Below are 127,553 nucleotides of genomic sequence, written 5' to 3'. Positions count from 1 at the left end.
CCTGCCGCTCTGCCCGTGCTGTGACCGCTCCGGGTCGGGCCACTCAGCCCCGCAGCCGTCCAGGCCCAGGAAGGGGGCCGGGGCGGCCAAGGCTGCTGCTGTCCCCAGATTCCAAGCCTGCTCAGGGGAGCTTGAAGAGTCTCTTCAGGACGAGGCTCTGGTCACAGGGAGTTTCCCCAGGCGTGGGGCGTCTTCACCACTCAGGCTGCTGCAGCCCAGGGGTTCTGAGGCAGCAAGAACCTGAAGTTGGGGAGATTCTCTTTCCCAAGCCCCCTGATCAGCTGCTACTTCTGTTTTGGGGAGCCAGGATCTACTGTGTTGTGGGGTGAGGCGTCAGCGGGCGAGAGGGATCCACACCTCAGCCTGGATCACAGTGCCCAGTGCCCATGCAGGTGAGGGTGTGGGGACGCTGCTGATACTGACAGCCCGAGGCAGCCAGAGCCCCCAGCCTCGTGGAGCCCTGGGGAGAAACCCTCCACCCCGCACAGGCTCCTGCAGGAGGGGCCTGGGTGCCTCTCACAGGGACTCCTCAGCCCACAGGAACCCACATCGAAACCACCCCCACAGCAGAGCACACTCAGCTCCAGCTCTGGCCACCTCTGCGCTGGCCCAGCAGGGAGCGGCAGGGGGTGTGGGGGCTCCTCCAGGGACTGGCAACCCTGGGATCCAGGAATCCTGTGATCCTGTGCTAGGAGAGGCCCTGTGGGGCCTGCACCTCCTCCTGCCATCCGGTCTCCTTCTCACACGTTGGAAGCCACAGCCGTTTTTGAGGAGTCTGTGCCTCTGAGGTCCCGGACTAGAGAAGCAACTGCAGGTGGTCCAGGGACCCCAGCGGGTCTCCACTGCACCCCCTGAAGCTCGCACTCTGGCTGCAGACGCCTGTAGTGTGGGGTCTCCAGAGAAAATGGACACGGAACTCAGGCCCAGGCTCAGGCCCCGAGGGCAGGGCAGAAATGCTCACAGGAGGCCGCGGGGCTCACTCAGAAATGCCCACAGGAGGCTCGCCAGGGAAGAAGGCTGAGGTGTTGCATGACGGCCGCAGCCCCTGCCGGCTGGAGGGCCTGTGCTCAGTCTCAGCGCCCCATCCTCAGCCTCCGGTGCACTGTTCACACGGCACATGGGGGAGGCGCGGAACACAGACGTCCCTCCTCGCAGGGACATGGCCCCCCAGAGAGTGCCCCTCTGCCCGAGGCTGGCTGGGAATCCCCACTCTGTGGTTCCCTTTTCAGAGCAGGTGTCAGGTGTGGAGCTGCCACTCCTGGTGATGCCCACGCCGGCTGGTGGAGAACTCCACGGTGGCCCGTGCCCACCCCAGCCTGTCCTGGACCCGCACCTACCCCCAGACCCCTTCTCCGGGGCCCTGGCCGTCTCCTCGCACCCATCCACCCCTTCAGGCCTGGGAACCCTCCTCTGATCCTGTTTCGCGCCAGCTGCGGGCACTGTCTAGATCTTGCCCCAGGGAGGGCAGGGAGGGTGTCTCAGGTGTGTTAGGGTTTTAGGGAGAGACAGAACAAGTTAGGAAAGAGGGTGCCCCATCCAACATGAGCTCGTCTCTCATGGTCGAGTTGGCAGCACGACGCGCTCTCGCTGCAGCTCCCGGCAAGTCCATTCCCGACGGCAGCGGTGAGAATTCACCCTCCGATCCGCGCGCGAGGGAAGAGTCTGCGCACACGGACAGGACAGCGCGGCCCAGAAGGCCGGTGGGGCGGTCCTAGAGGAGACAGTTGCTGACTGGGTGTCACCCTGAAAATAGCTGTGATAAGCGATGAGTTAACAGCACCCCAGGGCCAAGGCACAGTAGGAAGAACGGTGAAGGCTGGTGGTAAGAGCCCAACATGGTAACAACGAAATAGGACTCCGTTTCCTCCCCCCCGAAACAGGGCAGGGCAGGGCCTGAGTTTCAGAATCACGAGGATTTTCCTGCCCGACCCGGGCCGCGTGGAGGCGGAGTGGACGGAGCTGGGCGGCCACCGCGGGAAGAGGACACGGTGGGCGGCGCCGCCCCCGCTCTGAGGCCGCACCCCGCGAGCGGGCAGCAGGCAGGACAGCTCCTTCCAAGGGCTGCTCTCCAGGGTCCACATAGGACCTGTGACTTCTGCTTTTTCAGAAAGCGCGGGCCGTTAACCCCAGTTCTGGATCCCGGCGCCCCCCAACCCCCTTAGCCGGGTGAGCTCTTGTAGCTCTGGTCAGGATCCCGCGGGTTAGTGGGGGACAGGATGAGCTGGGACAGGAGGACTTTCACGCTCTCGAACCTCCTAATTTCAACTGCTACTCCGAGGCTGGGAACGCGCTGGAGAGCAATTGTGTTGTCTGAGCGGGGCGGACGGGCTGCTTGGGGGGTTCAGTTTGCAGGGAAGGGGGCTGGAGTCCTGTCTGGACCTATGTCCGGCACAGAAGGCCTGTCCACACAGGAAGTCCGTGCCTCCCTCCTGGGTCTCCATGTGTGTCCTTGACATGTGAAATCTCTCACAGCTCCAGGTCTGTCCTCCAGTGGCCCTGCGTTCTTGACACCTTTTAGGGTTCTGGTTCTTCTAGGGGGTGAACGGCATCCACTGGAGGCTGAACTGTCCGGTGGCCTCGGCTGACATTTCGGCTCACCTGCTCACATGGAGCCTGAAGCCTGAGGCCCTGGTCTGCTCTGGAGCTGCTGAGGCCCAGGGACACAACCCCGGGGGCAGCAGCCAGCACAGAGCAAGGGCCAGAGAGGGGACCTGGACTTGGAAGGGATGGCCCAGGGCTGTGGAGGGTCACAGCCCAAGGAAGAGGTTGCCTAGGAGAGCTCAGGCAGAGCCGTGTCTTTGGGAAGGACTTGGGGCCTGGGCTCAGCCAGGAGCTGTGTGATGGGGCTCAAGGATCTGCAGTCAGTGGTGTGACCTCCTGGGATGGGTGGGGCCCAACTCCAGGGCATAGACCTGAGGCTTCTCTGACCTCATGCTCAAGGCCCTGTGGTGACTTTGTTCAGGGAGGAGATAATCAGGCTCAGGCACCTGCACCCCTGCAGACACGAGGCCTATGTGCTTTACGATTCTGGCCTGAACCCCACCTCTGCCTGGTGCAGGCCTAGTGCCCCAGCCCCACCTGGCACCTCTGAGACCTAAGCGCCCAGACCCAGCCAGTGCCCAGGGACAGCACTGGGAGTGCCTGCAGGTCTGGACCCATGGCTGCCGGGCAGGGAGGCCTCACGTGCTGCGGGCCTGGGTCTGCGGGCAGAGCAGCCTGCTCAGCAAGCACAGTCCTTCCCGAGAGGCACACCAGCCTGGAGTCCCAGACACAGGAGGGAAGTGGCAGCCACGCTCTGGCGGACTCTCGCCTTCTCCAGACACCATGTCCCCAGGGCAGAAGGCATGCAATGGGGAGGGGGTGTCGGACACAGCGAGCGTGGGGAGAGGGAGGGGCTCAGGGAACAGGGTAGAAGCCACTGGTGGTTCCTGAGGAGGCGTGAGGTGGGAGGGAAGCCTTTGTGGGTTTGTAAGTGAAAGGGCAGTTCAAAGGGAGCTGCAAAATGTTGCTTGTCAGGAAACAAAACAGTGATGAATGTGCACAGCTGGGGAGGATCAGCCATTCTCTGGCGTTTCTTTAAATTTTGTGCACAATATCGTTGCCTTTGGTCCCTCCGTTGCCCAGTTGCTGACCACCCTGCACTCAGCTCCCATTCCAAGCTGGCTCCTCAGCTCCGGGCGCCTTCTCTCCGATCTCAGAGAGGGCTAATAACAGCCCAGTCTCTCTTCAGCAAGCCGCTTTGGAACTCCGTAGAGGATTCCTGACTAAACCAGGATCCTGCTTTTGAATCCCTCCAATTTTGAGTAATTTGACTTTAAAGCAGCATCAGCTGTTCACTTTATCTGCAGCTCCAGGTTTTGGTAAGAGATCAGATCAAGTCAAAGTGCACAACCACCTGGAAGCGTGTTTTTTGTGCCACTGGGCACTGCTGTGTAGTCTTTCTGCTGTGCCATGTGGGTCAGCTCCCCGGCTGGGGATGGAACTCAGGCCGCAGTGGCTGGCGACACCTTGATAATGCTAACACAACCCCTGTGCCACCAGATAGGCCCAAACAGAATCAAGATTAAGATGTGCCACGGAGAGTGTGTGCAAGGACTAGATGGGAGTGTTTGGACGGAACCAAACAGCATTTGCACGATAGTAACAGCTGCTTTGAGGCTTCATGTTTAAATAGTCTTTTAAAATGCAACAGAGGGGCCTCCCTGGTGGCGGGAGGGGTTACACATCAGCACTATGGAGCTGTCCGCAGCCACTGCAGCACGAGTTCGATCCCCTGCTAGGGAGCTAACACATGGCGCAGCAGACCTCTCCTGTCTCTCCACTGCTCCCCTCAGCAGTGGATTTCGGTAGATTGACCTGTTCTGCTCCCCACTCTGTCTCCTCTCACCCCCATTCCTCTGGCTTACACCCCAGCTCTTGCATACATAGATAAGCCTTTTGAAAAAAGAATAAAACGCAACTGAACGCTAACAGCAGGCCTTCTGCAACAGGTTTCTAGCTTTTCTTTGAAGTGAGCAGGAGACACTTGCGCCGCCTAGTGGCTCCCCGGGTAAGGTTCCGTTTTAAGCCGAGCCGTCCAGGGTCTGACCCCGTGAACACCCACCTCCCATCACAGCGACTCGGGGCTCTCCTAGCCAGGGCGCCGCGACCCGACATCCTGGACGGCACAGTCGGTGGCGCCCGGAGTCGTGGTCTGCAGGTCCCGGTGTTTCTTTGCTGGGAGAGCCTGGGGCACCTTTGTGAGCAGCCAGGGAGCGTCAGCGAATACCTGAATAAGACGGTGGGCGGTTCAGCGAGGACAGATCCAATAACGGAGGGACGCGGAAAGGAAGAGGGGTCGGTCGCTTTGCACACCACGGGCCCCGCGGGTTCAGTGCAGCGGGTCAGGGAGAGGGCGTGAGGCGCCAGGTGTGAGTCACGGTGTCTGCGTGGACTGGACACTGCGGCCTGGTGCGGGGGAGGAAAAGTAGAACCTGGGGAACTGCTCTCTGTCCACCACAAGGGAGGTTCTGGGGTCACAGCCACCAGGGCAGCTGCACCCTGGTCTGGGCGAAGCCCCCGTGTCAGGGTGTGATTCAGGGGGTATCTGTGAAGCCCATTACCCCCCTAGTAGCCCCAAGGACCCACTAAGTCCCCACTCCTTGCCCAGCAGGCAAGTTCAGGAGGCTTGAATAGAGAAGGCAAGCTATACGGTTGCCATGGAAATCGGGCCATAAGACCCATGGCCTCACCAGAAACAGCAGACCAGCTCCCGGAATGCAGAAGCAGGACCAGGGCACATTCCCTACTGAAGACCGGTGCCCAAGACCAGACATCCCAGCAGATAACTAGTGCAAAGCCATGCCCAAGTTGGAAAGTTCCATGAAAACAGAGTACAAAAGAGACCCTCAAATCTCTCTTCGCAGGCGGAAGGGTATCTCCCATCTCACCCCGCTCCCTCTCAGGGCATTTCAGTAAGTCAACCTGCTTCGTCTTCCACTCTGTCTCTGATGAATTCTTTCACCCCAGTATTAATTAGACTGCCATAGTTTCCATGACTCCTTCTTTGCGTCCAATTAATTGGCTAGAGTGGCTCAAGAGAACTCAGGAAAGCCACTTACATGCTAGCTCCCTGGTTTACTTGCTACAAGAGAACATACTCAGGAAGAGCCAGATGAAGAGATGCACAGGGCAAGGGACGGGGGGATGTTGCAGAGCTCTGTGCCCTCTCTGTACCACCCTCTGTGCCCCTGTACCACGGTCCTCAGCTCTCCAAAGGTCCCCAGCCTGGGATTTCTCTGAATCTCCTTCTCTTGGATTTTTATGGAGGCATCATAACTCAGGCATGAGAATGATTAAATAGTTGTCCACTGGCCATTGATTCAACTTCCGGCCCTTCTTCCCTCCTAGGAGATCAGGGTGTGGAGGATGAGAAATACTAACCCTCTGATCACAAGGTTGGTTCTCTGGCAATCTGCCTCCACCCTTAAGTGGGACTTAAAGCCACCTCATTTGCAGTAACAAAAGACACCTTGCTCACTCAGGAAAGTCAACACTTAGGAAATTCAAGCATTTTGGGAGCTGTGGGCCAGGCAGTGTGGAGGAAGCTCAAACATACAAGAGAAATATATATTTAGACGGAAGGGGGGACAGCGTGGGAACAAAGGTTGAGGGGGTGCCATGATCTAGGGTAGAGGAATCTGGGTGCTTGGATGGTGGGGGTGGGATGGAAACATACATCTGATGAGGTATGAACCTAATCCCCTAAATCATATACAGTGTTGTAAACCGATGTCACCTCAATAAGGGGGGGGGGTGGGAGAATGCATAGTAGGAAATCTGCACACCCATTGTTATGGCCTGTCTGCTCTGAGCTAATTTTCCGGCCCGAGGACATGTCTGGAGGGGTGTGGGGAGCAGTGCTATCTGCAGCCCAGCCTTAGCACTGGGGGCCGAGCCTGAGGCCAGTGTCCAGGAGGGCGATAAGGAACTCTGGGTGGACATCACCAGCTCCTGGCAGCAGAGAAGCCTGCCCACTGCTGGACTGCCTTTGGTCAGCGCACTGTAAAGAGCCAGCTGTAGATGAAATGCGAAGGCGGCTTCTTTAGGGTGTTACCCCCATCTTCCCGGTCGCCGGCTGCCAGATTGAAGAGCATCTTAAAGATTCAATTCCTGTTTCCACTTTATTGGCATTTGGCAGTGACAGGTGGCCTGAACTCCAGCCTTCTGGTTACAGAGGCTCAGCAAAATAGACTTCTACTCACCAGGCTGGCCTGCGACAGACACCACTGAGTGTCCAGTCTGCAGCAGCAGAGACCACCCTGAGCCCTGGTGTGGCACCATTCCCAGGGGTGATCAGGCAGCCACCCAGTGGCAGATTGATGACAATGGACTCTTCATCATGGAAGGGGCAGTGCTTCGTCCTTACTGCAATTGACACTTAATCTGCATATACGCTTGTCTTTCCTACACACAATGCTGCTGCCAAAACTACTATCATCAGACTTATAGAACAGCTTGTTTGCAACCATGCTATCCCACACAGCATTGCTTCTTTTTTTTTTTTAGAGGCATTTTTTTTTTATTTCTTTGTTTGTTTTTTGTTTATACATGCACTGGGTACATTCAGAAGCACGGGAGGGTGAGAGAATTCACCAGAGCCAGAGCGGGGAGCAGAGCAGGCAGAAAGACCGAAGCACACCGCTGAGGGGAGCAGCGGGCGGCAGGAGAGGTCTGCGCGCCATGTGGGACCCTCCTCCGGTGGCCGGGGAGCAGCCGGGGATCGAGCCGGCGCCGCAGAGGTCGCTGGCAGCTTCACAACCCAGCGCTCAACCACTGCGCCACCGGGGAGGCCCCACACAACATTGCTTCTGACCAAGGAACTCAATTCCCAAAAAAGTGGGGCAACGCACCCACGCTCATGGGATTCACTGGTCATGTGTCCTGAGGACTGGCTTGACAGAACAGTGGAAAGCCCCACGAGAAACTGTCACAGTGTCAACGAGGTGACAGTACCTTGCAGGGTTGGTGCCAGGGTCTCTACAAGGAACAACTGTATATTACACACAGTCAGCATTGACTATATGGTGCTGGTTTTGCAATAATCCTGATTCATTCACAAGTCCAGGATTCAAGGGATATGAATGGAAGTGGCATCACTCACTACAACCCCTAGTGTCCCCCCAAACGAGACACCCACCCTATTGCACCCAGCAGTACCCAATTCCAGGAGAGTGGGTTCTGCTGTTGCTGTCCACTGTGCTGACTGGGGCCTCGCCATTAGATTCTTGTTCAGCACCATGGTCAGAGTCTACGGGAGCCATATCTTTCACTCTTTGAGGGTGTTCAGCTGGCAAGTTTGCATAAACTGAGTCCAAAATAGCCTCCATGCAGTATTCTGACATAATATTCAGTCAGAGAATGAGTTGATATTGATTCAGACTGCCCGTGCGTCTTGAACAGAGATGGAATTCAGATCCTCAGGATGTTGGCCCCTCCCACACACAGCATGGCAGCCACAGAACAGACCAGGGTGTGATATAACGTGAGCTCTCCCTACCCTCCCAAGACTGTCTCTTACCAGACCAGTGCAGGACACAGCTGCTGGGTATGAACAAAAGCTAGCAGACTTGGGGTCACACCAAATTCTTTGCAAAACTTCAACCTGCCTCTTGCTAGCTCTGTGTATTTGGGAAAGTGACTTTGCCTCTCTGCTTTTTTTTTTTGGCTTTGAAGAACTGGGGTGTAGACCAGAGGTGCGGTGGGGGTGGGTGAGAGGATTCATCAGAGACAGAGTAGGGAACAGAACAGGCGGATCTACTGAAATGCACTGCTGAGGGGAGCAGCGGGGAGACAGGAGAGGTCTGCTGCACCATGGGGGTCAGCTCCCTGGCCGGGCATTGAACTCAGGCTGTCATGGTTATAGTGCTGAGACTTAACCCCTAGGCCACCACGGAGGCCCCAAAAGTGACTTTTGGGGAGGGCACACAGCCAGGAGTTGGCACCAGAATGCAAAGTCCAGCCTGTCTAACACCAATGCATGGGTTCTTGCCACAATCTTACCTGCCCAGAGTGAGCATCAATGCAGAAGGAATCACAGCAATCCCCTCCACTGCCCACAAGAGAAGACTGACGCTGGCAGGCCTTGATCAGGAACTGGGAACACCTATTTCTTGGCTCCTCCCTCCCCCTTCGGCTCTGCCAATCACACCAAGAAGCAGGACTGCAGGACTTTTCCTAGTGGGGTGGAAAGCCAAGAAGGGGGAACTGCAGATATGCTGAGCTTCAGGGGCTATGGCACTGGAAGGTGGCTCTGCTGGGAGGAGGCAGGAGCTGAGATCCATGAGGGGGAGTTCCAGAGACAGGGCTCAGCTGTCCTTGGAAGAGGGCAGTTTGGCTGCAGTCCAGTTCTGGCCACGACTTCACCCAAGGCTCCTTCTGCAGGCAAGGCTCTCTCGCGCTCTGTCTCTCTCTGTCTCTCTCTATCTCTCTCCTCCCTCTTCCTCCCCTCAGCTGACCTGCCCTTAAATGTTCCAGACATGGGCTGGCAGCACTGGGACCAGAGAAAAAGGGCATCTGGTAACCAGTGCTTACTTCCCCTTAAATCAACACAAATTAAATAAAATTTAATTTTCCATTTTCAGCCCCACTAGCCACATTTCAAATGTCCATATTAGGCAGTGATAACAGGACTTGTCTATCATCCCAGAAAATTCTGTTGAACTGTCTTCCCTGCTCTGGGGTCCTCTCGACCACAATCCCCTGCATCCTGTATCTTCCATCTCTCCTTGTCACAGCCAGTCTAGTCTGCCAGACACAGCTTCAAAGCTCCTGTACAACTTGGCAGCTGCATTAACTAAATGCCTGGGGGGAAAAGAAAGAATTTTGTGCCTCAGTTTCCCCATCTGTAAATGAGGATAATATTATCAAACCTCCTGCCATAGAATCATTGCAAGTTTTAAATGAAGGTGCAGAAGGAAAAGACTAGACCAGCTCCTGGTAGATTCGAAGAAATTGGGAACTGTCAGTGGCTGTGAGTGCTCTTGTTATCCTCATAGCTGCTGTTACAGACTTTCTGTGCTGTGCTGAGATAAGGTCACAGCTCACACCTTTAAAAATTTGTCCATACCTCCCCGGTGGTGCAGCGGTTGAGCGCTGGGTTGCAAAGCTGCCCGTGGCCTCTGCGGCGCCGGTTCAATCCCCGGCTGCTCCCCGGCCACCGGAGGAGGGTCCCACATGGCACGCAGACCTCTCCTGCCGCCCGCTGCTCCCCTCAGCAGTGTCCTTCGGTCCTTCTGCCTGCTCTGCTCCCCGCTCTGGCTCTGGTGAATTCTCTCGCCCTCCCGCGCTTCTGCCTGTACCCAGTGCATGTATAAACAAAAACAAACAAACAAATAAATAAATAAATAAATAAATAAATAAATAAATAAAATACGTGCCTCTTAAAAAAAAAAAAAAAAACCTTTCATTAAAAAAAAAAAAATTGTCCATAGTAAAAATGAATGGTTCCCAAAACAAACTGCTCAGCAGGTAAACAGTGGTGTCCCCCACTCCCCCACCCCCTGACCCCCAGCAGGTGTTCCTATTTGCTTATGTAAAATGCATGACATGTTTTCTTTGGAAACCATCTCAATACCCCACCACAGCAGGGCTTTGGAAACATTGTGGGAGCCCAGGGTGGGGGGAGGATCCTCTATTGACCCCTAGTGGACAGAGCCCAGGGAGGCTGCTTAACTTCCTGCAGTGCAAAGGAGGGACAGGCCCCCAGATGAAGAGCAGGACACCCCACAACAAAGCCATCCTGTCCTGATGACAATGGTGCCAGGCGGAGACCCCTGGTATGTGTTTGTAAGATCCCAGCCCTCTGGGGATGTGCACATCCCAAACTCATTCCAGAGGATACATGAGATGGGGATTAGAGTAGGTCATCAACACCGGTTAGAGAAGATTCTTTGTGTTTCTCTATATAAATGTGTTCATTTGTCTATGTAACTAAAAATTACCTTGTCCACAATGAAACAAAATAGTGGCAAATATATCTAAACTGACCAGAGAAACAAAATTCCTTTTATGAACTCCATCTTCCTCCAAATGACCTCTCTATCCCCCTGCCTCCCTCCTCCTCTCTCTCTCTCTCTCTTCCTCTTTCTCTCTTCCTCTCTCTTTCTCTCTCTCTTCTCCCTCTCTCCCCCCCCCACCCCCCTTCTCTGCCGAGTCCTGCCCACCCCCTTGCCTCCTGTCTGGACTTTGCCTTCCTGCCACCATCTGGCTTCTGCTGCCACCAGGGCCTCTGGGATGTTACCAAAGCCAATGGATCTTCTTATCATGCTGGGTTGCCATAGAGCTGGCCAGGAGGACCTGTGCATCCTCCTTACCCTCCCTGGGCTTCTGGAACACACTTCAGATATGTCCCTTCTTCCCCCAGCCTCCTTTCCTCTCTGACTGCTACATGGCCTTGTCTAAGACCCTTTCTCTCCTCTTATCTCTGCCAAGCCAACCTTCTCAGATGCCCATCCCAGGCCTCTGCTCTGCGACACTTCAGTCCAGAGCCAGCTATGTGATTTGTGGCACACGATGCAAAAGAAAATGGAGGTTCCTTGTTCAAAATTATTAACGATTTCAAAGGGGCAGAGTTCTTCTGAGCACCAGCAAGAGGGGCTGCCAGGTCACCCTCAGAAACTGTCCTCACCTCTCTTTGGGCCTGGAATCACACCTGCTCCTCCTCCAGGCTGCCCACCCAGGGGTGGCCCAGCCCCCCAGCCCCTGCCTGGGGGCGTCCTGGGGTTGGACAGAATGCCCTTCTAAAGGCGCACAAATCCCCAAACCTACGGATCTGTTATGTCAAGTGGCAAAGGGACTTTGTGGATGGGATTTAATCTAGAGCCGTGAAAACAGGGAGATTAGCCCATGGGAGGGTTGCTTTTTGGTCATTCAGTAGACAATATCCTGGGGTGCCTTTGTGGGTGCGGCTGACATCCCTTACCTTTGAGACTGTGGGTGGGCCCCATCTCATCAGTTGAAAGGCATTAAGAGCAAACTGTGGGCTTCCCAGAGGAAGAGGGAATTCTCCCTAGACAGCAGTGCCTAGTCCCGCCTCCTGGAGGACAGTTTCCCGGCTGCCACGTGGATTTGCACTTCTCTGCCCTCGTCGCCAGATCCAGCCCTCGAAATCAATTGTGTATAAATATAAATATATATAAAGTTTTACTGATTACCAAGTGACAAGGATTCATTGTACAATGATAGAGTAGGTGTGTGTTATCTGTGTATAATGTAAGTTTCTGCATCGTGGATGTGCACATGTATTAATAGACACATATTGCTGATCTAACAGACAGGTATGCCAGGTGGAGATGTGCATTACTATGGCATGTTGGTATCAGTAATTATAAGTATAATTGTGTAAAGCTATATATAACATCTTATATATGAAGATAGGTACCTTAATCTTTAGACATCGTAATTATGTATCTTAATATGTGTGTGGACATATGTGTGTGGATACATGTAGGGGAGCTATAGGGCACCCACACAAGGGTTCTGTCTCCCGGCAGGGCTCTCCGGTGGCCCAGTCAAACCACATGGCCATTCAACGCCTGGGCCCTCTCAGGCTGCAGGCAGGAGAGAGAGATGGAGGAAAATGGCAAATGAGGGAGATTTGACAAATCGGGGGGACTTGGCATATATCACTGGGGTGAGCCAAGTAAAGGCTGCAGGCAGCCCCTAGCAGTAGACCAGCTGCCTGACTGACAGCCAGCAAGAGCCAGGGACACACAGACTGGTCCTGGGTCCGAGGAGAGTTGGGAGGGCTCTCCTCCCAAGGCAGGGCCCTACCTGTTGGACATGCGCATTTCAGCCTCCAGAGACCCTCAGGACCCAGCAGGTGCTGCTGACTCGCAGAAACTGTGAAATAGTAAGTGTGGGTGGTTTAAATCATGGGGGTTTAGAGGTTCTCAATCTTAGTACCTCTCTTTTGAAACCCTGTTCTTTTGGCTCCAAGGCCAGGGAAGCCTGCCTCCTGAACCCCACTGGGGTCTCCACCTCACCTCAGCTCAGGTCCTTCCTCAGGTTCCCTGCACCTTGCTGGGGCCAGGACTAGGGTAAGGCAAAGGAAAAATCAAGGAGGCAGCGAAGATTCAGTAACCAGGATAAACAACACCATAATGACTGCAGCGTGTGAAAAAATAATAAATAACAATCTACAACAGATGCTATGTCACATTTTAAATGAAGACTGGGTTGGTGCTATTGACTTTCCTTTTGCTCAGGCCCCAACAGGACCATCACATCCTCACCCCGTCTTTAGTTGAAGTTGGATAGTTTCATTAGGGATTTCTAGGCATGCATTTTTCAAAAAGGTGTTTCATGAAAACAGCATCGATCTTCGAATGTGCTCCACCCACCCCATGGGCTAGCGCCTGGCCATGAAGAGGAATGAAGCTCTCCTCCCGATGCAGCTCCCTTGCTTGTCAAAGGACACTGTCTCTTCAGACCCACAGCCCCAGCTCCCAGCTGAGCCGGCCTCCTCCCCGCCTCTACTCACCACCATACACACATCCACACTCTCGTGTGCACACGCAGCCCAACTGAGCCGACCTCCTCCTGCCTAGGTCTCTGTCCACCGCACACACCTCAAACATACACTCGTACCCCTACCGAGCCAGCCTCCTCCCTGACCTCCTCCTTGTCTTGCTGCTGCTGCTGCTGCTGCTGCTGCTACTACTACTACTGCTGCTGCTACTACTACTGCTGCTGGTGCTGCTGCTACTACTGCTGCTGCTGCTGCTACTACTACTGCTGCTGCTGCTACTACTACTGCTGCTGCTGCTGCTACTACTGCTGCTGCTGCTGCTGCTGCTACTACTAACACACACACACACTCTCACTCTACTGAGTCAGCCTCCACCTTGGAGGAGCCACCCTCTTCTTCCCCACCCCCCAGTCATCCTGGCTGCGGAGGGGTCTTCCTGAAACCCAGATGTGACCCTCTTCTGGCCACAGTGACAGGGGCTCAGCGGGGTGGAAGGGCCTTCCTGAGCAAGAGCTTCAGACAAGGACACTCACCCAGGGAGCTCCCTGCAAGGGTGGGGAGGGCTGCACCCCGCAGACTGCCTGCTTCTCTCTCTCTCTCTCTCTCTCTCTCTCTCTCTCTCTCTCTCTCTCTCTCTCTCTCTCTCTGTCTGTCTCTCTCTTCCCCTCCCTCTCTTTCACCCCTTCCCCGTCCCTCTCCCTCTCTCTCCCTTCCTCTCCCTCTCTCTCCCTCCCTCTCCCTGTCTCTCTTTCTCCAAACACCACACACTCCCCCAACAGCTGCGGAGCTGCAATCTGGAAGAAATTACTCTTCGAAAAAGCCAGACTTCCCCAGTTTCAGGAAATTCCAGGCCGGCAGGGGAGGGGCCGGCTGGGGGCGCGCCCGTCCATCCCCCTCCCGCTCGGCGTGCTCTGCGCTCGGCCCCGGCCTCCTCCCGCCCCCACATTCAGCCGGAGGGGCCTCCACTTTTCCACTGCTGCTTTCTAGGCCTTTAAATCCTGGAGGCAAACTTTTTGGGGGAATACAGAAGGTTGGGAGGGGCGAGCGCCCGCACCCTCTCTGCCCCAGACGACCAAGCCAGTCTGGGCGGTGGCTCCGGGCCCACTGGGCTCTGACCATGGCCCCCGGGAGGGGCTGACGCTTTAGAGCCCGGCGCAGGTAAATAGGGGATCCATGCCAGGCCCCAGGGGTGCAGCTAGGCTCCTGGACTGGGGGTGGAGGGGCTCGGGCTCCAAAGGGTTTAAGGGGAGAAGGTATGGGACCCTAATTTCTGGAATGAGGGAAGGGGGCTGGGGGCCTGGATTCCTAGGTCTAAGGGGGAGGGGAGGGTTTGAACCTTTACCCCAGGCTGGGAGGAGTAAGAGAGCCAGGACCCTTGGCAGCTGGAAGAGGGGGGCTGATGAGGCGACCCTGGAGAGCGGACACCTGGGTCCTGGTTCCCCCTCGAGGTCCCACATGATACTTCCTTTGCCAGGTGAGTCCCGCCCGGAGGAAGGAGGAAGAAGGCGAGCGCCGGGGACTCGCAGGCAGAGGCGGGCTCTGGAGAGGAGGGGTGGCCCAGCTTGAGCCTGAGCGCTAGAGCCGCCCGCCGGCGCGGCAGTAGCTCCGGAGGTAAGGGGCGGCGGCCGGTCCGGGTCGGGTCTGCACCGGAGCGGGACAGACGGCCAAGGAGACGGTGACTGCTGAAGTCACAGCCACGGCCACGTGGACTCAGGCAGCGTGCCCTGCAGCCCCCAGGGGCTGGGGTCCCCCCTCTCCAGGGGTCCTGGCCCCCTAGGCCGCAGTGCTTTCTGGCCTCTCCCAAAAGGCTGAGAACCAGTTGGGCTGGATCTGGAGCGGGTTGCTATTTCCGCGCTGGCGGGATGTGGCCTGGGGAGGACTGAGTTGAACCAGCTGTGCCTCCCACCCTTCCAGCTGCGGGTGAGAAGGGGGCGGCCACAGTGATAGGAGGCCACGGGGTCAGGGACTCGCTGGGTTCCCATCGGTCACAAACAACAGCCCTTCTGTGGAAGCCAGGCCTTCAGACATTTTCCTGAGCTCCCGGGCTGGAGGGAGCAGGCCTACTGTTTTAAGAGGTCTGGAGGCTGAGCTTGGTGTGACATGCATCTAGTTCTAAGCAGGGGGGGGGGGGGTTGGCATTCAAAAGCGCTTTCTAACTCATGGTTCCCTGCAATGGAAAGAAAAAAGAGAAGAAAACAAACAGAGACAAGGCTATAAGAAAATCCCTGACCTTTATAATAAATCAGTGTTTGCCATAGAGATGCCAGCAGCTGCTGCCCTATCCTGTTGGGGGGGAGGGGCATGAGCAATATAATATCTGCTGACTGATATAATATCAAATCTGGCCCCCAACATTTGCAAATGCTGTGTGACCCAGGGCAGGTTACTTACCCTCTCTATGCCGCAGCCTCCACAGCTGTAAAACACACATTCTAATAATAGTCTTCCCCCTCATTAGGTTGTTCTGAGTATTTAACGAGCTCATTCCTCGGTGGGAACTGGTGCCTGGCCCAAAATAAGTCTTTGGAAAGTGCAACAGGCATTCTGAGTCCGGCTTGTCAGCTTTGTCAATTGTGGGTAAAGGTTGAGGAAGTCAGTTCAGGGTCCTGTGGAATGGAAATGCAGGTCAGGGTGCTGGAGGATGGCAGGCATCAGGCCTTGTATGAATGAGGGTATCAGGGGGGCTGAATGGGGGGCAGAAGCTAAGAGCTGTCCAGGGAGGGGTCAGCAGTGGAAGCAGAAACTCTGGGCTGTGCAGTCCCACACTGTGCCTTTGTGACCTTGAGTAAGTCACATACCCTCTCTGAGCGCCTTGCTTGATCTGAAGTGGGAGTCCTAGGAGCATGTACTGAGCACTTGCTGTGTAACAGGTCCTGTGCTAAATCCCCATGGGCAACAGCCCGCCAAGTCTTACAAAGAGGTTCTGATGTGTCATGGGTGTCTTAATTTTGCAGGGGTGAAGGGGGAGGGACGCCAATTGTCTGCCAGGTTGCCATCAAAACATTTATTCAACCACCTTGAGGTTGGAGAAATTTGAGAAACATGGCAGAAGAGGTAAATCAAGCCTAGTTTTCTAGGGAAATAAAGTATGTGTGTGTGTGTGAGAGAGAGAGAGAGAGAGAAAGAGAAAGAGTGTGTGTGTGTTTGGGGAGGGGGAGAGGACACGTCCAGCCACAGTCACAGTCAGCCCTCTGTAGCTGCACCAGTTCTACATCTGGATTCAGCCAACCCTGGATGGACAATCCTTACTATGTAGCAACACTTAGGACGGTGACTTCTGTACTGAACACATACATTTTCCTTTCTTGTCATTCCCTAAATAACACCATGTAGCGCCTATTCAGACCACAATGGCACTGTGCTGGGCACCATGAGCCATCTAGGGGTGCTCTGAAGCATATACAGGAGGTGCATAGGGTGTGTGCAGACACTGTATATAGGGGCTTTAGCCACCATGGATTTGGGTCGCCCTTGGGGTCCTGGAACTTATCCCTAGTGGATGGCTAGAGACAATAATATTTGAAATTCTTTTGGCTTTGATTTCTCTCCACATTGCCACTGATCTTTCCCGGCATGCTGGTTCCTGAGAGAACAGTGCTGGCTGCTTTGCCTTCCCAGCAGTGTTTAATTGGATCTAAAATTTGTCCCACAGTAGCTGTCTGAGGATGGTCGCCTCCCCAACGAGGGCACTATCAGTGGGTGGACACTATCAGAAATAGTCTCTTTGAGATGTTCTGTGTGCCCCACAGAAAGGCAGGGTGATTTTACCTGTTTTACGGAGAAGACACAGACGAGTAGAGGCCATGTCCGGTAATTTATTCCAATTCACACAGGCGGCAAAGGGTGAGGCGTGGGTTCCCAGAGAAAAAAGTCTTCGTTACAATAATAACAGCGGCTGTGAAAACAGACGCACAAGGTCATCAAAGTCCCTCCCAGAAGTTTCATAGAAACAGCCCAGTTCCAGGAATTGGGCAAAGGTTGGCAGGCCTTCCTATTTACCTTGCAACTGGCAGAGCCACAATAGGATGCCTGGTTTATGATTCACGAGTGCCCAGCTTTGAGTCCATGCCATTCTGGCCATTTCTGTACCCCAGGGAAATTAGTTTTGTCATTCAAAAAGGCAGGCAATATAGCCTCTCTTTCAAAACCAGACACTCCCCATTATAGGACGCTGTGTAAATAGGCACAGTCTCAGGTTCATCCTAAATTTCCTGAATGTAAAATTGCACAATACAGGCCTGCATCGTAACAAAGCCTTCAGGTTTCTTTTTATAGAAATAGACATATAGATCGGTATAGATCTGTAGATGTAGGTAGGTGCTACATATAAATATAGATGGATGATATAGATATTAGATATAGATGATGGGCAATACAATAGATGATATAGATATTTAGATCTTGATAGATGATATGGATTATAGCTATAGAGAACAGATGACAGCTATGCAGAGATAGAAACAAAATGGCAGTGTATGTATTTATACTTTGCATATAGTATATATACTTTGTATATAGTGTATATACTTTGTATGTATACTTCGTTCTATATACAAAGACAAGCATAAACCATGCATTTATTTTAGAATAAATTTAATATCTTGGGCACCCCTGGAAGTGTGGTGGGCACTGGGCACTGTCCCCTGCTCCTGAAAGACAGAATCAGGCAGTCTTCATGAGAGGGACCTGGGAATATCCATCTTTGACAAACAAGTGCCCTGGTCTTTAGGGGGCGTCCATGCAGCAAGCTGCCCTTTTCCTGCTTTCTGTTGAACATTCAGGAGTCAGTACCTAGCGAATCAGCACAGCGGGGTGGTCAGGGGTATGCGTAGGTTTGACCCTGAGATTTCAATCAAGCACCTGAGGCCTGGGACCTCTGAAGCCTCAGTTTTCCTGCCTGTAAAATGGGAGCAATCACACCATCTTCACCTGGTCTTTTGCAGGGCTGGCTAGATGGGGCCAGGGAAGGGGGCGTCTGGAGCTCGGGGTGGCGGCCTCGCTGACTCGCCTCTTCCCCGCCTAACCCTTCCCTGCAGATGCCGGTGCTGAAGCAGCTGGGCCCCGCGCAGCCTAAGAAGCGGCCGGAGCGCGGCGCCCTGTCCATCTCCGCGCCCCTCGGCGACTTTCGGCATACCCTGCACGTGGGGCGCGGCGGCGACGCCTTCGGGGACACGTCGTTCTTGAGCCGCCACGGCGGCGGGCCGCCCCCCGAGCCGGGGGCGCCTCCCGCCGGGGCCCCGTGCTCCGGGCCCCCGCCCGCCGTTGCGCAGCCGCCGCCGCCCGCCCTGCGCGCCCCGGCGCCCGCCGACCCGCTGCTGTCCTTCCACCTGGATCTGGGCCCCTCCATGCTGGACGCGGTGCTGGGCGTCATGGATGCAGAGCGCCCCGTGGCTGCCGCCGCCAAGCCCGACGTGCACCCCGGTTCCGGCACGCAGCACTCCAGGGCGCGCTGCCGCCCCAACGCGGACCTCGAGCTGGACGACGTCATCGGCCTGTAGGCACCCCCACCCCCCGCGCCCTTCCGTGCGACTCCCCACTTCTTTATACATAAATGGCCACGGTCTGTGCCTCGGGCGATGTCTGCTCCCTTTGCACGTGGGCGGAGTAACGGGGTGGGGAGTTGACGGGGTCCTGGCGCCTTTCAGAACCAGGGGCGTCCCCTGGAGTTCCGGCGCCCGCGGAGGCTGGCCCGGCCGGCGGGGTCCCTCAGAGGAGCGCCGGGCGGAGGCGAGAGGCAGCCCCCAGGGCGTGGCTGGGTGGCGCCCTCCTGGGAGGCGGGGGTCCGACGCGGCCGCCTTTCACCGTCTTTGTGAACGGAGCGCCGCCGCGGGCCAGACCCGCACCCCGGCGGCCCGCCTCCCCCCAGGGTGCGGCCGGGAAGGCGGGCGAGCCCGCGTGGCCCGCGCGCCCTGCCCGGGTGGAGCTGCCCTTTCCCCTGGGAGCGGCTGCCCCGCGAGTGGCCGGGAGAGGCCCGGGCCTTCTCCCCAAACACCGAGCGTGCGGGCGTCCGGGGTCCCGGCCACGGAGGGCGCCTGGCGCCCCGCGCCGCAGACCCGAGGGCCCGTGCCAGTCACGCGCGGGGCGGGCCGGGCGCGCGGAGGGCCGCGGAGGGGCCAGGGAGGGTGCGGCACGCGCAAATCCCAGAGGCGGCGGCTCGGGGCCGGGGCCCGGGCGGGGAGGGCCGCCCGCGCGCGGGAGTGAGAAGGTGGGGCCCGGCTCGAGGCCGCGGTGGACCCCGACCCCCCGACGACGCGGAGGCGCTGGGGCTGCACCGCCAACCCCGCGCGCCAGGGCGCCGCGCCACGTTCTCTGGGGCGGCGAGGCGGGGCTGCTGCGCGAGGCCACCGCCCGGGGCAGGGGTGACAAGGGCCCGCCGCCCGGCCGCGGAGGGGCGGGGTTAGGGCCCTCGAGAACGCGGGCTGCGCTCCTGGGGGCGGGGCGCGGGCGGGATCCCCGTGACGTCACAGCGGGTCACCCCCTCGGGCGGGGCCGGCGCCCGGCGCCCGGCAGTCTGGGCGGGCCGGGCGCGCCAGCCGCACCCTGGCTCCCATGGCGGCGACCGGGGAGCCGGGGTCGCCCCCCGAGGCCCCTGCGGGGGAGCCCGCGCCGCCCGCGGCCTGCCGCTTCTTCCTGGAGGGCCGCTGCCGCTTCGGGGCCCGCTGCCGCCAGCCCCACCCCGGGGCGCCGGCGCCGGCCGCGGCGAGCCGCGGGGCCGAGGCCGCGGCGGACGCCGAAGCCGGGGCCAAGAAGCCGCCGCTGCGCACGGCCGAGGCCGTCATCCAGCGCATCCGCTGGGACCCGCGCCTGGACCCCGCCGACTTCACGGTGGGCTACGTCGACCGCTTCCTGGGCGTGCGCGAGGAGCCCTTCGGCGCCTTCTGCTGGGACGAGCCGCTGGCGGCGCTGGGGCCGGGCGTGCTGGCCGTGCCGCGGCACCGCGTGCGCTTCTTCCGCCACCGCGGCCGCCTGGTGTGGGACCGCGCCTCGCGCACCGACCTGGTCTTCGGCTCGGGCTCGGCCGCCGGCCGCGGGCCCACCATCCTGGACGTGCTGGACCACGGGGGCGCGCCCGGGGACGGAGGGGCGGGCGGCGGCGCGCCCGGGACGGCGGAGGCCCACGGCGGCGGGGCTGGGGCGGAGGGCGCGCGCCGCACCGACGAGGCGCAGGACGGCGGGGGCGCGCGGGGAGGCGCCGGAGCCGGAGGATCGCGAGAGCCGGCGCGTGAGGAGCTCGGAACAGCCCCGGCCCAGAAAGGCGGAGGCCCCGAAGCCGGGTTCATGGCGTGGCTGGCGACGAAGTCCCCGGAGCATGAGCTGAGTGGGGCCGGAGGCCAGACTTTCGGGGGGACACAGCCAGAACGGGCGCGGACTGTCGCGGCCATCAGGGCTGCAGAGCCAAGGGCCGAGGCCCCAGGGTGGCCCGCGGGCGAAGGCCCCGAAACGGAGTGGGGTCTCGACAGCTCCGCGAGCCGGGCCTCCGCCCCTCGGCAGCCCCGGCCCTCGCACTTCGTGGCGCTGATGGTGACCGACCCTGACCTGCAGGCAGCAGTGGCCAGGGCCCAGGAAGAGCTGGTCCGAGCCTCGCCGGCCTGCGAGGCATTCAACGTGCCCCCGCAGGCCCTGCACCTGACGCTGGCCCTGCTCCGCCTGGCCGGCCCTGGGGAGGTGGAGGCTGCGGTGGGTGCCCTCAGACGGGTGGTACCGGGGCTTCAGGCACCCCAGAGGCTGAGCTTTAGGAACCTGGAGCTCCTGAATCCCCACGTTCTCTGTGCCCCGCCTTCCCCCTCCCTGCAAAACATGGCCCAGGAACTGAGCCAGAGACTGGAGGCCCAGGGCCTGAGAGTGCTACAGCCCCCAGAAGGGCTGCATCCCCACCTCACCCTGGCCAAGGTGCCCCAGGGCTCCCCAGTATGCCTCCCCAAGCCCGAGCTCAGCCCCGGGCAGGAGCTGGGCAACCAGCCCCTGGGGAAACTCTGGCTGTGCCGCGTGGGGAGGGCAGGCGACACATACGAGCCAGTGGCAGAGATCCCCCTGGAGGGATAGTCCAGACCCCACGGGACACCTGTTGGCTCTCAACCCCCACAGAACACAGGACCGGGACCCAAAGGAGGCCCAGGCCAAGCAGCGGGGACAAGTGTGCTCTCTCTCTCACTCTCTCTTTAATTTTGGTTTCTCTCAAGCTTCAAATGGTGCTCAGAGCTCCAAGGAAAAGAATGAAGAAGGAAAGGGGGGAGGAGGGGAGGGGGCAGAGGAGAAACATCTGGAAAAAAAGCAGCCTGACAGTCCAGCTGTTTGCAAACGCATTGCACGCCCTCCAGTTACATGGCAGAAGAGGGAGGGAGGGAGGGCCGAAAAGAAAAGGGGAGGAAGAAGAAAAAATAACTGAAATAAACACACACAAAAAGAAAAGAGAAGGAAACATGACGTGAGCTGGTGATCCATGGAGGTGGGAGGGGAGGGAACTGCTTTACCTGTGCTGAACCGAGGGAGGAGAGGGGCAGGAAGAGGAGGGAGGGAAGGAGGAAAAAAACCAGGAGAGACATTGGGGGTGGAGGGAGGAGGGACACGAGACAACTTAATACAACTGCAGGTGAGGCGGCCGGCCGGCGAGGTCCCGCGAAGGCCTCCGGAGTCCTCGGAGCGCTGTGGCGGTGGGGATCTGGCAGTGGCGATGGCGTCGGCGTTTCTGGGGTGGGGGGCCGAAGGCAGGGCACAGTCTCTACGTGGCTCCCCTCACCCCAAACACTGTGGCCCCGGAGGGCTGGGCAACAAGAGTCTGTGGAGAGGCCGAGGAGGCGGCGGCGGGCGGGCGTGCTGGTGTCCCCACCGCAGCGGGCACGGGCGGAGCGGCCGGTCCTCTTCCGCTGGCCCCCCAGCTTGGGACAGGCCAGCGTGCCGGGTCGGGTGCCGGAGTACAAGCTCGAGAGAGAGAGAGAGAAAACACTGAGACAGCATTAGTGGAGGTGCCGGGTGGAGAGACGAGCCTACAGACCGTGCCCCCCACCCCCTGCTGTCCTGCCCCCCTCCCCCCATCCCGACCCTCTGAGACCAAAAATAAAAATGTAGAAAAAAATCTCTGTACAGACTCCCCGGTGGGAAAACGGGGGCAGGGAGGGTGGCTCTTCCTGGAGCCCACTCCCCACGAATTAATTTACAACCCAAGTCCATGGCTCAAAAACAAACTCCGCAGAGGCAGCGCTGTGGGGCGCAGCCCTGCCCCCCCCCCCCCCCCGCCCCGTCGCGGTGCTCAGAAGGCTGACAGCTGCGCCAGGCTGAGGCGGCAGTCGATGCTGGCGTTGTCCGGGCCCGTGTAGGCCAGGCCCAGGGGCTCTAGGAAGGCCCGGCAGGCGGCCTCGCCCTCGAAGGCCAGCTCGGCCTGCAGGTAGGAGACGGGCAGCGCAGGGCGGAAGCTAGGAGACAAGAGGAGAAGGCGATGAGGGGGGCAGCGGGCAGGGGAGGGCCCCACAAGCAGGTGGTGGGTGCCCCCCATTCGGGCACCCAGAGGGTTTCCTCAGTACGTTACCTGCCAACTCTCACCCTTAGCCCACCACCCCCCTCAGGGGCTTGGGGGGGCCCGGGTGCCATGGCGGGCCCAACGCCGGCTGCGCCCCCCCTTACCCTCACTTACCTGTGCGGGGAGTGGGAAGGTGAGGGGGTAGGAGGGAAGGGCCCAGCTGGCTCCTCCACTGGCTTGAGGGCTGAGCAGACCCTCAGCACGGGGCCCGCTGTGGTTGAGGGGCAGGGGCCAGACAGAGACCCACTCCACTGTGGGCTCGAGGGAGGTCTGACAGCTATCTAGGGACACCCCTCAAGGCTTCCTGTGCCCTGCCTGGAGTCCAAGTGCCTTCTGGAAGGCCCCAAAGTGTCTCAATTCACAGAGACTGCAATTTCTGGTCCCAATAGGAAGACACTGAGCACAGCCCCAGCACAGGAAGCTGTTAGCTCCCTCGCTGAGTTCTCCTACTTGGGTGTCATCTGCCTCTATCGACACACAGAGCAGAGCGCCCCAGAGACAGGCACCTGCGGTGTCACCAAGGGAGCAAGAGGCACAAAGCACGTGACCGAGTCCTGCTTGCTGCCCCTGCTTCACTGGGACCCTAGGGTCCCTGAGGGAGCCCAGCACCTCATCTGCATGTGGTCTCTGGATGCCCACTATGGGGGGGCCGGGGGGGATGCACGTGTGTGCCAAGGAATGGCAGTGTCACCTGCGCAGGTGGGAGGTTATGTGGGCAAAGGCCAGAAATGGGCCAGGGCCCGCTTCCACAGGGCCCATTCCTGGCTGCGTCCCCCATTATAGCCAGTCACCAGCCTGTAAGCAGCACAGTGCCGTCGCGACCCTGCCCTCAGGGCTGCCGAGGATGGGTCCGTCCCATTCCCAGGTCCCCAGCCCAGCCCCGTGCACTGGCCTGAAGGCTCTACCCTGACCCGCTGTCTACCATGGGCCCGTCCTGTCACTCTCAAATCTGGGCTGAAACCAGGCCCTCAAGTGATGTCTTCCCAACCTCGAGCCAAAGACAGCTCCAAGCAAGCCGTCGCCTGGCTTCCAGCTGCCACCTGACAGCAAGGCCCCCTTGGGCCCACTGATGTCTCTCCGGGGTTCTCACTACTGGCCAGGCTGACATGCGGAGTCAGATGATTCCTGGTGGGGTATCCTGCCTCCGAGGCTCCCCCCTCACTAACTGCCAGGCACTGCCCTGGTTGCCTAATGTCCTCTGGGATACAGAGAACCTTCCATCTAACCTGAGCTGAGCAGCCCCGGTGGACACACGCAGGGCCTGTCACCAGGCCTGGAGCACCAGGGTGCTCAGGACACCACCAGACGGGCTGTTTCCCTAACTCGTCACACTTTCATGGTGACAGCTCAAGGGGGAGCGGGGCATGGTCCTGCGAGAGCAAGGCTGTCTGCTCCGGCTTGTCTCCACAGAACAGGAGCACGGGGACAGAAGTCAGGAAAGGTGGAGAGAAACCTCAAAGTGGGGGGGGCCCAGAGGAAGGAGGCCGTCTGGGTCTGGGTGACATGAGCAGGAGTAACAGAGGCCGAGAGTGGAGAGGGAGCCCAGAGTCGTGTGTAGAGAGGCGGAAGGAGAGTCGGGGGCCTGGAACAGGGCAGGGAGGCTGTGCGCAGGACAGCAGCAGGGAGGAGGACACAATGGGAGAGGGCAGGACGTGAGGGAAATAGGCCAGCGCATGGGCCGGAGCAGGCCACTCGTGGCCAGGAGTGAACAGGGACGAGGGGCCAGCGGGGCCGGTACAGCAAGGCAGAGGGAGAGCTCAACTGCACATACGTTTTGATCATGGCCTTGAGGGCGGCCTTGCGCTCCCGGTCTGCAAACTTGTCCACGAGGTAGCCAGACATACAGGGCGCATGACAGTAGAGCCGGAAGAAGCGGTGGTAGTTGCCCAGAGCCCAGGCTGCCCTGAGCGCCAGGGCGTGGGCCACACAAGGGTCCGTCTTCAGCTCCCGCGTCAGGTACGCCAGCTCCGTGGTGATGTCTGGCCGAAGACCAAAGGAGGTCAGCGAGGTGTCCCCGGGGCTTGGCAATCACCCGTCCAGGGACGTGCCTCTCACCTCCCGAGTTCTTGGTGAAGATGTAGTAGAGGATCCGGTAGGCAGTGAATTCGCCCACGTTGCCTGGCACGTTCTCAGCATACAGTGACTTGAGCTGTGTCTGGCACTGGTTGAACTCTTCGTGGTCACCCTAGAGGGCGAGATGGGGAGTGAGGCCAGGAAGGGGTGGCAAGGGCCCAAGGGGGCTGGGTCAGCAGACTCACCTTCTCCAAGGCGATGCGGGCGTGGGTCTCATACACCTCCACTGTGAACTCGGTGCGGACGCCTTGCACCTGAGCAGAGGAGAAGGCAGTCAGGCCAGGGTGGGGGTGGGAGGGCCACCCACCAGCGCAGGGGTGCTCCAGCCCGCGCCTCACCGTCAGGTCCTGCCGGATGGACTTCATCTGCTCGCAGGCGAAGGCGTAGTCCTGCTTCTCCTTCCAGTGTGACTTGACCATACACAGGGATTTTTTCAAAACCTGGGAAGGGGACCCGACTCAGACTCTGGGACTCAGGCAGGGAGAGGACGTGCTAAAGCCCATCGCGGTTGCGCTGACTCAGTGATGTGACGTGAGGGCTGTGACCGCACACCCACCCAACCACCTGCTACCAAGTCAGAAACCCCCAAAGCACAAGACCAGAGCGACGACTGCCAAGCCGAGTTCCCCCCGCAGGCCTGTGTGCTAGACAGAGGACTAAACAGGGTTCCACGCCTACGCAGGGCATCAGCCTCCCACGGTCCCTAGGGCCCTGGCCTAGCAGGCAGCTTCCTTCTCCCTATGTCCTGGGTCATAGAGGTGCAGAGGCTGAGCCAAGCTCCCACAAGGCCACCAGCCTGGACTCTGGCTGGAAGAGCTCGTCTGTCTCTAGTTCACTTTGGTGCCCAAGGCTCTAGGGCCTCTGGCCAGGCCCCACCCGCCCCCATGTCGTCTTTGCTGTCCTGCCTGAGCTGGTGCCGGGACCTCATGGCAGCACCAGGCTTCACGGAGACAGACCTCTCTGGCACTTACTGACACGGGGCGCACGGTGGACGGGTCGGGGGCACAGGTGAGACGCAAGTAGTGTTTGGTGATGTCGGGGCAGGTCCCCACAATCTGCAGCTCCTGCCAGTCAGGGTCAGCCCCACTGCTCTCCAGGCTGCCCATCTGTAGCACCAGGGGCTCAAGGCGCAGGCGGCGGGAATGTCCATGCTGGAAGCGGGCTGCCCGCTTCTGCTTCTTCAGCTCACGCTCTGGGTCCTCACACTCCAGGGCTGCCATCTTCTTGCGGCTGCGCTTGGTGGGAGCTAGATCGTGCCTGGGAGGAGCAAGGGGGTGACGGGGCAGGGGGTGCACCCTCAGCCATGCTGGTAGCCAGTATGGACCTCTCCAGTGCTCCCCAACACTCCAGCCCTGCTCTTCCTCCAGAAACACTGGCCCCAGGCCCTCCTCCCTGGTCGCCCACCCAAAGTCTCACCTCTTCCCACGCTGCGCCCGGCCTCGGCCCCGATCCATGTGGGCCCCCCGACCACCCCGGCCTTTGGGGGGCGGGTTCCTGCGACCCACAGGGTGACACTCGTTCCCCGAGTAGGAGCTGTCAGAGTCCGAGTGGGAGGCACTGCACAGAAGCAGCAGGAAGGTGAGGCCTCAGAAGCCACCCCCAGCCCTGCCCCTCCCACCAGGAGCCCTCGCACCTTCGGCGGAAGTGGCGAGTCGGGGACCGCGAGGAGGAGCGGGAGCGGGAGTCCGTGCTGGAGGAGGAGCTGTTGTCCTTCATGAAGACATTGCGGTTGCCAAACTTGGCGAAGCTGCTGCCCCGGGCTCGGCCAGCACCCCCAGCCCCTGGAGTCCCTCGCTGGGACTGGGCACCCCCGCCCCTTGTCGCTGAGCCTGCCCCCCTGGGAGGGTGAAGGCTGCTAGGGGCCTCCCACCGCTTCTTCTTGGGGCTCTCAGCCACAGGCTCCCGAGTCAGCCTGAGGATATAGTAGGGCAGGACATCACCAACCCGGCGCCCCACAGCCCCCACGTCTACCAGCCCCCCGGGACGCACTCCCTTGGGAAGAAAGGGCACTTACCCAGGCGACTCAGCTAACACAGCGCAGAAATGGGGCGAAGCCCAGGTGTTCTGTGGCTGGAGGGCGCCCTCTGCGCTGAGGAAAAGGCCTGCAGCGCCCCCTGCCCTTGCTGGGCTGATGTGAATCCCAGCAACTCCTGGGCCTCAGCTCCAACCTCCTGACCTCCCTCTTCCAAGACCCCATTCTCCTGCTCGCTCCTCTGCAGGGCCCCAGGCACCTAAGACTGCATCTCCAACCTCTGCACAGGGCCCACCACCCCGGCCCCCTCCCAAGCTCACCCCGGCAGAGGCTCCCGGCTCCAGTCAATGGTGTAGGCCGAGCCGTCCTGGAGCCGGGCCTGTAGCACCTCCTTGAGCAGCTTCTCCGTCCGGTCTTTGTCCTCCTCAGACTCACAGGCCGTGAAGCAGCGCTCCACATACTCTTTCATGTCCTGTGGCCAGTCGTCAGGCTTCCCAGACAGGCTCCCCCTGGGGAGGGCAGATGTGTGAGGCAGCAGGGAATAGCTCGCCGGTCACCGCTCACCCTGAGTGGGCCCACAGGCCAGACAGGACGCCTGAGCTTTTTCTTCCCTCTCCTGGCGATCTCAAGGACCACCTTCCATCTTAGCACCCAGAGCGCAGACCTGCCAAGGGACGGTTCACAAACACGGGGACAGCACACGCGCCAGTTCACCTGTGGTTCTGGGCCTTCTCGGGGTTGGGCTGGGGGCCAAAGCTGCCGTGCTGGCCCTCTGAGGCAGGGCTGAAGTTCTGGCCGGTGACAGCAAAGGGCCGTTTCTGAATGTTGAACTTGAGACCACCAGTTCCAGGGGCCGCTGTGAGGGCAGAAGCTGGGGTCAGGCCTTTCTAGGCCTGCCGGGGGGCTATGCACCCCAGAAACAGCGGCCAAGGTGCCGAGAAGGGCCCCAGTGCAGCCACAACCTTGGCATAGCCCCAGGACAGCTGAGACAAGGACCAGCACCACCACGAACTCCACCTAGGCGTTCTGGAAAGTCTTTTTCCCAACCCCATCCCTCTTTCCACACCCACAGTGCCCACTCACGCTTCATGCGGTTCCACAACTGCTGGCCCTTCTTGGGCTTGGCGGGCTCAGTGTAGGTGTGGGGCCCGTAGGCCTGGCCTGAGGCGGGCCCTGCCTGGCTGTGCTGGGTGGCAGGAGCTGTCCCAGGCTGCGGGCCGCTGCTCAGTGTGTGAGCCCCGTGCGGGGGGTTAGACGGCTGTGGGGGCTGGGCTGCCGGCAGCTGCTGGGGGGCTGCCTGGTAGGACATAGTTTCATCCATGCCAGGGACAGGGGGCTGTCGAAGGAAGCCAGAGCTGAGGGCAGGCGCTCAGCCCACCAACTGCCCTCACCACCATGTCCACTGCTCAGCCCTTCATGACCTCATGCAGCCTGTCGTGCTGAACCTCGAGAAACTCTGAGGGACACCCTTTCATCATCCCCTTGTTACAGCGACGAGACTCAGCCCGAGACGCGGCAGCCTGCTCCGGCCCGGCTGGCCCATGCGAGCGTTAGGTCCGCTTCCATGTGAGCCCTGCCCACCTGGCACTGCTGTCCGAGTGCCACCCAGCCGGTCGCCACTGGCACTGAGGACACTGGCACTGTCCTCACAGACAGAACCCCATAATGAAGAGATCCCCACACCTGACAAAGCTGGCTGAGATGCAGAAGCCCCGTGACTCGTCTCCATGCCTCCAGCCCCGCCCTGCATGTGTGTGTACATGGGTCATATGGGCGTGTGCGCGTGCAGACAGGGCAAGACAGACTGCTTTACACCAGTGGCCCCAACATCACCTCAACACTCATCCCGGGGCCTGAACCCAACCTGTCTTTAAACACTACGCTCTGTCCTTTTCATTCTCAGCACCGCTCAGCAGCAGAGAAAAGGTGGTGGCGGGGAGCTGCTTTGACAACACAGGCCGTCTCCACTACACCCCCGACGACCTTACCCTGCCGGAGCAACCGGAACGGGTAGGGTGGTTACCTGGTTCAGTGTCCCTTGGTGCTGGGGTGCTGACTGCTGCTGGGGGGTGGCTGAGCCATAGGAGCTGGCCATCCCGTACTGGGAAGGGGAGCCGTAGCTCTGATACATGCTCTGCCAAAGGCACAGGAAGGCAAGGGTTAGTGGCGCCCAATTCCTTCCCTTAAGTCTAGGCCTCACTCCTGCCCACGAGCCATGACACTCTACTAGGCTCACCCGCTCCCCTTCCCTCCACTGCAAAATATATAAAATTTGTGGATGTTAAAAGAAAATACACAATAAAAGAAAACCCCAATCAACTCCGTATTTCACTTTTCTGAGTTTTCCAAAGTATCTCTCTATCTAACGACTATTTGTCCAGTTCTAACTCCTTTAACTATTACAAATGGAACCAAGAAAAAAACAAAAACCCCTGCTTTAAAGCCGTTCACACAAGCAGAGCTGCAAACACGCAGGTAATAGGCAGAGAGGGCAGGCCAGACAAAGAAACAAAGTGGCGGAGTGAGATGTGAGATCAAGGCTTTAAATTAGAGCACAGCACACAGCAAGTGTGGGAACATGGGGGGCTGCCACCAAGCAGTGGGTGTGTACCTGGCATCTGGCTATTGGCAGGGCTCTGTGGCAACTGTGGCAAAACCAGGGAGAGCAAAAGTGGCCAGACCAGGGAGGCGGGGTGTGGGGGACCGTAGGAAGCTAGCAGTTCTCATGGCTGTCTTCAACCATCACCTCCCCCTAGCTCCCCACTGATATTTGCCCCCCTCCATCCCACCCCCCCCCCAGCCCATACCAGGCCCCCACTCACCACCGGGTAGTAGTAGCTGTAAGGGTAGGCATAGTTGTACTGCTGATACCACTGGTAGTACTGCTGCTGCTGCAGAGCAGACGCTTCTGCCTGGGACACGTACTATGGGGAGAGAAGCCATGGGCTGGCGGCAAAGGAGCAGGCCTACTACCGGCAGCTAACTGTCGAGGAAGGGAGCTGGTCCACCTCACTCCCAAGAACCACCATCTCCACCAATAAATGAAGCGCCCTGAGGAGTGAGAGCATGTCTCCCTCTTTGGGTCAGTTCCTGGGGACAAGGAGCACATGGGGCCCTGGGTTCTTCAAGCCAACAGACTTGGTGTCCCCTACTCCAAGGCTCCTAATTGCCTTCAGAGCACCCTGTGCTGGGGACACGGGGAGTGTCCCTCTCCCAAGACCCCCACGCAAGCAACATTCTCACTTGTGCACTGGCCACAGGTCCATTGCTGCTGGCCTTGGCGGAGCTGCCGGCGGCCCCTGCCTTGCTGATGCTGGCCAGGGCCTGGCGGGCCTTCTCCCACTCAGGGTTCTCGTGCATGGGGGTCTCCAAGCCATTCTCTCTGCCTGCCCCAGCCACCATGCTGTACTGAGAGGACCTGCAGAGGGGAACCGAGTCAGCCTGTTCTGCCCATAAGGTGAGCCAAATACAGGCAGGTACACAGCAGAGTTGAATCTAGCTCTACCTCTACCTGCTGGCACCTAAATTTTCTCATTGAAGACACACAGGTAACCTCATACCACTTCAGGCTTCTATGACGTGTATGTGACAGACCTACCTAAGGTATTTTCAGGTGCCCAGTACACAGTTCTTAAAAATCAAACATCCACAGAACTTAAAAATGAACCTGATGCCTAGTAGGTCCAAGTGTTTTATGAATCAATGAATTTTGGCTGATTATCACCCTACACTATTCTAGGAATTAGTAAGTATTAACAGAAAAATAAGAGACTACTAAAGGCTGCAGACTACCTTCCCATCCCAGCTGATGGGATGAGTAACAACTTAGTGAAACAAGCACTGTGCTGTGAAAATGAAACCGCAGCTTGGAGAAGGTCTGACCCGCTCCTTGGTACCTTCATCCTTGTGGTCAGAGGAGGGCCTCATCCCCACCCCAGGGACTATGCACCACTTTTGCCACACCGTGTGAGGGCCCAAGTCAGAGGCCAACACTGCTTCCTCTCACATACCCTCCCCGCCAGCCTCTGCCCCTCTAGGCCCACTAACCAATCCGTGCTACGTTGATCACCCACGTTGGCCGCCATCTGGACCTTGGGGTGTAACGGGTGGGCCTCGGGAGCCAGACTGCTTTTTCTGTCTAGTGAGAGAAGAATCTGTTAGAGACTGAAAAAAGAGTAGAAACAGGTCACCAAGTGGGGAAGAGAAGAGGGACTCATAAGCAGCCAGGCAGTAAGAGAGAGTCTGAGAAAGTCACTGAGGTACAGAATGTGAAAAGGATTCCCGGTGTGAAACAAAAGGGCTACGAGAGGAGGGGAAGACCTTGCCTCCTAAACACAGCTCTCTAGGTAGAAAATGAAGGCTCTTTCCAAGAGGGAGAGGATGTGAAACCTATGTGAGAAAGAGGGGATTTGAGGGAAACCCTGAGATGGTGGGGGGAGTGTGGGGAGTCCTCAGTCAAAGGGAAGGAGTCTAAAGAATTACTGAGGAAACCGAAAATAGGGACGCACTAATGAGCAAAGTCTGAGTGACCCCTGAAGGCTGTGAACACTGGAAAGCTTTCCACGGGGAAGCAGAAGAGAGAAAGAAACCTGAGCAGAATTCTGGAAGATACTTCGGGCATCAGGGAGAAGCTGAGGATGTCCACAGGAGAACCCCTGAAGGGAAGAAATGAGTCCTTAGACAGCTCTTAAGAGAATGAGTTCAAAAGACCTCGGAGGAGAAAGAAAACTCCTAAATGGATGGCTCCAAGAAGCTGCTAGGTTGGCAGAGAGGGGAGCAGCCGTCAGCCCGAGGCGTGGGAGAAAGCTTTGCGGCGACCTCAAGAGAACCAAGACTCTTTAGGAAGAGCAGGGTGGAGGTCAGGGAGAAAGCAGGACCGTGGAGGCAGGGCCCGACGGCCTAAACCTGAGGGTCGTGCGGCTCAAATGGGAGTCCCGCGGGAGAACCGAGTTCTACAAGTGAGGAGCCGACAACAGGGAGAAGCCCTAGAGGAGAAACCAAGTGGCATCAGGGGAAGGGAACGAGAAGGGAACAAGGGCTCCTGCGCTGGACGGCCGGGGAGCTCCGGCGCAGGAAGGAGACTGGGGAATAGGCCTGGGCAGGGGCCGGGGCGGAGACTGGAGCCGGGCGCGGAGCCCGGGAGGCGAGGGGCACCTGGCCGACACGCAGGCCCGGGAAGGCAGGAGACCGCCGGGCGGAAGAACCCGCCGATCCCGAGAGAGGCCCGGGAAAGAGCGCCCGGGCCGCGCCGCGCGTGCGCACCACTTCCCGGAGGAGCGAGAAATCCGGAAGACGAGGACCCGACGGGGGCAGCCCGTAGCCCCGGGCAACGCCGTGGAACCGCCCCGTCAATGGCAGGGTGTGCTTAGGGGCCTAGGAATTCCGAGGGGGGGGGTAGAAAAGGCCCACTGCGCAGGCGCGAGTGTAAGCGGCCGCGCGCCCCACCTCTGGTGCGCAGGCGCCGTGGGGCCCTGGCTGCGCCCCACCCTGTCGACGCTCGCGCTCGGCGGCCGTTGCTGCGACGGCCGCCGAGGCCTCGGGAGCCGCGAGGCCTAAAGCCGAAAGGAGACGCCGTCTCCGCCCGCCCGCCCGGCCGCCGCTCCCCACACTCACCTTGGCCGCTCGCCCCTGGGACTCGTCAGCAGCGGCCCAAGGCGCTAACGACGCGGCCGCGGGACTGCTCGCGACCCGGCAGGCTCCTGTCTTCCTAGGGCTGAGACGTCCGGACCGCAGCGTTCTGACGTCACACGGAGGCCGCGCCCCCCGCCCCCGGCGCTGCACAGCCAATGAACGCCGCGCTCGGTGCAGGAGCCCTCCCGCCTACGCAATGACGCCGGGTCGCATTAAGGCAAGCCGGAAGGCTGGGTGGGTACGGTGGCCCTGAGGGGACATGCGAGGCCGAATTGACAGGCCCTGTTTGGGCTGGGTCTGCAGGAGCCGTGGTTATTCTTAGGCCTAAGCTAGGGTGCGGAGTCCGTGCGGTATGTGGCCGCGCGGGGGCGGGAGCAGCCTCCACCGGGAAAGGGGGCCGCCCTAGGGAAGGCCCACCTGGCGGGAGGGAACGCATCTGCGGATCTCAGCGGGGACGCAAGGAGCTGGGGGGGCCGTGGAAGGAGCCAGGGGTTGTGCTGAACCCAAGTGGGGTGAGGCCTCAGAGGCTGCGATTAGCTGACCCTGAAAGGCCATTGATGCCCTGCCTGGGAATGGCGAGGCCTCTCTATACACGCGCCTTTCTTATCTTTGAGCCTTTCCAGCCTGTAGCCTGTTTCCCTCCGGGGGTCTAGTTCAGGGACGGGTCACTGGCATCATAGCCGGGCGATTTCCTTCCACTTTTCCATAATGAACTTTTCTGTTGATAATGATGTATTATTTTGTTACTGTTAGCATGGTTGGTATTTTTCCATCCTTTTTTTTTTTTTTTAAATTAAAATTTCTGTTCCAGAGCAGTGTTAGGTTTACCAAAAAGTTGCAGAGATAATATATTGTCCTGCATCCAGAGCCCCCCCCCCAATGCTGTCATCTCACAGACTGTGCTATAGTTGTGAAAATTAGGAAACCACATCAGCCCATATTTGTAACTAAACTCCAGACTTTATTTCAGTTTATCACCTTCCCCCCTGAAGTCTTGTTTCTGTGTCAGAGTCATAGCCATGGGCCCCCACTGTACTTAGGCATCCCTTCACCTTAAACTATATGTTTAAGACAGGTTTCTTGTAGCTAGCATATTGTCGGATCTTGTTTTTTTACCCAAGCATACAATCTCTGCCTTCTAAAGGGCGTGAGTAACTGTGCTTTCAATGTGATTAGAGGTATGGTGATGGTTAAACATACCTTCTTGTGATTTTCATTTACTTTGTCCCATCTTTGTTCCTCTCTTCCTGTCTTCTTTTGGTTTGAGCATTTTTAAAAAATATTTCTTTTAGAGAAGTTTCAGGTTCACAGCCAAATAGAAGGGAAAAGTACAAGATTTCCTACTTATCACTTTTCACACAGGCACAGTGTCCCCGACTATCAACATTGCTCGCCAGAGTGATACTTTTGTCACAACTAATGAACCTACATTGACATATCATTATCCCTCAATTCCACAGTTTACATTCAGGTACATTCTTGGTGGTGTACAATCAGTGGCCTTAACAAGTGTATAACAATACAAATCCACTGTTACAGTATCATACAGAGTATTGTCAGCACCAGAGTATTGTGCTCCACCTACTCACCCCTCCCACCCGTCTTTTTACTGGCCCCATCGTTTTGCCTTTTCCAGAATGTCATATATTTAGACTCACACAGTGTGTGGCTTTTTCTGATTGGTTTCTTTCACTTAGTCAAATGCATTTAAGTTTCCTCCATCTCTTCTCATGCCTCAATTGCTCATTTCAATGCTGAGTAATACTCCATTGTCTGAAGTGACCACAGTTTTATCCATTCACCTCCTGAAGGATAACTTGGTTGCCTCCAAGTTTTGAATAAAGCTCCTCTAAACATCTGTGTGCAGGTTTTTGTTGGACATAACCTTTCAACCCATGTGAGTAAATAATAAGAAGCATACTTGCTGATGGTTTGGTAGGAATGTGTTTAGTTTTTTTAAGAAACCAACAAACTGTCCTCCCATTTGGCTGTACCATTTGGTATTTCCAGCAGCCATGAAAATTCCTGTTGCTCCACATCTCTCCCAGCATTTGATGTTGTCAGTAGTGGGAACTTTGGCCATTCTCGGAGGTGTGTCATGGTGTCTCATTGTGATGTGCACTTCCTGATGACACACCATGTGGAGCATCTGCATATGCTTACTTGCCATCTCTAGCTTTGGTCAGGTGTCTGTTCAGCTCTTTTACTCATTTTTTAATTGGGTTGTTTTCTTATTGTTGAGTGTTGCATTCCATGTGTATTCATATTATAGTCCTTTGTCAAAAGTTTTTTCAAGTATTTTCTCCCATTCTGTGACTTGTCTTCTTATTCTCTTGACAGGTTTCGCAGAGCAGACATAATGGTCTCAATGAAACCCAGCTTATACATTTTTTTCATGTTTCCTGCCTTTGGTGTGGTATCTAAAACTTCATCACTAAACCCACGGTCATGTGGGTTTCCTCTTATGTTCTAGAAATTTCATAGCTTTGCATTTTATTTTTTTAAGATTTATTTTATTTATTTGTGCATATAAGAATTGGGGTATAGGCCAGAGGTGCGGGGCGGGGCAGGGGGTTGTGAGAGGATTCACCAGAGACAGACTGGGGAGCAGAACAGGTGGGTCTACTGAAATACACTGCTGAGGGGAGCAATGGGGAGACAGGTGAGGTCTGCTGCGCCTTGTGGGTCAGCTTCCTGGCCGGGAATCGAACACAGGCCACAGCGGCTGGTGAAAGCTTGATAGCACTGAGACTTTTAACTCCTGCACCACCAGGAAGGCCCAGTTTTGCATTTTAATTTAGGCGTGTCATCCATTTTGAGTTAACATTTTGTAAAGGGTATAAGCATTGTGTCTGATTCTTTTTTCTTTTTCTTTCTCTTTTTTTTTTTTTTTTTTGCAAGTGGACATCCAGAACCAAGGTTGTCCCAGCACTGTTTGTTCCAGAGGTTGGCGCTTTTGTTACAAAGCCATTCTCTCTCCTTTGTTGGCTCCATGGTACACATCTTGGGGCTATCACAGTCTACCTTCCACTGACTGATATTGTACCACTCCACGTACAATGTAAGAACACTACAACATTATTGCTCTGGAGAAATGTTGTTTCGCCACTCCCGAATTTATGTTACAACAGTGCCCCTAAATTGATGGTGTTTGGATGTGGGACCTTCGGGACAGAGTAGGTCAAGAGGGTAGAGCCCACATGAACGGATGAGTGGCCCCAGAGAGCTCCCCTGTGAGGGGAGGCACAGTGAGAAGGCACCATCTGTGGACCAAGAAACAGGCCCCATCAGACACCGACATTTCCAGTGCCTCCACATCTGTGAGGAATAAGTTTTCTGCTCTTTCTAAGCCACCCCGTCCTTGATGTTCTGTTACAGCAGCTCAAACTAACCAAGACAAATATATTTCTATTTCCCTTCTTCCAGCTTTTATGCTATGATCACTATTTTTTGTTAAAATACTCAATTATCTTCTAAAGAAATTTTAGAAATAACATGGGATTTACCATTCCAGGCCTTTCACTTCTCTGTGGTTGAAAACATGTCCATCCTGTATCTTTTTTCTTTCTGAAGTGCTTCCTTTAATGTACCCCCAAACGTGGATTCTTCCAGCTTCTCCTGTGTCTGGAAAAGTCTGTTTCATCTTCACTTTTGAAAGATACTTTTGCCGCATCTAGAATTCTATGTTCACCTTTTTCCCCCTTCACTGCTGTAAGGATGTTGCTTCACTGTCTTTCTCATCTGCATGGTCTCTGAGGAGAACTCTCATGTTTTCCTCATTTTTGTTCAATGTAAGGTTTTCTCTTGAGCCATTTGGCAGGGATGTGCTCTGGTCTGCTTCTTTTCACGGCGCTTGTGCTGGGGCATGGAGGGCCTCGGCTCCGTGCGTTTATAGTTTTCAACAAATTTCAAAATTTTCAAGTTATTGTTTCTTCAGGTATTTTTTACTGTCCCTTCTTTTCTTTCTCCTGAGGTCTCCTGTCACGCATATATTAGGCTGCTGGAAGTTATCCTGTAGCTCATTAATCGCTTCTCTTTTCTTACTCTTTCTTTTTCTCTTTTTTTTTGCATGTCTTCACGTTCAGGAATCTTTCTTCTTGTGATGTCAAATCTGCTGTTCATTCCATCCAGAGCATTTTTATTTTCAGACAAGGTAGTTTCTACAAGTCATATTTGGATTTTTTTACAACTTCCATCTTGCTCTGAGTGGGGGCCAGGTGTAATGACTGCTAGTGTTCTTACCTGCTAAATCTACCACCTGTATCAGTTTCAATGAATTGATTTTTTATCTTCATTCCTGCTTCTTCACATGCCTGACAATTCCCAATTGCATAATAGATGTTGCGAGTTTTACCTTGCTCTGTTGCTGGTTGTTCTGCATTCTACAAATGTCCTTGAGCTTTGTTCTAGGAGGCAGTTATGATTATTTGGGGAACTATCTTTTGGGGAACCCTTTTAGGTTCCACATCTAAGGTTTGTCAGTGGGAGCAGTGCAGCATGGGGCCTGATTATCCCCCATCACTGACGTGAGGCCCTTCTGAGCACCAGTGTCCCTAGGATGAGGTGGTTTTCCTGGCTCAGCTCAGGGAGCAGGTACTGGGCGAAGCCTGGTGTGAATATGTGTGCCAGTCACTGCTCCTGCCCAGCTGATCCTCTCCTGGCTTTGCCTACACCTGTGATCCAATGTGGCTTGCAGTGCCTACACTTACCACAACCTGCAGGGCCACAGAAGCAACCCTGCATGTCTCTGTGGGGGCATCTAAATCCCCTGCAGCAGGGAAGGATGCAGGATGACAGACCAGGCCCGCCAGGTGTTGCTGCCCTGAGGTTGCCAAGACTCTTGGTCCAGCAGCGCTGTCTGGACTTCGCAGCTGCAGAGGAGGAACAGGTTGCCGTCTGCAACACCTGCTGAGTAGAGGTGGGGTCATGGTCTAGCCGTCAGTGGTGGCCATCCTTGTCCATCCATCCAGGTGAGAGTAGCAGGGCCGGGCCCACCAGGGACTCACCTCACTGGCTCCTTAACTCTGCGCTGGCCACACCCCTGCTGTTGTCACTACCAGCTCGGTCCCTTTCTCCCCACCTTTCCCTACAATCCAGAACCTAGGCAGGGGCAAGGTGTTCCAGGCGTCCTGCCACCTGGCCTCTCTCTGAGGCCTGACTATACAGGTTTTGGTGATTGTCACAGCAAACAGCCTCCAACACCCATCCTTGTCCCCATCTGCTTTCCTTCTGTGATAAGGTTCCCAGAAGTAGGTCTTCGGCTCCAAAGGTCTCCACAGCTGGGTCTGATCCTGGGAGGAGAACTGGGGCCGCCAGGCTGCCTCCGCAGGTCCAGGGCAGCAAATGTGAGCCCCTGCCCTTCCAGGTTGGCAGGTGCCTTTCTCACTCTGGTCTCCCCATGCGGTCCGGGCGGGCGACACAGACCTGCTGTCTCCTGAAACTTCCAGTGGCAGTTCTGACACCATCTGTTCCCTGGCGTTTGGGATTTTCCTGTTGGGATGTTCACCTCACCTGCTTATCTCCAAGTCCTCTTGTTTCTTTCACTGAGGATTATGTGTTTATGTATAAAGAAGAACACACTTTTGCTGTATTTCATAAAACAAAAACAATTTTCCTCCAGACTATTGGTTTGCTTCTTGACTCGATGGTGTTTTTCTCATTGCAGTTTGTCCAGTAAGTCACCTTCCCGGTGTCAGTAGGCCTCGCCTAACCCTCCCCTTCCCGGCCAGGACGCACGATATAGATGCTCCCAATGTCTTGTGAAGAGCCTGGCCCTCGGTGGGTGCTCCCTCAGATCGTCCCGTCCGCGTGTGGGTGGGTGCGCTCCATGCAGAACCAGTCCCGTCAGCTGCGCCCCCGCCCAGACCGCCCGCTCCCCAGAAGCTGTCTCTGCCAGAGCCGTGCGCGCTGGGGACGGCGAGGCCGCCTGTTCTGCCCCAGGTGCGTCGGGACACCTGCGCTACTTTTAGACGTGGGGGAATGTTCCCTATTTTTTAAAAAGGAACAAGCCCTTTGGAACCACTGCAGAGCTGGACAGGGGCAGAAGCACCTGGTAGCCACGGGCTGAGGGAGGGGCCTCCCCAACCGGGCGGCCAGTTGGGGAGGGAGAAATGAGAAGGGCCCAGCTGCTTGTAAAATAAAGTCTTCCCTTTTATTTCAAATCACCCCATTCCCAGGTTAGTGCAGCAAGTTAAGAGCGCCCCAAGCTGCTGGGCAGAGTGTCGTGTCCCTTCGGGGTGGGACCTGGGGCTGGTGGCTGCCCCCTCCCTGCCAGGGACTGGCCCGCCCCCTCACCTTCTTCCCAGGGCTCAGACATGTTGAGGGGGCAGGACAGTGAGCAGTGGTTTGGGGTGTCCGTGGCCAGGGCTGCTGTTAGCAATGGTGGGCGCCCGTCAGGCAGGGTTAGTGGGGTCTTCTCCGGCAGCCAGGGAAGGAGCTGCAGGGAGAGAGGCAGAGACAGGTCCATGCGGTGGAGGCCATTGGCACCGGGACGGAGGCGGAGGTGGGAGGGTAGGGCTGGCTAGGGAACAGGGTGTCACTCTGGAGGCTCACCGGAGAGGGGGGGCCGCCGCCCGTCTGGCCTGGAGAAGGGGCTCAGATAGATGACTGCCACTGCACGAAGCGCTTGGATTCCTGCCCCAAAGGAGATGGGAGACAGATGATAAGGGCTTGGGCTCCTCAGACCCGGGGCCCAGGCCCCACCCTCCTCCCTCAGGCCCAGGGGTCCGGGCCCCCGGCCTCTCCCCTCACACCCAGGAGTCCAGTACCTGAGGGTTGAAAGGGTCATCATCGTCTGTGTCATCATAGTCGTCACTGGGGTGCGATGGGGAGGAGTGGCAGAGAAGCAGGATGGGGGATCCATCAGGAGGCTGACCCCCCCCAGCAGGGGCCTGAGGGCCCTCCCCGCCCCCGGCCCCTGGCCCCTCCCTCCTGACCTGGGTGGGAAGAGGGCCCAGGCCCGAGGCAGGCTGCAGAGGGCGGTGGCCAGGGCCCCAGCAGACAGGAGGGAGAAGAGCAGCAAGAAGAGCAGCCCCTCCAGAGCGTCCTCACACAGCCCCCGCAGGGCGGCGCCATAGTCCTGGGGAGGAGGGGGCCGTCAGCGGAGAGGCCCCCCCACGTGCACGCTGTGTGCCGACTGACTCAGACTCTTCCCCCAAGCCGTGCGATGCTGGGCTAGTCACCCAGCCTCTCTGCCTCAGTTTCTTCCCGGTGCTCAGCAGCGCCTGGCACAGAGCACGCGCTCAGCTGCAGCGGGTGCCGCAGCCACCATTCCATCACACCCGCAGCTGCGTTCCCGCTCTCGGCCGCTCCACCACCGAGTCCTCTGCCCCTGCGTGGCCTGTCTCCTGCAGGGCCCAGCCGCAGGCCGCTCCCCTGGGCCCCACGCACTCAAATGCCAAGAATGTGCCCTTCCCAGTGGTGACACCTTGCAAGGTCCCCACCCTTCTCCACTGTCCCCTGGGCAAAGCGCTGCCTGGAACTTTGACTACACACAGGGTGCCCTGAAAACTCAGCCTGTCCTCACTGTCACCCGGAGATGGCAGCGCTGTCATCGGCCGGCTGCTGGGCTATACCCACCTGGCAGGGCGGGCCAGGGCCTGCTCCAGGGGAACTGCAGTAGCCCAGCCCCGGCAGGTCATTTCAGGCCACAGAGGACCAGAAGGCTGGCCCAGGGCCCTGCCAGCAGAGAGGCAGCCCCAGGAGGGGGCCTTGCCCCCCTGAGGCCTCAGCATCAGCCGCCCTGAGGGGAGGGCCCACAGGCCCTGGGAGGTCAGGCGAGGTGCCACTTTAATCCGCGGGCAAGAAAATTGCTGGAGCATTTTGAGCAGAGGAGGAAAGACTTGATCAGATTGTGGTTTTAAAGGCTTGCTTGGCTATTGGCTATGTGGGGAAGGGAGGGGAGGCAGACCAGACAGGAGACAGGGCATGGGCTCTGGGGCCTTTGGGCAGGAGGGGTGGCGGGCAAGAACCAGGGTGGCCGTGGCGACGGTGAGCCCGGATAAGCTCAGAGGAAGGGCCGCGAGACTCGCTGGTGGAGTGGCTGTGGGTGGTGTGGGTAGAGCAGAAAGGATAGTCCTAGGTGCCTGGCGTGGGCCCCTGGTGTGGGGGTGCCCAGAACTGCCACTCAGATCAGGCACCTGCACATCATCCTTTTGCCCTCCAAAGCCCAGCGAGGCAGAGATCAGCTCCCACCCCCACTGACGCATTCTGCAGTGGTCCAGGGTGATGCCCAGGGAGGGCCAGGCGCTCACCCTGTCACAGCCAGGAAGGGGCAGAGCTGGGATCAGAGCCAGGGCTGTCAGGCTCCTTCCACCTCATCCCTGAAGCCCCTGTCCTGATTTTAATATGTGAGATCCTGAGGCCCAGATGGGGAAACTGAGGCCCAGGGTCACCTGGTGCGTCAGTGCAGGGTAGAGACTCTGACCCCTGCACCCCTTCTTTTCCCCCCTTCACAAAGCAGTCTCAGGAGCTCTGATCTGGCCCCGTGGGACCCGCACCAACCAGAAATGCGGGGGTCCTGTTTTGCCCTTGAGTTAAAGGGTTACCTTGGAGGAGGCCCACCTTCTGGCTCCTGTGCTCAGCTCATCTGAGTAGATTCTGTGCTGCCCCTACTCCACCCCCGCCACCCCCATTAAAGTGCCAGTTTCAGAAGCTTTGGGGGCAGTGGGGAAGGAGTCCTGGAAGGCATCAGAACCAGCAAGGCGCAGCTCAGATCCATGCCGGGTGGGTGGGGGAACAATGGATCTCTCTGGGTACAGTCATCAGATCAAACCCAGGCCAAGTTAGATTTGAATTTCAGACACCCGACAAATAAATTTCTCAGTAACAGCAGCTCCCCGGGAGGGCCTGGGACAAGCTGATTACGGTCCAATTATTTGTTTGCTGGACCTGGCAACCCTATTCAAGAGTCGAGGGCCCAAGATGGGGACCCTGAAAGGAGCTGGGCGTCCATGGCAGAACCAAGCCTGAGATGGCCCCCACCTGGGCGGATGGAGATACTCTGGAAGCAGGAGGGAGGAAACTGGGCGCCTTTCTGGCTGTGTGGACCGGGGAGGTGGAGAGTTTCCTGCCTCCTTCATGGGCTGGGGCGCCTTGGGTGCCCCAACTCTACCCCTCATGGTGCAGGTCAGCTAGCTGGGGTTGCAACAGTGGCGGTTTCTAGATAGGATGACTAAGGAGCCATCACAGGGGGTGGCTGGGGAGCTCCTCATGGGGAGACAGGTTCTCTCCAGCCCTCACAGCCGCCAGTCCAGCAGGCCTCCTCTTCCTCCCCTTGCAAGTGGAAGCGGGAGTCAGCCCGGGCAGGGCGCCCAGCAGGCACCTTCCTCCTGCGTGTCCGCCCACCCTTCCGCGCAAGACGATGCACTGACAGAACTTTGCAGGTATTGGGTCCCCAGCCCCGGTTTTGTAAGTGAGGAGGCTGAGGCGCGAGGCATTGGTGACTTGCCTGAGACTGGCACCCAGGCAGCCTTGCTCAGAGCCCACGAACTCCGCACAGCCTCGAGGACAGGGAGGAGGGGAGAGGAGGAGGAGGAGCACAGAGGAGCGGGAGGGAATGCAAAGGTGGAGGACTGGCGGGGGAAGAGGGACGTAAAGGGGCGTCAAGGGGGACTGCAGAGGACAGGGGCGGAGGGCTAGGCAGAGGTGGGCGCAGAAGAGCCAGACAACAGATAAAGCTACAGAGACAGGGAGATTCAAGGGGCAACGGGAGAGAGACTGGAAGGGGCCTGGGTGCAGGCAGAGGCTCCCCGTGAGAGACGAATCTGGGAGGGGGCAGGGGTCACCTTGTGCAGGCCGCGACAGTGCAGCAGGGCCACGAGCTGGTGGAAGTTTCCTTCGGTCACGTTCAGAGTCTCCTCCAAGGACAGCAGAGGCTTCTGCGTCGGCAGGGAGACATGATCCCACCCGCCCCACAGTCCATCCACCTGGGTGCTGCCCAGCCCTCAGCCCCCCCACAGCCTGGCGCCCCGCCCCTCCGTGCAGACCCCGCCCACGACGCCCAGACTCCCCCCTTGGATTGGGGATGTGCAGGAGGGTCCCAAGCCCCACCTGCGCATCCGGGAACTGGGGAACGGCTTCCCGCTCCAGGCCCTGCAGCTGCGAGTGGATGCCGGCCAGAGCTCGCTGGGACAGCGTCAGCCTCTGCGGGAAGACAAGGTGGGTGGACCCAGGGGTCGCAGTCCCATCTGCGGGCCTGGTGCCTGCAACACCCCCCAGAACCCGCCGCCTCCCCTCCCCCTTGCCCTCGGCTCTAACCTGTTGAAAGGGGTTGGACACGGCCTGGTTGCAGAGGAAATAATAGTTGAGAATGTCTGAAGCAGGAGGGAGGGAAAAGGGGAGGCCATGAGCCTGGGCCCCAGCCTCCAGGGGACGATGGGAGGGGAGCGGTGCCAGAGGCCCCTCCCCCACTCAGGACCCCTCAGTGGTGCCAGTGGCCTGGCCTTCGAAACCACCTGCCCAGCGCCTGCTCCCGCTGCTCCAGCAGGCACAGCATGCTGGTCTCCTAGCTTGCCGGGAAACCCGGTTCTGCTGCTCCCCACATTTTCTCACAAGTGGCCAAATCTTCCCAGCTGCCCCCTCTCCTGATCCCAGCGACAGCAACCCTCTTGCTTTCCCAGCCCACCAGCAGGATGCAGGGAGCTCCCAGGGCCTGGCTGATGCCTGCGCTCCCACCCCACCAGACAGGACAGAGCACAGAGGCCTCAGGGCCAGTACCAGTCCATGGGATCACCTGAGCCAAGCCCAGTCTCTTCCTGGGTCAGGTTCAGGACGTAGGTGTCTGGACTGGAGCAGAAGTCGCTGAGGCCCTGGTGTGGCAGAGGAGGGGGAGTCAGACCAAAAACTGCAAAGTTCCATGCTTCCTCAGAGCTCAGGGCCCAGCTCCCACCCAGTCCTGGGGAGCCAGGAGTCCACCCCCCAGCCCCTCTTCCCCCAGACCCGGGAGTCCAGGCCCAAGCCCGTCCTCCCACAGACCGCAAATTTCAGGATCCCAGTACCTCAGGACCTAGGCAACCAGCCCCAGCCTCAGAACCTGTGACCCTGGCCCCCAGGTTCCTCCTCTTAGGACCTAAGGTAGTGGAATGCCCAGATCTAGGAGTGGGGTGCCAGCCCTCATGGCCCCAGCACTCACCACAGCTGTGGCTGCCTCCAGGCCCATGGAGCCCCAGCTTAGCACAAGAACAAGGAGACTCATCACTGTCATCCTGTGGGGGTGCAGTGGGGTTGCAGGACTCTGGGTTACTGACTCTTCCCAGCTGTCTCCTCTCTTCCGCCCCAAACCCCAGCACAGCACCACCTCCATCCCCACCAACCTCTGGAGCCAGAAGATCAGGATTAGGGCAGAGAAGAGGGGACTGGGGGCCCATGATGGTTGTCATCAGGGTGACCATCTGGGCCCTGCCTGGGTGAGGGGAGGGGGCCTTGGGCTGGCAGGCCCAGACCTGGACCCCAGCCAGGCTCTGCCCCCAACCTTGATTTGGGATTGGGTGGGGGGCTGGTAACTGTGCTCCATTTATACAACTTTGGGCTTTGACTTGCAAGGATCTGGGCCCGTGTCCCCCAGAGCTTGGGCAGCCCCCCTTCTGCCTAGCAGACTCCTCTTCCCAAGAGTGGAGACAGCCTCTGGGCTGAAATAGCTTCCTGGCTTCTCTCTGGGGATGGGCTTTAGGGGAGTCAGCATGGGGGAGGGGTTCAGCAAGCAGGAAGGCATCCTGAGGGCCCCAGACTAAGCTGAGGGCCCCAGACAAAGCCATCTGGCTGTGCAGTCTCCCAGCCTAAAGGGGGCCCGTGGCGGGTGGGGCGGAGTGTGGAGTCATCGGTGGGCTCAGCATGGCCCCTCAGAAGCAGGAGGAGATGAGGCTGCGATGCACAGCCTCTCTGAGAACTGCCTCCCCGCTGGCACACAGGGAGAGGGAGCCTGCCTCTTCAGGACTGGTGGGGGACTCCATGAGTTACAGATTAGAAGCCCAGTGCGGAGAGAGCACTGGGCACCTAGAAGGAGCGGTCAGGGAGGAGGGTGGGCCTGCAATCCAGCCAGATCGAGCCCCGAAATAGTCACACAGCCACGGACTTGGCGGCCTGCTGCCTCCGGTCCCACATCTGCAGGACAGTCCCCTGGGGGCCCTCCTTCACCAAATGATTGAGGCAACTGAAGGGGCGCCCACAGCCCTCAGTAGATAGCCACAGTCATCCCCCTGCCCCTGGGGAGGGCCGCCCAGACTCACACGATCACCAGCCACTTGCTCTGCTTCGCCAGGCCCAGGAGCGTGAAGAGACAGACCAGCAGCTCCAGCAGCAGCAGGAGGACGTAGGCCAGCCACCTGTGGGGATGGGGGTTCAGGTGTGAAGCAAACCCCACCTTCGGTGCACAAATGGTGCCAGTATACCCCACACTCATGGCCACGTGCTGTCCAGGACTCAGGGCCACAGCCCAAGTCATCCGTGAAATGGGGGCCCTGGGTGGAGGCCCACGTCATGTTTGGAGCACAGAGAGGTCCCAGGGGCCCTGGGACCGCACCCAGCAGGACTATGCATGAGCGCTGGGACCTGGCCTCGGGGACCACAGCGCCCCCAGGCCCTGCAGAGCAGGAGGGCCATGCCCAGGCTCCAACCAGATGGATGACACAGGGGACGCCCTGAGGACACTGTGCTCCAGAAGAGCCTACCTGGGCTCCAAGCCAGCCCCCCACTTCCTCACTACTTGTAACTCAGTAACTTTGCCTCCTGTGCCTCAGTTTCCCCCCTGTGAGGCTGCTGAGGGGAGAAGGCTTCAAGTTCTTAGAAGAACGCAGGCACAGAACGAACTTGACTCAGCCAGAGTGTGAGTCGGCGCCTGGGAGGCTGGTGGCGCCTTAGCAAGCGGTGGCGTCACTCACTGACTAGAGCAGAGGGAGCGCCTGCGGCCACAGCACCACGCCTAGCACCTGCTTAGCGGGCCACAGAGGCCTGACCTGTGTGCCCAGCACAGCTGTGCAGGAGCTGGGCCACCACAGTGGCAAGGGGAGAGTCACCCCCGCCTTCACGCAGCCTCTGCTCTGACCCTGCAGGGCTGGCTGCCCGCCTCTCCCACTGCCAGCCCCGCGCTCCCTGGAGGCGGCCATGGGCTGAGTGAGCGCAGGGGTGGCTGAAGGGGTGAGTGAGTGAGCGTGTGAGCACCCGGTGCGAGGGTGGCCCAGAACCACTTGACCCCTCTCTAGACAGTCCATCTCTCAACCTTGTGACTGCCGGCAGGGGGGGATGGCCAGTCCTCTGCCGGGGAGCCACCTGGGGCAAGGTAGGGCATCCCTGATCTCCACCCACCCGACGCCTGTCACATACCCTTCCCCGGGGATGACATCCAAGCAAGGCCAGGCCCGGCCGCGTCCCTGGGGGTGCGGCCACCCAGGTGGGCCGCTCAGGGCAGAAGGGCAGCCACTCACCTATACTCCTCCACGAAGGACACATCTTCGGCCACTTGCGTGGGGCTCAGGGGCACGCCCCGCCAGAAGGCCAGCCCCTGGAGTTGCTGGGCCACGGTCTCCGCCTGCCGTCGAGCACCCCGGGCAGCCGCCACCAGCTCAGTGCGCTGCGCTAGCACCTCCTCCAGAGAAGTCAGCTCCGACCTCACGGCCTCGCCCAGTCTCTCCACCACCTCCGAAACCTGGACACAGGGGCCTGCGGTCAGCAGAGGCTGTGCTGGGGGAGCCAGGGGTTCAGACACAGGGTTGTGGGGTGCAGACGAGTGAGCTATGGTGGGTGTCTGAGATCTGGGGACTGGGGTTTCTGAGGATGGAGAAGAGATGGAGGAGGCTCTGCAGTCCATTTAGTGGGGGCTCTGTGGCTCCAGGCCAGGTAGAGTCTGGATGCCCGGCGTGACCTTGGCATCAGCTGTCCTGAGTCTGGGGTCTCGATTCTGAGCTCTGTTGTCCTGGGACTGTAACTGGACAAGAAATCTAAGGTCTGCGGTCAGGGGGTACTGACCACAGGGTCTGGAATCCTGGGGCTGGGGATTGAACCCCCCACCTGGGCTGACGTTCTAAGGTTGGAGCTGCAAGATTCTAACTTGCAGTCAAGATGGGCGCAGGTGTGTGGTCTGAGGTCTGCAGGTTTGAACCTGAAAGTCTGAGTCAAGGGGTCCCCAGTTTCAGGTCTGGGTTTTGACTCTGACTCAGGTCCCCTTCCCCCCAGAAGGCAGTGCGGGGGTCCAGTGTGGGCACGGGTCTGGGGTCTGGCCGGCGCTGGCCCCTCACCAGGTAGTCAATGGCGCTGAGCGTGTGGTTGGCATGCAGTAGGGCCGAGCTGAGCTGGGACACCCCATCACTGGTCTCGCTGTTGCCATAGAAACCGATGCCAATGCCCGCGCTGTGAAGGGGGGGAATCACAACCCTGGGACCCTGGGGGACGCCTCTCCCGCCTCCTCACACACCCCATCCGTCTCCTACCCCCATCCCATTGGTCCAGGCTGTCGTGGGAAAGAAACAGCTCCAGCCTGCCCCCCCTCCGTTGCCAAGGCAACAGGAAGGTCCCACTCCCCCGGCCAGGCACGTCATTGTGATGCTAATGGTGGGTGGAGTGGTGGCAGAGAGAAGGGGGCTCTGGAGTTAACTCGCGCCTCACCAAAGCGGAGTCCCAGTCGCGCCACCCCGGCATGGGAATTCCCAGCCCTAATGGCTGCAGGCCCCTCACTGGCCTCTCCTGCCACAGGCATCTCTAGCACCAGTCCCTTCAGAGCCAGGCATCCCCTCTCCTGCCTCTGGGGGGTCATGGGCATGCAGGCCCCCCGGCACCAAGACCAGGGGCACCCTGAGCCTGGAGCTTCCAGCCCTCCCCCGCCCCAGGACCCAGTGCCTGGCCAGCTGGGAGGACAGCAAGGGAATGTGGGACGAGGGACCAGCCCCCGCCCCTCCATGGCCAACACACAGAGCTCCATTGTGGGGCCTGAATACGGGCCCACCCCCCTTCTTCAGTGCCCCCCTCCATGTGTCCCTCCTTGGAGTGGCCAGGACCCAACCAGGGAGGAGGGAGGCCCACGCCTCCTTCCAGTTCCCAGCCCCCGGACGACTACGCAGGCTCCCACCCCAGCCCCGGCCCTGGGATCTGACACCCTGCCCGGCACCCCCGCCCCATTGTTCACAGCCCCACAAAGCTTCTCTTGTTCCCAGGCCCGGGGGACCAGCGGTGTCTCTCCCCCGCAGGGCCTTTGTCCACCCCCGCTTCCACCCTCACTAGGGGAGCCTGAAGAGGAAGCATCTTGGAGATGGGATACCCATCTCCCCCCTCATACACCCCCCAAATACACACACTGCTGCTCCCAGCACTGAGAGGTGGCAGAAACCAGCAGGGGTGGGGGTGGGGTACTTGCTTCCAGACAGCTCCCTCTAACCTGTGCGATAGGAGAGCAGAACATGCCTTGGCGGGGTTGTGGGGGACAAGCCCTGTGCCCAGAGCTGGCTCCTGATCAATGGCTGCCCTCAGATCTCGGTTCCTCTCTCCTAGGGGTGTCCCAGAAGGCCCCTGGGCCTTCTGGGCTTGTGGGTCTGGGTGAACGACTTGGACCTGTGGCCTTGAACAGTTGCCTTCTGTCCCGCTTGGCGCAGACCTCTGACAAGCCGAGTGACAGCCCCACTCCAGCAGTTACTGGAGGAGCTCCGGCCACCTGGGGTCTGGCCAGGGCAGGTGCTCTGGGACTGAAAACACACTTGGTGTCTGTCTCCCTGAGGGCGGGGCCTAGCCTGGCCAGTTCAGTAGCTCCTGGCACATAGTAGGTGTGCAGAAAAACGGTGTGTGAAGGAGTGAGTGGATGAGTGCTGTCACCAGTTTACACTGAGGCAGACAAAGGTGAGCCAGGCCCGGCCAGTCCTTGTCCAGTCTGACCGTCACGGGGGGCAGCCGGCACTATAATGCCCATTTAGAGGTGGAAACTGAGGCCACTGCATTACTCCTGGGGCCACACCCCTCATTGCTAGCAAGCCGCCAAACCCAGCAGCCTGGTCGCCTGCTCTTCACCAGGACCCTGTCTTGCCAGGGGCCAGCTGCCCTTTGGGTGAGAAGTTACTGCCCTTGCACCTCAGTTTCTCCAGCCCACAAGTAGGAACGGTTCTCTGGGCAGCGAGGCTGGAGTGGGGTTGCGGACACCTCCGGGAAGACCGCCAGAGCTGAGGAAACCCCGTCCCCGTGCCCCTCCCACCCCGGGGCCCCTTTACCAGCCGACGAGAAGGGCCGCGATGCAGCTCCAGGTGACACAGCCTCCCCCAGGTGGGGGGCTCTTGGCCCCAGGGGGCTCTGGGAGCCGGCAGCAGCAGAAGCGGATGAGGTAGACAGCGATGAAAATGAGGCTCAGGCCCAAGCCCAAGCCAGCCAAGGCCACCACCAGCAACAGGGCCTGGAAGGGGGGACCACAGCAGTCTCAGGGGGTCCCGGAGCTCCCTCTTCCCGTGGCTGGAGGTTCCGACCACGGGATTAGGGCAGACGGGGAAGGTGTCCCTCCCTAGGTGGGGGCCATCCTGTGCTATCCAGGTTTGTAGGGAAACACGAGGTGCCCAGCTCCACCCAAGCTGGCAGCTGGGATCCAGGACTTGGGCTGGGTGGCTGGAGGCGCTTCCAACAGGGAGGCCTGGTCTGCCTCCAGGGGCTGTGTGATCTTTGGCCAGGGCCCCTCTTTGAGCCTCAGTTCCCCCCCACACACACACCAGATGGTTGGAAAGGGCATCTTCCAGAACCTGGGGAGACCTGGGTTCCAGAACTATGGGGGGCTCAGAGGGTGGCAGGGGCAGGTTCTTGGCCACAGTGTGACAGGTTGGGGGTGGCGGCTTCCTAGTCCCTCCTCCCTGCCCACCCTCCCTGCTCACTGCTCTCTCCTCCCTGCTGGTGAGCTCCACACACCCACCCCATGCGAGTCTGTCACCCAGGCACTCATGGGGTGGGGGACGTGAGAGCATCCGTGACAGTGAGCGCACATGCGTGTATGTGTGTGTGCAAGGCTCCAAGAGGGAGACAGATAGAGAGAGTGAGGACCTGGGAGTGGGGTGAAGGAGAGGGAGACAGAGAGAGGAGAGACCGGCTGGGAGGACAGAGGTGGGAGAGAACGCCTGTCTGTGCAGGGAAGCCTTGCAGAGCAGAGTGGGATAAATATAAAGCAGGGTTTCAAGCAGCCCCGGGCAATGTCCTGTCTTGCTTCTCAGACGCCCCCGAGGCCGGGCCGGGGCTTACCTGGAGTCACACAGCACAGTAGAGGCAGCCCTGGGGACAGAATCAGACCCCTGGACTCACAAGGCTGTTTCCCCTAAGCCACAGTGTTTCAGCCTTTGTCCTTGCCATGAGGAATGTGTGAGTGTGACTGTGTGTGCCTGGGCGATGAGTGTGGTGTGTGATGCACACACTGTGGTCTGTCCGTGTTTCTAGCTGTGAGACTGGGTATCTCCGCTTTGTGAGTCCATCTGCTGGGTAAGGCCATGCAGGTGAGTGTGTGTCTTGGTCTGCAGGTGTGGGAGTGGCCTGTGGGCATTTGTGTTTCTGGGCATGGTTTCTTAAGTCTGCGAGTGGTCTCCGGTGGTGTATGTGTGAGTGAGAGAAAAAGAAAGCGTGTGAATGTGTGCCTGTGTGATGTGTGAGTGAGGGTGCATGCCTATGTGAATGTATAGGCGTGTGAGTGTGTTATGTGTGTGAGAATGTGTGGACATGAGTGTGTATATGTGAATGTGAGTGTGTGCATATATGCATGCATGTGCATGCTAGTATTTTCACGAGTATACATGTGTGAGGGTGTATACGTGAATGAGGACCTATATGGGCGTGTATGTATAGGTGAGTTGGTACATGTATGTTTATAGATGCAAGTGTGTATATGTGAGTATATGTGTGTGTCAGTGTGTGCGGGTGTGTGAACATGTGGGTGCATCTACATATGTGCATGTGATGTGTGTGTGCATGTGCATATGTTAGCGTGTCTCTGAGGGTGTGGGTGTCTGTGTGCATACGTGAATATGTGAGTGTGCATGCAAGTGTGTATATGGGTGAGTGTGCATGTGTTATGGGTGCATGTGTGGATCTCTGTGTGCCTGGTTCTGAGTTGGTGGACATGCATGTGTGGTGCATGTGTGGATATGTGTGTGTGATGAGTGTGTGGGGAGGTGTGTATGCATGTGTGTGAATACGTGTGTGCATGAGTCTGTGGACCTGTGTGAGAATGTGGGTGCCCTCCCCCTGTGGCCCACCCCTGGTCTCCCCGGGGCAGTGCCCCTCCTGGGAGGAGCGCGAACACTGGGGGCAGCGTGAGCTCCCCAGCGCCGGCCCTGACCCTGTGCCAGGACCCCACTCCTGGCTGTGCGGCCCCGCGTGGGAAGGTCTCCCTGCGGGCGCGGGCGCGGGCGCGGGCATGCGTCCCAGGCGCTGGGGGTGTGATTGTGTAACCCTGGCTGTGGGTGAGGGGATGCGGCCGCTGGTGGTGGGGAGAGGGCAGCGCGGAGCAGGCGGGGAGGAGCTGCCCAGGCTGGCACAGCCGTGACCCAAATAGCTCAGCACACTGCACACAGCCCATCTCCGCCTCGCTGGGACCCCCCAACTCTCCAGCCCCAGGCCCCGGACTCCGGGGCAGCCTAGACAGACCCACAGGGAGCCCGGCCCCTCCCCGGCCCCCGGGCCCCAGCGCGCCCCCCGCCCGCCCCCGCCGGCCAAGCCTTTCTCCTCTCTAGTCTCAAAGTCAAGGGCCGAATCAAAGTGGGTCAGGGGACGGCTCTGCCCCCCCCCCCCGGAGCTGAGCCAGCTGGGGCCCCTTCCCCCGGGGCTCCGGGCTCTGCTCGGCTCCCACGCCGGCCCCACCCTCGGGACGCGCCGGCGCCCCTGCCCCCCACGCTCCCTCCGCGCCCCGGGGCCGCCGTCCTGGGACGGGCTGCAGAGCCGCCTCCTCCCGCGCCTCCGGCGCGCCCCCAGCGCGGCCCTGCGCCCCGAACCCCTTCTCCATTTCAGTCTCAGCCGAGTCCCCAAGCCCGCGCGCCCGCGCTCCCCACCCGCCACGACCAGGCGCTCGCCCCCCGCCCCGCCCCGCCCCGACCCGCCCCGACCCGACCCGGCCCGCCGCGGCACCGGAGCAGGTGCGCGAGCGGAGGGAGGGGCGGCCGCGGACCGGGTGGCCGAGCCCCGCGGCGCCCCGACACGCGAACCCTGGGGGCGCCCCTCCCTCTCTGGGACCCCGGGTCCAGGCCCCGACCCCCCGCGAAGGAGCTAGGGGTCTGGTCCCCCAGAGCTCGTCCCGGGGGAACCTCCAGGTCCGGACCGCACACTCCTGCTCCTGCAGAGACCCCAGAGTCCGGCCCGGTCCTCGCCCCCGGAGCACGGACATCCCCCCGCAGCCCCTGCTCCGCCGACCCAGAGGCTCTGCCCCCCGCGCCCCGGCCCCGGCCCCGGCCCCGGCCCCGGCCCGCTCCCACCTGCTGGTACTCCTGCTCCCGGGGCGCGAAGCCGCTGGGCACCGGGCGGAGCTGGAAGTCGGCTCGGGGCAGCTGGTGGAGGAGATGCACCCACGCCGAGGGGCGGTAGCCCGGGGGCGCCCCCATGGCCCCCGGGGAGGGCGCAGCGGGGCCGACGCCGGGGCTGCGGGAGCCTCGGGAGCCGAGCGGGGCGCGGGCGGAGCGGGGTCTGGCCGGGCTCGGGGGAGCGGCGCGGGGGGAGGGCGCGGGTGGGGGGCGGAGATTGGGGAGAGCGGGCCGCGCGGGCCGGCGGGCACGACACTGCCCCTGGCGGCTGCGGGGGGCACTGCGCCCCTGGGCCGCCCACCGGCCTCGCGGGCGGCGCCCACCTGCCCGCGCAGGTGCCGCGGCCGTCCCAGGGCGGCACCGGGAGAGCGCGGCAGGCCAGAGACGACGAGAAAACCACCCTTCCTTGCCCATACGAGGCCGCGCGCGCAGGGCGATCACCCACGGCGTCAGGTTCCCTTTACATTTAGGAAGAACCTTCAGGTCCGTGCCAAGGTCGCCAGCATTTGCTCAGCATTGTACAAAAAAGGCAGTTGCATCAAAAAAAAATTTTCCTCCCGTGTGTGTGCTCTCACCTGTAAAGGACGCCACCATCTGGTAAGAGCCCTCCCCAGCTTTGAGAAGGACAACCCCCAGAAGGCCCCAAACCTTCCCTCATAAATACCCCATCCCAGGGGGTACACCGGAGCCCAGGTGTAAGGACCCCTCACACCTGCAGGAGGACTCCTCCTGCCAAAGAACAGTCTCGCTTATCCACGCAACGACTCCTCCTGCCTTTCTTGGGATGCCTGCCGCGTGTTGAAGAGCCTCTCCAAACTGACCGAGGAGGGGGTGACTTCCAGGAATATAAGAATGCCTCTGCCCCTTGCCATTTTACCGTTTACTAGTATTTTCACAGTCACGACCTACATCCATCCACGGGAGCCCACTGCGGCCACGCCGTCACTCTCGGAGGGGATCTGGCCACTTGGCAGCACCCCCCAGGCAGTCCCTGTTGGAACTAAAACTAAGAACCCTGGGAATCTAGCCTGGGGTCTCCCATCCCTGTGAATCAGGACTAGATTCTTCACCCAGGGTGCCCACACCTGGTGTCTCCCGGGGGGTGGGGGTGAGACTAGCCGGGTGGGGAGAAGAAAGGGGAGGTGAGTGTTACACCTACTTCATCCCAACACTCTGCCCGAGACTGGAGAGAAAGGGCTGCGGGAGTTGCCAGAGAGGACAATAAAGACGGTGGGGGGGTGAGGATGAGGATGGTGGTGGTGAGGACGGTGATGAGGACAGTGAGGATAATGAAGACGGTGATGATAATGAGGTGACGGTGGCGAGCAGGGATGGTGGTGATGACGAGGAGGAAATTGCTGGCACCGGTGGCGGTGACGGTGGACCCAGGAAGAGTAGGGCAAGACTCATCGTCCCCGCCCTGGGTCTCCTGCAGGCCACCTCCGGTTCTTGCTGAGTCATGTCCCACCAACCCCAACCAGCTGGCTCCATGGCCTGGAAGATCCCCGGATGAGCCTCTGTGAGTCGCGCTGAGTTACCCTGGCCCAGTGATTTCCTTTGATGGGGTCTCTGATCCCCTCTTTGTAAAATGAGGGGGAAAGGGATGAGATTAGGTTGCCCAAAGACCTGGACTGGACAATCTCCTATGTCATGTCCACAACCAGTGTTTGCTCCACAAGCTGAATTTGCTAAAGGGGAGAAGGTTCCAATGTCATGGTGTGTGTGGCTGGACATGTATATGTGGGTGGGGGCATCTTAGCGACTCATGACTCTGTAATCAAGAATACCTGGCGGTTGTCTCTTGCCTATGGGATCAAGTCTGACCTTTCATGCCTCCCACCAGACTGCTGTGAACCCTTGCATTGATAGTACTTGAGGGCAGTGGGTTTCTAAAGTGTGGCCCTGAGGCCCATAGCTGCATCTGCCGCGGTGATCCGGAACAGGCACACCCATGGGCACCACGTAGGGAGTTTCATGAGCCAAAGCGGGTTTCCACTGTGGGTGGTGCTCACAGACATTCTCTACTCCGCATTTATTCATTTCTTACATAAAATCCTGGTCACAGCCTCCGACATTGTTCACACCTGGCTGATGGTTCTTGACCTGCAATTTGAAAAACACTAATCTCAAGTTCCAGAGATCAGTTGGGGTTGGTGGCAGAACTGGAAGTAAGTTCTATTAACTTCCAGGAGGAGTTCAACACACTCTGTTTCTGCACCACCCTGCGCATGGGTACAGGCGCACACGCGCGTGCATGTACTCACACACATACGCAGTCATGCATGCACACAACTCCCTTTCACTTCCCCAAGAGCAGCATTAGGATGAACTGAATCTTCCTCTTTCTCTGCTCTTCACTTTGCCCCTTTCTCTTGTGTCCATCTCCCTGTCTCTCTCTCATATGATTTGGGTCCCAGAAGGTTTACTTTCTCGCCTCTTTAGAGAACAGCTTTCACCTGTATCAGTCAAACCCAGGGCCTCCTGCGATGGATGGCAGATTTGAGCTGTGCCTGCTAGAAATGTGGTCTCTTTGACCTTCTCCTGCCCTTGTGCCCTGGGTCTGTTTCTCCTGGGGAAGACAGGTGGTTATTCTCCAGGGGACCTTGAGCATTGAGCATTTCTAGGTTTTTCGGCTGATGCCACTGCAACACCATCTTAAGCCCCATAGGTGTTCATTCAGGGTTTGGATGTAGGAGAATCTCTGGGCAGGGAGGGGCGGCAGTAAGGGGTGCTCTGAACACATGGTGTTGCTACTTATTTTCAGCCAATGCTTGCCATATGGGAAGAGGGACATAGCATCGCCAGATGTTCCGAATTGCCAAGAGAAGACAGAAATATGGATATTTTTAAAAGCAAAATCCTTCAGCTTTTAAATGTTAAAACTAATTCAAATATATAAAAAAAAAATACTGTGTGGGCCAAATAAATCCCATCCGTGGGCTGGAGCTGGCAGGTTTGGAAGTTCTGGTAGAGCCAGACGCTGAGCAGCCCTAGCATGGAAGGGGCAAGCAGAGGAATAGGGGCCCACAGTTAGGCAGAGAAGGAGCAGCCAGACAGGCAAGAGGAAAGCAATGCCTCCTCCTCCAGGAAGCCCTCTGGACCCACTCCTCTTGATAGAAGACAAGGGCAGGTCCTGGCTGGAGGGCTTGGCCTGTGCCCCTACCCGCTCCAGGACTTAACCATTGGGCCACTCAGCAGTTTAAGGAGACTTTTGTGAATATATATTGTATGAGTCCCTTTAGATGATGTTCTGGAATAGACGAGTTCATAGTTGGTGGTGGTAAAAACAATCAGAATGGTGGTTATGGCTGGCGGGGGAGGGGGCAGGCCTGACTGGGAAGGGAGCTGAGGGGATTTGGGGGGGAATAGCATTGTTGTGTGTTTTGATGAGTTTGGGTTGTACAGGGGTTCACACTGGTGCACACTTAAGACTTGCGTATTTCCTATTCGCAGCAACAAGAACAGGGGAGCAACCAAAGGCCCACCGAGAGAGGACTGGGCCAGGAAGACGTGTTCTCCGCGCACAAAGGAGTACGTTCAGCCACAATGAAAGACAAAACACTGCTATTTGTGGTAACACGGTGGGAGGTGGAGGCTCTTATTTGTAGTAAAGCAAGTCAGAATGACAGGGACAAATGTTGGACATTTGCATAGCAGACAATTTGACAAAGTACAATAAAAACTAGTGGACATGAATAGATGAAGTGAGGCTTCTGAGGCTGAGGAGGGCAGGAGGGAAGAGACGAGAAGATGTCAGGGAGTAATAAAAGGGACCTGCAATTTCTTAAGTTTGACAAACTGCTGTGAAGATTGTCACTGAAACAAATACAGTATTTTATGGAAAAAATTGTTAAAGTGGGAAATTTTATTATGTGCCTTTTACCACAATACAAAATACACAAAAAGCGTAAAAGACAAATCTGTTTAAAAAACAGATTTGTGCATATCACTGCAAGTTTTACCTCAGAATAAAAATAAGAAGGCCAGCGAATGATTTGAATGCTTAAGTATCGAGGGGAAGTAGTGATGTCTGGGTTGTTTCTTTTTTTTTGAAATGGAAAAAAGAAAAGAAGGTGGATCAAAAAATTTTGAGGACTATTTTTGATATGTAATAAAGTGAAATACTACTGGCAGAGTGCACGGTGGGTGTCTAGGTGTTGACGGTAAGGTTATTTTTCTGTCTTTATTGAGATGTAGTTGATGCGCCACCGGCGTGAGCCTGAGGTGTACATGTAAGGATTGGTTCTGTGTTTAGTGCAAAATGATGTCCCACGTCGGTTGCTTCACAGAGTCACATCAACCAAGACGATGAGGAGCCCAGCCCACCTGTCCTTGACCAGGTTGGCTTCTCACTCGTTGCCGTGGGAGAAAGAGCTCGTCATGGGGTCCGAGGTGATGCCCTGAGTACCAGGGGCTATAAGCGCCCTGATTAGAGATCACATACACACGGTGCCCCCGAACACATGTCATACAGGCATAGTACCCCTGATTACATGTTCTATGTGCCTGGTGCCCCCCAATTTTATATACTATATGCTTGGTGTCCCCTATTATATGCAGTACACACCGTGTCCCCCAAATCTTGATGAGGTTCTCCACTCTAGCACCTTGGATGTAACAATGTGGAGAAAGAATCTTTAAAGAGGTGGTTAAGTTCCAGTGAGATCACTAGGGCGGGCCCCCTTGGATAGACCCGGTGTCTGGTGTCGCTAAGAAGAGATGGGGACCGCACAGCAGGGAGACCACATGAGGACACCAGGTGAGCGAGGGAAGGGCTTGGATCTGCACACGAGTTACAGTGTGTGTATTCTTCACGCCACCATTCTCTGCACCAACCACTTAGACTGAATCACGACTGTGGAGACAGCACCTGATCAGCCGGGTTAACGGCTCAGCCCGCTAATATGCCCCTGTGCCCCTTCAGACACCAATTGTGAGTCCAGATTGTCACCTGTGCTCTGGCCGGCTGCAGATCAGAGGTTCCCAGGAACCCAACTCAGGTTGCGTCTAGAGCGGCTGGCAGGACTCAGGGAAACATTTCACTCACTGAATCACCAGTTTCTTGAAAGGGAATAACTGGGCCAGAGATGAAAGAGATGTCTGGGGCGGAGTAGAAGCACAGGGCCTGGAGCTTCCGGCCAGTCCAAGCACACCCTCCAGAACCCTTTTTCTGGGTTTTTATGGTGGCCTCATTCTGTGAGCAGGAGGGGTTAACTCAGTGAACACTGGGATCCCCGTTCAACCCCCAGTCCTCTCCTCCCCCTGAAAGTCAGGGAGGGGGGCTGGAAGTTCTAATCCTGGAGTCACAGCTCCACTGCAGCGAGCCCCAGGGAGGGGCGCTTCTGAGAGTCCCCTCATTAACACAACAAGACACGCTCTCAGCTCCCAGGAAATTCCCAGGGATTTGGAGCTTTGAGCTACAAGTGCGGAAAAACAAATCCTTCTTTCTTGTGCACGAATCCAAAACCATGGGCACCATAGACTAGCCCCACAGCAAGGCCACAGAAGGAGGCCACCCCGTGACACCCCCCACCCCGATCTTGGACTTCCCGCCCCAGGACCCAACACAGAACATTTCTGTCCCTCCAGCCCCTTCTCTTCCGTGGTGCGTGGCTGAGGCAGCCAGGCCAGCCCACGCGGTGGGTACCAGATGCTCTGCCAGGACTCGGATTTTCTCGGTCATTTTGAGTGGGAACCAAGGGAGAGAGTGTGTTGTGGGGCAGGGCGGTGCTGATGTCCGCACGTCCAGAATCTCATCTGCTGGAGGGCGGAGGATGGAGAGGAGCAGGGTGAGGCTGCACTTGAAAAGGAGCTGTGACAGGAGTTGCTTGGGGCTTGGGTGTTGGCACGTGATGCCGATGGAGGGGGTGCTGAGAGACCGTCCCCTCGGCTCTTCTTTTCCCACTCAGAAACAACCAGCCCCTCTGCCGCCCCAGCACCTACGTGGGCTCCTCTCTGCACCCTCTAGCCTCAGCTGCAGGACGGCTAGGGGAGCTGCACTGAGATGGTGGGGATCCTTCCGGGCTTGGAGGGACGATCCCCGCCTTGTGACCCTGTTCTGTCCCCCACCACTGGCAGCTGAGTCCTGAATGACCACGGGAGGGTCCTGAGTGCCCACGTGTCCCTGTCACGAGGAAGAATTACGTGCCAGCCCTCTGAAGCAGTTCCCGACAGTGCACCCCTCTCCCCGATGCGCTCCAGGGCCCACACCTGTCACCCACGCTCCTCCTCGCCCTGGGACACCCCCTTCTGGGTGGCTTCTGTCCAGGCCCATGGTGCAAGATGGGGACCCGGGGCGCTGGTTGTCTCCCCCATCCCAGAGAACGTTTTTCTCCTCTTGGCCTGCAGCTGACTTCTTGCTGTGTCCTCATGCAGAGAGACAGATGGAGACACAGGGATGGAGACAGACAGAAACACAGCAGGTACAGAGACAGAGAGACAGACACAGAGATAGAGACGGAGACAGAGATAGAAAGAAACACAGACACAGAGGGGAAGAGACACAGAGGGAGAGAGCCACACACACTGGGACAGGGCCATGCAGTGACACACATCTGAGAAACAGAAATAGAGACAGAAAGGGGCTCTCTAGTGCTTCTTCCTCTGCGTAGAGGCCCTGTGGGTCCCCACCCTCACGACTTCATCTAACCCTAATCACCTCCCAAAACCTCCCCACCTAATGCCTTCCAGGTGGGAGTCACGCCGTCCCAGGCAGCCTCCTACCACCAGGGGGTGCTCTCCCTGCATTGTGCATCCCCGAGAACCCACCCTCTTCAGTCCATCCAGCCTCCCTGTGGGCTTCACCCTGGTTGTGACAAGTTAATGGGGCTGTGTGTGAAGTCTGTCTTTGGAACAGGAGGACATTTGTCCCCCAGAGGCCTCATCATTGGAACCTCAGCCAAAGGGCACAGGTCATGAGAAAATCCCCTCTTTTTAAAAGCACTTTTGTTGAGGCATATTAGCTGTCCACATTTTGTGTATCCTGTTTATCTTTACTACTACAGAAACCATGACTGCTGTTACCATTACTGCAACTACTGGGAATGTTTGCAGAAGATGATGGAAAGATGGTGTTCTCAGTTGCAACACACTCATCCCTATAGAGATGTGTAAAAACCTAGACAATATAGATGAATGCACGTCTGTATTTCCAATAACACTTTCTTTATAAACATAAATAGGGGGTCATAACCAAGGGTCTCCTGCCCTAACATGACATTATCTTCTAGTCACTCTTGAAGAAATCTCCCAAGATCCTTGCTTTTTTTGTTTTGTGTTTATAGATATGTGTTAAGACATCTCACTAGAGTTTTGCAGATTCACAAATGTGACGTTGCTCTCAATGTGCTGGAAAACCAGGCCAGGTGCCAAGAAAGAGGGGGACTATAAAGGCTAAGATATGAAAACAAATTAAAAGCCCCAAAGTAGACAACTAGATCAAGAAGATGTGGTCTATACACAGAATGGAATACTACTCAACAATCAAAAAGGATAAACTCATGCCATTTGTGGTCACATGGATGGAGATGGAGGGGATTATGCTAAGTGAAATATGTCAGAAAGAAAAAGATAAATATCAGATGGATTCACTTTTATGTGGAATATAGAGAAACTGAGCAAAGGCTTAGGAAAAAGACAAAACTTGCCAGCTGACCATAGATCTGAGGTCTACAGCAAGGGAGGGGGAGGGAGAGGAGTCAAAACAGGGAGGGAAGAGCACAAGGGATGGGGGAGAGGGATCACGGGGACTACACATGACGGGAGAAATCAAATATTGTCCTAAAATTAACAATAATGTAAGAAAATAATTAAAATTAAAAAGAGATACTATTAAGAGACTTAAAATGAACCATAGGCTTTTTGTGTATTTGTTTTTATTGAATTCATGGCCAAAAAAAATATCCTGCATCACGCAGTCTATTCCAAAAAGAGTTGGAAAGGCAGAATGGGCCCCTGTTTGATGGCCTTGGACTCCAGGGACATTGCATTGTGGGCCTTAGGGAACTGGGCAAACACTGAAGGTGGGCAAGAAGGGTGCATCACAGTGAGGGGGGAGGATCACAAAGGGAAGCAGACTGGACACCCTGAGACACAGTGATAAAATCCACAGTGGAAAAAAAATCAATGAAGAAATTGCTATAAATTTAATCTATACAAGTCAACAGCTTTCACATACACCAATGCATCACAACCTCACCTTGCTTATCAACAGCGACAAAGGAAAATTCTAAGAACACATTTATTACGTAATGTGCAAAATTATACACGCACACAAAAATAAACCTTTCCAACATCCCTGCATTGCACAAAACTCAGACTGTACAATGGAGAGACATGCTCGTCATTGGACATACTCATGTCATCAAAAGCGTGAGTCCTCCACAGGTTAATTTATAAATACGTTCAGCCCCAACACCCAAACTTTTCTTCTCAATGAAGTGAGATGGTATTAAGGTCCATATGGAGAAATAAAAATGTGAGATTGCCTCCTAGGAAAACATTAAAAAATAGTAATGGGGGCCTCCCCGATGGCGCAGCGGTTGAGCTCTGGGTTGCGAAGCTGCCTGCAGCCTCTGCAGCGCCAGTTCGAAAATACAAATCCCAAGTTACCAACTGAAGCATTATTTGCACTTGTGATATGTTGTAAAAGAAGCTCAAAATGCCCAAGAATTGTACTAAATAAACTCGGGTTCTTACTCAAAACAGAGTCATCTGCACCCATGAAAGACAGTAAGAAGGAGCCTCCCTGGTTTAAGTGTCAGCACTATGAAACTATTGGCAGCCACTGCGGCCTGAGTTCAATCCCCGGCCAGGGAGCTGACCCACAGGGTGCAGCAGACCTCTCCTGTCTCCCCGCTGCTCCCCTCAGCAGTGGATCTCAGTGGATCCCCCTGTTCTACTCCCCACTGTCTTTGGTGAATCCTCTCACCCCTGTACCTCTGGCCCACACCCCAGTTCTTAAATGCATAAATAAATAAATCTTAAAAAAAAAATACAGTCGGAAGTTGTCTTTATACGGAGTGTGTTTTAGGGTGTACGGGTAAGTGAAAAACCAGAGAAGAGAAGAGAAAACATCTGGAAGGAGATTAGATGTTAATGAGAATTATGGGGATATAGGAAAGTCTAGATGCTTCTGTTTACTAAGGCGGAAGCACAGGGATTATTAGCCACATTTCACAGTCATTTGAAAGCACTAGAATTTTCATAAACAATATTATTTAGATATAAAGGCAGACATTTGGAGGACAGCAACATGGCCAGTAGCTGCTAAAATTAATGAGTGCACATTTCATGAGGAATGGCTCTATTCTGCTCTTAAAGTCCCTCCTCCTAAATTAGTTATTAATCGCAGGGGCACATAGCAGCTTTACTGTGGGGAAACCTGGGTGATGCCACTTCACCGAGCTATGAAAACTAGAATCACCAATAGGGCCTGAGGATGTCCACTCACGTGGGCAGACTGAATGGACATGTGAGGCGCCAACTACTCCGCCTGTTGGTGTCTGTCCCGGCCTCCCCCTCTCCAGGGGTCCCCTCCCCCTCCAGCCCTGCCCCACCCCCTCATCTGCCTTCAACCGGTGGGCTCCCATGACTGCTGGAGGAGAACCCCGACTATGAGACTTGAGCAGAGGAGGCTGCCTGGAGGGGAGCCCTCATCCTTGGGCATTGGCCCTACAAGAGCTCACCTGGCTAAGGGGGTTGGGGGGCACCGGGATCCAGAACTGGGGTTAACAGCCCGCGCTTTCTGAAAAAGCAGAAGTCACAGGTCCTATGTGGGACCCTGGAGAGCAGCCCTTGGAAGGAGCTGTCCTGCCTGCTGCCAGCTCGCGGGGTGCGGCCTCAGAGCGGGGGCGGCGCCGCCCACCGTGTCCTCTTCCCGCGGTGGCCGCCCAGCTCCGTCCACTCCGCCTCCACGCGGCCCGGGTCGGGCAGGAAAATCCTCGTGATTCTGAAACTCAGGCCCTGCCCCGCCCTGTTTCGGGGGGGAGGAAACGGAGTCCTATTTCGTTGTTACCATGTTGGGCTCTTACCACCAGCCTTCACCGTTCTTCCTACTGTGCCTTGGCCCTGGGGTGCTGTTAACTCATCCCTTATCACAGCTATTTTCAGGGTGACACCCAGTCAGCAACTGTCTCCTCTAGGACCGCCCCACCGGCCTTCTGGGCCGCGCTGTCCTGTCCGTGTGCGCAGACTCTTCCCTCGCGCGCGGATCGGAGGGTGAATTCTCACCGCTGCCCTCGGGAATGGACTTGCCGGGAGCTGCGGCGAGAGCGCGTCGTGCTGCCAACTCGACCATGAGAGACGAGGCTCATGGTGGATGGGACACCCTCTTTCCTAACTTGTTCTGTCTCTCCCTAAAACCCTAACACACCTGAGACACCCTCCCTGCCCTCCCTGGGGCAAGATCTAGACAGTGCCCGCAGCTGGCGCGAAACAGGATCAGAGGAGGGTTCCCAGGCCTGAAGGGGTGGGCAGCGGGGAGATGGCAGGGCCCTGGAGAAGAGGCCTGGGGGTAGGCGGGGTCCAGGTCAGGCTGGGGTGGGCATAGGCCTGGGTCAAGGATGGGGTGAGCACAGGCCGGGGTCAGGCTGGGGTGGGCATAGGCCCAGGTCACCGGCTGGCATGGAGATCACCAGGAGTGGTAGCTCCACACCTGACACCTGCTCTAAAAAGGGAGCCACAGAGTGGGGATTCCCAGCCAGCCTTGGGCAGAGGGGCACTCTCCGGGGGGCCGTGTCTCTGCAAGGAGGGACGTCTGTGTTCCGCACCTCCCTCACGTGCGGCATGAGCAATGCACCGGAGGCTGAGGATGGGGGGCTCAGACCCCTGAGCACAGGCTCTCTGGCCTCCGGGGGCTGCGGCCATCATGTAACAGCTCAGCCTTCTTCCCTGGTGGTAAGACCCACGGCCTCCTGGGGCCGTTTCTGCCCTAAGCTCGGGCCTGAGCAGTTCTATGTCCAGTTTCTCTGGAGACCCCACACCACTGGCATCTGCAGCCAGAGTGGGAGCTTCAGGGGATGCAGTGGAGACCCACTGGTGTGCCTGAACCACTTGCAGTCGCTGCTCTAGTCCGGGACCTTGGAGGCACAGAATCCTCAATATCCGCTGCGGCGTCCAACCTGTGAGGAGACCGGATGGCAGGAGGAGGTGCAGGCCCCACAGGGCCTCTCCTAGCACAGGATCACAGGATTCCTGGATCCCAGGGTTAAGTCCCTGGAGGAGCCCCCACACCCCCTGCCACTCCCTGCTGGGCCAGTGCAGAGGTGGCCAGAGCTGCAGCTGAGTGGGCTCTGCTGTGGGGGTGGCTTCGATGTGGGTTCCTGAGGGCTGAGGCGTCCCTGTGAGAGGAACCTAGGCACCCCGGCCCCTCCTGCAGGAGCCTGTGCGAGGGGAGGTGGGTTTCTCCCCACGGCTCTGAGAGGCTCGGGGTTCCAGGTGCCTCTGATTGTCAGTATCAGCAGCGTCCCCACAGCCTCACAGCATGGGCACTGGGTGCTGTGATCCAGGCTGAGGCATGGCTCCCTCTCCACCCACCCACCCAATGCCCCACAACACAATGGCTGCTGACTCCCCAAAACAGAAACAGCAGCTGCTCAGGGAGCTTGGGAAAGAGAGAATCTCCCCAACGTCAGGTTCTTGCTGCCTCAGAATCCACGCCTGGGAAAACTCCCTGTGACCAGAGCCTCCTCCTAAGGAGACTCTCCAAGCTCCCCTGAGCAGGTTTGGAATCTGGGTACAGCAGCAGCCTTGGCCGCCACGGCCCCCCCCCCTGAGCCTGGACGGCTGCGGGGCTGAGTGGCCCGACCCAGAGCGGTCACTGCACGGGCAGAGCGGCAGGACCCAAGCTCCGGGGCTGTTCGGGGCATGAGTGGATGAGGCCCATCCCAAGTCCTTGAGGGGGGGCACAGACGAGCCTTGCAGGGACACTGGCACTGCTCAGGTGCTGCACCTCCCCCTGCAGTGACCTTCAGGGCTAATGGCTGTTGCCATGGTCCCTGAGGTCCAGCGTGGGCAAGGAACCATGCGTGCAGGGGGAGAACAGCAAACTCCCTAAGACATAAATAAACTGGATGCCTGTTAAGACATAATGACCACTAAAAGCTGCCATAAACCTTATCTCGCTTTCTCAAGGCCCATAAACTTTATTCTGCTACAACTGTCTTTCTAAAATCTTTCCTTTTTCTGGTCATTGATTGCTAATTAAAAAACATACGTAATTTAATAAACAGGCTAATCCAAATGAAACATTAATAATAGAATTGTTGGTTTAATAATCTTCTATTATGTGCTTAACTTTAGTACCTATGACATTAACTGCATTATAAATTCACCCATGACAGTTTAGTATGAGTAGAAACCAGTAAGTGATAGTTAGTGTAACTAAAATATACTTATAAGAATTAATAGCCTGTCTGCTTAGGAATGTGACTAGGTCTAGATGTAGCTTCAGACATAGATCACTGCCCTGCCAATAATAAATCTATGAGCCATCTGGCTTAGTTCACTGATAAACCGATCCTATACCTTTAGAAAAACGTATATATACTGACCACTGACTCAAATAAAGTTGCACTCAGATTTACACTCGCCCTTGAAGTGTGTCTGTTTGCCATTTCTTTAGCCGAATCCCTGACCACCCTGCACAGTCTCTCAACCCTGAGACGGCCTCATCGTTCACTGCTGTGCTGGTCCGCGGCACTCAGGTGCACGACGCCGTTTCTGCAGAGGACACATCTCCTCGTGAGTCAGCTCCGGCCGCTCCTGGGCTGGGAGACGGAGGCTTGGCCGTGGGCAGACGTGCCCACGGGACAGGAGCTCCCTCCTGGGGAGGTGCCCCTAGCCACAACCTGGAGTGGGGCCCGCAGAGCACCCCTCGAGAACAGAGTGGTTTACTGGAGACGGGGCAGGGAGTGTCTGAGGCGTCGGCAGCAGGGCAGGGGCCTGTGATCCAAGGAATGGCGAGTCCTGTCCTCGGAACCTGGGCCTGTGTCTCCCTCCCTGGGCAGGAGGGACTTCAGGTGTGATTAACCCAGGGCCTGGGGGGGGGGGGCGCTGGGTGGTCTGCTGGCACGAGTGTGAGTCTGTCTGGGTTGTGGTCCTGGGGCAGGTGCATGCAGACAGTAAGAACAGGAGTCAGGTGGGGACAGCAACTCATGGGCAGAGAAGCCTCAGATGTGATCGGAACAGCCCCACGTACACTGTCAGCCCAGCCCTGCCCTGGAGAAATGAGAGTCAGCCTCCTGGGGCAGTTCCCCTTCCTGTGGGGAGATTTTGGGACAACCCCCTGAAAGGAAAGACCAGCACCCAGTGTCCCCACCCATATGTCTGTCCTTCCTGCCAACACCCTGGGCCCTCCAGCCCCACAGCCAGGTCACGGAGAGGACACCATGACCCCCAGCCTCACGGCCCTGCTCTGCCTGGGTGAGTGTGAGGAGGGAGGGCGCCCTGGTCTGGAGGGACCCCACGGCCAGGCCTGGTCTGTCAGGGGACCCAGGACTCGGGAGGCTCCGGGAGGAGGCTCTGTCAGGACTCGGGGCAGGCCTCTCACTGGCCTCTCTTCCAGGGCTGAGTGTAGGCCCTGGGACCCCAGAGCAGGCAGGTGAGTCTGTGCCCAGGTGTCCCGGGTCCCGCCTCTTCACTGGGGAGGGGGCACCCCTGGGCAGCTCGGGGTGGAGACAGCAGGTCTGGGGTAATGGAGGGGACATCTGGGAGGGGCTGGGCTGGGGGCTGGGAACTGGGGTGGGGACGCCTGTGACCACCTCTGATTCCTTCCAGGAGCCCTGCCCAAACCCGTCCTCTGGGCTGAGCCAGGCTCTGTGATCCCCTGGGGGGAACCTGTGACCATCTGGTGTCAGGGAGGCCGGGGGGCCCAGGAGTTCCGTCTGTATAGAGAGGGAAGCTCAGCGTCCTGGGACACACATATCCCATTGGAGCCAAGGGACAAGGCCCAGTTCCGTATCCCACACCTGACAGTGGACTACGCAGGGAGAGATCATTGTCTCTATCACAGCCCCGCTGGCTGGTCAGAGCGCAGTGACCCCCTGGAGGTGGTGGTGATAGGTGAGAGCACACTCAGGGGTCCAGCCTCAGGCTCTGCCCCCAGGGAGGGGATCTGCTCTCTGGGTGTCTCCCCTCACAGCCCAGTCCTGGGGGATGTGGTAGGAGTGTCCCCGTTTAACACATTGTCTCCGCCTCTGCTAGGATTTTACTACAAACCCAGCCTCTCAGCCCTGCTAAGCCCCGTGGTGACTTCAGGAGGAAACGTGACCCTCCAGTGTGGCTCAAGGCAGGGGTTTGACAGGTTCCGCCTGACTGAGGAAGAACACAATTCCTCCTGGACCCTGGACTCACAGAGACTCCCCGATGGGCAGGTCCAGGCCCTGTTCCCCGTGGGCCCCATGACCCCCAATCACAGGTGGCTGTTCAGGTGCTATGGATATTTCAACAACACCCCCCAGATATGGTCACCGTCCAGTGAGCCCCTGGAGCTTCTGGTCTCAGGTGAGGGTCCCCAGCTCTGTTCCCTCTGTGTCCCCTGATCAGCTCAGGATCCTGTCCAGGTGACCCCATTCTTGGATATGAATAAGGGGGTTCCAAGGAGGGTCACCCTGACTGGCTCACCTCTCAGAGAGCTGGGGGCCAAGAGGGTGCACCCACTTCTCCCTTTGACCATCCATCACCAGGAGTTGCCTCAGTGTCGGAGGGAGACCTTGGGGATCACAGGGTAGAAACAAGAGAGTGAACAGATTCTGGAATTTGGGGAAGCTCCAGCCCCTCCATCTTGTTGTCTTTTCCCAGGATCTTCTGGGGAGCCCAGAGGCCCAACCCCTGGACCCAAGCTGATAGCTTGTGAGTCACTGGGGTCTACTCAGTGGGAGATAGAGGCCTGGGGAAAGTCAAGGGCCTTAGCGGGGAGGACGCTGCCCAGCCTTGCTCTCTGATGTGGGGCTGGGGTCCACCGGGTATTTCTGGGCTCCCTGATAGAGATGCTGGAAGTTGCCCTGGGGTCTGGCCTCCATATCACCCCTTGTCACAGAGGAAAACCTGCCCAGCCCTCAGGTCTGACTCAGGGGAAGCTGTCGGGGTGAACTGAGCAGGGACACGTGATGTGTGGCCTTCCCTGCAGCCCGCATGCGCAGTCTGTCCTATCAAAGGAAAAAGGTCAAAGTCACTAAAAGAAGCTGGGGCAGGGGTCAGACTGCAGGGTGCATGTCATCCCTGCGGCTCCCGGCCAGGCCTGGGCATGCCCTGTCCCTCTGGGCCCAGCTCCTTGTCTGTGGAGAGTCCCTGTGGTCTCTCTTGATGGTTTGCCCCGAGGCCCTCTGCATGGGATACGGACACGCACAGGAAATGTCCGATGGCCCCGTGTGCTGTGGGATCTGCAGAGGAGAAGGGGTTTTGGCTGGACATGGGGTCTGGGAGGTCATAGCCCACTCCATGCAGACCTGCTGTCCTCCGTCCCCTGGCATCTCTGAGGGGCTGTGAGCGACGAGATGGAGAGGAGGTGCGTCAGGTCTGGCTAATGGAGAGAGCAGGCACAGGGGGCCGGGGGACAGGCCGTCCACCAGATGAGGACCCCAGAGCCCAGAGCGGTGTCCCCTGGGGCAGTATTAGAGAGCTCAGGGGCCCCAGACCTGGGTCCAGTCCCAGCCCTGCCCCGTGCTGGTTGGTGACCTGGGGCAGGTGATTAACCTCTCTGAGCTCAGGCCTGGTCTGTGGGCAGGGCATGGAGGAGAGTGGCGCCCGCACACAGTAGGTGCTCAATTCAAGGATGACCTCATGACCTCACAGGTTCCCAGGATCTGAAGCGGTACCTGAATGTTTTGATCGGGGTCTCGGTCCTGCTGCTGCTGCTGCTGCTGCTCCTCCTCCTCCTCAGGAGCCAGCGCCTGAGCAAAGGCAGCAGGTCAGGTGAGTGGGGGATGGGCACTGGTGCCCCGGAAGCTGGGACCTTACTCTGAAGACAGACATACCAAGTGGCTTCTTAGAGCGCCAGTCCAATCTGGCACCAAAAAGATGGGAAAAGTTTCAAATTGTCCAAATGGGACAATCAAAAATCCCTGGAAGTTCTTTTCATACTAACTTCCCTTCACGTTCTTCCTGGGACAGAGACTGGCAGCCCAGGCCCCTGCGGTCGATGGGGTGCTGTGTGTCCAGCCGGGTGCGCCTGGCCCACAAGGGGCCAGGGCGGTGCCAGGAGGGGGTGTCCTACCATCTTGCACCAGGGGCAGTGTGGGGGCCAAGTGATGAGGAGGGGAGGAGCGGGGGAGAGGAGAGACCTCAGGGCAACTTCTGGGGGTTCCGGATCTGGGGGTTCACAGCTGCTTTCTCACTTCGTTCAGGAGCTTCAGGTCCTGTAGCTGAGGCCAGAGCCCGGAAGAAAAGGTATTTCTCCCCAACACCCCACAACCTGTGACCTGGCTGCAGCCCCCTCGCCACGCCTAACGTCCTGTTTCCTCCCTTTAGCCCCAGGGCCCGAGCTCCGGTCCAGGAGGAGATCCAGGGTGACTGGGGAGAGGGGTCCGGGTGGGAGGCGGGAGAGGAGGGCTCGTTGGGAAGGGTCTGGGCTTAGGGGAGAGGCAGTGATTGAAACTCGGGGTCTGTGGGCTCCCAGGCACCTGCCTACCCCTCACAGGGCCTCAGTCTCCCCTCCCAGGGCTGGAGGGGGTGCAGGTAGTCTGAGACCATCTCCTTGTTCCCCAGATGCTGCCTTGGCCAACGCCCAGTCTGGGGACAGAAAACCGACAGACAGTGGGGTGAGCCCTGCCCCGCCCAGGGCGCCCATAGACTCCTTCGGAAGCTGCCTCCTGGGGCGCTTCTCCTCCCTTCTAGGACCCGGCACTCACCACGGCCTCTGACCTTGCCTTTCCCCTTGAGGGCGTCGCTGCAGGCAGCTGAGAGCCCTTCTCTTCCTAGCATGGGGGCCCTCCTGCCGGAGGGGTTCTTCTTACCTGGGGTCTTCCCCCGCCCCGCTGTCCCCAGTACCCCTCGGTCCCTCTCTCTCTCCCACTCTCCTTAACCTCAGAAGTCTTGCCACGTTTGTCATCGTCCCCTGGTTTTCATAAGTGTTTTGCTTTGTCAGCTTGTCTGCCCTATAAACGTCCAACAGCCGTCTGCTTCCTGCCGCGCTCTGTTGCTCAAGATTCCCTGGAGCGCCTTCCGCGCTGCTATAAATGCCACCGTTTCCTCTCTCCTTACGGCTCAGATGCTTCTCGTTGCCGGTGTGGCCTCATCTCACAGTGGAAAGACTGCCAGGACAGTTGCACGGGGTGTGCACTGCACACTAGAGACCGTGGGGTCTACTGCGGGGCCTGAGAGAGGGCCTCTCCCGGCTCACACAAAGGCCTCGAGGGGCTAGACCGCGCCTGCGCCGGGCCAGCCTGCCTTCCAAAATTTTCCTCTGGTTCCTCTTAATCTCGGGTGTGCGGGTTGATGTGAAGTGGGTTTGTCACGCAGTGAACCTGCACAATAATGTGCCTTGGGTGGAATGGTGGGTGTTTGCTCCAACTCCCACAGGAACCCACCAGCTTTTGTGTGAACCTCACCCTGAAACACTATTTGATGTTGTCAGAGGTATCTAATTCCAGGAGAACCATCGCTATGCTCGGGATTCCACAATTATTTCCATCCCAAGCTCTTTCCTGGCCCCCAGCCTCATACACCCAGCTTCCCGTGAACCATCTCGGCCTATCCATCCAGAGGGCATTACAGCGTCAGAGTCCAGCCCTAAAGTCTCCCCATGGAGCACTCTCTTCCTCATATTCAGGTCCCCAAAATCCAGACGTCCTCCCCCATACTTTCCTTGTCCCCACACCAGCATCCAGGGACATTTTTCTTTGTCTTAGCTGTGGGGTGGGGGCTGCCGATGGCATCTAGCAGTCAGGGAGGCTGCCGGACATCCCAGAGGCCACAGGAGGCCCCACCACAGTCACCTGGCTGAAGATGCTGATCCGTCACTCCCCCTGACTGGAGATATCTCTCATGTCACTGCTTTTCAGCCTTCCTCCTCTTTCTAACAATTGTATATTAGCCCTTAATTCTCCTGCTGCTCTTGATGTAGGCATCACATCATTATTTTACTTTCTTCCTGACACTATCAACATCCCAAGCTGCCTTGTTTTCATGTTAATGGTCTGTCCCCAGCCCAGCGACCATGAGTTCCTGGGGCTGTTATCTCTCCCTGTGTCTCTGTCTCCACACATGTCTGTCTATCACTCTGTCACTGCCCTGTCTCTCTCTCCGTTAATATTTATGTGTGTGTAGATAGAGGTAGACAGATGGACAGATAATCTATGTATATGGCATCAAATGAATGAATTAAAAAATGAATGCCCTCCAAGACCATCATCTTCCCCACCTTATTTCACTCGCTCATTCAGTGGGCCAAGAACATTTGCCAGGAATCTACATTTGCTGGGGCTCTCGGAGCGGGTATGCATGAATGACGACATGCACACCAAGGACAGACAAGTGGGTGGGACAGACAGAAGGGCCATCAGGCCATGCTTTCTGCTTCTGGGACCCTGACTTCTTCCCACCCCAATCACATACCTGACCTGCACTCTCTCCCCGCAGGATGCTGCATCTGAGGGTGACCCAAAGGTGATCTATACCCAGGTGAACTGCTGCAGACGGGAGACAGCACCCCCGCCAGAGGAGCGCCCAGCAGAGCCCAGCGTGTACGCTACGCTGAACGTCCACTAGTCTGGGAAGAACTGGACCGCACCCTCCAGGGACAAGACGCAGGGCCTCAGAAGGCAGGGGGCAGCTCCCATGGCCACGCCCCACTGGCCTAGCCTGGGCACCTTCATAAGTAAACAGGATGTCCTAGGGGGCTAGAAGTCACCCAGTTCTGCAGACTAGGAAAACAATATCCCTCCGCATTTTAAAACAAAGCAATGCACTGCTAAACAGCCGACAGGGAGAGCAGAATGACCACAAGTGAGGACAGAGGATTTTTTATGTCAGCGATAACGCAGGCTTTATATAGGAGCACATTGTTGCTTAAGCGGTAGTACAGATGGTATACGCGGAGACTGGATGGAAACGTTGTCTCAATGAAATTATTAGGCAGAGAAGAAAACCTGAAAATCTGAACATCCAGAGAATTTAGGAAGAGAATAGCAGTCCCCCCATGACAGTAGATGAAAAGGTATAGTAACAAGTAATCAAAATATGGAAGCCATAAGTGTGCACTGAAGATGAACAGATCAAAAAAGGTGTTTGTATCCATGTCAGCACTGATGTAGATAAGGCAGAGATAGCTAGACGACTGTCATATGTGACTCTCAATTCTGACATGCGTGTGATGTACACATATTACCTCTATGTTATATAATGCAATATATTACCTGCGTTATGGAATATTAGTAAGCCTTAAAAAGTGATAAAATCCTGGGAGCCTCCCTAGTGGTGCAGGACTTAACGTCTCAGCGCTATCAAGCAATTGCCAGCCACTGTCGCATGAGTTCAAACCCGGCCAGGGAGCTACCCACATGCACAGCAGACCGCTCCTGTCTCCCGGCCGCTCCCCTCAGCAGTGGATTTCAGTAGATCCGCCTGTTGTGCTCCCCACTCTGTCTCTGGTGAATCCTCTCACCCCCCCACCTCTGGCCTACACCCCAATTCTTGAATGCATAAACAAATAAAAATAAATCTTTTCAAAATGACAAAACTATGCACCATTTATGAAACATGATGAACCTGGGTGCCCCCCCTCTGGGGGCAGCACCCTTGGGGCGCTAGAAGCCTCCTCCAGGTGGGAGCAGAGGCACCTGCCCCATGGACACCCAGCAGGCAGCCCTGCGTGGCCCTGACCCTCTCCGGGGTCCCTGTTTTGCAGCCACCCCAGGCTGGGTAGGTTCATGGTCAGTTTTCGCAGAGGAAAAAGAATTTCGAGCGTTCAGTACCTGGTGACAGCCTCAATGCTGAGTCAGGGACCGACCAGCTCTCGCGCAGTGTCCTCCGGCTCTCTGCCCTGTCCTGGGGTCCCGCCTCAGGGTGACGCGCCCTCATGCCCCCTCGGCCCCGGCACAGGAGTCTCCATTACATACGGGCACGCCAGGCACCCGGGCCCAGGGCTCCATCATCACAGGTGCGCGCGAGCCCGCAGGTGCCGGCCACGCTGCTAATGGCGGAAAGGCCGGACCCCTCACTCGCCCGCAGCCCCCATCCCGCTCCCCGAAGGATGACTCCCGTTTGAGCCGAACACCTGCGTTGTCCGCCCTGGGTCCGGCAGTGTCTCACCCCGCGCCACCTCCGTGTCCCCGTTCCAGGTGCGCGTCTGCACCGCCCGGGCCCACACCGGGGGCGCCTCTCCCGAGGGCGCAGCCGGGGCGCGCGGCGGCCTCCTCCGGGGCTTTGGCTCCGGGCGCGTGGGCTGAGGGCTCAGTCCCCGGCTTCCCCCTCCGCTGGATTTACTGCGCCTCCCCGGGAGCACCCAGGCCACAGAGGCCGCTGGCGTTTACGGACGGGAGAGCGAGGCGGGAGGGTCCAGCCGGATGCCAAGAGCCAGTTCCCTGGCGTGGGAGGGGCGTGCCCTGGGTGGGGTTCCCGGGTCACGGGCGCGTCTCTGTCTTCTGAATCAGGCCCTCGCTGACATCACCCGAGCTTTTCTGAGGACGACTGGGTGATTCTCCACGTCCTCTGTTCCATTTTAGGTTGAGATCCTTTCAGAGAAGATCTTAGTGGGCTTTAAAAAAAAAAAAAGATTTATTTATTTGTTTGTTTGTTTGTTTGTTTGTTTGTTTGTTTGTTTATTTATTTATTTATTTATTTATTTATTTATTTATGCAAGCACTGGGTACAGTCAGAAGCACTGGAGGGTGAGGGAATTCACCAGAGCCAGAGCGGGGAGCAGAACAGGCAGACTGAGGAAGTACACTGCTGAGGGGAGCAGCAGGTTCAGCAGGAGAGGTCTGTCACGCCATGTGGGACCCTCTCCGGCAGGGGAAGGAACCAGCGCTGCGGAGGCTGCGGGCAGCTTCACAGCCCAGCTGTCAACTGCTGCGCCAAGAGAGGTCCTTCCTGGGCTTTTTCTAAGGGGATATTATCTCACACATTTTTTTTTCCTCAGTCTCAATAAATAGAAAACCATTATCATCTTTGAACCATTATTGAAATCTCTTTCTCTCTCTCTCTCCACTCCAACTCTATTAAAAATCCTTCACATTAAAGAAATAAATGACAAATGTCTATCGAGGCATCTGCCCATTTTGATTGGGGTGTATATTTGGGATGAACCCCTGACACATGCTCTGGGAACTATCGTCCACCAGTCTGCAGGCTCCTCTTTGTTTCTGTGATTTTCTTTTAGGTTCAAAAAGTTTTTAGTTTACTTCATCCCGCTGGTTTACCTGCTTCCACCTCCCTTGCTGCTGTGCTGTGTCCCCAGGGCCAGCTCTGGGCTGTCCTGGAGGGTGTCCCGTGTTTTAAGTGTTTTATGGCTTCATTTCTTTTTTTAAACTTTTTTTTTTTTAATAGAGGCATGTTTTTATTTATTTATTATATTTGTTTGTTTGTTTTGTTTATACATGCGCTGGGTACAGTCAGAAGCGCGGGAGGGTGAGAGAACTCACCAGAGCCAGAGCGGGGAGCAGAGCAGGCAGAGGGACTGAAGTACACTGCTGAGGGGAGCAGCGGGCGGCAGGAGAGGTCTGCGCACCATGTGGGATCCTCCTCCGGTGGCCGGGGAGCAGCCGGGGATCGAACCGGCGCCGCAGAGGCCGCAGGCAGCTTCGCAACCCAGCGCTCAACCGCTGCGCCACCGGGGAGGCCCGGCTTCATTTCTTGTATCCTTAATCCACTTTGAATTAATTATTGTATATGGATTAATCTTACAGATGTTTTTCTTCATCAAACTATTCCCAGACAAGGTCATAGGCCAGTAAAAAAATTAACGGTGATTCAAGGAAAAAAAATCAGCTTCCAGTCTAGCAAATAAACAATGAAATAACATTGACAAATGGGAAAATAATCAGACCGTGAATTTACTCAATTCACACAGTGAGTGGGTTGTAGACAAACAATGAATTAACGATTAAATTTCCTAGACCACTCAAGTCCTAACCCACTGGCTGTCCCATAAGTTTTATGACAAAGTCCCAGGAAGGGAGGGGGTCTGCCCAGGGCAGGGGCACCCCAGGGAACAGGTGTCACTCACAGGCTTGTTCCCAGGGTGGTGGGGGTGGAGGCTGCTGCAAGAAAAAACAGAGAAGTGGTGAGGGGCTGTGAACAGAGCAGCCAAACGTAGGCAGGAGAGGCCCAGCCTTTCCCTGTGTCCCTGAGTGTCCACCTGGGCTGGTCATCACCTGATTTGGACTGATGCTCAGGAGGATGATAATGGGGGCCTCATGACCTCAGCTCTACTGGCAGCGGGGAACCTCCCTGACCAACTCCAGGGCCTGGAGACCCTGTCCAGGGTGAAGACCACAGGATGTGCTGGTGGACAGGCTGAAAGTGAGGAGACCTGGGAGGAAGCTCTGAGGGAGGACACGCCATAGGTCTGCCTCCACACATGGGGCACCTCAGGAAAGATAAAAGCAGAGCTGGGCACCTGGGGGACAGTTCCTCTTCCTGTGGGGAGATGATGTGACAACTCCATGACAGGAAGGAACAACCACCAATGTTGCCACCCGTGTGTCTGTCCATCCTGCCGGCACCCTGGGCCCTCCATCCCCACAGCCAGGTCACAGAGAGGACGCCATGACCCCCAGCCTCACGGCCCTGCTCTGCCTGGGTGAGGTGTGAGGAGGGAGGGGTGCCCTGGTCTGGAGGCCCCACGGCCAGGCCTGGTCTGTCAGGGGACCCAGGACTCGGGAGGCTCCGGGAGGAGGCTCTGTCAGGACTCGGGGCAGGCCTCTCACTGGTCTCTCTTCCAGGGCTGAGTGTGGGCCCCGGGACCCCAGAGCAGGCAGGTGAGTCTGTGCCCAGGTGTCCCAGGTCCTGCCTCTTCACTGGGGAGGGGGCACCCCTGGGCAGCTGGGGTGGAGACAGCAGGTCTGGGGTGATGGAGGGAACATCTGGGAGGGTCCTGGGCTGAGGGCTGGGAACTGGGGTGGGGATGCCTTTGACCACCTTTGATTCCTTCCAGGGGCCCTGCCCAAACCCACCCTCTGTGCCGAGCCAGGCTCTGTGATCACCTGGGGGGATCCTGTGACCATCTGGTGTGAGGGGGCCCTGGGGGCCAAGGAGTTCCGTCTGTATAGAAAGGGAAGCTCAGGCTCCTGGGACAGACGGATATCACTGGAACCTGGGAACAAAGCCCGGTTCCCCATCCTACACATGACACCTGACTACGCAGGGAGATATTTCTGTCTCTATCACAGCCCCACTGGCTGGTCACAGGATAGTGACCCCCTGGAGCTGGTGGTGGTGACAGGTGAGAGCACACTCTGGGTCCAGCCTCAGGCTCTGCCCTCAGGGAGGGGGTCTGCTCTCCGAGTGTCTCCCCTCTCAAGATGCCACCCTGGGGGATGTGGTGGGAGTGTCCCCATTTAACACAGTCTCCCTCCCCCTCTCCTAGGATCTTACGCCAAACCCAGCCTCTCAGCCCTGCCAAGCCCTGTGGTGGCCTCAGGAGGGAACGTGACCCTCCAGTGTGGCTCAGGCCAGGAATTTGACAGGTTCCATCTGACTGAGGAAGGGGAACACAATTCCTCCTGGACCTTGGACTCACAGCGACTCCCTAGTGGGCAGTTCCAGGCCCTGTTCCCTGTGGGCCCCGTGACCGCCAGTCACAGGTGGCTGTTCAGGTGCTATGGGTATTTCAACAACACCCCCCAGGTGTGGTCACTTCCCAGTAAGCGCCTGGAGCTCCTGGTCTCAGGTGAGGGTCCCATTCTGGTACTAGGGACTTTGCTCCCAGGGCGAGGTAACTCGGGGGACTCCTGGATACAGACACAGAGAGAGAGAGAGACAGTGACTGGGGTCAGGAAGGAAAAGGGGTTTATGAGCACCCGGCCCTGCCATCCCTGGTGTCTCCCCAGGTCGGTCTGGGAAGCCGGTGCTCCTGTCCCCGCAGGGCCCTGTCGTGGCCTCTGGACAGAACCTGACCCTCCAGTGTGGCTCTGAAGTTGGCTACGACAGATTCGCTCTGGCCCGGGAGGGGGCCGGTGACCTCCAGCAAAGCCCTAGCCAGGCTTCCCCAGCTGGGCTGTCTCAGGCCCACTTCCCCCTGGGCCCGGTGAGCCGCCTCCACGGGGGCCGGTACAGATGCTACGGGGGACACAGCCTCTCTGCCCAGTGGTCGGCCCCCAGCAACCCCCTGGACATCCTGGTGGCAGGTGAGGAGCCGGGGGCCGGTCAGGACCCCAGCACAGACCCTGCTGGGGACTCCAGGTGAGGGACAGGAGGAGGGATATGGGGTCCCCAGGGAGGGAGACAGGAGTGGGGAGAGGGGAGACCCCAAGACTCAGACACACAGAGATGAGGGACCCCAGAACATGGCGGGCCAGCCCTCTCCCCTCCTCTCTCTAGGAATGCTCCCTGACACCCCCTCCCTGTCCGTGCACCCGGGTCCCAACGTGACCCGTGGAGAGAACGTGATCCTGCTGTGTCAGTCCCGGGGCCCGAGGGACACTTTCCTTCTGTCCAAGGAGGGGGCCGCCGAGCCCCCCCTGCGTCTGACCGCAGAGCGCACAGCTCAGAAGCTCCAGGCAGGATTCTCCCCGGGTCCTGCCACCTCAGCCCTCAGGGGCACCTACAGGTGCTACAGCTCCCTCGGCAGGGCCCCCTACCTGCTGTCACACCCCAGTGAGCCCCTGGAGCTCCTGGTCTCAGGTGAGGCCCTCCCCTGTCCTCTCTGCCGGTCATGCAGGTCCTGTCCTCGGGGCTCTGAGACAGTAATAACTGAGGCCCCGGGGGCTCCACAGAGGCGGGCGCAGCCCAGGGGGAGGGTGGGAGGAGATATGGGACGAGGGAAGAGGAGGAGCAGGTGATTCTCCACGTCTGTCCTGTCCCCCTGGTCTCTCTCAAGGCAGAAGCCCCAGAGTCAGCTCCCCTCTCCCCTGCACCCCACATCTCACAAAGGTGGCTCTTTCCTTGGTGAAGAGCAGCCAAGACCTTCCAGGGACCTGCCCGTCCCGCAGCCTGAGCCTCGCCCGTCTGGTCCCGGCTCCTCTCGGCTCCTCTGGCCAGGAATCGGCTCCGTCCCGTCTCCCTCGGGACCGTCACTGGGACCCCCTCAGAGGCCCGCGTAGACGGGCCACACAGACCCGACGCTGAGGCGGCAGACACGCAGCCTCATGTCCCTCTCGTGTCCCCGCCGGTCAGGACAGACGCGTTGCTCGTGGGGCTGCGGCTGCGTGTGTCCGCCCGGGAGGGAGAGTCAGGGCCAGGACGCGCGGACCAGGGTTGCCAGGGCAGAGGAGTCTGCAGCCCCGCAGGGAGGGGCTGGTCGGATGGAGAAGGACCCTCCCCACGTTCACCCCGTGTCCTGACGGGAGGTGCCCTGGTCCCCTGCGTGACCTGCGTGTCTCTCTCCCCCAGGCCCAGCCCCGCGCCCCCAGGACTACACGCTGGGGAACCTCATCCGCCTGGGCGTGGCCGCCTTCCTCCTGCTGGCCCTGGGGGTCCTGCTCTTGGAGGCTCTTCACAGCCACAGGAGGACCCGAGACGCGGCGGGAGCGGGGCCCGGGAGGGGACAAGGCCCCGGCCAGAGCCCATGAGCCTGGAGGTGACTGTGCCCGGAGGCCAGAAGCTGGTCTGGGCAGCGCGGGGACTGTCTGCGGGTCCCTGGGAGGTGGAGGGTCCTTGCCGTGAGCCGGTGAAGGTCTGGACCCTCCTGCCATTAAACGTGGGACTCCCCTCCCCACCACGCTGCGTCAGCTCCATGGCTCCCCTCCTGTCCTGTTCTGTGAATCGGCCTCATCCCACCCGGAAGGCTGGGGCCACGCCCCACACACAGTCAGGCTCAGTGCACCTTCCTGGGACTCAGTTTCTCCCTCTCTAGTCACCACACGCCGTGATGCCTGCAGCGGAGTCTCCAGCTCCTCAGCTCAACCACGTGATCTGGTTTAGCCCATCATCAAACTGGCATCACGAAGAGCATCCCGAGGAGCTAAATCCAGAGGGTGCCCGCGCCCTCTGAGCCCCACAACCTCCCCTTTATTATCAGGGTTTCTGCAGGGTTGCGACCCAGACCTGTTGTCTGAGGTGACAGCTCTATGCAGACACCCCCGGAGGCCCTTGTGGACATGGTGGTTTGAAGGAGTGCGAGTCTCTGTGGTGCCTCCGCTGCCTTCACGCCAACATCAAGTTGCCCACGGGGGATCGCCAGAGCAGGGGTGCCGCCACAGAACACTCCTCAGGGAAGGGAGGAGGGAGGCTCAAACTAAAGCGCATCTGCTATTGGGATGACCTTGTTTCTTTCGCGTGTTGGTGAGACGTGGACACCACACATGAGCTGGGGCCACGGCCCTTTCTGTCAAAGCTCTCTCTGGCCTACGGACGCGAAGGGCTTGATGTTTGGTGTTACCTTCCTGAACACTCGTGAGCTTGGACGACACAGACTCCAGCTCGCACGTGCTGGCATTTCCTCTCCCTGGCACGGCCAGGGGAATGTGTTGGCTCATTGCACACAGGTGCCCCCCTCTGGCCGCCGAGCGCCCCGGATGGTGCCAGGGCACCCCCTTGGCGCCCTCATGTGCACGTGCTGCTGCATAGTCTTGGGGACTGTGCTGCGAGAGGGCATCTCTATGCCTGTCCCCCCAGCCTCTGAACACTTCTCAGTGCCGTGGGTGCTCCGTGTCAGCCGCTGCAGAGGCCGGGCCGCCTGTGGTGGGGACCCCAGTGGTTATCAGGCTCCCCTGGACCTGGCCCCCAACTCTGGCTTCCCTGCGGTGCTCTGCAGCCTCTGAGCTCTTCACGCGCTTCTCAAGGTGGCCTGGGCGTCCTGGGCAGAGAAGGCCTTCACCCCACTGCTCCCCCCAGTTTCACTCTGCACAGGCCTCGCACAGCTGCTGTCACCTGTGTCATGTGACTCTGCCTATGTCCCCACTGGGAGGGACGCGCCTCCACCCACTACTCCCTGCAAGACCCTGCCTGTGATGGCATGCAAGCCCACACGCACACTCACTGACTCACAAACTCACACTCACACACACTGACACACCCACACCACACACTCTCTGACACACACACTCACGGACATACATTCACACACTCTGACACACCCACCCCACCCCGCACACTCACTGACACATTCACAGAAATGCACTCACACACACTGACACCCCCAGCCACACACACACTCATACCCAAAAACACACACACACTCACATACCACCCCCCCACACACTGACACACACTCACCCCACACACACCCCACCCCGACACCACTGTGCAGAATGAGCCGTGGACACGCCATGGACATGGGGGCCACTCACCCTCATCCTGAGACTTGACCCGGGCATCCCCTTCTCCTTGGACAAGGCGTCCGTGTTAAAGGCCTCCGCAGCCTCCTGCTTCTGTTCTGAACCTGAAATTCAACAGGCACATGATGTCCACCAAGACTTTGAACTTGAGGATCATTTTCAGAGTGAGTGGGGCCTTCAAGCCTGTCTGTGAGATGACTGATGACCTCGGCTGGAGGGGCTGGGGTGAGGATGAGCACCAGGCACTGAGGTCAAGAACGGGACAGGAAAGCTCGCTTTAAACTCCCATTGAAATGTGACTTGGTGACTCCTGACTCACTGGAAATAATATTGGTGCAAGCTGAGAGACAGAGGAACAGCAGGCCCAGAATCGTTAAGATGCCACAGCCACACGTTGGGTATTATTTCACCCGAGGAAACCAACTGCATGGTTGTTATAACTGCATGATTTGTCATTGGGTAACACTGGTCTACCGCTCCATGTGTGGGTAGAGGTACAGCTTCACCCCTCTGAAATGGGTGTTAGGGACCCACACTCACCTCCAAGGCACCACAGTCTCCACCACACTCTCGTGCTCCCCACACACTTTGCCCACCACGCTCACCCTCCCCTGCTGGTAGCCTCAGAGGCGACCCATTTTAGTTAAGAATTGAGGATTTTTAGGGCCTTCCCAGTGGTGCAGCGGGTTGAGCGCAGTGCTGTGAAGCTGTCCGCAGCCTCTGTAGCGCAGGTTCGATTCCCGGCCAGCCAGGGAGAGTCCCACATAGTGCAGCAGACCTCTCCTGCCTCACCCACTGCTCCCCTCAGCAGTGCTTTTGGTCTGTTCTGTTTCCTGGCTATGTCTCTGGTGAATCCTCTCACCCTCCCACGCCTCTGGCCTGTACCCCGGCTCTTGTATAAATAAAAAAACAAAATCTTAAAAAAAAAAAGAATTGAGGATTTTTAGTGTTTAAGGTTTAAGGTTTCCTCTTTGGTCTTATGTCTGATTTTAAGAGTGGAATGCAGATTATAATCAGATGCTGTTGTGTGTAACCAAAAGACTTCGGAGCTTTCAGGGCTCATCAGCTTGTGCGGGGTCCTCATCTCGCAGCCTTCACTGCCATCCTGTGGCCTTTTCATTTTCTAGCTGAAAATCCATTTGTGAAACCCTGTTTTCTCTCTCTTAGAGATTACAGTTTCAGATTTTATCAGTCCTCTATTAACATGGAAACTATAATGCTCACATCAGGACATCTTTCTGCATTAAATATTCTGCCGTGAATCAGTATAAATTATCACAGAATGTGCGCTCGGGGAGGGCTTCTTGCTTGTTTTCTAAAGAAAGAACTGTCCTCAGGGGTCTCCTAGTCTCCTCTCATCCTCCCAGGTCTCAGCGGATGCTCAGGTGGGAGTGGAGACTGTGGTCTCAGAGACAGACCCCAGCCATCCCTCATCTAGAACGGACACGGTTTCTTCTGCAACCCAGGCTTGCATTCCTGTCTTGCATGAGCTTCTTCTCAGATTCTAGAGTTGTCCCCGCAGTGCCAGAGGCTTTCGGGAAATTGAAAGCAAGAGCAGGGGCTGTGTGGCGTGGAAGCAGGCTGTGCTGTGTTCCGCGAACACCATGTGGCCACGGGTACAGCTTCTGTGGAGAAGTGGGGTGTGCACGTGGCTGGGGGACCAAGGATGTCTGCTGGCTCAGGGTCCCCTGATGCAGGCTATTGAGAGCACACACACACAGCCCTGCTCCTGCTGTCACCCAAGGCTAGCAGGGCTGAGACTCTCCCCAGCAGGAAAACAAAGCCGGAGCAGGAATAGGGCAGCGGCCCCACAGAGCTGTGTCCGTGTATCACCCACAATTCACAGTCCTGGGAGCAGAGAGCACTGGTTCATTTTGCAGATGAAACCCCAAGCCTCAGTCTGAGGGGCACCTTGTCTGGGGACAAGCCATAAGTGTGCACTGAAGGTGTCTATCCATGTCGGCATACACGTGGGTAGAGATGTGGAGGCAGCTCATTATCAGCATGACTGTAATTCTGACACCCTTGAGATGTACATGTATTTCCTCTGTGTTACATAATAGATATATTATCTATGTCATGGAATATTAGTAAGCTTTTAAAAATGATAAAATCCTGGATAAAATGATAAAACCACTGCTGGGGCAGGGGTTAAAATCTCAGATCTATCAAGTCATCACCAGCCACCGCAGCAGACCTCTCCTGCCTCCCCGCTGGCCCCCTCAGCAGTGCATTTCAGTGGACCCGCCTGTTCTGCTCCCCACTCTGTCTTTGGTGAGTCCTCTCACCCCCACAGCACTGGCCTACTCCCCAGTTCTTGATTGCATAAATAAGTAAAATTAAATCTTTTTTTAAAAAAAATGACAAAATCCTATCATTCATGAACATGACAATCCTGGGTGGCATCGTGCTCGGTGGATAAGCCAGAAGCAGAAGGAGAAATGTTTCATAATCTTGCTCGTATCTTGCTCCATTGAAAAGCTTCTAAGTCGTAGAAACAGCGCAGAATGGTGTTTTCCAGGGGCTGGTGTTTTCCAGCGATCCGGCCGTGCCTCGTCCTGCGCCATCTCCGTGCCCCCATTCCAGGGGCGCATCTGTACAGCCCGGCCCCTGCGGGCCCACGTTGGTCAGAGGCCACAGATGTCTGTAGTGCAGGAGGGCCACGTTCTGAGGTGCAGCGCCCAGGATGTGACTCTCCGTATGCTGTACTACATACCTCTGACAGGTTTGAAGAGCAGATTTTGAATGTTCTCATCACAGGAAAAAAATGGCAGTGATATATGGGGGGCAGTTTAAGTGTCAGGCTGGGACGGCATCTCACACTGTATTTGTGCATCAATGAGTCGCACTGTTCATGGCAAGTGTATGCAATTTTTGTCATCTCGTCCTCTAAGTTGCAGGGAAAAGAACCCAAGGTTGTAATAATGAACAGGGGCGTGTATTTGTGAGGAATGAATAAAAAAGATCAAGGGCAGCTGCTCCAGTCCGCTAGGCTGCCATCGCAAACACACAGCCTGGCTCCCAGAAAAGCAATGACGTTCCCAGGTTCTGGAGGCCGGAGGCCCAGGGTGGGAGGGTGAGTTTCCTGGCAGCCTCTCTCCTGTGTGGGGGACAGCGGCCTTCTCTCTGGGATCAGAGGCGCCCTCCTCCATGTGTGTGGGGTGATCCCAGGTGGCTCCTCCTATCAGGACACTAACCTGTCTGAGCTGGCGCCCTCTGTACCCTCAGTCAACTGGAATTGTGTCCTAAGATCCCCAAGCACGGGGGTGGGCAGTTGGGGGGGTGGGTTAAGGCTTCAGCGCCGATGTGGGGAGGACACAGACTCAACACCCCGTCTTCTGCAAGCAGGATGCATCCATCTCATGGTGTCTGCACAGCGCCACGCATTTGGGCATCAGCGATGGAGCCAAAACCCCGAAATCTCATCTACATCCGGTCTACACCGGACACGAGTGAGACTTGGGGTGAGGCTCATCCAGGGCAAATTCCTCTGCACCTGTGGGCCAACGCCCCACACAGATGCCTGCATCCAAAATGCAACTGCAGGCCACGGAAAGGAGAGCCCCATCCCCAGGGAAGGCCAGGAAGGAGATGGGCAGGGCCAGCTCCTTGGCATCTAGCAAGGCTCCTGCGTCACATCCTGACCCCAGACCCCTCCTCTTGGGCTCCATGCTCCGTTCCCCAGGCCCCCTGGAGCGGCAGGACCCTCAGGGGGCTGGGAGCCTCCTCCAGGCAGGAGCAGAGGCACCTGCCCCATGGACACCCAGCAGGCAGCCCTGCGTGGCCCTGACCCTCTCCGGGGTCCCTGTTTTGCAGCCACCCCAGGCTGGGTAGTTTCATGGTCGGTTCTCGCAGAGGTAAGAGATTTTCGAGCATTCGGTGCCTGGTGACAGCCTCAACGCTGAGTCAGGGGACCGACCAGCTCTCGCTCAGTGTCCTCCGGCTCTCTGCCCTGTCCTGTGGTCCCGCCTCAGGGTGACGCGCCCTCATGCCCTCTGGGACCCACCCAGGCATCACCACGTGTATATGAGCACGCCCGGCGCCCCAGGCCCGGGCTCCACCGTCACAGGTGCGCGCGCGAGCCCGCAGGTGCTGGCCATGATGCTAAAGGCGGGAAGGCGGGAAGGCCTGACCACGTCAATCACCCCATCCCGCTCCCCGAAGCATGACCCCCGTTTGAGCCAAATACCTGCGTGGTCCGCCCTGTGGGCCGGCAGTGCCTCGTCCTGCGCCACCTCCCACCTCCGTGCCCCCGTTCCAGGGGCGCGTCTGCACAGCCCGGCGCTGCGTGGAGACGGGGTCCGCGCCCGGGCCTCCTCTCCTGGGCGTGCAGGGGCGACGCGCGGCGGCCTCCTCCGGGGCTTTGGCTCCGGGTGCATGAGCTGAGGGCTCAGTCCCCGGCTTCCCCCTCCGCTGGATTTACTGCGCCTCCCCGGGAGCACCCAGGCCACAGAGGCCACTGGCGTTTACGGACGGGAGAGCGAGGCGGGAGGGTCCAGCCGGATGCCAAGAGCCAGTTCCCTGGCGTGGGAGGGGCGTGCCCTGGGTGGGGTTCCCGGGTCAGGGGCGCGTCTCTGTCTTCTGAATCAGGCCCTCGCAGACATCACCCGAGCTTTTCTTTTCTTTTTTTTTTTTTTAATTTATACAAGCACTGGGCACAGTCAGAAGCGTGGGAGGGTGAAAAAATTCACCAGAGCCAGAGCAGGGAACAGAACAGGCAGACTGACGAAGTACACTGCTGAGGGGAGCAGCGGGCGCCGCAGGAGAGGTCTGCGCGCCATATGGGATTCTCCTCCGGTGGCCGGGGATCGAACAGGCGCTGCAGAGGCTGCGAGCAGCTTCGCAACCCAGCGCTCAACCACTACGCCACCAGGGGAGACCCCACCTGAGCTTTTCTGAGGACAGTGGGTGAGATTCTCCTCCTGGGTTTCATTTTAGGTTGAAATCCTTTCAGAGAAGATCTTAGTGGGCTTTGTCTAGTTTAGATTAAGTGGGTAGTAGCTCAAAACTTTTTCTCAGTCTCAAGAATAAATAGAAAATCATTATCTTTGAACTATTATTTGAAATCACTTTCTCACTCTCTCTCTCTTTCTCCCTCTCTCTGCACTCCAACTTTGTTAAAAATCTCTCACACTAAAGAAATGAAAGAAAATTGTCGATCTAGGCATTGGCCCATCTTTGATTGGGGTGTATATTTGGGATAACCCCTTGTCACATGCTCTGGGAACTATCGTCCACCAGTCTGCAGGATCCTTTGTTTCTGTGATTTTCTTTTAGATTCAAAAAGTTTTTAATTTACTTCATCCTGCTGGTTATCTGCTTCCATCTCCCTTGCTGCTGGGCTGTGTCCCTGGGGCTGGCTCTGGATTGATGTCCTGGAGGGTGCCCTCTAGTTTTCTTTAATTGTTTTATGGCTTTGGTTCTTATATCTTTAATCGACTTTGAAAAATATTGTGTATGGATTAACTTACAGATGTTTATCTACGTCAAACAATTCCCACTCTTCGTCATAGGCCAGTATGAAAACTTAAGGGTGATCAAGAGACAAAAATCAGATTCCAATTTAGCAAATAAACAATAAAATAATGGGCCTCCCTGGTGGTGCAGGGGATTAAGCACCATATATGAAGCAATCTGTAGCCTCTGCAGCACAAGTTCAGTCCCCAGGTGGCCAGGGAGAAACCCACACGGCGAGGCAGACCTCTTCTATCTTGCCCGCTGCTCCCCTCAGTGGTGTATTTCAGTCAGTCTGCCTGTTCTGCTCCCCACTCTGTCTCTGGTGGATCCTCTCGTCCCTCCGCATCTCTGGCCTGTACCCCAGCTCTTGTATGTATAAAAATAAACAAATCTTTAAAAAAAACACCCTTTTAAAAAAAAAAAACAATGAAATAACATTGACAAATGCGAAAATAATCTGACCATGAACGTACTCAATTCACACAATTAGTGGATTGTATACAAATACTGAATTACAGATCAACTTTCCTAAATTACTGAAGTTCTAACCCATTCCCTAATCCAACAATTTTAGGAGAAATCCCAGGAAGGGAGGGGAGTCAGCGCCAGGGGGCAGGAGTGACTCACCAGGGCGGTTAGGGTGGAGGCTGTTGCAAGGAAAAAGAGAAGTGGTGAGGGGCTGTGAACAGAGAAGCCACACTCAGGCAGGAGAGGCCCAGTTACCCTGTGCCCCTGAGTGTCCCCCTGGGCAGTTGTCCATGACCTGGCCTGACACTCAGGTGGACGGTAACCGGGGTCTCATGACCTCAGCTCTGCAGGGGGCAGGGACCCTCCCTGAGCTACTCCAGGGCCTGGGGACCCTGTCCAGGGTGAGGACCACAGGATGTGGTGGTGGACGGGCAGAGGGTGAGGACACCCAGGGGAGTCTCTGAGGGAGGACATGCTGTAGGTCTGCCTCCACACATGGGGCACCTCAGGAAAGATAAAACCACAGCTGGGCACCTGGAGGACAGTTCCTCTTCCTGTGGGGACATAACTTGACAAATCCATGACAGGAAGGAATAATCACCAATGTCGCCACCCATGTGTCTGTCCATCCTGCCGGCACCCTGGGCCCTCCATCCATACAGCCAGGTCACAGAGACGACGCCATGACCCCCAGCCTCACGGCCCTGCTCTGCCTGGGTGAGTGTGAGGAGGGAGGGGCGCCCTGGTCTGGAGGCCCCACGGCCAGGCCTGGTCTGTCAGGGGACCCAGGACTCGGGAGGCTCTGTCAGGACTCGGGGCAGGCATCTCACTGGCCTCTCTTCCAGGGCTGAGTGTGGGCCCCTGGACCCCAGAGCAGGCAGGTGAGTCTGTGCCCAGGTGTCCCAGGTCCCGCCTCCTCACTGGGGAGGGGGCACCCCTGGGCAGCTCGGGGTGGAGACAGCAGGTCTGGGGTGATGAAGGGAACATCTGGGAAGGTCTGGGCTGGGGGCTGGGAACAGGGGTGGGGACACCTGTGACCACCTCTGATTCCTTCCAGGGGCCCTGCCCAAACCCACCCTCTGGGCTGAGCCAGGCTCTGTGATCCCTTTGGATAGTCCAGTGACCATCTGGTGTCAGGGGGCCCCAGGGGCCCAGGAGTTTTATCTGTATAAAGAGGGAAGCTCAGACTCCTGGGACAGAGAGAACCCACTGCTGCCCGGGGACAAGGCCCAGTTCCGCATCCCACACATGACACGTGACTCTGCAGGGAGGTATCGGTGTCTCTATCACAGCCCCACTGGCTGGCTAGAGCGCAGTGACCCCCTGGAGCTGGTGGTGACAGGTGAGAGCACACTCAGGGGTTCAGCCTCAGGCTCTGCCCTCAGGGAGGGGGTCTGCTCTCAGGGTGTCTCCCCTCTGACAGCCCAGCCCTTCGGGGGTGTGAGTGTGGGGAGCCCCATTTAATACAGTCTCCCCCTTTCCTAGGATCTTACCCCAAACCCAGCCTCTCAGCCCTGCCGAGGCCTGTGGTGACCTCAGGAGGGAACGTGACCCTCCAATGTGGCTCAGGGCAGGGATTCGACAGCTTCCATCTGACTGAGGAAGGAGAACACAATTCCTCCTGGACCCTGGACTCACAGCAACTCCCCAATGGGCAGTTCCAGGCCCTTTTCCCTGTGGGCCCTATGACCCCCAGTCACAGGTGGCTGTTCAGGTGCTATGGCTACTACAAGAGCACCCCACAGGTGTGGTCATTCCCCAGTGAGCCCCTGGAGCTCCTGGTCTCAGGTGAGGGCGCCAGGTCTGTCCTCTCTGTGTCCCCTGATCAGCTCAAGGTCCTGTCCAGGTGACCCCCTCTTGGCTATGAGTGAGAGGGTTGCAAGGAGGGTCACCCTGACTGGCCCAACTCTCAGAGGGTGGGGGCCTAGAGGGTGTACCCACTTCTCCCCTTGAACATTCCATTGCCAGGTGTTTCCAGAGGTTCCGAGGGGGGCTTTGGGGATCACAGGGTAGAAACAAAAGGAGAGTGAACAGATTCTGGGTCTCGGGGAAGCTCCAGCCCCTCCATCCTCTTGTCTATTCCCAGGATCTTCTGGGGTCCCCAGCCCCCCAGCCCCTGGACCCAACCTGACAACTTTTGAGTCACTGGGGTCTACTCAGTGGGGGAGAGAGGTCTCCCCTGGGGAGGTCAGGGGCCTTAGCAGAGAGGACGCTGCCCGGCCTTGCTCTCTGAGGTGGGGCTTGGGGTGAACCAGGTATATCCGGGCTCCCTGTTGGAGATGCTGGAAGCTGCCCTGGGGTCTGGCCTCTGTGTTTCCCCTTGTCAGAGAGGACCTGCCCAGCCCTCAGGTGTGACTCACGGGGTGAGCCAAGCAGGAACACATGAGGTGTGGCCTTCCCTGCACCCCGCGTCCTATCAAAGAAAAAAGGTCAAACTCACCAAAACAAGCCGGGGCGGGGGTCAGACTGCAGGGTGCATGTCCTCCCTGCGGCTCTCGGCCTGGCCTGGGCACGCCCCGTCCCTCTGAGCCCAGCCCCTTGTCTGTGGTGTGTCCCCTGAGGTCCTCTACCTGGGACGGGCCCGTCAGGAAGTGGCCGTCATAGCTCATACAGATAAACACGGAATATCTGACAGCCCCGTGCGTGCTTTGGGGTCTGCAGCCAAGAAGGGGTCTTGACTGACAGGGGGCTGGGGAGGGCAGAGGCCAGCCCACGCAGACCTGCTGCGGGCGCTCCGTCCCCTGGCGTCTCTGAGGGGCTGTGAGGGATGAGACGGAGAGGAGGTACGTAGGGTCTCGCTAAGGAAGAGGGCAGGCCCAGGGGACAGGAGACAGGCCGTCCGCCAGGTGAGGACCCCGCAGCCCAGAGTGGTGTCCCCTGGGGCAGCATGACAGAGCACAGGGCCCAGTGGGCAATGGTTGCCAGGGCCAGAGGAGTCTGCAGCCCCGCAGGGAGGGGCTGGTCGGATGAAGAAGGACCCTCCCCACGTTCACCCCGTGTCCTGACAGGAGGTGCCCTGGTCCCCTGTGTGACCTGCGTGTCTCTCTCCCCCAGGCCCAGCCCCGCGCCCCCAGGACTACACGCTGGGGAACCTCCTCCGCCTGGGCATGGCCGCCTTCCTCCTGCTGGCCCTGGGGGTCCTGCTCTTGGAGGCTCTTCACAGCCACAGGAGGACCCGAGACGCGGCTGGAGGGGGGCCCGGGAGGGGACAAGGCCCCGGCCAGAGCCCATGAGCCTGGAGGTGACTGTGCCCGGAGGCCAGAAGCTGGTCTGGGCAGCGCGGGGACTGTCTGCGGGTCCCTGGGAGGTGGAGGGTCCTTGCTGTGAGCAGGTGAAGGTCTGGACCCTCCTGTCATTAAACGCGAGACTCCCCTGCCCACCACGCTGCGTCAGCTCCATGGCTCCCCTCCTGTCCTGTTCTGTGAATCGGCCTCATCCCACCCAGAAGCCTGGGGCCACGCCCCACACACAGTCGGGCTCAGTGCACCTTCCTGGGACTCAGTTTTTCCCTCTCTAGTCACCACCCGCCCTGAGGCCTGCAGCGGAGTCTCCAGCTCCTCAGCTCAACCACGGGATCTGGTTTAGCCCATCATCAAACTGGCATCACGAAGAGCATCCCGAGGAGCTAAATCCAGAGGGTGCCTGCGCCCTCTGAGCCCCACAACCTCCCCTTTATTATCAGGGTCCCTGCAGGGTTGCGACCCAGACCTGTTGTCTGAGGTGACAGCTCTGTGCAGACACCCCCGGAGGCCCTTTGAACATGAAGGTTTGAAGGTTTGCGAGTCTCTGTGGTGCCTCCACTCCCTTCATGCCAACATGAAGGAGCCCATGGTAGCGGGGGTGGGGGGCGCCACTGTAGGGGCGCAGCCAGAGGGCACTGGTGACCAGAGCTGAGCTGTGCAGAAAGGGAGGAGGGAGGCGCGGCGTAAACCGCATCTGCTGTTGGGGCGAACCCGGCCTCCGGTGTGTTGGTGAGACGCAGACACGAAGTGTTACCCGGGGCGGCAGCCCTTTCTGTCAAAGCTCTCTCTCTCTCTCTCTCTCTCTCTCTCTCTCTCTCTCCCACGGACAGGAGGCGTGTGATGCTTGGTGTGACCTCCCGGAACACTCGGGCGCGTGGACACTGATCCAGCTCCCACGTGCTGGCCTTTCCTCTCCCTGGCACCGCCAGGAGAATGCGATGGTTCAGCGCATACAGGCAGCCCTCGCCCCCGCCGCGGCCACCGCGCTCCCTCCTCCAGCCGCCATGCGCCCCAGATGGAGCCAGGGCACCCCCTTGATGCCCTAATGCACACGTGCTGCTGCGTGGTCTTGGGGACTGGGGACCCGGTCCAGGGTGAGGACCACAGGATGTGCTGATGGACAGGCGGAGGGTGAGGAGGCCCAGGAGAGGCCCTGAGGGAGGACATGCCGTAGGTCTGCCTCCACACTGGGGCACCTCAGGAAAGTGCTGCAATAAAACCCGAGCAGGGCCTTAGGGACAGTTCCCCTTTCTGATGACTTGACAACCCTGTGGCAGGAAGGACCAATCCCCAGTGTCCCCACCCGTGTGTCTGTCCGTCCTGCCGGCACCCTGGGCCCTCCATCCCCACAGCCAGATCACAGAGAAGACGCCATGACCCCCAGCCTCACGGCCCTGCTCTGCCTGGGTGAGTGTGAGGAGGGAGGGGCACCCTGGTCTGGGGGGACCCCACGGTCAGGCCCCAGGACTCAGGAGGCTCCAGAGGAGGCTGTCAGGACTCAGGGCAGGCCTCTCACTGGCCTCTCTTCCAGGGCTGAGTGTGGGCCCCTGGACCCCAGAGCAGGCAGGTGAGTCTGTGCCCAGGTGTCCCGGGTCCTGCCTCCTCACTGGGGAGGGGCCACCCCTGGGCAGCTGGGGTGGAGACAGCAGGTCTGGGGTGATGGAGGGGACATCTGGGAGGGTCTGGGCTGGGGGCTGGGAACAGGGGTAGGGACGCCTGTGACCACCTCTGATTCCTTCCAGGGGCCCTGCCCAAACCCACCCTCTGGGCTGAGCCAGGCTCTCTGATCCCCTTGGATAATCCAGTGACCATCTGGTGTCAGGGGGCCCCGGAGGCCCAGGAGTTTTATCTGTTTAAAGAGGGAAGCTCAGCGCCCTGGGACAGACAGAACCCACTGGTGCCCGGGGACAAGGCCCAGTTCCGCATCCCACACATGACACGTGACTCTGCAGGGAGATATTTCTGTCTCTATCAGAGCCCCACTGGCTGGCTAGAGCGCAGTGACCCCCTGGAGCTGGTGGTGACAGGTGAGAGCACACTCTGGGGTCCAGCCTCAGGCGCTGCCCTCAGGGAGGGGGACTGCTCTCAGGGTGTCTCCCCCCTCACAGCCCAGCCCTTCGGGGATGTGAATGTGGGGAGCCCCATTTAATACAGTCTCCCTTTCCTAGGATCTTACCCCAAACCCAGCCTCTCAGCCCTGCCGAGCCCTGTGGTGACCTCAGGAGGGAACGTGACCCTCCAGTGTGGCTCAGGGCAGGGATTCGACAGCTTCCATCTGACTGAGGAAGGAGAACACAATTCCTCCTGGACCCTGGACTCACAGCAACTCCCCAATGGGCAGTTCCAGGCCCTTTTCCCTGTGGGCCCTATGACCCCCAGTCACAGGTGGCTGTTCAGGTGCTATGGCTACTACAAGAGCACCCCACAGGTGTGGTCATTCCCCAGTGAGCCCCTGGAGCTCCTGGTCTCAGGTGAGTATCCCCAGGTCTGTCCTCTCTGTGTCCCCTGATCAGCTCAGGGTCCTGTCCAGGTGACCCCCTCTTGGCTATGAGTGAGAGGGTTGCAAGGAGGGTCACCCTGACTGGCCCAACTCTCAGAGGGTGGGGGCCTAGAGGGTGTACCCACGTCTCCCCTTGAACATTCCATTGCCAGGTGTTTCCAGGGGTTCCGAGGGAGGCTTTGGGGATCACGGGGTAGAAACAAAAGGAGAGTGAACAGATTCTGGGTCTCGGGGAAGCTCCAGCCCCTCCATCCTCTTGTCTTTTCCCAGGATCTTCTGGGGTCCCCAGCCCCCCAGCCCCTGGAGCCAACCTGACAACTTTTGAGTCACTGGGGTCTACTCAGTGGGGAGAGAGGTCTCCCCTGGGGAGGTCAGGGGCCTTAGCAGAGAGGACGCTGCCCGGCCTTGCTCTCTGAGGTGGGGCTTGGGGTGAACCGGGTATATCCGGGCTCCCTGTTGGAGATGCTGGAAGCTGCCCTGGGGTCTGGCCTCTGTGTTTCCCCTTGTCAGAGAGGACCTGCCCAGCCCTCAGGTGTGACTCACGGGGTGAGCCAAGCAGGAACACATGAGGTGTGGCCTTCCCTGCACCCCGCGTCCTATCAAAGAAAAAAGGTCAAAGTCACCAAAACAAGCCGGGGCGGGGGTCAGACTGCAGGGTGCATGTCCTCCCTGCGGCTCTCGGCCTGGCCTGGGCACGCCCCGTCCCTCTGAGCCCAGCCCCTTGTCTGTGGTGTGTCCCCTGAGGTCCTCTACGTGGGACAGTCCCGTCAGGAAGTGGCCGTCATAGCTCATACAGATAAACACGGAATATCTGACAGCCCCGTGTGTGCTTTGGGGTCTGCAGCCAAGAAGGGGTCTTGACTGACAGGGGGCTGGGGAGGGCAGAGGCCAGCCCACGCAGACCTGCTGCGGGCGCTCCGTCCCCTGGCGTCTCTGAGGGGCTGTGAGGGATGAGACGGAGAGGAGGTACGTAGGGTCTCGCTAAGGAAGAGGGCAGGCCCAGGGGACAGGAGACAGGCCGTCCGCCAGGTGAGGACCCCGCAGCCCAGAGTGGTGTCCCCTGGGGCAGCATGACAGAGCACAGGGCCCAGTGGGCAATGGTTGCCAGGGCCAGAGGAGTCTGCAGCCCCGCAGGGAGGGGCTGGTCGGATGAAGAAGGACCCTCCCCACGTTCACCCCGTGTCCTGACGGGAGGTGCCCTGGTCCCCTGTGTGACCTGCGTGTCTCTCTCCCCCAGGCCCAGCCCCGCGCCCCCAGGACTACACGCTGGGGAACCTCATCCGCCTGGGCATGGCCGCCTTCCTCCTGCTGGCCCTGGGGGTCCTGCTCTTGGAGGCTCTTCACAGCCACAGGAGGACCCGAGACGCGGCGGGAGCGGGGCCCGGGAGGGGACAAGGCCCCGGCCAGAGCCCATGAGCCTGGAGGTGACTGTGCCCGGAGGCCAGAAGCTGGTCTGGGCAGCGCGGGGACTGTCTGCGGCTCCCTGGGAGGTGGAGGGTCCTTGCTGTGAGCAGGTGAAGGTCTGGACCCTCCTGTCATTAAACGCGGGACTCCCCCCCCACCACCACTACGCGCGTCAGCTCCACGAAGCCATGTCCACGGATCACCCATAATTCACAGTGCTGGGGGCGGAGGGCGCCGGTCCCTTCTGCAGATTAAGCCCCAAGCCTTGGGGCGAGGGGCTCCCTGTCTCGGGGCGGGCGGTGGGCACTGGGCGCGGGCGAGCCCCTCAGGGAGGGAAGAAATGCTGCCCGGTCATCTGAGCGCTTCGCCTCACCGTGACGTCCTCGGGGCTGGGCACCGCCCTCTTGTCCTCGCTGGGGCAGCAGCAGCCGCAGAGCCACACGCGGGCAGGCAGGCTGAGCCTGTGGTCGCCGGCCCGAGGCCGCAGTGACTTGGATGCAACGGATGGGAGAGATTCCACACGGGAACGTCCTCTCAGCAACGCGGACAGGGTCTTCCCGAGTCAAGACCTGATGAAAATGTCAAGTGAAAGAAATGGATCAGACTTTACTCCCGTGCACATTTGTTGTCTGCTCTCTGATGGGTGGAATATTCAAATGGTTACTCGCCTGCCCTTTGCCTGTTGATCTGACCCAAGCGCAGGTGCAGGTGTGCCTGTTCCAGCTGTGGGGTCCACTTCCCATGTCCCCCCACAACCGGTCGCCTGGGACAGGCAGGGCGCCTGTCGGGAGAAGGGGAGAGATCTGTGGGGGCTGTGGAGCAGGGTGGGAGCTGTCTGCCTGCTTGGCCAGAGCTGTCAGGAAGGCCACACAATCCCCTGCAGGCTGGAGTGGGGGACCAGCTCCCTCCCTTCTCTGAGGTGCAGGGACCAGAGCCCCCGCAAGTCTGCGCAGGGACGCTGCAAGGCCAAGAACAGGAGCCAGCCTCCTTCCACGGGACCCCAGCCTAGCGCAGCATGAGGTGGGAAGGGTGAGCAGAAGGCCCACCTGGCGCTGTAATGATTATGCGAGGCTGCACACTTGGCACTTAAATTGAAACGCTTCGTGACTTAAATTCCCCGGCACTGTTAGCGGAGAGTGTACACAGAAGCCTGAAATGCTGTGGTTTCCGAATCCTCATTTTGATGAGGAACCAAATCAAAGTTGCTTTTTATTTTTCTTTTAAGATTTATTTATTTATGCATACAAGACCTGGGGTACAGGCCAGAGATGCGTTGGGGTGAGAGGATTCACCAGAGACAGAGCGGGGAACAGAACAGGCAGACTGACTGAAACACACTGCTGAGGGGAGACGCTGGCGAGACAGGAGAGTCTGCTGCGCCATGTGGGCAGCTCCCTGGCTAGCTGGGGATCAAACTAATGCTGAAGAGGCTGCAATTGCTTCATAGTGCGGTGCTTAACCCCTTGCACCACCAGGGAGGTCCCAAAGTTGCTCTTTAATTATGTCATCACACATACATTTCTATTCAGATTACCTGTTTTGAGTTTCTATGGGTTTTATTGAAGAGGATATATTCTGAAAAGCAGTTCATAGTTCAAATGACTTGCGGTTTGCAGGAGCAGTAGTGAGTTTAGGTTGGAAATACTGGCTTTGAGTCATCTGACCAGGGAACAGATAGTGTTGAAGAAACAAAGGATTATGGGAGTGTTTATAATAATATTTACAATATTATAATCTCACAAATATATCTTATACATTACATACAATTTATAAATGTATGTGTTTAAATACACTATTTTAATGATATACAATGTATAAACCATATTTTATATAACTAAAAATTAATATAGGCAGTATTAATTATTATTTTGGATTTAAATATCTGATGGTCAGAGGAGCAAAGCAAACAAATGCAGCTTCTCATCTGCAGTAATGGATTTCGTAATTTTGTCACTCCCACCTGGATTTGAAACACTGGCGGTTTCCCAATGAACATTTCTCCTCAGTTTTTCTCCTCAGAATCTATCTTCTCTGAGGAACACTCACTCACCAATAAACATTTCGAGTCCAACTTGTTCCGATCGTAGCCCTGTCTCCCCCTCAGACACTCTGTCACCAATGTGAAACCGAATAAACTTCAAAAGTGCCAAGATTGGGGGCAGGTCACTGTGTGGGTTCTCGCCCATGCCCTCAAACCTGTAAGACACCGCTCAGGTTCAGGGTGCACTAACAATGGGGTTTATCAGCAAATGGAAGGTTGGGAACAGGCCACAAATGGCTGGCCGTCTCACCCCTGAGAGTGTGCACGACGTCCAGTAGTCCCAAACAAAGACCGCTCCTTCAAAATATCACTGTTGCTCCCACTCGGGCCTGCAGCAGTGGCACGCTGGTAGCAGTGCATCAGATTCAACTCAGGATGGCAGCACGAGGGGCTCAGGCAGCACTGCTGAGGAGGCACCACAGCAGCCATGGGCATCAGGGAAGCCCCGGGCAGGACGTCACTCTTCAGGTACACATTACCGGAACTGGACGTGGTCCAAAGACTTCACACTCCATTGGTCCTAAAGCCTCTTGTGGGTGACATAGCAGCAGCCCTGTGACTACTGTTTCAGACATTTCAGATGATTCCTGCTCAGGGACATGCCCTCTATTCACATACAAAATACCCAATAGACAATTGTCTTCACTTTCATCTCGGACCTGACCCTTATCCTCAGAAACTTTGCACCAATATATAATTCAACTATCTATTTTTACAAGCTTCCTGCCTTGATATCAAAGCCTATGGTCCCCAAAATACAGTTCTCCATAAATTTATCATTTCACAATCTCCTTACACAGAGCATACAAAATATTTATATTTATAGACACTGATTGTGATACACATATATTTTTTCTCCAAACAATATCTGTTTGCAATAGCATTTCTCTTCATTATGATTGAAAAACAACTGAATCTTAAAAAAAAAAATTCCAAAGGACATTTATAATAAGATAGCCCTCTAAAGAAACCTGCCATGATGAAAAAAAAAAAAAAATACCAAAAAAATTTTACCTCAGCTTTTCAACAACAGTAAATTTCTCTTCAGGAAAAGTCAGCCAAACACATTTATCCAAATGTTATACTGAAGTGACTTTATTGTAGGAAAAAAAACACCCAAAACATATATTTTTTTACACCCTCCCTTATTGTGACCGTAATCCTTCCTCTCCCTGGACCCATTCCCCATAGTGTGTCTCTGGTTTATAGTTGCCTGTTGATTTTGATTTTTTCTTTAATATAGTTCGTCTTTTTCCTGGTCCCTTATTTAAGTCTTCCAAATTCCTGCTATGAGTGAGACTATCTGGTATTTTTCTTTTTCTTTCTGGCTTATTTCGCTGAGCATGATCCCTTCCAGCTCCATCCATGGAGCTCAAATGGCATGAGTTTATCATTTTTTTTAAAGATTTATTTATTTATTCATACAAGCACTGGATACAGTCAGAAGCGCGGGAGGGTGAGAGAATTCACCAGAGCCAGAGCGGGGAGCAGACAGGCAGAAGGACCAAAGTACACTGCTGAGGGGAGCAGCGGGTGGCAGGAGAGGTCTGCCTGCCATGTGGGACCCTCGCCTGGTGGCCAGGGATCGAACTAGCACTACAGAGGCTGTGGGCAGCTTCGCAACTAGCGCTCAACCAGTGCGCCACCAGGGAGGCCTGAGTTTATCTTTCTTGATGGCTGAGTAATATTCCATGGTGTATATGTACTACCTCCTCTTGATACAGGCATCTATTTTTGGCATTTGGGTTGTTTCCATAGCTTAGCTAGTGTAAATAGTGCTGCTATAAACATAGGGGTGCAGGTACCTTTTTGAATTAATGATTCTGTGTCCTTTGGGTAAATACCTAGGAGTGGAACTGCTGGATCATATGGAAGCTCCATCTTTAGCAGGTTGAGGAATCTCCACACAGCTTTCTACTGTGGTTGGACCAGTTTGCACTCCCACCAGCAGTGCAGGAGACTTCCTTTTTCTCTACAACCTCGCCAACATTTGTTGTAGCTGGTTTTTTTAATGTGTGCCATTCTCACTGGTGTGAGATGGTATCTCATGGTAGTTTTGATTTTCACTTCCCTGATTGCAAGTGATGCTGAACCTTTTTTCATATGCCTGTTGGCCATTTGCATTTCCTCTTTGGAGAAGTTTCTTTTTAGCTCTTCTGCCCATTTTTTGACTAGATTATTTTCTTTGTTTCTGTTGAGTCTCATCAGCTCTTTGTTGATTTTTGTGATCAGTCCTTTATCGTTAGTGTTGTTTGCAAAAGTTTTCTCCCATTCGGTGGGGTTTCTCTTTGTTTTGGTTACTGTCTCTTTTGCTGTGGATGTTTATCTTTGCCTTCACTATCACTGCTTTGGGTGATGTGTCTGCAAAGATGTTTTTGAGGTATGTTTCATATTGTGTTTTATGTTCGCCTATATTTTCATCTATATTTTCTATGGTTTCAGGTCTTATGTCTAGTTCTTTAATCCATTTTGAGTTGGTTTTTGTGCATGGTGTAGGGTAGTAGTCAAGCTTCATTCTTTTGCATGTAGCAACCCAGTTTTCCCAGCACCATTTATTAAACAAACTTGCTTTGCTCCATGTCATATTTTTCACTCCTTTGTCAAAGATTAGTTGATGGTAAATCTGTGGGTTTATTTCTGAATTTTCTATTTGATTGCCTTGGTCCGTGTGTCTATTCTTGTTCCAATACCATGCAGTTTTGATTATTATGGCTTTGGAGTATAGTTTGAAATCTGGGGGTGTGGTGCCTCCATTCCCTTCTTTTTTCCAGGAGTGCTTTGGCTATTTGGGGTTTTTGGTTGCTCCCTATGAATGTCATCAGTACCAGAACATATTTCATATCATATTTTTTGATACAAGATATATCAGCTCTGGAAATAAAAGGCAAAACAAAATTTGATCTAAGATTTGCACTACGCAGACATTACACAACAGAAAAAAAAAAGCCCAAGAGACATTTCTCCTCAGTTTCGAATCTATAGACAAACTTCACCTCAGAAAGCATTAGCCAAAGACATTTCTCCTCAGATTCAATTCTATATAAAAGTTTCTCCTCAGGAGAGCATGCCCCAAAGAGATTTGTCCTCAGATTCTCTCCTAAATAAAAGTTTCACTTCAGGAGAGCATGCCCCAAAAAAATTTTCATCAGAATGTTATCTGTATAAAAGATTATCCTCAGGAAAGCATGACCCAAAGACATTTCTCCTCAGTTTCTCTCGTGTATGAAACTTTACCTCAGGAGATCATTCCCCAAAGATTTTTCTCCTCAGATACTCTGCTATAGAAAAGTTTCTCTTCAGGAGAGCCTGCCCCAAAGACATTTTTCCTCAGAATCTCTTCTGTATAAACGTTTCTCCTCAGGAAATCATGCCCCAAAGACATTTCTCCTTAGATTCTCTCCTATATAAAAGTTTCTCCTCAGGAGAGCCTGCCCTAAAGACATTTCTACTCAGAATGTCTTCTGTATAAAACCTTCTCCTCAGGAAAGCATGCCCCAAAGATATTTCTCCTCAGATTCTCAAATATAAAAAAGTTACTCTTCAGGACAGCCTGCCCCGAAGACATTTCTCCTCACTTTATCAAATACATAAAAGTTTCTCCTCAGGAGATCATGCCCCAAAGACATTTCTCCTCAGGAGATCATACCCCAAACACATTTCTCCTCAGATTCTCAGTTATGTAAATGTTTCTCTTCAGGATCATTCCCGAAAGACATTTCTCCTCAGATTCCCTACTATATAAAAGTTTCTGCTCAGGAGAGGATGCCCCTGTTGTAGAGCAACCCCGATACAAAACGGGGTGCCTGACTGTGGGTCCTCACCCGCGCGCTTAAAAGGACTTATCAATGCTCTACTGCAGGCACACGTGAAAGGTTAATAAAAAAGGTTTATTTACAAGGGAAGGGGAAATGAGGAAATGTACAGCTCTGGGAGAAAAGTGGGAGACAAAGTTTTAAATGAGTCCTACCCAATCCGCCGATCAGGAATCCCAAAATGGCGCTCTGAGAGCTGGCCGCCAGCCAGGAGCGGTGAAGCCAGGAGGCGAGCGATCGCGAGCCAGAGAGACCCCAAGGCCCACATGTTTGGTTTTTATATCCAACCTGGCTGCCCAACTCCACCCTCAGGTCCCAGCCTCCCTCCCTTTGGTGCTGATGGGATTTGTCTTTCCCAATGTCTTGATGGCTTTAGTCTGGAGTGGGGGTGGAGTCCACAAAGCCTGTATGGGATTAACTCAGGACATCATTTCCCCCTAACAATTCCCCCCTTTCACTTTTTGCCACCATTTCCATGGTGATGAAGATCAAACATGAATGCTGGGATACAGTCTCAGATGAAAGTTTTCCAGGGTTCCAGTCTGAAAGAAAACGAATCCCTCCAGGTATTGTCCATTGTGGAAAGCAAAAGTCCTCCATTCCTGGAAAAACAGTTCATCAGTCCCAGCCGAAAGAAAAATATCTGGAGGCATTAGCCAGAACAAGACAGCAGATATGTCAAAATCACAGGAAAAAAAAATCTTAAAATGGTTCAACTTATGTAAAAACAAATTCTCTCAACCTTGATCTCAAATTGTTTTAACAGCATAGCAAACGTTTGCAAACTAAATCTACTTTTAAACTGTTAGGGGGAAATGATGTCCTGAGTTAATCCCATGCAGGCTTTGTGGACTCCACCCCCACTCCAGACTAAAGCCATCAAGACTCTGGGAAAGACAAATCCCATCACCACCAAGGGAGGGTGGCAGGGACCTGAGGGTGGAGTTGGGCAGCCAGATTGGATATAAAAACCAAACACGGAGAACATGGCGGCGAGGAGACGCTGCGAGTAAGATCTCCCATTAAAAAAAGTTAATAGGGAGGAAAAGCGGCAGGTCCCAGTGAGAACTGGGACACGGAAGATAAACGGACGACTCCAGCAAACTGCCCAAAGAAGAAAGTTGCCATAAAAGAGGACGAGAAGGGAGGGAAGCGCAGAACCCTGCTCCCCTCCCCCGCCCACAGAGGCGGCACTCTCCGACCGGCAGAGAGGAGGAAAACAACAAACCAAAACAGCCAACAAGAACAAAGGACGCAGCAAGCGGGTCTGTGAGTGGAAAGGAACTATTGCAGCCACCACACCCCGTGAACGGGAGCTGTGGAGAACCCTGCAGGATCAACCGCGGAGGTGAGCTCCAGGCGCCATTAAAGAGAGCCCCGCCCCCCAGGAGGAGACCAGCACCAGCACACAGCCCCGGCTGCCCGGTAAGCTTGCACGGAAAGCGGCGCGGATCCGGATCGGATCGCAGCTGCCCAGGTCCCCGCGCCTGCGACCTAGGCTTGCGGGGAGACGGCGGAGGCCCTCCCTGAGTGAGCAGGAACAAGGCGCCCAGGCAGGGGAGCGGGATTCAAAAGGCGCCATTCCCGCGCCACTGATCTGGGCTACAGCCCGCGTCCTGGAACTGAGGGCTTTGGAACTGAGACCCGGGGCACGAAATTAGGGGTGTGGGTTCCCCACGACGGTGGGGCACAAGGCAGACACAGCACCCCAAAGCCGTTGAGGTGTACCCTACCATCCCCGCTCTGCTCCCTGTCCCACGGGGTGGAAAATCAGCTCCCCAAGGGCTCTAGGAGAGATCTCTGGCGCCACCTAGCGACTTGAAGCCAGCAGAGGCTCCTGAAGGAGCTAGTGGCCAGCTGGGGAGTTAGCCCACACTGGGCCCCTTCCGAACAAGTAGTCTGAGCCCACAGGGAGAGCGAGCACCCACAGCCGGGGCAGACCAGGCGCGCAGAAGAGTGTGCCTGAGACCAGACGCGCAGGGAGTGTGTCCCACATCACCATTTTAGAACAGGGACATTTCTTCAGTAAAGACTACCTGCAGAAGGCTTCCTCAGGAGCCAGAGGTGAGCGGGGGGGAAGTTCGCCCACGCCAGACCACCTCTGGCCTGCAGTCCAAGCCCAGAGGGGAGCAGGAACCCACCGCCGGGGCAGGCGCACAGGGGAGTGTGTCCCCACATAGGCATTTTAGAACAGGGACCTTTCTCCAGTAAAGACTGCTTGAAACTGACAGATGACTCCTGGAGGAACCAGAGGGGAACAGAGAAGCCCACCCAAGATGCCGGCCAGTCCCAACAACACAGTGTCCCAACGCATACGGCAAATTAGAAAACAGACAGTAGGGAGGAGAAGAACCACACGCAACCTAGCAACTCTCCAGAGAAAAAGCACACCACAAAAAGAAAGCCAGCCCCCAGATTGCAACGACAATAACTTGGAAGAATTTCTGAGCCTTCCAGAAAGAGAATTTAAAATTGCTGTGATTAAAAAACTGACAGAGTCATAAAGGAAAACAATGATAAGGGAAAAATAATCAACGATCAGAAGAATGCAATTGAGTCCCTAGAGAGGGAAAACAATGGTCAGAAGAAAGAAATTGAGTCCCTAAAGAGGAAAGTAAAAGAAATGCAGGAGATCAAAGAATTAATGGAAGAACTAAAGAATTCTGGGAAAAGCAATGAAAGCAGAATAGATGAAATGGAAGAACGAATAAGTAATCTTGAAGACACAGAAATAAAAAGAACCAAAACAGAAAAGGAAAGAGAAGTACAAAGGAAAAGAATGAAGAAAGGCTTCGGGAACTATCTGACTCCATGAGGAAAGGAAATATAAGAGTTATAGGAATACCAGAAGGAGAGGAGAGAGATGTAGGAACAGAGAAAATATTCAAAGAGATAATTGAAGAGAACTTCCCAAATGTGAAGAAGGAGCTGAAAATTGATATACAAGAAGCAAGAAGAACACCAAACTTCCACGGCGAAAGGAAAAATACAGCAAAACACATAATAGTAAAGCTCCCAAGAATCCAGGACAAGGAAAAAATAATGAAGCTGGCAAGAGGGAAGAAACAGATAACATTCAAAGGAAAACCAATCAGGCTGACATCAGACTTCTCCGAAGAAACACTACGGGCAAGGAGAGAGTGGAGGGACATAGTCAACAGACTCCAAGAAAACAGAAGCCAACCAAGAATACTCTATCCCGCAAAGCTCTCCTTCCTCTTTGAAGAAAGAATATGGACCTTCCCAGACAAACAGAAACTCCGGAATTTCATTGCAACTAAACCCCCACTCCAAAAAATACTACAAGGAGTCCTAAAGCCAGAACCTCAGAGGGACGAATAACAATGAAAGAAGGCCAAAAAAAAAAGTTATTAAAAGAATAAATAAATAAAATCAAAGGAAAGACAAACACAATGGCAAATACAGATGTTAACATATCAATATTAACTCTAAATGTAAATGGACTAAACTCTTCAATAAAAAGACACAGAGTTGCAGCCTGGATTAAGAAACAAAACCCAACCTTTTGCTGTCTCCAGGAAACACATTTAGCTACAAAAGATAAAAATAGGCTCAAAGTTAAAGGATGGAAAACAATCCTACAAGCAAATGGACCAAAATAGAAAGCAGGAACAGCTATACTTATATCAGATAAAACAGATTTCAAACTCAAAAAGATAAAAAGAGACCCCAATGGTCACTACATTATGATCAAGGGGACAATACTTCAAGAAGAAATAACACTCATTAACATATACTCACCAAACGAAGGAGCACCAAAATATATCAGACAACTGTTGTCCTCTCTGAAAACAGACATCAGAGAAAACACATACGTAGTGGGAGACTTCAACACACCACTATCAACAATGGATAGATCAACAAGACAAAAAATAAGTAAAGAAACCAAAGCTCTAAATAAGGACCTAGAGCAATTGGGCTTAACAGACATCTATAGAACACTAAACCCCAAAAAAACGGAGTACACATTTTTCTCAAGCGCACACGGATCATTCTCCAGGATCGATCACATACTGGGGCACAAGACAAACATCAACAGATACACCAAGATTGAAATCATATCAACCATCTTTTCTGACCATGAAGGCATCAAACTAGAAATAAACCATAAAAAGAAGGCAAGGAACTTTCCTACCTCATGGAGATTAAAAACCACACTACTGGAAGACCATTGGACTAATGAGGAGATCAAAGAAGAAATTAAAAAAATTTTTGAATTGAACGACAAGGAGGACACCAATATCCTAAATGTATGGGATGCAGCAAAAGCAGTAATAAGAGGAAAATATATAGCAATAGAAGCTCACATCAAGAAACAAGAAAGAACGCAAAGAAACAACCTAATCTCGAAGCTCAAAGATCTAGAAAAAGAACAACAAAAAAACCCCAAAATCAGTAGAAGAAAAGAAATAATAAAAACCAAAGCAGAAATAAATGAAATTGAAACTAAAAAAACAATCCAAAAGATCAATGAAACCAAGAGCTGGTTCTTTGAAAAAAATCAATAAAATAGACAAACCCCTAGCCAGGCTCACAAAGGAAAAAAGGGAGAAAGCACAAATAAACAGGATCATCAATGAAAGAGGAGAAATCACAACGGACACAGCAGAAATCAAAAGAATAATCAGTAACTACTATGAACAGTTATATGCAAACAAGTTTAACAATCTAGAGGAGATGGACAAATTCCTACAACTCTACAATCACCCAAAGCTAGATAAAGAAGAAATAGAACACCTAAACAGACCAATTACAATTAGCGAAATTGAAATGGTAATCAAAAACCTCCCCAAAAACAAAAGCCCAGGACCTGATGGATTTACAAATGAATTCTACCAAACATTCAGAGACGAATTAGTGCCTATCCTTCACAAACTCTTCCAAAAAATTGAGAAGGAAGGGACAATATCAAACACGTTTTATGAAGCCAACATTACACTAATACCAAAACCGAACAAGGACAACACAAAAAAGGAAAACTACAGGCCAATCTCCCTAATGAACACTGATGCAAAAATCCTCAATAAAATTTTAGCTATCAGAATCCAACAATGTATCCATAAGATAATTCACCACGACCAAGTAGGATTCATTCCAGGGACACAAGGATGGTTTAACATCCGAAAATCAATCAACGTTATCCAACACATCAACAAAAAGAAATATAAAAACCATATGATAATATCAATAGATGCTGAGAAAGCTTTCGACAAAGTGCAACACCCATTCATGATAAAAGTCCTTGAAATTCTTGGGATACAAGGAACATACCTCAACATCATAAAGGCCATCTATGACAAGCCAACAGCCAGTATCATTCTCAATGGTGAAAAGCTGAAAGCAATTCCATTAAGATCTGGAACAAGACAAGGATGTCCACTCTCACCACTGCTTTTCAATATAATACTGGAAGTCCTAGCCAGGGCAATAAGACAAGAGAAAGACATCCAAGGAATCCAAATAGGAAAAGAAGAAGTCAAACTATCACTATTTGCAGACGATATGATATTATACATAGAGAACCCCAAAAACTCCACAGAAAAGCTAATTCAACTCATCAATCAGTTCAGTAAAGTGGCAGGATACAAAATCAACACTCAAAAGTCAGTAGCCTTCCTATACACAAACAATAAATCTGAAGAAGAAGAAATCAAAAAAACCATCCCTTTTGTTATTGAAACAAAAAAAATCAAATATTTGGGAATAAATCTAACAAAAGAGGTAAAGGACCTATACAAAGAAAACTATAAAACACTGTTAAAAGAAATAGAAGAAGACACAAAGAAATGGAGAGACATCCCCTGCTCGTGGATTGGAAGAATAAACATTATTAAAATGGCCATCCTTCCAAAAGCAATATACAGATTCAATGCTATTCCAATCAAAATTTCAATGTCATTCTTCAAAGAAATAGAACAATTATTGATGAAATTCATATGGAATCACAAAAAACCCCGAATAGCCAAAGCTCTCCTGAAAAAAAAAGAAGGGAATGGAGGCATTACACTCCCAGACTTCAAACTATACTACAAAGCCATAATCATCAAAACTGCATGGTATTGGAACAAGAACAGACATACAGACCAATGGAATCGAATAGAAAATCCAGAAATAAACCCACAGATTTATGGTCAACTAATCTTTGACAAAGGAGCAAAGAATATGCATTGGAGCAAAGAAAGTTTGTTCAATAAATGGTGCTGGGAAAACTGGGTCGCTACATGCAAAAGAATGAAGCTTGACCACTACCTCACACCATACACAAAAATCAACTCAAAATGGATTAAAGAACTAGACATAAGACCTGAAACCATAAAATATATAGAAGGAAATATAGGCGAAACACTACGTGATTTGCACATCAAAGACATCTTTACAGACACATCACCCAAAGCAGTAATAGTGAAGGCAAAGATAAACAGCTGGGACTACATCAAATTAAAGAGCTTCTGCACAGCAAAAGAGACAATAACAAAAACAAAGAGAAACCCCACCAACTGGGAGAACATTTTTGCACCCAACACTAATGATAAAGGACTGATCACAAAAATCTGCAAAGAGCTGATGAGACTCAACAACAACAAAGAAAAGAATCCAGTCAAAAAATGGGCAGAAGAGCTAAAAAGAAACTTCTCTGAAGAGGAAATGCAAATGGCCAACAGGCATATGAAAAAATGTTCAACATCACTTGCCATCAGGGAAATGCAAATCAAAACTACCATGAGATACCATCTTACACCAGTGAGAATGGCACTTATTAAAAAAACTAGCAACAACAAATGCTGGCGAGGGTGTGGAGAAAAAGGAACTCTTCTGCACTGTTGGTGGGAGTGCAAACTGGTCCAACCACTGTGGAAAGCTGTGTGGAGATTTCTGGACCTACTAAACATAGAGCTTCCATATGATCCAGCAATTCCACTCCTAGGTATTTACCCAAAGGACACAGAAACATCAATTCCAAAGAACACCTGCACCCCTATGTTTATAGCAGCACTGTTTACAATAGCTAAGCTTTGGAAACAACCCAAATGCCCAAAAATAGATGACTGGATCAAGAAGATGTGGTACATATACACCATGGAATATTACTCAGCATTCAAAAAAGATAAACACATGCAATTTGCAGCAACATGGATGGCGCTGGAAGGGATCATGCTCAGCGAAATAAGCCAAAAAGAAAAAGAAAAATACCGGATGGTCTCACTCATAGCAGGAATCTAGAAAACTTAAATAAGGGACCAGGAAAATGAATAACTATAAGAAAGTGAAAATCAAAATCAACAAAAAACTATGAACCAGAGACACTTTTAGGGGGGCGGGGGCGGGAGGGGAGGGATTGGGGTCAGAATGGGGGGGCTGCAATTGTATGGGGAATATAACAATAAAATTTATTATAAAAAAAAAAAGTTTCTCTTCAGGAGAGCCTGCCCCAAAAACATTTCTCCTCAGATTCTTTCCTATATAAATGTTTCTCCTCAGGAGTGCATACCCAAAGACATTTCTCCTCAGATTCTTTCCTATATAAAAGATTCTCCTCAGGAGATCCTGTCCCATAGATATTTCTCCTCAGATTCTCTCCTCTGTAAAAGTTTCTCTTCATGAGAGCCTGCTCCAAAGACATTTTACCTCAGAATGTCTTCTGTATAAAAGTTTCTCCTCAGGAAACATGTCCCAAAGACATTTCTCCTCGGAGGCTCTCCTATAGAGACATTTCACAACAGGAAAGCAAGTCCCAAATGTGTCTGCTCAGATTCTCCCTACATAAAATTTCTCCTCAGGAGAGCATGCCCCAAAGACATTTATCCTCAGATTACCTGTATATAAAAGTTTCTCCTCAGGAGAGTAGGCCCCAACATTTCTCCTCAGAATGTCTTCTGTATAAAAGCTTCTCCTCAGGAAAGCGTGTCCCAAAGACATTTCTTCTCAGATTCTCTGATATAGAGACATTGCTCCTCAGAACAGCATGCCCCAAAAACATTTCTCCTCAGATTGTCTACTATATAAAAGTTTCTCTTCCTGACAGTCTGCCTAAAAGACATTTTTGCTCATATTCTCAACTGTAGAAAAGTTTCACCACAAGACATCATTCCCCAAAGATATTTCTCCTCAGATTCTCTTGGATATAAAAGTTTTTCCTCAGGAGATCATTCCCCAAAGACATTTCTCCTCAGGTTCTCCCCTATATAAAAATTTCTCCTCAGGAGAGGATGCCCCAAAGACATTTGTCCTAAGAGTCTCTCCTATATAAAAGTTTCTCATCAGGAGAGCCTGCCCTAAAGACATTTCTACTCAGAATGTCTTCTGTATAAAACCTTCTCCTCGGGAAAGCATGTCCAAAGATATTTCTCCTCAGATTCTCAAATATATAAAAGTTTCTCTTCAGGACAACCTGCCCCAAAGACATTTCTCCTCATTTTATCAAACATATAAAAGTTTCTCCTCAGAAGATCATGCCCCAAAGACACTCTCCTCAGATTCTCTCCCATATAAAAGTTTTCCTCAGGAGATCATACCCCAATCACATTTCTCCTCAGACTCTCAGTTATGTAAATGATTCTCTTCAGGATCATTCCTGAAAGACATTTCTCCTCAGATTCTCTCCTATATAAAAGTTTCTGCTCAGGAGAGGATGCCCCAAAGACATTTCTCCTCAGATTCTTTCCTATACAAATGTTTCTCCTCAGGAGAGGATGTCCCAAAGCCCTTTCTCCTCAGATTCTCTCCAATATAAAAGGTTCTCTTTGGAAAGACTGCCCCAAAGACAGATCTCCTCAGAATGTCTTCTGTATAAATATTTCTCCTCAGGAAAGCTTGTCCCAAAGATATTACTCCTCAGATTCTCTACAATATAAAAATTTCTCCTCAGAAGAGTATACCCCAAAGAGATTTCTCCAAACAATGTCTTCTGTATAAAAGTTTCTCCTCAGGAAAGCAATGCCCCAAAGATATTTCTTCTCAGATTCTCTCTGATAGAGACATTTCTCCTCAGAAAAACATGCCCCAAAGATGTTTCTACTCAGATTCTCAACTATATAAAAGTTTCACCTCAGGAGATCATTCCCCAAAGATATTTCCTCAGATTCTCTGCTATATAAGTGTTTCTCCTCAGGAGAGGATGCCCTAAAGCCCTTTCTCCTCATATTCTCTCCTATATAAAAGTTTCTGCACAGGAGAGGAAGCCCTAAGGATATTTCTCCTCAGATTCTCAAATATATGTAATTTTCTCCTCAGGAAGACATGAACCAAAGACATTTCTCTTCAGATTACCAAATATATAAAAGTTTCTCCTCAGGAGAGCATGCCCCAAAGACATTTCTCCTCGGATTCTCAAATACATATAATTTTCTCTTCAGGAAAGCCTGCCCCAAAGATATTTCTCCTCAGATTATCAAATATATAACTTTCTACTCAGAAGAGGATGCCCCAAGGATACTTCTCCTCAGATTCTCTCCGATAGAGATTTTTCTTCTCAGAAAATCATGCCCCAAAGATGTCTCTCCTCAGATTCTCCTCTACATAAAAGTTTCTCCTCAGGAGAACATGCCCAAAAGACATTTCTTCTCAGATTCTCAATTTTATAAATGTTTCCTTCAGGAGATCATTCTGGAAAGACATTTCTCCTCAGATTCTCTACTATGTAAATGTTTCTCTTCAGAAGAGGATGCACCAAAGACATTTTTCCTCAAATTATCAAATATATAAAAGTTTCACCTCAGGAGATCATGCCCCAAACATATTTCTCCTCAGATTCTCAAATATATAAAAGTTTCTCATCAGGAGAGCCTGCCATAAAGACATTTCTAGTCAGAATGTCTTCTGTATAAAACCTTCTCCTCAGGACAGCCTGCCCCAAAGACATTTCTCCTCACTTTATCAAATACATAAAAGTTTCTCCTCAGGAGATCATGCCCCAAAGACATTTCTCCTCAGGAGATCATGCCCCAAAGACATTTCTCCTCAGGAGATCATGCCCCAAAGACATTTCTCCTCAGATTCTCTCCTATATAAAAGTTCCTCTTCAGGAGAGCCTGCCCCAAAAACATTTCTCCTCAGATTCTTTTCTATATAAATGTTTCTCCTCAGGAGTGAATACCCAAAGACATTTCTCCTCAGATCTCTTCCTATATAAAAGTTTCTGCTCAGGAGAGGATGCCCCAAAGATATTTCTCCTCAGAGTCTCTTTCTATATAAAGGTTTCTCCTCAGGAGAGCATGGCCCAAAGACATTTCTCCTCAGATTCTCTCCTATATAAAAGTTTCTCTTCAGAACAGCGCGCCCAAAGACATTTTACCTCAAATTCTCAACTATATAAAAGTTTCACCTCAGGAGATCAATACCCAAAGATATTTCTCCTCAGATCTCTCCTATATAAAATTTCAGGATGCGCCAAAGACATTTCTCCTCATATTCTCGCCTATTAAAAAGCTTCTCCTCAGGTGAGGATTCCCCAAAGACATATCTCCTCAATTTCTCTCCTATATAATAGTTTCTCCTCAGGAGAGCACGCCCCAAACACATTTCTCCTCAGAGTATCAATTATATAAATGTTTCTCCTCTGGAGATCATAGCCGAGAGACATTTCTCATCAGATTCTCTCCTATATAAAAGTTTCTCTTCAGGAGATCATTCCCAAAACACATTTCCCCTCAGGTTCTCTCCTACCTACATAAAGTTTCTCCTCAGGAGAGGATGTCCCAAAGACATTTCTCCTCAGGTTCTCTCCGATATAAAAGGTTCTCTTTGGAAAGACTGCCCCAAAGACATATCTCCTCAGAATGTCTTCTGTATAAATATTTCTCCTCAGGAAACTTGTCCCAAAGACATTACTCCTCAGATTCGCTACAATATAAAAATTTCTCCTCAGGAGAGTATACCCCAAAGAGATTTCTCGAAACAATGTCTTCTCTATAAAAGTTTCTCTTCAGGAAAGCAATGCCCCAAAGACATTTCTCTTCAGATTCCCCTCTATATAAAAGTTTCTCTTCAGGTGAGCCTTGCCCAAAGACAATTCTCCTCAGATTCTCAACTATATATAGAAATTTCTCCTCTGGAGATCAATCCCCAAAGATATTTCTCCTCAGATTCGCTCCTATATAAAGGTTTCTCTTCTGGAGAGCATGCTCCAAAACCATTTCTCCTCAAAATGTCTTCTGTATAAAAGTGTCTCCTCAGGAAACCATGTCCAAAAGACATTTCTCCTCAGATTCTCTCCTATACAAATGTTTCTATTCAGATTAGCATTCCCCTGATATATTTCTCCTCCGATTCTCTCCTACAGAGATATTCCTCTTCAGGAAAGCATGCTTCCACGGATTTTTTACTCTGATTCTCCTCTACGTAAAACTTTTTCCTCAGGGGAGCATGTTCCAAAACATTACTCCTCAGGCTTTGCTCTACGGAGACCTTTTTCCTCAGTAAAAGACCTCCCAAAATATTTTTGTCAGAGTTTGCCCCATTGTTTTTATCTCCATGTGAGATTTGATTGCTTAATTGAGTAAGTAGCACAGGTGCTCGGTCCTGTCCCTTCAGTTCAATTTTTGGCCATCTTTCCTTTTTCTGGAGCTCACTGCACACTGTGATCAGCGTCTCTTTGGCATGTGTCCTGCTGCTTTCCTTCCTCCTCGCCATCCTCCCCCAACACCCTCCAGAGCAAGCATGTAAGTCAGGTCAGTGTGGAGAGGACGACGGGGCGGTGTTACTGCTGTGGAGCTGGCAAGTTGTGCCGCAGCATATTTTAGGGGCATTTATTTCAGAAAGTAAAGATTAGTTAAAATGTTTTTTCAATGAATCAGTGCATGCAACAGAGCAAAGGAGAAAATACGTTGAACATATTTTGAACCTATGTTGAAGAGAGATGAACACCCACAGGAAAAAAATAGGATAACTGTGTGGCGTTCACAATTTTTATGCTACTATTATTTGAATAATTACATGAAAAGGCACATGATACTTGCAACAGAACAATCGACGCACTTGTCATTGAAGTCAGGAAGGAGCTCGAGACATCACCCATTGCCACTTCTACCCGCCATTGTGCTGGGGACCTAACCAGTGCAGTGGGGCCAGTAGGCTGCGGCTGCCGCTGCTGGTGACAACCATAATCATAAAGGACATCAGCATCGGGAAGAATGTTTTAACACAGTCCTCATCCTCAAATGGCTCAATCGTGCGCACAGAAGAAAGACAGTAAACCATCATGCACTGATGCAAAATCCGCAACAAAATCGTCGCAAACTGACCTTGAGGATACGCTGCAAGCACCACTAAAAGGACCATGACCCAAGGCCTTTAAAGTGAAGATTTGATCCTTCAGGTCTGGGATGTGTCTCAGGCCTGGTCCCAGCAGATAATCTGCAACCACAACTCTTTGAACAGTTTCCAGCAAGTCGCCCCCCACACTTCACACTTACTCAGGGTAAGAAGACCCCACGTGAGTCACCTTCCGTCTTGTGGTCAAGGTTGGAAACTTACACAAGCTGCACAATCCTTCACACAGGCATTGTCCTCCCGTCACGTCCTGTGCATCGTCCCTCTGGGCACTCGTCCTCAGCATCTCGGCGCACCATGCACGTGTGTCTCGGTGAGTCTGGAGGGAAGGGAAGGAGGAAGCACTGTGGCGGGTCCTGGCCCGGACGGCTATGTCCCCCCCTATAGAGAGCCCTGTGAACATGGGGCAAGGTGGGCCTGGGAGGGTGACGCTGAGGGGGCATGTGGGGGAGGCCGGGGCTCTGTGGGGATGGATGGCCCATGGTGAATGATTGTTTCTAGGGTTCTTCCTGATCCAGAGGATCTGGGCAGAGGCGGGTGAGTCCTCTCTTCTGAATTGAGGTTGGCATCCACCCAAATGAGAGGGCTTCCTGCAGCGACACGGAGAGAGGGGGGAAGGCCAAATGAAAAAGCCTGCCGGTGGGGGGAGAGGCGACACCCAGGGTCAGGAAGGGCTAGTGCTGAAGCCACCAGGAGGCTTCGGGGACCCAGGAGGGGTCGGTGTTCCTGGGGCACCCTCAGGGGAGCCTCGTGGAAGCCGGCCGTGGAGATGGCACAGCCATGGTGGGATATGTGCCCACTCCGCAGGCACACGTGTGGACAGTGGAGCTACTGCGGCATTTGCGAAATGGCTTCATTCCTTCCTCCTACCGGGACCGCAGGCCATGAAGTCAAGCACGGTCTGGCCCACGAGAGGAGCTGGAAACGCAGCCAGCTGGTTCCCACCCCCGCCGCAGAAGGCACGAAAGGGTCCGGCCTTCAGATACAAGAGCTGTGGGCCCACCGGGAGCTGCTAGAGTCAGAGGCACAGGAAACGGGGGAGGGTGGCGGAGACAACCTGGCCAGAACTCGGGCAGAACAGGACTTAGAGACACAGAAAGGAAGGAGGAAGGCAGGGACAGGGGCCCTCACATATTCCAGAAGATTCTTTGCCCTGTGGCACCTCTCCAGGGAGGGCGAGGCACACGTACACTGGCACCCTGATGCCCGGAGCCTCCACGGAACATCCCAGGGCCTCTTCCCTTTGGGCCCTGTCACCCCCACTCACGGGGGCACCTACAGGTACTACAGCACTTCAACCACTCTGATCGCGGGCGGTCTCACCCCAGTGACCATGTCTCATGACCATGGGGTGTGCCCAGGAATTCTTGAGAGAGGAAATAGGCTAAAAAGGAGAGAGGAAAAGAGAGACGACAGGGAAGGGGGGGCCCTTTAGGATCCTCCTTCAGTCCTGCACGGAAGCCACACAGGGCAGTGAAGGGGGGGCATCTATGTGCCCAGGCCCCTCCAGTTGGGAAGACCAGAGGCTGGTCCCTCACGGTTACCTACTTCCCAGGAGCCCCTCCTGACCGCTCGCCCACAGAGGGACTCCCCAGGCAGTACAGAAATCCTGCATACAAGGGAGAGAGGCCGCCCCGTGTCCTCTGTCTGCTCGCGCCTCCCCTGTTCTCTCCCTGAGCCTTGAAGCCTAGGGAGGGAGACAAAGCCCGCGGGTTATGGGAAGGGATCCCAGCCCCCAGAAGCTCAGTGTTGGATGACAAGGGGCAAAATGCCTGTTCACTGAGACGTTCCATCGTAATGGCTCCCGTGACCACAAAAGGAAGGAGAACTGCGGTGTGGGCGGTGATGACAGCGCCAGGGCGGCAGCACGGCAATGTAGAAAGACAGCGAAAAAGTCGGGCAGAAGATGAGCAGTTCCCTCTCCTCACCTCTCGCGTGTCCTTTTTTCCAGGAAACTCGTCAGGTAATTCCACAGGCTCCAAAACAGGTGAGTTTAGGTCCCTCTTCATGCGCGAAGCCTGGGAGAGAGAACACTCAGACTTGAGTATCGTGTCACTCTCCGACTCTGCGATCTTGAGCTCGTCACATTCTCTCTGCGATCGCCAGGCTCCTCTGCAAAAGAGGGTGTTCAGTCCCGCCCGGCCTCCGCAGGACTCTTAGTCTCTACTTTTCTGCAGCTGACACCTCCTCCCACAGAGGGTGGTCATCAGCCTGACCTCCTTCCCAGAATGATTGCTGACGTGATCTGTCACCACTCCTAACTGGTGACAGGAATCTTGGGGACTTCAGGGAGGGAAGGGAAGGGGGAAGTGGTGAGAGAAGGGACGGGTCTTGGAGAAGTTCCATTTGCCAAGCAAAGAGCTCTCCTCTGTCAGGAAGCTACCCTGGTGGTCTCGCTAGAGCAGGAGCCTGGCCGAGTTCATCCTCATGCGTGACTCCGTGAATTTGCTCACGCAAGCAATGCTCCATGGGCCGCACATGCAGTATGCATCCATCTCCTCTAGCTGCTATAACCAATCCCCGTGAGACAGTGGGTAGAGACACATGTTTTTAATTGTTCTATGGGCCCGAATTCTAAAATGGGCCTCACTGAGCCAAATGCAAGATGGTGGCAGGGCTGCTTTCCTTTGGGAAGCCCTGGGGAGGATCCATGACCTGGTTTTTAGAGCTGGCAGAGGCGCCTGCTCTCATTCCTTGATCCGTGGTCCCTTCCTTCCACCAGCAATGGGGGGTCAAGTCTACGCCACCCCAAGTCGCTCAGCCCTTCCTTCCTTTAACACATCTCTTTCTCTGACTCTTCTTCTGCCTCCCTCCTTCGTTTTCAAGGATTCTGTCATTACACTCGCACAGCCTGGATAGCCCAGGAAATCTCCCTATCATAATTCAGCTGATTGGCAACCATAATTCCTCCTCGTCATACACAACACACATAAACACAGGCTGCAGGGACTGGAGCACAGGCGCTGGGCGGGGATGCCTTCTCCTGTGGGCTGTACATTTTAAATAAGATGAACCTGGACTCTACTCTGGGGAGTCTGACATTGCAGAAAGGGCTGGGGAAGGGCATCCAATGAATGCATGAATGGGCAAACCCACTGACAGCTGGGCAGCAAGTATAGGTGAAATTAAAAATTAAATGGCATTTAATGGTCAGTGGGTGGTTTAGGACTATGGTAGCAGATCTCTCACTCAGCAGGCAACACATGAGGTGTGACCTTGACAACAGGAAGTATTTAACCCTTTGAAGACTGGTGGAAGAATAGTTTAGAGCTCTCAGGCATGCAGGGATCAAGAGGAACAATCTCTGTCCAAGGAGGAATCCGTGCATGTCACACTGGGGAGAGGCAGAGCGAATCACAAGACGCACATGGAGGGACAGCGGGCCGGTGACACAGAGAGCTAAGTAAGAACAAAGAGTTTGTCCTGTAAGTTAGCTGTCCCTGACGTCATTAAGGCTTACAAGGAACCCACATTAGTCAACAGTGAGTCACATGATCAGAATGGACTGTGAGGTGGACAACTTGGCCGCACACCAGGCCAGAATAAGTTCCACCTTCTAGCGCTCACTTAGATCCTAAAGGGGTGACCGCGACGGACATAAGCTGTTCTGGGGTGGTGGAATCCCGTGAAAAGGTTTCCCTTGGTCTGATTCTCCCAGCTGCTCTATCAAGGGCTAATCCAGTGCTCTCCGAGACGCCTTCTCTCTGCATCTGAGTCCCCACTTGGCAAAGGAGTGAAAGCCGCAGGGGTGCACAGGAAAGGCGCTGGCTGCGAGACTGGGTGGTCGTGTGGGTCTGACCAGCAGCCCATCCGTCTCCCAGGTCTGCCTCAGAAAGCAAACACTGCGTTTTCTGCGGCACTGGGCTCACCGGCTGTTCTTCACTTCCTGCTGTGTGACATGAGGCGACCGCCCTTGCTCTGACCTAACTTTCACGTTTTTCCCTTGTATGGGAGAGCTGAATTTCTTTGGTTGCCATGTGTGGAGGTAGAAATGGTGCGTGTATTTACCCAACAATCAACAAATGAGGAGCTATCAATGGGGGGGGGGTGGGGAGAGGGGATGTTTCTTGGCACCTCACTGGAGTCACATCTCCCTCCAGAAGATCCCGGAAATCTGGCCGTTCTGCTTTCAGTCACAGTGATCATCAGCTTCCACGCTGTCCTCCTGTTCTTCCTCTTTCAGCACAAGTGCCCTGCCACAAGGAGGAAGAAGGAAGACAGAGGTCAGTACCAGCAGGCAAGGCGGGCATTTGGGACGAGTGTGTGCGGGCACATGCTCTACTGTTCCAGGCTGATACCAGGGCAGGGCAGGGGCTCTGAGGGACTTTCTAGAGGGAACACCAGGGCCCCTGCCCCTCCGCTCAGCGCAGACCACTGCCTGGTTCTCCACTATATCCCATGTCCAGTGCAGGACACTGGACTCCCCACAGACCCAGGGGAGCATCCATGCAGGGGAGAAAGCAGGAGACAGTTCATGAGCTATCAACCAGGGGCTGCTAATGAGGCGGGTCTTGAAACTTTAGAGAGGTAGAATGTCCGACTCTGCTTTGAGGCAGGTCCGTCATCTCGGGCATCCGCTCCATCCCTCTGCACAGGTAGCTGCGGCTCTCAAGTGAGAAGACAAAAGGTCTCTGCCAAGTGTCTTTAATAACTTCTGTCCCCACAGATGCTGCAATGAAGGACAGCAGAGCTGAAGTGGCCAGCACGGTGACAAGGGCGGTAAGTGCTCCCTAACGGATCCTCCCCACCCCTACTTTAGTCTGTGGGCTGCGGAAGCCGGCTCAGCACACCCCCTTCCAGGCAGGCTCACCCGCTAAGTCGCCACGAAGGTGCGCACCCCCTCAGTCACGATTCCCTCCTTCCAGGCCCCCAGGGCAGAAGACCCGCAGGAGGTGACATACACAGAGCTGGACCCTCGCGTTTTCGCGCAGAAAATAATCACCGCCACGTCCCGGAGGCCCACGGACCCCTCAGCAGACACCTGCGTGTATATGGAGCTCCAGCCCGCTGAGAGCAGACCCGGGCGTGGTCCTGCGCCGCAAGGCCGTGTGGGGTCGCCCACGGAAGCCGCGGTCCTTCTCCGTCTCAGCTCCCAGCTCCGTCTTCACCACAGCTGGGGCCTGGGGCCTAAGCCAACGTCCCGGAGGGCTGTAGGGCAGGAAGGCGCAGGGCAGGATCTCTGTGACCGAGCAGCCGGGTGAAGGGCGAGTCCTGGAGCCCTCCGTGGCTTTTCAGGCTTTTATCGAGATTTCCCTGGACTCGGCAGGCAGGGAGGCCAGGGCCCGGGGGCTGACAGGAGAGCCCAGCACGCCGGAGAGCCCAGAGAGAGAGAATACTTGCTGGCAGGCCTCCCAGCCCCGGGAAGTCCTCTCTCCCTCCCTCTCTCTCTCTCTCTCTCTCTCTGGCCTCTCCGGCCTTCTCTCACGGCCTGTACTTCTCTGTTGGTTCTCCTTCATTCCACTCTTTCGCTCTTCTGGCGTCCCAGTGACGCTGCCCTTGTAAACCCAGTCAGCCCAGGTGAATCCCATCTCCAGAGGCCCACACCCCCCCCAGGTGCCACCATCAGGCATGCCCAGGGGCCACAGGGATCCACCATCCTTCCTAATGGCGGGAGGGCAGAAAAGCCTGACACTTTTTCATTTACCCTGCAGTGGGGTTATCCCAGTTCTGTGGCGTCTCCCCGGCCATCACTCACTCAGAGAAGGGAGAACACCGCGTGCCTTCCCTCAGGGGTGGTGCGCAAGGAAACAGAAGCACAAACCAAGTTAAACAGAATACACTTTTAGACTCTATGGCCAGATTAGTGGTTACCTGGGAAGGAATTGGGAGGCAGGTCGGGTTAACCAGGTGAAAGGCCTCAACTGTCTGGTGATGAACGGAATTAGATGTTGATGGAAAACAAGATAACAGATCACATCCAGAAGTGATTTATAGGCATGTGTCCCTGAAACCTACATCACCTCGTACACCAATGGTACTTCAGAAAATAAACTGAGGGCCTCTGGTGGCGCAGGAGTTAAAGACAGCGCTGTCAAGCAATCGCCAGCCACTGCAGCACGGGTTTGATCCCGGGCCAGGGAGCTGACCCACAGGGCACAACAGACCTCTCCTGTCTCATCCGCTACTCCCCTCAGCAGTGGATTTCAGTAGATCGACCTGTTCTGCTCCCCACTCTCTCTGGTGGATCCTCTTACCCCCCACATCTCTGGCCTGCACCCCAGATCTTATGGGCATAAATAAATACATCTTTAAAAAAAGAAAATAGGGCCTTCCTTGTGGCACAGGCGGTTGGTTTAGCGCAGTGCTGTGAAGCTGTCCACAAGTCTCTGCAGCACCGGTTTGATCCCCGCCGGCCTCGGAGCAACCCACATGGCCAAGCAGACCTCTCCTGTCTCCCGCTGCTCCCCTCAGCAGTGTGTTTCATCCGTCTGCCTGTTCTGTTCCCCACGCTGTCTCTGGGGAATCCTCTCACCTTCCCGCGCATCTGGACTGTACCCCGGCTCTTGTATAACTAAAATAAATCTTTAAAAAAAAGAAAGAAAGAAAATAAGTTGAAAATTTTATATGAGTGTTGAAGGGAATAGGAAGGCAACTGGGCACACTGGGTGAAGGTGGCGGCTTGTAGATGACTGGACACTAGACTTGGGGGAAAAGCATGGCGCTGTGTAAACAGATGCTGACATACACGTGTGTTCGTCTAACACCTACACAATGCCATAAACCCGTGACTTAGGTTTTTAAAAAAAAAACAAACTCTGGCACAGCAGAAGCTGAAGGGCCATTCCTCAGCCTGTCAGAGGATGTCTGCAGAAGCCTGCAGCGACCCACTCTCGGGGGTAACAGCCAGTGGGGCGGAGGACTCAGAGATGGAGACAAGCCCCTGGGGCTCATCGGGGAGCCTGGTCCTTGGGGGCACTCCTCCTAGCCAGAGCCGCCTGTGGCCATCAGAGGGCACCAGATCATCTGTGTCTGGTCACTCCCTGTGGGGCTGGCCACCTGCAGGAGGTGGCCCTCAGTGCTCTGTCACCGTCAGCATCCCCAACACCATCCTACTGGAGTCTTCCGTACACGGGGTTATCCATAGAGGGACCCCCAGGGCTGTCCTGCGGGTGGGGCTGACGGGGAGTAGTTGCAGCTGCTCGCCCTGGGTCCAGGGGATAGTGCAGGGGAGCCCCACTCTGACACAGGGGTAACACCCAGGGGTGACCACACCTGAGCCATTGTCTCAGCACACCGGGGTGTGGCCAGTCAGGGCAGATGTCCCAGAAACACAGGGGGGCCAGAGCCCTGACCCCTCCCCACCTACAAGGCCCCTGGGTTCACACAGGGGAGTCTCCTCCCCGTCACCCTAGGTGGTCCCAAACACCAGGGTGCCCAGCTTTGTCCCCCTCCCCTCCTTGCCCCCCAACTGGGGGAACTTCATTTCCCCTTTTCTGCATTGTCTGTGGCTCCACATTTCAGAAACATCATAAGCAGCTCTTCTCCCTGTTGGTGTAACCGTCCAGGCAGGGTCACTCACCCCCAGAACCCCAATCCCCTACCCTGCAGTCACTGTCCGTTCTTGAAAGTCACCTAGAACTGGCGCGTTGCAGTTTAGAAGAAGGGGCTCTTGGCTGCACAAAGGCACCATTGATTTAGGTGGGAGGGGACAGCTAAGATAATAATTCCGGGAATGTTCCTCTTTCCCAGGGTAACTGACAACACCTGTGCCTCAGACACTCGCCTGGGTGCCCTTGGGCCACTTCCAGCAGGGACAGCTGGGAGTTGGCTGGCCCGGCTGGTGACCTGAGGCTGCAGAGAACCCTCACCCACGTACTCCTGCCTGCTCCTTGGAAGGCAGTTGCTGCCCCCCTGCCCTTGGTGGCACCATCTGGGGTAAAACCTGGTCTAGGGAATACCCAAGATTCAGCCTGGGCCTTCTAAGCAACCAGCAAAATGACCCAGTTCAGACCGATGATGACGGGAAGAGGAGGGTCCTGAGTGGGCGGATCCACCCTCTGCCTGACTGTGGAGTTGACCCGAAGCTCCCGGGCCTGCTCACTCGGGTCCAGCCCAGCCTGGAAATGGATGGACAGTGAGATACCCCACGCTGCACTGGGCGGGTGGTGGGGGCGGGGATTCGTTATAACATGACCTGCCAGGGAACCGGAAGTCAGAGAAAGAACATGACCCCTCAGGTCACAGAGTAGGAATAATGTCACCACTGAGTTTAATTTTATTGTTATTTTTTAATTTTTTTAAAGGTTAACAAAAGGTTTATTTACAAGGGAAGGGGAATGAGGAAATGTACAACTCAGGGAGAAAAGAGGGAGATAAATTCTTAAATGTGTTCCGCAGACCTGGAATCCCCCATGACCCGCGGAGACCCAACCTGCCCAGCCAAGAGCACGAGCCAAGTGTGCCCGACCCCACTAACATGGCTGGGTTTTATTTACAAACAGAGAAAATGGCTGCTTAACTCCACCCTTAGGTCCCTTAGGTCCTCACCACTTCCCTTTGGGGATCCTGGGATTTGTTGTTCCTGGTGTCTTGATGGAGTGGGGGTGGCATCTACAAAGCCTGTATGGAGTTAGCTTCACTTTTTGCCACCCTTTCCATGGTGTTGACGATCAAGTGTATGGATGCTGGGGTACAGTCTTAGATGAAATTTTTTCTCAGGGTTCCCAATGGAAAGCAAACCAGTCTCTCCAGGTCTTGTCCTTTGTGGAAAGCAAAAGTCCTCCATTCCTGGGAAATATTTATCAGTCCAAGCCAAAAAAAAAAAACCAAACAAACAAAATATCTGGAGGCATTAGCCAAAACAAAACAGCAAAGATATCAAGTACAGGAAAAATATTAAAATGGATTCAACTTGTGCAAAAACAGGTTCTCTCAACCTCGATCCCAAACTGCTTCAAAAGTGCAGCAAAAGTTTGCAAACCAAATCTACTTTTAAACCGTATCACCTATTTTTGCATAAAATCACAGGGCAGTATAACTAAACAGCAATTTTAGCTGCTTTGTTGGAATACTCCATAAAGGAGCAGAGCGAACTCTTGACATCCGGTCCCCATAGTCTTCAAGAACAAAGCTGGTCTCATCAGACGCCCCCTGGGCTTCCTCTTCTCCAGGGTACCAAGGCTTTTTCTTTTTCCGGGTTGTCCAGTCCTGACCATGGAGGCAGCTTCCCCACATCCCTTGGAGGTCTCTGGAGTCTGCGAACAAAGCAACAGGTTCTCCTCTTCTTGGTTCAGCTCCATTTCAACTTCCTGCAAGATTCCGCTCAAAGCCACACAATGAAATTCATGCCCAGTTGTTTTGGTTTAAGCAGACAAAATCCCTGTGGAAGTTATGCAAAAACAGACTCTGAGATAAGTAGTAAAAAAATTACTACCACTATTTTCATGCTGTGTTGGTATCAAGGGGAGAGAAAATGTGAACAAGTTCACTTTGCTGGGAAAAAAAAACAACATTGCTGCAGATCCTGGTCACTCAATACAAGAAAACTTTGTGGATTCAGAACAAATGCAAAAAAAAAAAAAAAAAAAAAAAGATATTACCAGTATCATGTCAAAGAAAACGTAGTAAAAATCAGGTGTATTTCCAGGTCTATTCAGTTCTTTGTAGGAAATTTTTACTCTCAACAGTTCCATCAGTAGGAATCTGTTGAGGGCTTTTCTCCCTGTTTTCTCCAGAAACAGTTTGTGTACTACACACTGCTGCAAGGCAGCAATCACCATTGGCAATGCACATTCATTTCTGTACATGTGAAAGTGTTACCCGTTTTCCCCAGTGACGATGCTTCCCTTCTCGTTTTACTTTACTAGGGAAGCCAAACAGGACAAATTCATCTAAAGCCTTTCCCAGGAGGACAGGGAGAAACTTGTGGAGTGTCCCAGGAGCTCTACTGAGGTTCCACAAAATTTCCTTCTATCAACCAAATGACAGGCTACCAAATTTTTACTTGAATTTAGACTGAGTTTCATTTTAAACAGAGCAGTTTTCCATCAAATTCAGGGTTCTCACAAAATCACTGTCCCCTAAAACTGAAGACAAGACGCAGGAAGGGAGGGGAGTCTGTCCAGGATAGGGATACCCAGGGGGTAGGAGTAACTCTCAGGCTTGTTCCCAGGGCGGTGGGGGTGGAGACTGCTGCAAGAAAAAAAGAGAAGGGAAGGAGCTGTGGAGAAGCCACAGAGGCAGAAAGGCCCAGCCCTTCCCTGAGGGTCCTCCTGGGCTGGTCGTTCTGTGGCCTGGCCTGACTCTTAGGTGGACGGTAACCTCAGCTCTGCAGGTGGTAACAACCCTCCCTGAGCAACTCCAGGACCTGGGGACCCTGTCCAGACTGAGGCCACAGGATGTGCTGATGGACAGGCAGAGGGTGAGGAGACCCAGGGGGAGGCTCTGAGGGAGGACACGCCCTGGGTCTCCCTCCCCTGCATGGAGCACCTCAGGAGAGCGCTGTGATAAAACCAGAGCAGGCTGGAAGGACAGTTCCCCTTCCTGTGGGAGATGACTTGACAACCCTATGACAGGAAGGACCAACCCCCAGTGTCCCCACCCGTGTGTCTGTCCATCCTGCCGGCACCCTGGGCCCTCCATCCCCACAGCCAGGTCACGGAGACGACGCCATGACCCCCAGCCTCACGGCCCTGCTCTGCCTGGGTGAGGTGTGAGGAGGGAGGGGTGCCCTGGTCTGGAGGAACCCCACGGCCAGGCCTGGTCTGTCAGGGGACCCAGGACTCGGGAGGCTCCGGGAGGAGGCTCTGTCAGGACTCGGGGCAGGCCTCTCACTGGCCTCTCTTCCAGGGCTGAGTGTGGGCCCCGGGACCCCAGAGCAGGCAGGTGAGTCTGTGCCCAGGTGTCCCAGGTCCCGCCTCTTCACTGGGGAGGGGGCACCCCTGGGCAGCTCGGGGTGGAGACAGCAGGTCTGGGGTGATGGAGGGGAGGGTCTGGGAGGGTCTGGGCTGGGGGCTGGGATCTGGTGTGGGGACGCCTGTGACCACCTCTGATTCCTTCCAGGGGCCCTGCCCAAACCCACCCTCTGGGCTGAGCCAGGCTCTCTGATCCCCTTGGACGATCCTGTGACCATCTGGTGTCAGGGAGCCCGGGGGGCGACGGAGTTCCATCTGTATAGAGAGGGAAGCTCAGGTTCCTGGGACAGACGGATGACAAAGGAGTCCAGGGATAAGGCCCAGTTGCCCATCCGATACCTGACAGAGCACTATGCAGGGAGATATCACTGTATCTATCTTACCTCTGCTGGCTGGTCGGAGCGCAGTGACCCCCTGGAGCTGGTGGTGGTGACAAGTGAGAGCACACTCTGGGTCCAGCCTCAGGCTCTGCCCTCAGGGAGGGGGGTCTGCTCCAGGGGTATCTCCCCTCTTATGGCACAGCCCTGGGGGATGTGGTGGGAATGTCCCCATTTAACACACTGTCTCTGCCTCTGCTAGGATCTTACTACAGACCCAGCCTCTCAGCCCTGCCGAGCCCCAGGGTGACCTCAGGAGGGAACGTGACCCTCCAGTGTGGCTCAGACCAGGGGTTTGACAAGTTCCGTCTGACTGAGGAAGGAGAACACAATTCCTCCTGGACCCTGGACTCGCAGCGACTCCCCAGTGGGCAGGTCCAGGCCCTGTTCCCTGTGGGCCCCGTGACCACCAGTCACAGGTGGCTGTTCAGGTGCTATGGCTATTTCAACAACAACCCCCAGATATGGTCACTCCCCAGTGAGCCCCTGGAGGTCCTGGTGTCAGGTGAGGAGCGCTACCACAGATGCCCTAGGGTCTGAGTCAGGCCCAGTAGAGGCCTGGGTGTCACACAGAGGACAGGAGCTCAGAAATTCTGGGACATGGGGACAGCCTCAGAGTCACACAGACACTACAGATTCCTGCAGGAAGGTAAGGGAGTAGGGAGCACCCTCCCCCGCCATCCCCTGGTCTCTCCCCAGGTGGGTCCGGGAAGCCCGTGCTCCTGTCCCTGCAGGGCCCTGTCGTGGCCTCTGGACAGAACCTGACCCTCCAGTGTGGCTCTGAAGTTGGCTACGACAGATTTGCTCTGGCCCGGGAGGGGGCTGGTGACCTCCAGCAAAGCCCTGGCCAGGGGTCCCCAGCTCGGCTGTCTCAGGCCCACTTCCCCCTGGGCCCGGTGAGCCGCCTCCACGGGGGCCGGTACAGATGCTACGGGGGACACAGCCTCTCGGCCCAGTGGTCGACCCCCAGCGACCCCCTGGACATCCTGGTGGCAGGTGAGGAGCCGGGGGCCGGTCAGGACCCTCCATCAGCACAGACCCTGCTGGGGACTCCAGGTGAGGGACAGGAGGAGGGATATGGGGTCCCCAAGGAAAGAGACAGGAGAGGTGGGGAGAGAGGAGACCCCAAGACTCAGACACACAGAGATGAGTGTCCCCAGAACACAGCGGGCCAGCCCTCTCCCCTCCTCTCTCTAGGAATGCTCCCTGACACCCCCTCCCTGTCCGTGCACCCGGGCCCCAACGTGACCCGCGGAGAGAACGTGACCCTGCTGTGTCAGTCCCGGAGCCCGAGGGACACTTTCCTTCTGTCCAAGGAGGGGGCCGCCGAGCCCCCGCTGCATCTGACCGCAGAGCGCACAGCTCAGAAGTTCCAGGCGGGATTCTCCCTGGGTCCTGCCACCTCAGCCCTCGGGGGCACCTACAGGTGCTACAGCTCCCTCGGCAGCGACCCCTACCTGGTGTCACACCCCAGTGAGCCCCTGGAGCTCCTGGTCTCTGGTGAGGCCCTTCCCTGTCCTCTCTGCCGGTCACTCAGGTCCTGTACTGGGGCTCTGATCTGTGGGTGCGAGGGGTCCTAGGCCAGGTCACCAGAGGCAGATCGTTCCTCAGAGTCCCTCCCACACTCTCCACCCTCCTCCCCACCTGTATTCAGCAGGTGCCAGTTGGGCAGCTGGAGGAACTTGAGGGCCACTGGGAAGATGAAGGAGAAGAGTAAGGTGGGGGCAGTGGGGTCTGCCCAGCCCTCACTTTGTCCTATCCTCATTCCCTGGAGCCTCCAGGGACCCCAGCCTGTCACCCACAGGGCCGAGCTCCACAGCTGATGAGTTTGGGGGTCTCTGCTCAATGGGGCACAGATACCACCCCCACCCCCAGGCAGTTCTGAGTCCCTCAGCTGATCCAGTGCATCCAGAGACCCTGTCTTTGGGAGGTGACAGGAGAAACCTGCAGCTGCGAGGAGACACTAGGACAGGCCCCGCCTGCAGATGAGGAGCCCAGAGCCCGAGCAGGCGATCCCTGGGGGCAGCGTGAGGACAGCACAGGACCCCCAATCCTGGTCCAGTCCCAGCCCTGGCACACACAGGCTGGTGACCAGGCCGGTGATTAACCTCTCTGAGCTCAGTCCCGTCTGTACAGTGAGGGATGGGCCACGCCATGTGCAGGACAGAATTAGAGGAGATGACGCGCAGACCCAGCATGTGCCTGCACACAGGTGTGCAATCTAAGGGTGTCCAGTCCATTCATGACTTCCCAGGTGCCCAGGGTCTGGATTGGTACCTGTGGGTTGTGATCGGGGCCTCGGTGGCCTTTGTCCTGCTGCTTGCGCTCCTCCTCCTGCTGCTGCTTCTCCGACGACCGTGTCAGGGCAAACGCAGGAAGTCGGGTGAGTGGGCCCGGGGTGACCCGGCTGCATGTGGTGGTTGGTCCTCCCAGGGTGGAGGCGGGGCTGAGGGCACCAGCCAAAGGAAAATAACTAGAAGGGAAGGTTAGCGTAGAAAACCTCTCTGGCATTTCCTCATGAGAAGCTCTACAAAGAAAGCACTTGATGCAGCGCCTGTGTCCATGTTACGGCTCTTTCACATAGTAGGTGTTCAGGTCCCATCTTCCTCTGGAGTCAGGTGGTTGTCCCCCAGGGTGGAGCCAGAGGAGGGAGACGGCCCAGAGAGACTGATTCCCGCTTCCTTCAGGGGAGGGCGCTGGGAGAGGCAACCCCACTGCAGACCCCAGACCTACCCACCGCCCTTCTCTGCCCCTAACACTCGGGTCTCCTCCCCCAGCTCCAGCCCTGCTGCCACCCAGGGAGACACCCCGAGTGAGAGGATGAGGCAGGCTGCCTGGAGGTGGGGGGCTCTGGGAACCAGGAGTGAACACTGAAACCCCACATATGGGCCCTCAGTCACTCCCTCCCCTTGGAACACAGGGACCATCTAGGACAGGGGAGCTGAAAGCGCTCAGGAACCCCAAGAGACACGCCCTGTTCTGTCCCAGCAGATGCTGCCCAGACAGACACACAGCCTGAGGAGGGGGTGCAGCTGGACCCTCAGGTGAGACCCTGCTCTTGCCCAGGCACCAGGCCCTCTTGTCCCCACATTTCAGTCGACACTCTGTCCTCACGTCACCCGCTCTCAGCAGTGTCCACAGCGACTCCACTTCTGGGGCCCTCCTGAGACTGCACCCTCCTGCTTTCTGTGACCTTTTACTCTTCCTCAGGGCCTCCTTCCTGCTGTCTTGGCCTCTGCCTGACTTTCTGGTTGTTGGGGTGCAGCCCCAGGGCTCCAGGGGATGCATTAGGAAGTGAATCACCCACATTCCCCAGGCCCTTCACCATTCACCCAGCATGATCATGGGGTTCCCTGCTCGCCTGGCCCCACTGGGTGCTGCAGGGCCGGCAGGGGCCACACTGTCCCCTCTCCTGAGAGCAGAGAGTATCCTAGAGAGCAAAGTGTACCGAGGGATAAAGCAGAAGGGAGAGGGACAGGAAACAGCAAGTGCAAAGAACCTGAGGCAGGTGCTTCAGGGAGAGGGTGGGTGGGACTGGAGCCACATGAACAGAGATGGCACATTAGTGAGACAGGGCAAGCTAGGGTTATTAGGCAGTTTTAGGGACAGTGCAGGAGGGGATCTTTGAAGAATTCAGGAAGGCTTCAGAGATAAGGACGAGCAAGGAAATGAAACCAATTCCACTGGGAAAAACAAAATCCTAGAACCACAGATAATCTTGTTAAGGATGGTCCTGGTTTTCTTCAGATGATAAGATAAAGTGTAAAGATGCTCACCGGGAGGGCTAGACCATAAAGATAAAGATGTAACAAATGGGGAAAGACAGACCTGTTAGATAAGGAATGTGAAGATCCCCACTCAGTAGCAAATTAAGTGAGACAGCCGAAAACTGACCAATCAAAAAGAGACTAGTGGAGTTTTAGAATAATGAGGGAAAAAAAGGTATATATTCCCTGAGACACAATTCCACTTTGGCTTCCTTGCCCCTCCCAGGCCTGGTTCCCTGGCATGGGAGTCCCACTTTATTTCTGCTCTTTTTCTCCTCAATAAACTTTTTTTCTTCTAAACAAACCTGCGCTTCTCCCTTGCTTGCCTGAGCGTCTGCGAAGTTCCTGCTGCAGCTTCGTGAGACACCAACCCGTGGGGGGTCTAGCGGCTGGGGCTCAGCACTGCCCTGCAGCCTGGAATCCGTTCCTGGCTGGGAAACTAGGCCTGACAATTCCGGTATCATTAGGATCGAATCAGGACCTTAGAAAGATCCAGATGCTCCAGGGCTTTGGAAGTCCCTGCAGATTGCTCAGGAAGTGACCTGATCTGAGTAAATATCTGAAAATCTCTCCCTGTGACCACATGGAAAATTTGCTGGAGGAAACAGTGGGATCCATTGTTTCCGTTTCACTGTCTGTCAGACCCCGCAAGATGGAGAGACCCAGGGAGTGAGGCCCACCCAGGTGAACAACTCCAGGGCAACACTCAAGGCGGGAGTGGCCACGTCTCCTTCCACCCTATCCAGGGAATTGCTGGACATGAAGGATAGACAAGCAGATAACAGACCGATGGACAGCCAGGTGGGTCCCGCCCTCACCAAGACCCCAGGCTTCCCCCACCCCAGTCACACACTTACTCCCTTGCATCTCCCCCCACAGGCTGCAGCATCTGAGGAGGTGACCTATGCCCAGCTGAACCGCTTGACCCTCACGCAGCAGACAGCACCCTCTTCCTCCCTGTCACAGGAGCCCCCCGATGAATCCAGCACGTATGCTGCTCTGGCCACCCACTAGCCCAGGGAGGACCGGACCCCACACTCCAGGACAAGATGCTGGGGCCCTGGAAGGCCCAGGAGCTGCCCCCACAGATGCAGCCCTCTGACTCCAGGCAGCCTGACTCCTAACACGGACCCCCAGTGGCTGCTGAAGGCCTTTGAGTCACCTGATCTGACATCAGAGAGAACTAATGTCCCACATTTTGGAAATAAAGCCACAGACTTCTCATTAAACAATGGATGTGATGAGATTCAAACAGAAATGAGAAAATGCTTTAGACGGAGTGATAACACAAACGCACCGGCTTGGGCGAGAACAAGACGGCTGCCAAGAGCTGGCTGGAAAGCCACAAACGGGAGCATGGCAGGAAGTGCAACTGTGCAGACTTAGGAGTAGATTCCTGAACAAATATTCACCAACAAGATTTGACACTCCATGAAATGGGTGACACTTCAGGGCCATGCTGGCCTGTCTGTTTCCAGTTCCAAAATCACTCAATACAATCCAAACATTAAAAGAAGAAACAGAAAAATGGCCTTGTGAACAGATACAGAACATGTGAAAAAAATGCGTGATTGATTTATGACAAAAAACAAGCTCTTCAGAAATAAGAGATTTCTGATCATTTATCAAAGCTTCTTTTAAAATATTTAATAGAAATAAACTTTAAAAGTGAAAACCTGAACTCTTTCTGCCTGTGATTAAGACTAAGGCAAGAATGTCCACTTCCATTCAGGGGGCCCTGGAAGAAAAAAGAAAAAAAAGAAAAAAAGAAGATGAACGTGATATGCACTAAATGGAAGGAATAAACAGTATTACTCATATATTACAAAATTGTGTGCATGGAAACTCTAAAATAATGTAAAAATCAATCATTCCCATTTGAAAAGATGGTTCCAGAGTCACTGGACAAATCAACAATTCGTAAAACTCAGTTGCACCAGAAACTATGTAATAAAAAGTCAAGGCTTAATTTCCCCGACCTCATATAATTTGAGGAAGTCAATCATAGGGAAGAATATGAAATAAGGATGAATACATTGAAATAATTATTTGCAATTACATATCCTTGCAGCATCCTCCTGCCTGCAAGGAAAAGAATGAAGGACAGAAGCTGGGAGGTCAGGCTGAAGAACGCAAAGGACAGTCCTGCCTACCTGTGGTTGGATCACGCCGTGTCCCAGGCCCGGTCCCGGTGGCGTGAGCTGTCATTTGCTCGCCCGTCTAATAAGAATTAATTGGATGCATTGATGTATGTATGATTCCTACGGGAACAATAAAGACTAACACAAATTAAAAATAAAAAACTCGGTTGCATTTCTTTTTT

At 55.5% G+C, this 127,553-nt stretch overlaps 9 protein-coding genes across 12 annotated transcripts; 7 read left to right on the top strand and 2 right to left on the bottom strand.

Annotated features, from left to right (window-relative positions):
* Positions 1–18,045: 18,045 nt before the first annotated feature.
* Positions 18,046–18,561, top strand: CDC42EP5 (CDC42 effector protein 5; the record flags this gene model as incomplete). The annotated part of the gene is made up of 1 exon (XM_084257889.1): positions 18,046–18,561. The coding sequence occupies one exon, from the start codon at positions 18,046–18,048 to the stop codon at positions 18,505–18,507; it is 462 nt and encodes a 153-aa protein (XP_084114015.1). The 3' UTR covers positions 18,508–18,561.
* Positions 18,562–19,558: 997 nt separating this feature from the next.
* Positions 19,559–21,052, top strand: LENG9 (leukocyte receptor cluster member 9; the record flags this gene model as incomplete). The annotated part of the gene is made up of 1 exon (XM_084257040.1): positions 19,559–21,052. The coding sequence occupies one exon, from the start codon at positions 19,559–19,561 to the stop codon at positions 21,050–21,052; it is 1,494 nt and encodes a 497-aa protein (XP_084113166.1).
* A 1,204-nt stretch (positions 21,053–22,256) lies between these two features.
* On the bottom strand, positions 22,257–30,692 carry LENG8 (leukocyte receptor cluster member 8; the record flags this gene model as incomplete). Of its 3 annotated transcripts, none has more annotated exons than XM_084257884.1 (15): positions 22,257–22,419; positions 24,295–24,502; positions 24,579–24,708; positions 24,782–24,850; positions 24,935–25,036; positions 25,568–25,853; positions 26,013–26,153; positions 26,230–26,508; positions 26,889–27,092; positions 27,283–27,424; positions 27,652–27,904; positions 28,592–28,702; positions 29,391–29,492; positions 29,812–29,986; positions 30,616–30,692. In XM_084257884.1, the coding sequence occupies 15 exons, from the start codon at positions 30,651–30,653 to the stop codon at positions 22,257–22,259; spliced, it is 2,403 nt and encodes an 800-aa protein (XP_084114010.1). The 3 variants fall into 3 exon arrangements, with proteins under 3 accessions (XP_084114010.1, XP_084114008.1, XP_084114009.1); XM_084257882.1 differs by having other exon boundaries at positions 26,889–27,077; positions 30,616–30,653; XM_084257883.1 differs by lacking the exon at positions 28,592–28,702 and having other exon boundaries at positions 26,889–27,077; positions 30,616–30,653.
* Positions 30,693–38,369: 7,677 nt separating this feature from the next.
* TTYH1 (tweety family member 1) lies at positions 38,370–51,950 on the bottom strand (the record flags this gene model as incomplete). Of its 2 annotated transcripts, none has more annotated exons than XM_084257887.1 (13): positions 51,603–51,950; positions 48,381–48,559; positions 46,428–46,539; positions 45,618–45,838; positions 44,424–44,519; positions 43,331–43,403; positions 42,932–43,007; positions 42,457–42,512; positions 42,250–42,342; positions 41,985–42,077; positions 39,135–39,277; positions 38,752–38,832; positions 38,370–38,635 (listed from the first exon to the last, which is right to left on the bottom strand). In XM_084257887.1, the coding sequence occupies exons 1-13, from the start codon at positions 51,726–51,728 to the stop codon at positions 38,602–38,604; spliced, it is 1,383 nt and encodes a 460-aa protein (XP_084114013.1). In that variant the 5' UTR covers positions 51,729–51,950. The 2 variants fall into 2 exon arrangements, with proteins under 2 accessions (XP_084114013.1, XP_084114014.1); XM_084257888.1 differs by lacking the exon at positions 38,370–38,635 and adding an exon at positions 38,967–39,012 and having other exon boundaries at positions 38,794–38,832.
* A 13,085-nt stretch (positions 51,951–65,035) lies between these two features.
* Positions 65,036–126,244, top strand: LOC311186153 (leukocyte immunoglobulin-like receptor subfamily A member 6; the record flags this gene model as incomplete). The annotated part of the gene is made up of 9 exons (XM_084257039.1): positions 65,036–65,069; positions 74,528–74,563; positions 74,740–75,027; positions 75,172–75,474; positions 75,635–75,931; positions 122,661–122,963; positions 123,718–123,846; positions 124,455–124,507; positions 126,110–126,244. The coding sequence occupies 9 exons, from the start codon at positions 65,036–65,038 to the stop codon at positions 126,242–126,244; spliced, it is 1,578 nt and encodes a 525-aa protein (XP_084113165.1).
* On the top strand, positions 65,341–72,031 carry LOC311186706 (leukocyte immunoglobulin-like receptor subfamily A member 5; the record flags this gene model as incomplete). Its single annotated transcript, XM_084257856.1, has 8 exons — positions 65,341–65,362; positions 65,424–65,708; positions 65,850–66,149; positions 66,447–66,497; positions 67,440–67,559; positions 68,352–68,404; positions 70,224–70,351; positions 71,887–72,031. 8 exons carry the CDS (start codon positions 65,341–65,343, stop codon positions 72,029–72,031), a joined length of 1,104 nt encoding a protein of 367 aa, XP_084113982.1.
* Positions 85,630–88,179, top strand: LOC311186705 (leukocyte immunoglobulin-like receptor subfamily A member 5; the record flags this gene model as incomplete). The annotated part of the gene is made up of 4 exons (XM_084257855.1): positions 85,630–85,663; positions 86,004–86,288; positions 86,432–86,734; positions 88,001–88,179. The coding sequence occupies 4 exons, from the start codon at positions 85,630–85,632 to the stop codon at positions 88,177–88,179; spliced, it is 801 nt and encodes a 266-aa protein (XP_084113981.1).
* On the top strand, positions 89,562–92,104 carry LOC311186704 (leukocyte immunoglobulin-like receptor subfamily A member 5; the record flags this gene model as incomplete). The annotated part of the gene is made up of 5 exons (XM_084257854.1): positions 89,562–89,595; positions 89,684–89,755; positions 89,931–90,215; positions 90,357–90,659; positions 91,926–92,104. The coding sequence occupies 5 exons, from the start codon at positions 89,562–89,564 to the stop codon at positions 92,102–92,104; spliced, it is 873 nt and encodes a 290-aa protein (XP_084113980.1).
* LOC311186703 (leukocyte immunoglobulin-like receptor subfamily A member 6) lies at positions 120,844–122,523 on the top strand (the record flags this gene model as incomplete). The annotated part of the gene is made up of 6 exons (XM_084257853.1): positions 120,844–120,877; positions 121,022–121,057; positions 121,235–121,522; positions 121,693–121,968; positions 122,163–122,459; positions 122,501–122,523. 6 exons carry the CDS (start codon positions 120,844–120,846, stop codon positions 122,521–122,523), a joined length of 954 nt encoding a protein of 317 aa, XP_084113979.1.
* Positions 126,245–127,553: the final 1,309 nt, after the last annotated feature.

Source organism: Talpa europaea, assembly GCF_964194135.1.
Source record: "Talpa europaea genome assembly, chromosome: 16".
Taxonomy (NCBI): Eukaryota; Metazoa; Chordata; class Mammalia; order Eulipotyphla; family Talpidae; genus Talpa; species Talpa europaea.
Note: the sequence above shows the minus strand (reverse complement) of the source record. Positions and strands in the feature narration are given on the sequence as shown.